This window comes from Schistocerca cancellata, chromosome 5, assembly GCF_023864275.1.
Source record: "Schistocerca cancellata isolate TAMUIC-IGC-003103 chromosome 5, iqSchCanc2.1, whole genome shotgun sequence".
In the NCBI taxonomy this organism is placed as follows: domain Eukaryota; kingdom Metazoa; phylum Arthropoda; class Insecta; order Orthoptera; family Acrididae; genus Schistocerca; species Schistocerca cancellata.
In genome coordinates, this window is record NC_064630.1 from 377,391,236 (window position 1) to 377,508,855 (window position 117,620).

Below are 117,620 nucleotides of genomic sequence, written 5' to 3' on the forward strand. Positions count from 1 at the left end.
TGCAGTTTTTACTTATTTTATGAAATTTTCTCACGTGTGAAGGATTATGTCGCATTTTAAACGTAGAAGTGCATTCTTTACTAGGTTTTTTGTTTAGTTTATTCGTGAATATGGGTCTTATGTTATGCAAGAAAGTTACACGCTTATCATAGCTTAAAGTAATGCGTCAGTTGCCATGACAGTGAGCAAGTAGGGTTTTTCCTTATGTTTTAAAGGGAGTGGTGATGGGGTCATGCACATGCACCTGTAGGCAATCATACGTATGGAAATCCGGCTTTACGTTTTCAGGAAAATCTCTGGTCATAGATGCATCTCTTTTTCATCTGCGTTTGCGTCAAACTGTGTGTTGTTGTTATGTTTGGGAGAAACTGAAAATTTTTAAATATACAAGTTCTTTACTAAACGATACGAAAATGGTGAGAGTAATATCGCAAGAAACATTTAACGATGTGGTGAAGGAGAATATCCAAGAATTTTCAATGTCACCGGAGGAAGCTATTGAATCTGCTGTACAGGAATTGGAAGCTCAGGTATTGCCATGCCGCTGTATAGGCAGTAAGAATGTAATAAGTGCCATTTCCAGTTGTCAGAGCACACTGTACAGTGTTATTGAAGTAAATGTTGTGTTTTTCCAATCTATAGTGAAATAAACTGTTAACTTTGTACCGATCGACCATCTGTCCTTCACTCTTCTCAGCAAATGCCTGTGTGTATTCATGTATCAGTATATATGACTTGAATGTATTAAGCTGACAGTTACTGTATCATTGTAAAATGATCTTTGCACCAGTAAATTACTGATACCCGACTCCGGGGTTTAACCCAAGGTTTACAAGTATAGAATGCGTTTAGAGAAAAATATAAAACACGCCCTTCCTGCAGTTTTAACTGTATTATATGGTTTTTCTAACAAGGATATGAATGTGAGCCTCGTTAAAAAAAAAAAAAATTGATAGTAGCAGTAAGAATACTGTTTTATAACTGTGAAAGGTCTTTCCTGGCCTTGTGGTTGGTAGTAAAGCAATCTCTCATTGCCCTAGCCTAGCTGCAGGAATTGGCATAGACGTACAGTTTTAGTTTCACAGACCCTCCTTTTTTAATTTGAGGAAGATAATTTTTTGGATTAACTGAAACAGTCTGTGCCTTGTAGCAAACTTCCAACCAGAAGGTCACCTCTAAACCTAATCTCGGGCTGTACTACAGGTCAATATGTCCACACGTCTAAGATTTCCTATTCATGTTAGAATCGCCACATGTTTCTTCACCTTGAGAGTTCCTTGTTTTTGAAGTTACAACAACAGATTGTTTAAATCCTCTTTCACAATAGACCTTCCTAGCGTTGTCCCTTCAATGAAACAGTAGTAGCCAGAACACCATCAGCACATTTGTTTACCATCCATTTTCATTGTATTATTTGCTTTCTGTTGGGTCTCATCTTAACATATCATATTTTGTCACCTCCACTACTTTTGGTTGTCTGAACTCAGTTATTTAAATGTCATACTATGATCATGATTAAATTATTGTCTCCTCATCTTGGTTGAAATTAGGAGTGCTTTTGGCTTTCCAGATTGAGAGTAAGGTTTTTTTGTTCTCAAAGCGCCCAGATGGAATCCCAATTCAGTTTTACAGACAGTACTCCTCAACACTGGCCACATACTTAGCTGGGATTTATTGTGATTCCCTCACACAATGAAAAGTCCCAAGCGACTAGAAAAATCCATAGGTGACTTCTGTGTATCATATAAACCACGGATGAAGGGCGACACCAGGCCCTATATTCCTAGATTTCTGGAAAATGTTTAACACAGTGCTACATTGTGGACTTAACAAAGATCCGAGTATGCTGAATAGGTTCTCAGATATGTGAGAATGTCAAAGAATTCGTAAGTAATAGGACCCAGTACGCCGTCCTTGATGGCGAATATTCGTTGCAGACAAAGGTACTGTGTGGACCGCAACAAGGAAGTGTGATAGGGCTGATCTTGTTTTGCACATGTATAAATGATCTGATGACTAGGGAGAGCAGCGACAACTGTTTCTATGACACTGTACAGTACGGGACAGTGTCGATGTTGGGTGTCTATAGGAAGATGACTTGGACAGTATTTTTTTTGGTGTGATAGGCAACAGCTTGGCTCTAAATGTGTAAAAATGTAAATCAATGCAAATAAGTTAGAAAACAATCAGGTCGGTTTGAAGGAAGACATTGAGACCCTTCAGAGGCATACTGCCTGATTTGTTACTGGTGGGTTTGATTGCCACATGAGTATTAGGTAAACACTCTGTAAACTCAAATGGGATTCCATGGCATGAAGAAGGATTTCTCATGAATCACTATTGAGAAACTTCACAGAACAAGCATTTGTGACAGACTGCAGCGTAATCCTGCTGCCACCAACATGTCAGTTCGTGTAAGGACTGTGAATACAAGATAATAGAAATGAGGGCTTGTACAGAAGTACATATAGGCCTACAATTGTATTTCCCTTGCTCCACTTGCGGAGTGTAATGGGAAAGGGAATGCTTAGCAGTAGTATAAGGTACACTTCTATCTGGTCAATAGTAGTGAATTAAGTTTTTGGAATGTGTGTTACTGTTTTTATTGTTGGTTTCAAGTTCAAGATTGACAAGAGATTATTTTGTTTTAAATCCATTGCAAAGCCAAAGTTAAAATGTCTGCATAGAATCATCCTTAGTTTATCTGCATTAATCTGTTGACTACCGATTCCAAGATTTTTAGTATGAATTTCAGTTCCCCAGTTGGTGTTGGTATTTCAGAAGGAACCATACTCTTTTTAAGAAAGTGTTTGTACTGTTTCCAGAAAGCAATGATAGCTTTTAGTTTTGTTTTTATTTATTTGTATTATTTCTCTGAGGCTTTTGGAAATGTCAGAAATAGTATAATATAATAATTCAACTTGTTGTATATGTATTATGTAAAAAATTGGTACCTCTTATATTTATTTTGAAAATAATCAATTTTTGACAATATAATGTGGGGAATAGATAAAAAACTCCACTGACCAAGTGGTGGCAGGAGAACACACACACACGCACACACACCAAAGGGTTTAACTTGTGCAAGCTTTCAGAACCAATGGCTCCTTTTTCCGGCAGAAGAGTTGAAGAGGAAGGAAGAGGGGTGAAGGAAAAGGACTGAGAGATTTAGGAAAAGGGGTACTGTTCAGGAAGGTCACCCAGAACCCCAGGTCATGGAAGACTTACTGGATGGAACGAGAAGGAAAGAGATGAGATAAGAGAAATGAGAGCTTGTACGGAAGTATGTATATAGTCATGTTTTCCTTGCTCCATTTGCGGGTGGAATGGGAAATGGAATGCTTAGTACATGGTAAAATTTTATCTGATCAGTAGTAGTGAATGAAGTTTTCTTTCGTGTGTGTTGTCCTGTGACTGTTTGGTGAGTTGACTTTTATAGAATACACTAGGCTTCTCATTCATAATTATTTAAATAAATGTAGAGATTTCTCTTTCTTTTTTTGAAAAAAATCATTTTAATCATTATACACACAAAGAAAACTAAAGTAATCAGCTGCTCAAGAAAAAAACCTTGAAAAACAAAAGGAGCAATTGACAACTGCACACTGCCGTAATTAAGTATTTGGGCTGTTGCGTGCAGTGGTTACAGTATTGATTTTATGTAGCAAAACAGAAGCATATTTAGATTTGTAAATATCACAATGCAAAATAATATAAAATTCTTAACACACAGAGAACTAGCCTCAAATTATACAGAGCCATGCAAATTAGCCCTGATATATAAATGAAATGCGGATTATGTTAAATGAATCTTCCATCGTTTCTTGGTAGAGCAACATTATAATAAATGAATAGCACAAGTTTGCTTTTGTTTTACAGTATTACTTTCATTGTGTTAACTGGTTTTCAGCTTACGAGGCCATCATCAGACATTTACTTTTGTTCTGCAGTGTTGATTTTATTATGTTAACCTGTTTTCGGCTTACAAGGCCATCTTCAGACATTTATAAAAGTAATACTGTAGAACAAAAGAAAACTTGCACTTTTCATGTTTTGAAATGAGAACTGTTGATAGAAAATGAGAGCATGCAATGGATTGCAAAAATAACCAGTTCAATGTACGATATCATTACTACTGATGGTATTTAGAAATTGTCATAAAGACTGGCTGCTGTGTCAGGCAATGGCACTCACTGAATGGTTTACCCTAGCAGATCCCATTCAAAGACCTGAACTATCAGGACTGACTGCTGATTTATAGACAGGTAGCTTCATCAAGTAAATGACACTGCTTCATGAGAACCATTGTTGTCTGCATCTACATTTGACCAATGACTGGCCAGTCGAATGCAGGATGCAGAAAAATTTTGTTGGCCAAACCAGCAGCCTTTATACTGCCCCCAGCCAGGTGTATTGCTGCCGGAGGCATTGTCCTTTCCAGTACTCGACTGTGGAAATTTCACTTTGTGCTACACCATGTATCATTATGTCCAGCCACCAACAAGAGAATGCAGCATTGTTGTTTTCTCATGGCTTGGCATCAGCTTGAACCAGCGCTGTTTCATCACTCAGCTGCAGAAATAAGGCTACGGCATACCTACATATTATTCGACTGGCTGTGAAGACCCACTTGCAGCTTAGGCTGCTTCATTCCTCCAGGAGTTGGACATATTTGACCATTTCAGTGTGTTCCAAGTTGTGACTACTTGATGGTGGAGTCCTGCTCAGCTGGCAGGAAAATGTTATCTTGAGAGATCTGTAGTGGACATTATAAGTGATGTTCAGCACCTGGGTGTTAAGAAATACGTGTTGGATACTGGATGAGGCCTTTGCGGGGATCCAGTAGGAAGTGCAGAAGATGGTTATACTTGATGAAGTTTGTAATGAATACCAGGTATTATGGGCCGCTTAAAATTGTCCAGGGGTGCAGTTACAACAGACCAAGGATCTGGTACTGCACACCTTGAGGAGACATACATTAGGGATGGATAGATGCAGGGGGAAGAACACCAAAGACTGTCTTCAGCACGGCTGGCACTAACAATATAAGGTATGTGAATGACGTGTTCATGCACTTGCAGGTACAAGCAGAAGGAATAGAACTGTGGCATATTACCCAGCTGGTTAATCTGGTAATTTGGAGTGTGGAGCATTGAATAACATTAGTTTATTGGAGGAGGAGGAGGTGGGTTAATTATGTTACTGCATCTATAAAAAAAAAGTTTGATAGTCCAATAAGTAACTTTTAGTTTATGGACTGAAAGGCCATCGATAAAAATATACATGCACATGTGTATATATATTCATGCATCGTTGTTATGGTTACTTCTGAAATGTGATTACAACACATAGTTGATATGTTACTGGTAAAAGGAGATATTAAGGGTAGTCAGCCTGTACACACTCTGTTTCACTGCTGGGTATTTTTGGCTAAAGGGTAGTATTTCTAGAATAGCGTCATTTATATTCTTGTTATCTATTGTGGTGAAAGTCAACTGTTTGTAGAATTTTCTATAATCACTGTGGCTATCACCTTGTCTTTTAAGCCCCAGATGAATTGCAGTGATGACTGTGCTTGAATGCCATCAGACAAGCTACAGTAGAACTCAGTATCTAAATAAACCAGGAAGCAGTCAGACTTGTGTCTATTGCAATAATTTCAGTGAACCCTTTAATTTTATTGTTCATTACTCTGTGTGTGTGAGATACAGCATGTTACGTCAAATCGTTGTAGCTTAATAATATTCAACACACTTTACAAGAATATTTACTTAACACAGCAATATATTATGAGTTTCGATGCTCTTGTCATTGGCTTTCAATGTTCAAATCATCTCACCAAAACTGCGAAGATGTGCATGGCAGTCTCCATAATGTAAAATATTTTGGACATCACCTTTATTTACAATCGTCTACATTTTCCCTGTGAGCACAGCTGCATGTTTTTCTGATAGTCAGTTTGGGTGGTGCTAAGTTAACAAGGCTGGAGCCAATAGTTGATTAATAGGATATGGATTGTTGTGCAAGTGAGAGTTATGATGTGACTGGCAAAGGGGACAGAAGTAGATGATCGTAAAATAGGCCAAATACAAGGCCTTTCTGGCAGATACATTTTATATTATGAAAACTGCTGTGCATGTTGAAGTAGTTTTGATGAGAAGATTTGAACATAGAAAGGCCTGAACCTCAAAATAGATAGCTGTATTACGTGGACATTGCTGTAAAATGTGTTGAAACTACTAAATCACAACTCTGCTCTAAGCTGAATGCCAGTGTCACAGATGTGTCACATGATAGTACGTCAACAGGAAACAACCGAGTTAGCTTGGTAGTGCAGAAACTACACTGAAGAGCCAAAGAAATTGGCACACCTGGATAATATCGTGTAGGGCCACTGCGGGTGTGCAGAAGTGCAGCAACATGATGTGACATGTACTTGACTAATGTCTGAAGTAGTGCTGAAGGGAATTCACACCATGAATCCTGCAGGGCTGTCCATAAATCCATTAGAGTAGGAGGTGGTGGTGATCTCTTCTGAACAGCATGTTACAAGGAATCCCATATATGCTCAATAATGTTCATGTCTGTGGAGTTTGGTGGTCAGCAGAAGTGTTTAAACTCAGAAGAGTATTCCTGAAGTCTGTAGCAATTCTGGATGTTTGGGGTGACACATTGTCATACTGAAATTGTCAAAGTCCGTCATACTGCACAATGGACATGAGTGGATGCAGGTGATCAGGCAGGATGCTTACATTATGTCACCTGTCACAATCGTATGTAGACGTATCAGGGGTCCCATATTACTCCAACTTCACACGCCCCAAACTGTTACAGAACCTCCACCAGCCTGAACAGTCCCCTGTGGACATGCACTGTTCATGGATTCATGAGTTTGTCTCACTATCCGTACACATCCATCTGCTCGATACAATTTGAAATGAGAGTTGTTCTTCCAGGCAACGTGTTTCCAGTCATCAACAGTCCAATGTCACTGTTGACAGCTCCAGGTGAGGCGTAAAGCTTTGTGTCATGCAGTCATCAGCGGTACACGAGTGGGCCTTTTGTTCCGAAAGCCCATGTCAATGATGTTTCGGTGAATGGTTCTCATGAGACTAATTATAGTTAGAACAAAATCATGTCACATCAGTATTATTGATTATGAAGTTATAGAAATAACAACAATATGATTCAGGATAGATTGCTACTCACCACGTAGAGGAGGCATTAATCAGTAGACAGGCCCATTTAAAATTAGATTAAGGTATTGATAAAGTCTTCCTCCATATTTAGAATTGCTACTCAGTACTTCCTCTGTGTGGCAAATAGCAGTTTATCTTAATTCATGTTGTTGTTATTCCATCCTGGATTTTCTGAAGCTATAGACATCGTTGAAAGATTCGTATACTGAGGACAACTGAAAACAATTGGATGGACACTTAAAGAAATAAATAGGAGATTAAAAATAGTTTGGAGTCCATTTGAGAAATGAAACCTGTATTAAGAAGTAAAATTCCAATGTGCTTTAAATGGAAACCATATAACCAAGATATACTGCCGGTAGTAAGTTACGGAAGTGAAAAATTGGCATTAAATGTGCAAACAATTAAAAAACTGAGGATAGCTCAGTGAGTAATGAAAAGATGTTTATCAGGCATAACAAGAAGAGAGAAGTAAAGACAGATAATTACGTAAGATTTGAGTTTCAGGAACTGAAATGGAGATGTGCTGCGCACACACTCACCTTCTACATGCTTCCCAAAATTTCATAAACCTAACAGTTCTGGATGCCCCATTGTAGGTGCTCACTGTGTGCCCATGGAAAGAATATCATCTCTTGTTGACCAACTCCAACACATTGCAAACCACTTATTTTTGCCATCTCAAAGTCATCCCCATCCCATTACCTCATGAATATCTGCTTATCACTGTTGACACCACATCCCTATACAAGGTCCCCCATACCCATACCCTTGCGCTGTTGAACACTATCTCAATCACTACCCCTTTCAAGATCATACCAACTCCAACAAACCACCTAATTTTTTATACCTCTGGCAAACTAGCCTTACACATCTCTTTGGCATTAAAGATATACAAACATGTTCACAGCACAGTGTGACAAAGCAAGCCAGGATCTCTTTACTTCCTCTGTTGTTTTTCCATCTGCCTCCTTAAATTAATTTTATTTTCATTTTTGCCTAATTACCATTAACATACATGAGTATAATCTGCATTTCAATGAAAGAGAAAGATTGGCCCTCAGTCCTAAGGAATATAGCACCAGGTTAATTTTGTGCTTAGTTTTGTGTATGTAATTAATTTACAAATTTATATTGACCTTCCTACTTAATATCTTTTGCTACAAATCATTACAGGATGAAATCAGTAGTTGTTTTGTGACTTAGATTCTATTGTTGACTTATAAACAAATATAAATTCTGTACTAATTATTAACATATGGAAGAAGAACTAATAGGATTTTTAAAGTATTGTTTGGCTCTATTCGAAAACGTATTAGCAAAGCCAGTCCTTAATTCATTCCAAAATAATTACCGGGTTTGTCAAAAGTATTGTATGTGTAACTATATCTGTTAATTTCATTATTTAAACAAGTAATTCAGCCTAACCTAAAAAGAAGGAATTTTTCGATGTATTCAGTTATTTGAATGAGTTATGTTTTAATTATAATTTCTGTAACTTAAACATCTAAAAATGTATAGTTTCAGTGCATATTATTGCGAGGATATATTAAGCACCGAGTTTTGTTCCCAAGACAGTCAGTCCACGGCCTATTTTCAGATGTGAAACACATATTGGTTAGATTAACAACAATACATCAACTTAACAGTGGAATAAGTGTAACAAAAATAGGCTGTGTGTTAGAACAATCAATGAAAATCTCTGTTTAATTTATTTGAAGAATAGTGTCATATGTACCGTATTATTCTGTAAGAACTGTGTGGTTAGGTTTTTACTGCTCATAGATGTTCAACAGTAAACTATTGTAGCAGCATGCTGATGTTGCCTGCAACATACTAATGAGACTTATCAACATTTGCCAATAGTGAACTGGCCATATAATTGTGTATTATTGAGGGGTTGTGAACAGTGAAGGTAAAGAACTGAAACACTATTGTGCAACTGTCAGCTACATCATTTACAGTAGTCAGTGTTGAACTACCAGCCCCACATTTTTCAGCAAGCATAACAGTGCAGTACGTCGACACTGAGGACTATCAACGAAGAAATAAGTCAGGCGAACATCACAACAGCCATGGGCACTCACAGGGCATCCTTCTGTGCCATCTTGTTTTTGTGCCATCTAGAGGAAATCTTTTTAACCATGCAAATCTAAAACCCTTTGTCTGGTTCATGTTCATTGATGATATCTCCATGATCTGGACTTAAGACCAAGACAGTCTATCCACTTTCGTCCACAGCCCCAACATCTTATTTCCTGTCCTCTTTACCTGGTCTCCTCAGCCCTGCGTGCCACCTGCCTTGGCATTTCCTCCACTTCTCTGATACCTCTGTCCAAAACTTTGTTGTTATGAAGCCCACTAACCATCAACAGTGCTGCATTTTGATAACTTACATCCCATCTACACTATAAAAATCTCTTCCTTGCAGTCTGCCCACTCATGGATGGTGCGTGCTAACCTATCCTGCAAACTAATTGCATATATGATATTTATACCAGGTGATCAAAAAGTCAGTATAAATTTGAAAACTTAATAAACCACAGAATAATGTAGATAGAGAGGTAAAAATTGACACACATGTATGGTACGTCATGGGTTTTTATTAGAACCACCCCATATTACTAGACGCGTGAAAGATCTCTTGCTCGCGTCGTTTGGTGATGATCGTGTGCTCAGCCGCCACTTTCGTCATGCTTGGCCTCCCAGGTCCCCAGACCTCAGTCCGTGCGATTATTGGCTTTGGGGTTACCTGAAGTCGCAAGTGTATCGTGATCGATCGACATCTCTAGGGATGCTGAAAGACAACATCCGACGCCAATGCCTCACCATAATTCCAGACACGCTTTACAGTGCTGTTCACAACATTATTCCTCAACTACAGCCAATGTTGAGGAATGATGGTGGACATATTGAGCATTTCCTGTAAAGAACATCATCTTTGCTTTGTCTTACTCTGTTATGGTAATTATTGCTATTCTGATCAGATGAAGTGCCATCTGTCGGACATTTTTTGAACTTTTGTATTTTTTTGGTTCTAATAAAACCCCATGTCATTCCAAGCATGTGTGTCAATTTGTACCTCTGTATCTACATTATTCCGTGATTTATTCAGTTTTCAAATTTATACTGACTTTTTGATCACCCGGTACATTTCCCTAATCCTCTATCTGCCCCTCTAGAATTCACTGCAAAAGAGCACTCCTCTCACAACCCAGTATCATCCTAGATGGGAACTACATAACCATCTCCTTCTCTAGTGTTTCATCTACTGATTATTGTGCCACAATCTCCCCATTCCTCCCCAAAATAATATTCCACTGCCCACTCAGTCTAAGGTATGTTCTAGTTCATCCTATGACCGAGTGAGATGGTGCATTGGTCAGCACACTGGATGCACTTTCAGGAGGATGACAGTTCAGATCAGCATCTGGCTGTCCAGATTTAGGTTTTCTGTGATTTCCGTAAATGGCTCCAGACAAATGCCAGTATGGTTCCCTTTAAAAGGGCACAACCAATTTCCTTCCCCATTTTTTTTGTATTCTGAGCTTGTACCCCAATTCGTATGACTGTGCTGTCAGTGGGACTTAAACTTTAATCTTCCATCTTTATGTCACACCTACTCCCTACCCCTTGCCACGTAGCTTCTATCGCCACATGGGTTCTAACCCCATGGGAGGCCCAGGCTCTAAACCTGTCTGATGCTTTCACCCAGATCATCTTACTGCACTTTCATAAACAGGCTTATCCTATCCTATCAGAGGCAGGGGCACCTGTGAAAGCTTTTATGCTACGTACCAGCTGTGGTGTAATTTCTGAATTTTGTGTGGTTATGCATCAACTTATTGTCCACCAGAATAACTGCCAAACCGTGACAAAGAGCAAAGCTGACCAACCATTAGTGAAACAAGCTGCTGAGCACAATAATTTCATTAGCTAATTTACAGCCAATACTATCTGAATTCTTCCTCCCCCATACCAGCTTTTCTGAATTGCAATAAGTGGGAATTGTCCTTGCAATCCCTTAATCTTCCTGGATTCAAATCTCCCCTAGCCCTTGCCCCACATTCACATCCACATGCATCCCATAATCGTAACTTCACTCATCCCGTGCTGTTACCCTCATCTCCTCAGTTTCCCCTCGCCCTCTCTTCTACCTCCCTTCCCCAATTCACTCTCCATGTGATTGTGTGCTGCTCACAACTTCCCTGCCTGCAGCCAGAACAATCTGGTTTATGCCACATTCTTATCCTGTGCATGTGCCGTCTCTCTTCCCCCTATCCATCAGCCACTTTTCCCTGACTCTCATCTACACCTACATCATACTCTGCAAGCACCTAATGGTGTGTGGCGGAAGGTATGTTCGGTACCACTATCTGATCCCTCCAACACTGTTCCACTTGCGAATAGTGCGTGGGAAGAATGATTGTTGGTAAGCCTCCGTATTATCTCTAATTTCTCAGATTTTCCCCTCGTGCTCAATACGCGAGATGTATGTGGAGGGGAAGTAATATGTTGTCTGACTCCTCCTCAAAGTGCTGTCTCGAAATTTCAATAGTAACATTCTCCGTGATGCACGATGTCTCTCTTGTAATGTCTCACCAACTGAGTGATCCCATGACAAAACATGCCGCTTTTCATTCAGTCTTCTCTATCTCCTCTATCAGTCCTACTTGATAGGGATCCCAGATAGATGAACAATACATAAGAATCAGGCGAACAAGTGCCTTATAAGCCACTTCTTTCATGGATAAGTTACGTTTTCTTAAGAGTCTTCCAATGAATCTGAGTCTGGTGTCTGCTTTTCCCACTGTCGGTTTTATATGGTCATTCCAATTAAGGTCACTCTGGATAGTAACGCCTAGATGTTTTACGGGAGGTGCTGTCTCCAATTGTTTGTCATCTATAGTGTAGCTGTACAATAGTGGATTTATTTTGTTATGTATGTGCAATATGTTACATTTATTTACATTAAGGGTCAACTACAAGAGCCTGCACCAATCATCAGTTCTCTGCAGGTTGTTTTGCAAATTCTTACTATCTTCTGGTGTTGTTTCTTTGGTATAGACAATTGCATCATCTGCGAATAGCCTTAAAGAACATCTGATGCTTTCAACTAGATCATTTATATATATTGCGAACAGCAAAGGTCTACATCTACATCTACATCTACATTTATACTCCGCAAGCCACCCAACGGTGTGTGGCGGAGGGCACTTTACGTGCCACTGTCATTATCTCCCTTTCCTGTTCCAGTCGCGTATGGTTCGCGGGAAGAACGACTGTCTGAAAGCCTCTGTGCGCGCTCTAATCTCTCTAATTTTACATTCGTGATCTCCTCGGGAGGTATAAGTAGGGGGAAGCAATATATTCGATACCTCATCCAGAAACGCACCCTCTCGAAACCTGGCGAGCAAGCTACACCGCGATGCAGAGCGCCTCTCTTGCAGAGTCTGCCACTTGAGTTTGTTAAACATCTCCGTAACGCTATCACGGTTACCAAATAACCCTGTGACGAAACGCGCCGCTCTTCTTTGGATCTTCTCTATCTCCTCCGTCAACCCGATCTGGTACGGATCCCACACTGATGAGCAATACTCAAGTATAGGTCGAACGAGTGTTTTGTAAGCCACCTCCTTTGTTGATGGACTACATTTTCTAAGGACTCTCCCAATGAATCTCAACCTGGTACCCGCCTTACCAACAATTAATTTTATATGATCATTCCACTTCAAATCGTTCCGCACGCATACTCCCAGATATTTTACAGAAGTAACTGCTACCAGTGTTTGTTCCGCTATCATATAATCATACAATAAAGGATCCTTCTTTCTATGTATTCGCAATACATTACATTTGTCTATGTTAAGGGTCAGTTGCCACTCCCTGCACCAAGTGCCTATCCGCTGCAGATCTTCCTGCATTTCGCTACAATTTTCTAATGCTGCAACTTCTCTGTATACTACAGCATCATCCGCGAAAAGCCGCATGGAACTTCCGACACTATCTACTAGGTCATTTATATATATTGTGAAAAGCAATGGTCCCATAACACTCCCCTGTGGCACGCCAGAGGTTACTTTAACGTCTGTAGATGTCTCTCCATTGAGAACAACATGCTGTGTTCTGTTTGCTAAAAACTCTTCAATCCAGCCACACAGCTGGTCTGATATTCCGTAGGCTCTTACTTTGTTTATCAGACGACAGTGCGGAACTGTATCGAACGCCTTCCGGAAGTCAAGGAAAATGGCATCTACCTGGGAGCCTGTATCTAATATTTTCTGGGTTTCATGAACAAATAATGCGAGTTGGGTTTCACACGATCGCTGTTTCCGGAATCCATGTTGATTCCTACATAGTAGATTCTGAGTTTCCAAAAACGACATGATACTCGAGCAAAAGACATGTTCTAAAATTCTACAACAGATCGACGTCAGAGAGATAGGTCTATAGTTTTGCGCATCTGCTCGACGTCCTATCACACTTCCTTGTGGTACTCCGTATATTACCTTTACGTCTGTTGATTTTGTTCCATTAAGAGTGACGTATTAAGGTCTGTCTGCAAGAAAGTCTTGAATCCAATCGCAAGTCTGCTCCAATACTCCTTAAGCTTTTTTTTTTTTTCATTAAATGGGAATGTGGAATGGTGTCAAATGCCTTACTGAAATCAAGGAACATGGCATCAACGTGAACGCCGTTGTCCACTGCGCTGTAGATCTCATGGAGGAACAGAGCGAGCTGAGTTTTGCAAGATCTCTGTTTGTGGAATCCAAGTTGATTTTTATCGAGGAGATGTTCATTTTCCAAAAATGTCATAATTCTTGAGCATAAAACATGTTCCATAATTCTTCAGCAGATTGACATCAATGATATAAGTCTATAATTGTGTGAATCTGGCTTATGGCCTTTTTTAAAAATGGTAATGACTTGCAATTTTTTCCAGTCATTAGGTATATTTCATTGCTCAAGAGATCTACGATAAATTACTGTTAGAAGGGGAGCAAGTTCTTTTGCATAATCTCTATAGAATCTTATAGGTATCTCATCTAGTCCTGATGCCTTTCCACTACTAAGCGATTGTAGCTGCTTTTTAGTTCTGCAATCAGTTATCTCAATGTCTGCCATTTCGATGTTTGCATGACGATTGGAAGAAGGGGCAGTGTTATGGTCTTATGCGGTGAAACAACTTCGGAAGACGAATTCAGTATTTCGGCTGTCTTTCTCTTATCTTCCGTTTCGGTGTCAGTGTGGTCGCTGATAGAATGAATAGATGATTTTGACCCAATTACTGATTTTACATATGACCAAAATGTATTAGGATTTTTACTCAGGTCGGTTGTCAATGTCTTACTTTCAAAATCATTGAACACTTCTCTCTTTGCTCTCCACATGCTCATTTTCGCTTCATTCAGGTTTTGTTTGTCAGCTAGGTTTTTACTTCTCTTGAATTTGAGATGAAGTGCTCTTTGTTTATGTAGCTCTTTTCTAACGTGGCTATTAAACTATGGTGGATTTTTCCCATCCCTTAAAACATTACTTGGAACATACTTAGCTAGGGCATATTGAACAATGCCTTTGAATTTTTTCAATTTGTTCTCCACATCTTCATCCTCATCAACGAATATTTGATGCTGACTCCTGAGGTATTCAGAAATTTGTATCCTGTCACCCTTGCTGAGCAAATACCGGTATGTCTTCCTACCTTTTTCATCATTCCTTGTAGGATCTGTCATCATAGATGCTGTCACAGCCTTATGATCACTGATACCTTCCTCTGCATTAACTGATTCGGTAAGTTCAGGTCTGTTTGTTGCCAGGAGGTCTAAGATGTTACCCTCCCGAGTTGGTTCTCTAACTATCTGCTTGTGATGAAGCAAATTGGGATAATTTTAATTCCCCTCTTGTTTTGCCATGTGCCTCCTTAAATTTGTTTTGTTACTTTTAACTATTTACCATTAGCATACATGAATATAATCTGCATTTTCATAAAAGAGAAAGGTTGGCCCTCAGTTTTAAAGAATATAACACCAGATCTAATTTCGTGCTGGGATTTATGAATGTAATTGATTTTCTAATTTATTTTTACTATGCCTAGTTAGTATCTTTCGTTATAGGGCAAAATCAGTAATTCTTTTTTAACTTGAATTATATTGCTGACATATAAACAAATATAAATTCTATACTAATTATAAACATTTGAAAGACGAAATACTAGTAATTTTAAAGTATTTTTGGTCACAAGACAGTCAGTCCACGACCGAGTTTCAGACGAGGAACCTGTGTTGGTTATGGCGACAACATTGTATCAAATTAACAGTGAAATAAGTGTTACACCAATAGGAATTGTGTTAAAGCAATAACAGTGCCTGTTCCATATATACCTTTCTATTCTTCATGAACTGTGAAATTTGTGGTGAGGTTTTTACTGCTCTTAGATGTTCAATAGTAAACTATTGTAGCAGTATGTGGAGGTTTGCCTGCAAACTATTAATGATGCTTATCGAAAGATTAACAATAGTGCACTGGCCACATAACTGTGTATTATTAGGGGGTTGTGAAAAATGAAATTAAAGTACTGTGAAACGCAACTGTGCACCTGTCGGCTAAATTATTTACAGTAGTCAGTGTCGGAATCCACAACCCATTTTTCAGCCAGTGTAGCAACGCAGTACGTCGACACCGAGGACAACAAATGAAGAAAATAAAGTAGACAGAACTGCTACATGCTCAAGGTGATTTTTGGACAAGACATCCAGAACAATGCCACATGAATACCTGTCTCTGGCACCAGTTTTGATAGCATAACACTCCCAATCCAATCTAAACCTCTTAAGTTGAAGTCAACCCCTATTACAATGGCATGATCAGGAAAATTACTAATGATGTTCTGCAAGTTCTGTCTGAAGTGCTCTACAACTACAGATCCTGACACAGGTGGCCTGTAGAAGCATCTGATCACCATTTTTGACTGTTCTTTGATACTCAGTTACACCCAGATAATTCACATTCGGAATCTGTGATAACTTTGCTAGATTTTATTCAGGTTTTTACTGCAATAAAAACGCCGCCATCATTGGAGACTAACCTATCCTTACGATGAACATTCCTATCTGAAATTAGGATTTCATTGTCATTGACGTCTGGTTTCAACCTGCTTTCTGTTCCCAATACTATCTGTGCATTATAACCTTCAGTAAGCGATACTAACTCTGTGACCTTTCCTTGCATGCTCCTGCAGTTTACTAAAATCATATTAATCTTTTCTATATCTGATCTATGAGGAACAAGATTCTCTGAGTTCACTGTAGCTGATTTAAAAGGCAAATTATCTTTGATCCCAAGGGAGCCCGTCTGCAGATTCCATTCTCCCCGTGCCACTTTACCTGACACTATCCTTCAGCCCAGTTGAGCTGCATTGCCAGCAAAATGTGTTCATCTGGGACAGTGTAGCTCTGCATGTGTATGTGTACTTTATAGTTGTGAAGAAGGGTTTGTGCAAAAGCTATCAACGTTATTGGTCTTGTTTATGTGTCTATGGACAACTCTGCCCCTCTACCATTTGGTTCGTTGTTATCTTTAATCCTTAAATTATTTATATCCCACTAAGGACTTCCTATTGCCAAGAAAGTACAGTTTTAGAAAGTGCTGTTAATGAACTTTTCATTGATAATAGTTAATGGTGTTTAGCCAATACTTCCTTGCTAAATGTTGAAGGCATAAACTACATACAGTTCAGAATTTGTAAGATGTTTCCTAGTGTATGTCTAAAATACACTAATAAAAAATAGAAGTTGTCACTTTTCTGAAACACAGTAATTGTCCCCCATTGTGAAGCATAAGTTTGAAATTTGGCTCATAGGTGCCTACAGCCTTCCTTTGTAATGGTGCAGAAATGTGGCTACCTGCAACTGGCCAACACTTCAAACAGCAAGATGTCAAAAATGTGTGAAAAAAGAAAGGCCGTAGATCAGAAGGTTTAAGGTGGGTTATTGATGTCACATTGGCACCAAATTTCACAGTAATTCTACCAAACACCATTGTAGACATGTCATATGATTGGAAGGTTGTTACACATCACTTTTCCCACATTTTACCCCCTTTTCTACATCTGCTGTGGAGCTCAGAATCGTGACTTCCAGAGTTGTAATCACTTGATTTTTTAATGCGTGGGCAAGGAAAATGTTTCAGACACACTGCCGCAAAGAAATGCCATGAAAGCCCTCAGGAGGTGGCATAAAAGGGTGTCAGTGAAAGACCCATTTCATTGGGGCTTTGATTCCCATACCTTTTGCAGTTGAGAATGACATTCTGGAGTGCGATGAGAGCAGAACGATGTTCTCAACAATATTTGATGCTGCTGATATCCCATGGACGATTCAACCCTATTCTAAGGACATGATGGGGCTGCAACCTCATTGAATGTGAACTAACCTTTTTTGTGTGTAGTGCGACTACAATATTTTGCTGTGGTATACAGGGTGGAACCAGTTGGGGTGATTTAAAAGCTTTTGTCAAAATTTGAAATGATCTGAAGCTGCAAATGGTGTTAAAGCTTTTTCTTGTTTTACGGAGGTATGCTACACTGAGATGTTCGTGAATAATAAGGCAGAGGGTCCCCATAAGACCCCTTCCACCCTCCTCCTCCTCCTCCTCCTCCTCCTCCTCCTCCTCCCAGTTTGGCAACACCCTCAATGCCACCCATGCATCTTTGTTGAGTACATTACAAATGATGCTGTCAGAGACTCTGAGACCCATTCAACTAAGAGGTGTCTCTTGGCTGCTCTAGTGCCTGAAGGCAGGCAACCCCACCTAAGGGATGTCAAAGGGATTGCATGCCCTGTGGTGTTAGAGCAGCCCCGAGGCACCACTCAGCTGAATGGGTATCTCTGACAGGTACATTTTTAACATGCTCAACAAAGATGTATGTGGGAGGGGCACCAAGGGTGTTGTTGCTGAGCTGGGGGTTGTTAGAGGGACCCTTTGCTGTTTTATTTGTGCATATCTCAATATTGCACCCCTCCATAGCCACAGGAGGGCACCAAAGAGAATGCCTGAAAAAGCATAAACACTCTTTACTGTTTCTGATCACATTCAGATTTCGTCGAGTGCTTTTGAATGTTCCCTAGTGGTTCCACACCATATACCAGAGCAAAAAATTTTGGCCATACTACAACCAAGGGGGTCAGATTACATTTGATGGGTTTGCAGCTCCACAATGTCTTAATGTAGGGTTGAATTGTCCGGGGGTGTCAGCAGTGTTGAATGTTGCCAAGAACATCATACTGTTGCTCACCGCACTGTCAACTGTTGTTTTCGATTGCAGAAGGTGTGAGAATCAATGCCCCCAGGGAAGGTAGGTGTGGTTATGTTGATGCCCTTTGTCACCACCTGAGAGCTTGTCATGTCGATTCTGAGCGGTGGTGTGTCTGAAATATTTTCCTCAGCCATACATAAGAAAACCACATGACTCAAATGCTGAACGTCATTGTTTTGAACTCGATTGCAGAGGTGTCAAAAGAAAGGTTGAAATGCGGATAAGAGTTGTGATGACCTTCTAGTCATGTGACATGTCCACAATGGTGAAATTTGGTGCCAATGTGACATTATTAACCCACCTTAAAACCTCACATGAACTTCTGAGCTTGGCCATTTTTCACATGTTTCGACATCTTGCAGTTTGAAGTGTTGCTCAGTCTGAGGGTGAGTTGCAGGGCACCATGTTTTTACACCATTGAGGAGAAAGGTTGTAGATACTACTGAGCCAATTTTCAAACTTACGCTTAGCAATAGAAGACTATAGGTTTTGCAGAAGTGACAACTTTTTTATTTTGAACAGTGTGTAATAAGCAGATAGGCAAGGTTAACAGCATCAAATTCAACTCGATAACAAATTCAGTTGTTGGATCATACCACAGAACTGTTGAAATGCCTAAATGTATCTTTATTTGCAATGTCAATGTTGTCAGGCATAGGTGATATAAAATCTGGTATACTTCACTTTCCTTCAGTCCATAATCTCATACTGTCAGGAGATATGGTGTAATACCCCCGAGAATTTCAGTAATTTTAGACTTTTAATCTGTGATAAAATGCTGTGTAGAGTTTTTTTTTTTTTTTTTTTTTTTTTTTTTTTTTTTTTTTTTTTCTGGATGTGCATAACAAATGGTAGATTAACTCACTCAGTGCAGTGGAGATGCCCAGTTGTGTAGAACATTTCCTGATAATGAGGCTGACTACTATTTTCAGCTATTATTTTTATGGGCCCTGCCTGCAGTTTATGTGCAGTTGATTCCCAGAAAAGAATCTCATAGCTAAGAACTGAGTGTACATGGGAGTGGTATTTGACAACAATACACAAGGTAGTACAGATGGATGGGAGGAACCTAAGAACATAATGTGCTGCTGAAAGTTTTGTGTTTTCTGCTCTGTCTGTAGATGTATAATGAAACTCGTGCTATTTGTTTTCTTTATATTAACGATAATTTAGTACATACTGCCCAATTGTAAACATACTTAGGGTTTAATTTGCTTTCTCATCTGGAAGTCGTGATGTTTTTTCCGTGACTATAATGTTCTTCTCTGTGTCGTATATTGCTTGGAAAGCCATTGACATATATTAAGAACAGAATTAATCCCAATATAATCCTCTGAGAAGCACTTATTTTGATGTGATGTGAGACTGGTAATTGTTTTACAGAAAATTTGGCATTACCTGAAGCGTGAGCTTTCTTTGCCTTGTACACCCAATTTACGACATGGAGGCGACATTGAATGACAGGCAAGTTCTTTGATAAAAGGCTGTTAGATATTATCCTTTGTCAGAGGCAAGAGTGCAACCCCCCCCCCCCCCACACACACACACAAAACTGCTGTCATCTCTGGACAGTAAGGCCCGAATGTGGCTGTGTCTGAGGTATACAGTCTTCTCTACTGAGGGGCAAAGAAGAGGGGTGGGGCAAGGAGGGGACGTTATCACAAGGTAGGGGTGGGGGGAAACGCCGGTGGTGCCTATAGGATTGTGAAGGGATATGATGGGGACAGGATAGTGAGCTGCTGGGTGCTATTATCTGCGTGGGGGGGGGGGGGGGGTGGTTGCTGTGCTGAGGGGATGGGAGCTAGGGAGAGGAGAGAAGGAGAAAAAACTATGCAGGTTGCTGGCATACCAGATATTTCATTGTTTGATTTTGCACTCTATTTACCAGATATGACTGGACCATTCATTACCTATTACTCTTATACCTAGCGCTTCTAGTCTGTTAAGTGATATTTTATGGTCAACAGTGCCAAAAGTCTTGGATGCCTGTAAAAATATGGCTGTAACACATACATACCTGCTGATGATGCGAGTACCAGTTTTGTAAAGCCTATTGGCTTCTGTTTCAGGTTCTTCGGCCGATGTTCATCTAATGACTTTACTGATGTTTCGCCAGCACGAGTGGCTGGCATTGTCAAAGCTTCACCCTCCATTGCCGGTGGTGAACTGGAGCCGAGCTTGCGGCCACAGACTGTATGTACCTGGCATGCCCACGTCTGAGGGCTTCTCCGCGGTCATTTCCGGTGCGGTTCTCCTCTTGCTACCTGTGACGGTCGTTTGCTGCAATAAGGGAAGCCAGGATCTGTTTACCTTAACACTTCCCTCTTTCTTGTTGAAACTGTTCACATGTTTTTGTATTTCTACAGCTTCTCTGAAAAAGTGTGTGTGATAGTGCTTCTCTACAGCCAGAACTTCCGTGATGGCAAATTTTATTACGTGGTCGGTCTCACTCAGTGCATGCTTTGCCATGGCTGATTTCTCCACCTGCCCCAACCTGCAATGTCGCTTATGTTCTTTGATCATGGTGTTGATTGATCGTCCAGTCATTCCGACAAACTTTTCCGCATGTGCATGGTATACGGTATATTCCCGACATTGCAAGTGGGTCCCTTTTCTCCTTTGCCGATTCAAGACACTCTTTGATCTTCCTTGTTGGTTTGAAAATCGTCTTTATGCCATGTTTGCGCAATATACAGCCGATTCTGTCCGTCACTCTGGGAATGTATGGCAGAAAGGACGTACTCGACATTTCTTTTTCTGATTCCTTACTTCACCGAGTGTTTGGCTCTGTTACACTTCTAATATAATTTGTGGAGTAGCCATTGCTCATCAGAACATTTTCCAGGTGTTGCATTTCACATCTGAGGTGCTGCGGCTCACATATTCGTCCTGCTCGCATTACAAGTGTATTAATCATGCCTCTTTTCTGGCTCGGGTGGTGGTTTGATATTTTGTGCAGGTATCGGTCTGTGTGTGTCGGTTTTAAATATACGCTGTGTCTCAGGTTTTTGCCATCCCTTGTGACCAGCACATCTAGATATGGCAGTTTTTTGTCTTTTTCTACTTCCATGGTAAATTTTATGTTGGCATGGAGGCAGTTCAAGTGTCTGAGGAAGCCACTGAGCTGTTCTTCACCATGGCTCCACATAACAAAAGTATCATCAACGTATCTGTACCACACCTTAAGTTTGCAAGTCACCAAGTCCAGTGCCTGTGCTTCGAACTGTTCCATGAAGAAGTTGGCCACCACTGGACTAAGAGGACTACCCATGGGGACATCTTCCAGCTGTTCGTAGAAATCACCATTCCACGTGAAATAGCTCATGGTGAGACATGCATGGAAGAGCTTTCTGATGTCATGCGGGAAAAAGGAACTGATGTGCTCCAGAGTGTCACTGAGTGGTACTTTCGTAAACAAAGAAACAACATCAAAGCTGACCAGGATGTCATTTGGTTCAAGTTTCATTTTCTTCAGCTTCTCATTGAAATGTCCCAAGTCCTTTATGTATGTGTCGGTCTTCCCCACGTGTGACTGGAGCAGAGAGGCCAAGTGTTTTGCCAGTTTATACGTTGGTGAGCCAAGAGCGCTAACAATCGGTCTCAGTGGTACGTTGTTCTTATGGATTTTGGGTAATCCATACAGCTGAGGTGGTAGGGCTTTTGTGTTGCGCAGGTTTCTCTGTATGTCCGCCGGCAGCGAAGACGCCTTGATTAATCGATTCGTATTCCATGTGATATGCTGCATCAGATCTGCGCTTAGTTTCGGTACATCGTCTGATCTAATAGGTCTCGGATCTTTTGCTCATAATCTCCAGTCTTCATTACGACGGTCGCATTCCCCTTATCGGCAGGCAGTACCAATATACTCTTGTTGGCTTTGAGATTCATAATGGCTTCTACCTCTTCTTTCTTCAGATTGCAAGCTGGTGGTTTCACTCGGCACAGTATCCTGGCTGTTTCAGTGTGTATTTCCTCTGCCATTTGTGAAGGATGGGTCTGAATGGCCGCTTCGGTGTTGGCAATGATGTCCTCCATAGGTATAGTTCTTGAGGTGATAGCGAAATTTCCTCCTTTTTGAAGAACAGACACTTCCTCTTTGGCCCATTGTTGTTCAGTGAGGTTGACCGCTGTGTGTAACATGTCGGGTATCGCCTTGTCAGTTTACTTCGAGCATCTTTTATCTTTTTCTTCTGTCACTCGGTGCAGCGCTCGAGTACGTTCTGCATGGTCCTGTGAGTGATGCTGTCGATCTTGTCCCAGTCACCTCGATGCATTCTGCTAATTAGTTGATAGAACATGTCCAAAAGTTCCTGACCTGTTCTTGCCAAGTCTCTCCGTGTTGTATGAATTCGCTCATGAAGAAAAGCTCGTCCCATTCTGTCGTAGATACGATTTGCTTGGGCGGTGGTGAACAGGAGCTTACATTCCAAGAACTTCGGTGTAGCACCTTCATCTCGGCCACGTGACAAAATAGCAAGAGAGGACATAAATAGCGCTTTCTTCTTCCATCATTGGTCCAGGCGTCGGTACAATCTGCAAATCTCCTCCCCATGGAGGAGTAATACAAAATTGTTAAAGCTTTCATGGCCACTTGTTGACAAACTGCGTATTGGCTTCTGCTTCACGATCTTTGGCCGATGTTCATCTAATGATTTTACTGACATTTCACCAGCATGAGTGGCTAGCATTGTCAAAGCTTCACCCTCCATTGCCTGTGGTTTAGAGAAGCTGTATCACACATGCTTGTTCAGAGAAGCTGTAGAAATACAAAAACACGCGAATAGTTTCAACAAGAAAGAGGAAAGCTTTAAGGTAAATGGATCCCGTACTGCAGTGAATGACCGTCGCAGGTAGCAAGAGGAGAACCTCACCGGAAATGACCGCGGAAAAGCCCTCAGACGTTGGCGCGCCAGGTACATATAGTCTGCGGTCGCGAGCTCAGCTCCAGTTCACCACCAGCAATGGAGGGGGCAGATTTGACTATGCCAGCCTCTCGTGCTGGCGAAACGTCAGTAAAATCATTAGATGAACGTCAGCTGAAGAACCCGGAACAGAAGCCAATAGGCAGTTTGTCAACAAGTGGCCACGAAAGCCTCAACAATTTTGTATTACGTCTCTATGGGAAGGAGATTTGCAGATTGTACGGACGCCTGGACCAACAACAGAAGAAGAAAGCGCGATTTATATCCTCTCTTGTTTTTCTGTCACGGTGCCAAGATAAAGGTGCTACACCAAAGTTCTTGGAATGTAACCGCCTATTCACCACCGCCCAAGCACATCGTATCTACGTCAGATTGGAATGAGCTTTTCTTCGTGAGCGAATTCATACAACATGGAGAGATTTTCAAGAGCAGGTCAGGAACTTTTGGACATTTTCTATCAACTAAGTAGCAGAATGCATCAAGATGACTGGGACAAGATCGTCAGATCACTCACAGGACCATGCAGAATGAACTCGAGGGCTGCGCCGAGCGACAGAAGAAAAAGTTTGAAAGATCTCGGAAGTAGACCTACAAGACTATTCCCGACATGTCACACACAGTGATCAACCTCACTGAACAACAATTGACTGAAGAGGAAGTGTCTGTTCTTCAAAAAGGAGGGAATTTCGCTATCATCCCGAGAACTACACCTATGGAGGACATCATTGCCAACACCGAAGTGGCCATTTAGACCCTTCCTTGTGAAAGGGTAGAGGAAATACGCACTGAAACAGCCAGGATACTGCGCCGAGCGAAACCACCAGCTTGCAATCTGAAGAAAGAAGAGGTACAAGCCATTAAGAATCCCAACGCTGACAAGAGTATATTGGTACTGCCTGCTGATAAGGGGAATGCGACTGTCGTAATGAAGACTGAGGATTATGAGCAAAGGATCCAAGACATATTAAATCCGATGGTGTACTGAAAACTAAGCGCAGATCCGACGCAGCATATCATACGGAATACGAATCGATTAATCAAGGCATCTTCTCTGCTGGTGGACATACAGAGAAACCTGCGCAACATAAAAGCCCTACCACTTTGGCTGTATGGATTACCCAAGATCCATAAGAACAACGTTCCACTGAGACCGATTGTTAGTGCTCTTGGCTCACCAATGTATGAACTGGCAAAACACATGCCCTCTCTGCTCCAGTGACACGTGGGGAAGACCAACACATACATGAAGAACTCAGGACATTTCATCTAGAAGCTGAAGAAACTGAAACTTATACCAAATGACATCCTGGTCAGCTTTGATGTTGTTTCTTTGTTTACAAAAGTGCCACTCGGTGACACTGGAGCACATCGGTCCCATTTTCCTGCAAGACATCACAAAGCTCTCCCATGCATGTCTCACCACGAGCTATTTCACGTGGAATGGCGATTTCTACGAACAGCTGGAAGGCGTCGCCGTGGGTAGTCCTCTTAGTCCAGTGGTGGCCAACTTCTTCATGGAACAGTTCGAAGCACAGGCACTGGACTTGGTGACTTGCAAACTGAAGGTGTGGTACAGGTACGTCGATGATACTTTTGTTGTGTGGAGCTATGGTGAAGAACAGCTCGGTGACTTCCTAAGACACTTGAACAGCCTCCATGCCAACATAAAGTTTACCATGGAAGTAGAATTGTGAATACATAGAAAGAAGGATCCTTTATTGTATGATTATATGATAGCGGAACAAACACTGGTAGCAGTTACTTCTGTAAAATATCTGGGAGTATGCGTGCGGAACGATTTGAAGTGGAATGATCATATAAAATTAATTGTTGGTAAGGCGGGTACCAGGTTGAGATTCATTGGAAGAGTCCTTAGAAAATGTAGTCCATCAACAAAGGAGGTGGCTTACAAAACACTCGTTCGACCTATACTTGAGTATTGATCATTAGTGTGGGATCCTTACCAGATCGGGTTGACGGAGGAGATAGAGAAGATCCAAAAAAGAGCGGCGCGTTTCATCACAGGGTTATTTGGTTACCATGATAGCGTTATGGAGATGTTTAGCAAACTCAAGTGGCAGACTCTGCAAGAGAGGCGCTCTGTATCGCGGTGTAGCTTGCTCGCCAGGTTTCGAGAGGGTGCGTTTCTGGATGAGATATCGAATATATTGCTTCCCCCTACCTATACCTCCAGAGGAGATCATGAATGTAAAATTAGAGAGATTCGAGCGCGCACAGAGACTTTCAGACAGTTGTTCTTCCCGCGAACGATATGCGACTGGAACAGAAAAGGGAGGTAATGACAGTGGCTTGCGGAGTATAAATGTAGATGTAGATGTGGAAAAGGACAAAAAACTGCCATATCTAGATGTACTGGTCACAAGGGATGGCAAAAACCCAGGAAACAGCGTGTATTTAAAACCGACACACACAGACCGATACCTGCACAAACTATCAAACCCCCACCCGAGCCAGAAAAGAGGCATGATTAATACATGTGTAATGCGAGCAGGACGAATATGTGAGCCGCAGCACCTCAGACATGAAATGCAACACTTGGAATGTGTTCTGATTAGCAATGGGTACTCCACAAATTATATTAGAAGTGTAACAGAGCCAAACACTCTACGAAGTTAGGAATCAGAAAAAGAAATGTCTGGTATGGCCTTTCTGCCATATATTCCCAGAGTGATGGACAGAATCAGTCATATATTGCGCAAACATGGCATTAAGACGATTTTCAAACCGACAAGGAAGATCAAAGAGTGTCTTAGATTGGCAAAGGAGAGAAGGGATCCACTTGCAATGTTGGGAATATACCATATACCATGCACCTGCAGAAAAGTTTATGTCGGAATGACTGGACGATCAATCAACACCATGATCAAAGAACATAAGTGACAGTGCAGGTTGGGGCAGGTGGAGAAATCGGCCATGGCAGAGCACGCACTGAGTGAGACTGACCATGTAATAAAATTCACCGACAAGGAAGTGCTGGTTGTAGAGAAGCACTATCACACACTCTTGTTCAGAGAAGCTGTAGAAATACAAAAACACGCAAACAGTTTCAACAAGAAAGAGGGAAGCGTTAAGATAAACGGATGCTGGCTCGCCGTGCTGCAGGGAACGACCATCGCAGGTAGCAAGAGGAGAACCGCATTGGAAATGACCGTGGAGAAGCCCTCGGACGTTGGCGCGCCAGGTACATATAGTCTGTGGCTGCGAGCTTGGCTCCAGTTCACCACCGGCAATGGAGGGTGAAGCTTTGACAATGCCAGCCACCCGTGCTGGCGAAACGTCAGTAAGATCATTAGATGAATGTCGGCTGAAGACGCGGAACAGAAGCCAATAGGCAGTTTGTCAACAAATGGCCACAAAAGCCTTAACAATTCTGTTATGACTGGTGCTTTGTTGAGAAGATTGTTTTGAGTAGGTAACTCATTAGCCTGTCCCAATTTGTAGACTGAGACAGAATATACTTGTATACTCATAACAATGTTCTTGTACATTGGAAAAAAATGGTACTGAGTACCTAGCACCTGTAGTTTTCAGAATTATTCTCTAACTTTCCTGTAAGACTGATCTCTCAGGATGGTGAATGTGTCCTGTCACCACAGGACTTAATGAGAAAATTGTTTGGTTAATAGTTTCGAAGAGTAGAGAAATTTAATATGTAGTGGTAATGTTTTTAAACACCAGTGTTAATGGGTCAATACTGTGGAACTTTTATACTGTCTTTTGTAAACACAATAGCAAATGAATAAAATATGAACAGTGTTAGAGATTAATTCTGTACGTATGTGTAAAATGTATTTTGTTGTTAAGCTGTGAATACTGTAGCATTTCCTTTGCTTTGTTTCTGTTGTAGTTCCTTGTCAGTTGTATCTTGACCTAAACATGTTTAAACTTGGGTTTTAGTTTTGAAAAACAATTATAGAATAAATATATGTAAGTGTGATGTAAAAATGATGGTATTGTGCATTCTTTAGTAATTCATACTTCTCTTTTTACAGGGTGTAGATTTGAGCAATGTAGTAAAAGAGCTCATGGAGAATACACCTGCAGATAGTTCCAAGAAGTCTTTATTGCATACAATTAGTCGCTTAAAAGGCCTTTTAAAAACAGATACAAAATTGCCTGAACTTTGCCAAGAACTATCAGAATTGAAAGCTGAATGTGACAAAGATCTTGCCCACAAAATTCTGGCTGGGAAAAATGGAGCCTATGATTTATTAATAAAAGTTTTGGAGTTGTATGAAACAAACAGGGATGTGACTCTTGTAACACTTGATGCTATGATCTCCTTAATGACTGGGCAACCTGATCTGTTAGATGAAAAAGGCACTAACTTGATAATCAAATTTCTGAAAGAGCATATTGACCTAGGCACACAACGCCAGGTTTTACAGTGGACGAAGCAATGTTGTCTGAAACATGAAAATAACAGACAAAATATTTTTGATCATGATATAGTCAATATTTTAAAACAGTTTTTGGAAAATGGTGCATCTAGTGCTTTGTTGATAAGAGATGTATGTTCTGTCATAAAAGCTCTTGTTGTGGACGATGACATCAGGGTGGAATTTGGAAAGGCTCATGAGCATGCTAGAAGCTTTGCAAATGAAATTCTAACAATAATTGTGGACTTACTGAAAAGTGAGTGTGCCTTCATTTATTATTGTTTTCAATCCTAGCTCTCTCTCTCTCTCTCTCTCTCTCTCTCTCTCTCTCTCTCTCTCTGTGTGTGTGTGTGTGTGTGTGTGTGTGTGTGTGTGTGTGTGTGTTTGGTACTAGTATGGTAGAGGGAGAGGAGATCATACATTTGTTTTGAATTAACATCTTGGTTGACAGAAAAGTAGCAACTGATTTATTTTTGCAACTATTTTATACTGTGTGTTTATTTCTTTTACATTAATCATATTGTTGCCAGACTAGTTCCTTTGGGAAGCTATACATTGGTGGAACCACTGTTTCCACTCTGTGTAACATTTGTGCAAGCTTTCTGTTATAACGTCAAGTTTAACAAATATATTTCAGAACGACACAACACATATAAGTCACAGAGTAAGTTGACAAGCAAGACATGTGTACACATTAGCATTCAAATGAGCACTGAGTCCCGGTCTGGCGGCCGCTGCCCGGCTGGCCGCTTAGGTGGCGCAGCTGCTGCATGGCTGGTAGACAGCGCCGCACATAGAGGATGCGTGTAATTGCGCGGCGGCGCTTTGAATGATCGGCGAGTCACAACACTTTTCCCCCCTTTGAAATTGTTGCACTGGTCTTGATGGAGGGGTCCTGGAGATGGCTAACGTCCATAGGCGTTGTTTGACTCGCCATAAAGTCTCGAGGAGGAGGCTTCCCGTATGGACGGAAGTGTCCCCGATGATAACGGGTCGAGATGACAGGAGACGTAGGGGTCGAATCTGCTGGGGCTCCCTGCACCAATCTGCCTGTTGCAGCAAGTCCAGTTGATATAACAGGAGACATGGCGATGTGTCGGCGTCCGTTGGAGGAGGAGGCAAGTAGATTTGCTCTGACAGTGGATGGTCATCCGGTTCCTGCACGGGCACGTCTTCTGGTGGCGTCCGTTCTTGCGCTGGCATCACGATGACGGTGAGAGGGCTGCATTGTGAGTATTGAGAGATGCCAAGATCCCGAGCGTCAGGTAGTGCCAAAAGTGGTGTAGCGGCATTCGGAACAGGCGTTGCTGGCACACGAGGCCAAAGCTGGTCTGAAAGACGCACTGCAACACCCGTGTCCATCTGGATTTCATACAGGCGTCTGCCACGGTGTCTTAAGATGCGGCCCGGGCTCCATTTTGTCCGCGTGCCATATCCCCGTACCCAGACGAGGTCGTTGTCGGTGAACCGGCCAAGTGAAGGCACCCGCGGCCGTGAGGTGGAAGGCCGCAGAAGATGAAGTAGTGTGCAGGGCTGTCGGCCATGTAAGAGCTCAGCCGGGTTGTGGTCGCCCATGGGGATGAAACGGTAAGACGCCAGAAACTGGAGAAGCGCATCATCAGTGGCAGAAGAAGTCAGAAGTTTCCGCATCTGAGCCTTAAATGTACGGACCAGTCGTTCAGCCTTACCGTTGGATTGTGGATGGAACAGCTGGGCCGTGACATGCATAATGCCGTGAAGAGCACAAAAATCCGCAAATTCAGAAGAGGCAAATTGTGGACCATTATCAGTAACAAGAGTAGAGGGGAGGCCTTCCAAAGAAAAAATGCGGGCGAGAGCACTGGTGGTTGCCGCGGTGATAGGCGATGTGCAACGGACTATGAAAGGAAAGTTAGAGTAGGCGTCAATTACGAGGAGCCAATAAGTACCTAAAAAGGGTCCCGCAAAGTCAGCATGCGCTCCCAGGGCTTCTCAGGCGAAGGCCATGGTGACAAGATGACTTCGGCGCAGCGGCCTGTGACGCACAAGGGCCGCAGGCAGCGACCATGTGTGCTATTTCAGAGTCGATGCCAGGCCAGTACACATGACGGCGCGCCGGAGATTTTGTGCAAGAAACACCCCAGTGCCCTTTGTGAAGGAGGCGCAAGACCGAAGCACGCAAAGACGCAGGTACCACAACACGCGGCTAAGCATTGTCAGTGGAGAGGAGGATAACACCATCCCTAGCCGTGAGGCTGTTGTGCAAAGCGTAGTAGTTCCGCAACGGATCAGAAGTCTTAGCGGACGGGCGATCTGGCCAACCCTTCTGAATACAGCGTAAAACCCGGGAGAGGGTAGGGTTAGAACTCGTAGCAGCCGCCAGCCTGTCCCCAGTGATGGGGAACCGTCCACAATCTGCTGCGCGGCAACATCCAGGTGGAAACACAAAAGTTCGTCCCTATTGAATGCCTGATCAGGATCAATGGGAAGGCGAGACAGAGCATCAGCATTTGCATGTTGAACCGTTGGCCGGAAATGAATCTCATAATTGAAACGAGACAAGTAAAGAGCCCAACGCTGGAGGTGGTGTGCAGCCTTGTCGGGAAGTGACGTTGATGGATGAAACAAGGAAACAAGTGATTTGTGATCTGTAACAAGATGAAATTTTGAGCCATAGAGAAAAACACCAAACTTATGAAGAGCATAAATAATGGCCAAAGCTTCTTTTTCAATTTGAGAATACTTTTGTTGGGCATCTGTGAGCGTTTTGGAGGCATAAGCAATGGGTTGTTCCGAACCGTCAGAAAAACGGTGCGCAAGGACTGCACCGACCCCGTATTGAGAGGCGTCTGTGGCAAGAACAAGATGTTGGCCAGGCCGATAAGTAGCCAGGCACGGGGCCTGTTTCAGCATAGTCTTCAATTTCTGGAAAGCTGCATTGCATGACATGGACCAGTGAAAAGGCACGTTTTTATGCAACAGGCGATGCAACAGCTGAGCCATCGAAGCCGCGGACGGTAAAAACTTGTGATAGTATGCTATTTTCCCCAAGAAGGCCTGCAGTTCCTTAACAGATGTAGGGCGAGGAAGGGCATCGATCGCAGCGACAGTTTGCTGAAGCAGATGAATACCATCCCGAGAGAGTTGAAACCCCAAGTACGTGATAGAGGCCTGAAAAAATTGTGATTTCTGAAGATTACACTTAAGACCGGCAGTCTGTAAGACATGAAAAAGTGTGCGGAGATTTTGAAGATGTTCTTCAGTGGTGGAGCCAGTGACAACAATGTCGTCCATGTAATTGATACACCCAGGGGCAGGGAGCAATAATTGTTCCAAGAATCGCTGAAAGAGAGCAGGGGCGCTAGCAACCCTGAATGGCAAGCGTTGCTATTGATAGAGGCCGAAAGGCGTGTTAAGGACCAGAAACTGCCAGGAAGCAGCGTTGAGAGGAAGTTGATGATAAGCTGCTGACAGGTCAATTTTAGAAAAATACTGGCCTCCAGCAAGTTTAGTGAACAGTTCTTCAGGATGGAGCATAGGGTAAGTGTCGATGAGGCATTGAGCATTTACAGTGGCTTTGAAATCACCACAGAGACGAATATCACCATTTGGCTTAGCAACGACAACGACAGGAGAGGACCACCCACTGGAAGTGACAGGAAGCAAGACCCCTGAAGTAGTGAGACGATCCAACTCCCGTTTTACCCGATCACGAAGGGCCACAGGAATGGGCCGAGCCCGAAAAATCTTAGGCCGAGCAGTGGGTTTGAGCGTGATATGAGCTTCAAAGTCGTTTGCACGGCCTAACCCAGGAGAAAAAAGGGACAAAAATGTCGTTGACAAGGAATCCAGTTGAGCATAAGGAATAGCATCAGAGACAATATTGACAGAGTCATCTATGGAGAACCCAAAAACGCGAAAGGCATCGAAACCAAAAAGATTTTCTGCGTTACTCTGGTTGACCACAAATATGGGAACAGTGCGAACGACGGATTTGTAAGATACCTCAGCATTAAACTGTCCCAAGAGAGAAATCTTCTGTTTATTGTACGTCCGTAATTGCCGAGTGACAGGTGACAGGAGTGGAGAACCCAACTGAAGATACGTCTGAGAATTAATTATAGTGGTAGCAGAACTGGTATCCACTTGCATGTGAACATCTCGACCAAGGATTTGCTCAGTGAGGAATAACTTCTCTGAAAGGGAAGATGTGCAACTGACAGACAACACAGAATCAGAATCAGCGTCATGTTCATGAATATCATGTATGTGGTCGGAATTGCAAACGGAAGACACATGACCTTTCTTTTTGCAATTGTGACACACAGCCCAACGTTGGGGACAATCCTCGCGTGAATGTTTCGTAAAACACCGCAGACATGAAGGAAGTTGCCGGCGGTTTTGCTGCAGTTTCTTAGCGGGTTGTTTACGGCTAGGCCGAGGTTGCACGTGGGAGCGCACTGCGGTCACGTCGGCCGGCGGGGACGCGCCGCACGCGTCGTCAACAGCACACAGAGGTTGTATTTCCCCGACATCACCCCACGCCTCTATTTGCGCCCCAGCGGTGTGAGAAATTTCAAAAGACTGCACAATGGAGAGAACTTCATCTAGAGTCGGATTCACCAACTGAAGGGCACATTGCCGAACTTCTTTGTCAGGTGCCGACCGGATAATAGCATCCCGTACCATGGAATCGGCATAGGATTCATTGTGAACGTCAGTAACAAATTGACACTTTCGACTGAGGCCGTGAAGTTCAGCAGCCCAAGTGCGTTAGGATTGATGTGGCTGTTTTTGACAACGATAAAAGGCAACATGAGAGGCTGCCACATGCGTTTGCTTTTGAAAATAGACAGACAGAAGTGAGCACATTTCAGCAAAGGACAAAGATGCAGGATCCTTCAAAGGAGCCAATTGCGACAACAACCGATACATTTGAGGTGAAATCCAGGAAAGGAACAGAGACTTACATGGTTGTTCGTCCGTGACATGAAATGCCAAGAAGTGCTGTCGAAGACATTTTTCATAATCAGACCAGTCTTCCGCCATCTTGTCATAAGGAGGAAAAGGGAGGTACAGCCAACGACGAGAATTGCCCCGCATTTGGCGCCGCGACGAAATCGCGAATCGCCGCTGTTAGAAGCGTTTGCTGCTCAAGGAGATTTTGCAATAGTTGCTCGACAGTAGCCATGGAACCCTGTGGGTCAACGGTGAAAAGGAAAAATCCACTACCTCGTCGCCAATTGTTATAACGTCAAGTTTAACAAATAAATTTCAGAACGACACAACACATATAAGTCACAGAGTAAGTTGACAAGCAAGACATGTGTACACGTTAGCATTCAAATGAGCACTGAGTCCCAGTCTAGTGGCCGCTGCTCGGCTGGCCGCTTAGGTGGCGCAGCTGCTGCATGGCTGGCAGACAGCGCTGCACGTAGAGGACGCGCGTAATTGCGCGGCGGTGCTTTGAATGATCGGCGAGTCACAACACTTTCGACTTTCAGTTCTGCGATTATCCTCCTACATTGCGATCAACGATGTGAAAACGTTGGTCCTTCACAAGGTTTTTCAAAAGAATGACTTACTCTTACTGAGACATAGCTATTTGAGGGAACTGGAGTGCAATGAAAATCCATTTTTCTCATTCAAAAAAAAAAAAAAAAAAAAAAAAAAAACTGGTTGAGTGAAAAGGCCATGTGATGGGAATATTGTCATTTGTCATGGTAGAGCATCCAGATGTCTTCATTATGTGATATTGTCTGAATCACAGTTTTTCTGAGTATTTTATTAACTTCATTGTAAACTGTTTGCTTCACAATTTACTACAGAGACACAGACTATTTGTGAATGAGCCTCATACTGCTGATAAAATGCAAGTGAACTGGGGCTGTTTCCTGACTTACACATTTGAGCTTCTTCAGTCAAGGTGTTTGGACAGTGTGTTACCTTGAGTTTGTGTTTTGTTTCAAGATCATACCTAAGAAAGACTGATTCTGTACCAGTGATAGCAGTCCTGAAGAAATCACAGGCTGCCTTTTTGATTCTGCCAGAGAGGTTCCGCCACCCATTCCTCTAATTGTCTTTTGGTCCACTTTTTATGTCCCTTGGCACCATCTTGTAACAGATCTTTCTTGTGTCCAAAAATCTTGAGTTAAATTGTGAGAAGGGAAAAACAGTTAAAATAATTTAACTTGATATTCACAAGCCTCAATGTTTGGAAAATGTATCGACATCACAAGATATCTTTACCATTCCATATTTTTATCAATTTTCTAAGTTGAAGGATTTATGAGTTCCAAAAGTGTTTTACACTATCAAAAAACTTTTTCTCTTAGTAAGGAATTTTACTCATTGCGTGACAGCATCAGTCAATCTCACAGATACAGCTAGCATGGTCAAAAATTTATGCCTTCCTCACACTACAAGTAATACAAGGTGGGAAAAAACTTTACGGGCCTTCTTGGTACTTACCATTAGCTACAACAAGCTGTTGGAAACTGTCAGCAAATGCTTCTTGTGGAGTTGGTTGACATGCTGTGGTCACGTGTCGTTGGATATCTGCACAATTATAGGAGATGAGACCTGGTGTTACCAGGCTGGTCCGGAGACCAAGGGATAGTCAATGTCATGGTTTCATCATTTTTCCCACCTCCCAAAACAAAGTCATCTGTCAAAATCCAAGATCAAGACAATGTTAATTGTCCTTTATGACAGCGAGGGTTCGATCCATCATGAATTTCTATATGATGGTGATAGTAAAGATGACGAACACCACGTCACTGACTGTCACTTGGTCTTTGGATTTTTTTGGTAGCACGAGGTCTCATCTTCTTTAATGATGCAGATGTTCAATGACGTATAACCACGAGATTCCACAAGAAGCATTTCCTGAGAGTTTTAAAAAGTTTTACAACGAATGTCAGAAGTGTGTTGTAGCTAATGGTTATTATTTTGTAGGTCAGCAGAGCATTTTGTTTGTAACTCTTGTTTTCTTTATTTTCTGAGACCATTCACTGAACTTTTCAGAGGCACCTTACACATTAGTACACACAGGAGAGGGGGTGGTGAAGAAAAAGTGCACCATGAAGGAATTATCTGCATGAGCTGGAAGTGAGATATGTATACAGACAAACAAATGGTTACAGTTCCAGAAAAACTGGATGAGCTATTCAAGAAAAAGAGCTTCACAAATTGAGCAAGTCAGTAATGCGTTAGTCTACCTTGTGCTTTGGCTTGGCATTCATTGATAAGAGTTGTCGGATGTACTCATGAGAGACGTCATGCCAAATTCTGTCCAACTGGTGCATTAGATCATGAAAATCCTGAGCTGGGTTGAGGACCCTGCCCATAATGCTCCAAAAATTCTTAATTGGGGAGAGATCTGCCAACCTTGCTGGCCAAGGTAGGGTTTGGCAAACTTGAAGACAAGCAGTAGAAACTTTCGTCATATGTGGAGAGGCATTATCTTACTGAAATATAAGCCCAGGATAACTTGCCATGAAGAGCAATAAAAGGAGTTTAGAATATCGTCAATTTCCCGCTGTGCATAAGGATGCTGTGGATGACAACCAAGGAGGTCCTGCTATGAAAAGAAATGGTGCTCCTGATCACCACTCCTGGCTCTTAGGCTGTATGGGAGGCGACAATCAGGTTGGTATTCCACTTTTGTCTATGTCGTCTCCAGACATGTCTTCGCCCTGGAATCTCATTGAATGGCAGATTGTCTTCAGTGATGATGAGTCCTGCTTCGAAATGAGCCCTGATGACCAGCAAACTCATTTCTAGAGATTCTCTAAATGGCAGTGGGATACCAACATGACTGCCATCCCTCATATGGCCCAACAACTTAGGAGTGATGATTTGAGGTGCCATTTCTGTTCCATAGTAGGACTGCTTTGGTTGACATCTATGGCATCCTTACAGCACAGCACTGCATTGACAATATTCTATGCCTCATTTTGTTGCCCTTCATTGCAAGGCATCTTAGGCTTACATTTCAGGAAGATAATGCCCGCCTGCATACAATAAAGAGTTTCTACTGACTGTCTTTGTCCTTGAGAAACCCTACCTGTCCAAAAGAACAGATACCATGTATATATACTTAAGGCAATGACAGCCAATGATCCCTTCAGTGCAGATACACACAAAGCTCAAACACTTAGGGGAATCGGCAAGATGCCATGAATAATCAGGGTAATGAGCAGGAGCACTACATCAGCAATGTGTGGGTAAGTTGAGAATTTGGCTGTGAAGGTTGGCACGCTGGGGTAGTCCATGCAGTTGTGTTAACCACTGTGTGTATTGTGTAGTGGTTAACACATCTCCCTAGTAAACAGGAGACTGGGTACGAATCTTGGTCCAGCACAAATTTTCAACTTCCCTTTGATGAAAATTACTGTCCACTGGCAGCTAATATCTGTAATTCCTGTGTGTCTTGAGTCAATAGAAAGGCAAACAACTGTGAACATAAGGGCCAGAGGTGGACCAATGCATTACTGACCTGCTCAGTTTATCAAGCTGTTTCTCCTGAATAAATGATCGGATTTTTCTGAAATTGTAATTGTTTGTCTGTACATGTACATCAAATCTACTGACTTCTGCCTCATTTGGATAACTCCTTTGTGGTGTGAGTGTGGTTTCTTTTCCTTTTTTTCCCCTTACACTGTATTTACAGAACTGATCAGTTACAAGATTTCCAGCACATCTTGGACTGCCTTTGATCTCTTCCTTCAGTAGTGAGCATTATTGAACAATGTTGATTCAGTATTCAGTTTGTGACCTAAATATGTAACAACCATACTTGCATTATTAAAAAATAAAACAAGTGATTGATGTGTATTAAGACAAGAACTGATCCAAGTACGAAACACTGAGAAATGTGTGAAGTTGCTGTGCTCCTATCTTTTCATATTGTGTAACAATGTAAAGTGACTTTCTGGTTTGTACAGCTTGAATAGAAGTTCCATCAACTGTACAACCTCTGTCATTCTGTGATTTATTGAACACTGTACAATAGTCTACATCAGCATTTCTTAATCTTTGCTATAAGTTAATGGCTTGTTACTGTACACACTTTTATAGTAAACCCCTGTTTTTTTCTGTAGTATGCTTTTAGTGCTACTTTTATAGACTGATTATTTGCAACAGAAATGACAATTACCTAAAATAATATTTATGTGATTCAAAAACTAATTTCAAAATTAATCCAAAAGTCCTTAAAGCAACTTAAATTCAAAGTAATATAATAAGACAAAGTTTTGAAATTTAAATTTAAATAGATGATTGGTATCATACATGTTTTTGCAGATTTACTTAATATTGATCTTTATGGATGAAAGTCGAATTCTCGTGACATGTCTGGTATTAAGTCTGTAGCCATATCTACTTTTTCTTCAACATAAGCTGAGAACACAGTTTCAAAGATATGTGGTTACAAATGGTGAAAAATACCAACAGACCTTTTGTGATGTGAGGATATTTCTCTTTAAAACTGCACTAGGATTCCAATAATAGCATTTGTTAAAATTTTTCTTTTAATGATGAACGAGATTGCAGTTCAGTAAAAGCTTTGTATTCTGCTGACATGTCAATGGTCGTGTATGAACAATAAATAGGTTTTTAATCATCGATTCACTTTCATTTTTAGTCTGTTGTTTGTCTGGAAAATACTAATAACAACTCCTCAAAACATTCAGGTGTTGAATAACTTCTTCAATAAATGCATCCCCTATTTCAACCCCTTCCTCTTTTAAAAAGCCTTTTGTTATTGGGAAGCAGTCAAACTCCTTAGAGCACATACGAATAATTCAAAATTCTGTATTTTTCTTGTAAGCAAGAATTTTTTCATTAGCAGTAAATACGAATACTTGCTTGATTTGAATTGTTAAATGAATGTCTTTGATACTTCTACATCTACAGCTAAACTCTGAAAACCACCATGAAGTTCATGGCAGAGAGTACGTTTCATTGTACTAGTTACTGGGGTTTCTTCCCAGTCATTCACATGTAGAGTAATTAATTTAAGCTTGTCCTCACAATCCCAATGTGAGTGACATGTAGGTAGTTGTAGTATATTCATAGAGTCATTATTTGAAACCACTCCTTGAAACTTTGTTAGTAGACTTTTTTGATATAGTTTATGTGTACATTCAAGAGTTTGCCAGTTCAGTTTCTTTGCATCTCTGTGACACACTCCCATGGATCAAACAAACCTGTGACCATTCATGCTACCCTTCTCTGTATATGTTCAATATCAACTGTTAATCTTATTTGGTACGGATCCCACATGTGTGAGCATTATTCTAGAATGGGTCACATGAGTGACTTGTGAGCAATCTCCTTTGTAGACTTATTGCACTTTCACAGGTAAACTGAAGTCTACCACCTGCTTTACCCACAAGAGAACGTAAGTGATAATTCCATTTCATCTTCCTACAAAATGTTACATCCAGGTATTTGTATTAGTTGCCCATTGACAGCTGTGATATCTTGATATTATAATCATAGGATACAATGTTTTTTTCATTTTGTGAAATGCACAATTTTATATTTCTGAACATTTAAAGCAAGTTGCCAGTCTTTGCGCCAGTTTGAAATCTTATCAATATCTGATGGAATATTCATGTGGCTGCTTTCAGACAGCACTTCATTATAGATAAATGCTTCATCTCCAAAAAGTCTGAGGTTGCTATTAATATTGCAGACAACCTTACATGTAGGGCAACCAGTACTCATCTTGGGTATTAATAAACCACTACAGCTGTATTTTGTTCTTTATTATTAGATCACTACTGATTTCATGGCACCAAAAGCCACATATTCAGGTTAATATTTTTTAGTTTAGATGTTTTAATTATATGTTCACCTGAGGACATGGCTTACAGTGCCTCGAAGCCGATACCGATCTAATAACGAAAAACAAAATACAGCTGAAACAGTATATTGATATCCAAGATGACTATTAATATTGTCTGTGGGATCATTAATATACAATATAAACAGCAAGGGTCCCAACACACTTCCCTGGGCCATGCTCAAAATTACTTTTACATCTGGTAATGATTGCCCCATCTAAGATAACCTGCTGCATCGGCCCTATCAAAAAGTATTAAATCCAGTCACAAATTTCTTTTGATACCTCATATGATTAAACTTTTGACAGTAAGCATAGGTGTGGTTATGAGTAAAATGCTCTTCAGAAATTAAGAAATATTTAATCTACCTGAATGCCTTGATTCAAAGCTTTTTGTATGTTAACTAAGAAATATGTGAGCTGGGTTTCACATGATGGATGGTTTTGGAATCCATGATGGTTGGCATGGAGGAGGTCATTCTGTTTGAGATACCTCATTATGTTTGAGCTGAGAATATGTTCCAAGACCCTACAACAAATCAATGTCAGTGATATTGGATTGTAGCTTTGTGGATCACTTCTACTACCATTCTTGTAGAAGGGCGTGACTTGTGCTTTCTTCCACATACTAGGCGAGGTTTTTTGTTTGAGGGGTATCATGATAGTTACAAGAGGGGCTAACTCAGCCTCAAATTCAGTATAGAATCTGGTTGGGATTCCATTGGGCCCTAGAGCTTTGTTCAGTTGTAACGATTTTTAGCTGTTGAGGTATGAGGATTAAATTGGGTCAGTTCTCATGGGCTTACCTTTGTGGAGGACCATTTGAAAACAGAATTAAGAGTTTCGGCCTTTGCTTTGCTACCCAGAATCACAGTTCCTGTCTGATACACTAAGGACTGGATACTAACTTTGTCATCACTAACAGTCTTTATGTATGACCAAAATTTCTGTGGGTTTTTGAGAGATTATTTGACAGTATTCTGCTGTGGTAGTCATTGTCTCTTGACAGCCAAACACATGTCATTCAGCATATCTTTGTCTAGTCCTATGCTTTGTTTTAATCCTATCATGCAGCAGTCTGTTTCTTTACATTCACTGTATGCCATGGAGATTCCCTTCCACTATGAACTGTTCTACTGGAAACATATCTATCCAGAAGTGTGGTCAACTATTCTTTTAAGCATGAAATATAGTTCCTCTACATTATCCTGCCCTGTTCTGGAAGTTTCAAGTTCCTCGTTGAGATATGGCGTTACTGATTTTTGTCTAGTTCACTAAATATATGTACAGGGTGGTCCAAAAGTCCGGAAACACCCTGATAAAATCCAAATGGAGTAGGAAACAAGGAAACAAGAGTCCCTACACACGAGGAACGGGAAGGGGGAAACTTTATATGCTATGCCACCAACATGGCGGCCATCTTGAAAGCCGCCATCTTGGATTCAACTCCAAAATTTCAAATGGGAATGTGGTCATGTGACATATCAAACAGATGGAGAATTTCACCAGAAAAACAATGCCATTGTTATTTTAAACATAGCTTTTATTCATTCTCGGGTTATAGCCAGTTCATGTGGCAGCGGTGGGACGCTCGGCAGCATGTGTGTTATGTGCCGAAGAGACATTACGCCGATGTTACACAGTCCCAAGAGACCACCAACAGTCATAGGAATGTCTCGATATTTTGTCCATTATGTTGGATTGTTAATGCTATCCTCTGAACCCAGTCCTGATGAACTTTGACCCACACATATGGCTGAATTTGACCATACACATGAACAACGCACTGCTTTAGATGATGCAGATCCCATATTTTCACAGAATAAACCAGTGCTTTGACATGACCCCAAAGATAAAAATCCAAAGGAGTCAAATCTGGTGAACTTTGTGGCCACTCCACAGCACCCCTACGACCAATCCACTTTTCAGGGAACTGCACATCCAGGTATGCTCGCACATTGTGCCCATAATGTGGTGGGGCTCCATCATGCTGGAAGAATTCCTGAAATGTCCTGTCCTCTGTTAACAACGAGGGAAACACTTCTTCATCCAATAACCTCAAATAACCGTTGGCTGTTACGTACCATCAATAAAAAAAAGGTCCAACGACTTTGGTGCCCCACACACCACACCAGACCATCACTTTTTGTGAGTTGACCGTTTTGCAAGCATCAATCCAGTGTGGATTTCTGTCGGACCAGTATCTGTGATTCTTCTAGTTCACTTCGCCATTGATAAAGAAATTGGCTTCATCACTGAATAGCACCTGATAAGGGAAACGTGGGTTTATCTGCAGCTGCTGTGTCACCCATTCTGCGTACTGTACCCGACGGTCTGTGTCATCCTCGCCCAGGTGTTGGAGCAACTGACTTTTGTACGGGTGTCATTTGTGCTGCGATAAAATTCGCAGTATGGAGGTACGGCTAACCCCACATTCTTGTGACAGGCGACGAGTACTCTGTTGCGGGAACTTGCTAAATGATGCCAACATGCTCATTGTTGTTGCTTCATCGGTGGAAGATTTTGGTCTTCCAGCCTTAGGCTTATCTGCGACAGAACCTGTTGCTCGGAATTTGGCCAAAAACTTGGCAACTGCGCTGTGAGTGATGGGCTGTCTGATTGGGTGACGACTGTTGAAATCCTCAGAAATGACCCGTGTGCTTCTCCTGATATCAAGATGATTTCAATGCATTCTTCATGTGTTAAGGACATTTTGTAAACTGTAAATAAGGAAACAATGATTAAAACGTTAGCATGAGTAAATGATACCTAACAGTTAAACATATGTAACGTATCAGGCATGGGATAGTCACTTTGCACCATTTCAGACTCCATTTTAGGATTTCTCAGTACGTAATACTTAGGCTGCCGAGCGTCCCACTGCTGCCGCAAGTAATTGGCTATAACCCGAGAATGAATAAAGCTATGTTTAAAATAACAACGACATTGTTTTTCTGGTGAAATTCTCTATCTGTTTGATATGTCACATGACCACATTCCCATTTGAAATTTTGGAGTTGAATCCAAGATGGCGGCTTTCAAGATGGCCGCCATGTTGGTGGCATAGCCTATAAAGTTTCCCCCTTCCCGTTCCTTGTGTGTAGGGACTCTTGTTTCCTTGTTTCCTACTCCATTTGGATTTTATCAGGGTGTTTCCGGACTTTTGGACTGTATATATCTTGTTTCAGTTATCCTTTGTGCTTTAGTGATCATTGTTGCCACAACTGTGTCATGGTTACTGATACCAATTTTGATGTGGACATCCTCAAATAGCTCAGGTCTATTTGTTGCCATTAGATCCAATATACTTCCATCATGAATGGGATTCTGAATTATCTGTTCTAGGTAGTTTTCAGAGAAGCCATTTAGTAATGTTTCACAGGATATCTTACATTGCTCACCACTAACAAAACTGTTATTTTCCCCGTTGATTAAAGTCTCCACTTATGATTAAAGTATGATTGGGGATCTTATGTACAAACAAAATGAAGTTTTCTCTAAAGTTTTTTGTTATAGCAGAAGATGCAGAAGATGAGTCTGGTCGGAGATAAAACGACCCTGTTACCATTTTATGCCCACCCATGATACTGAGAAAGTGTGGTCGACAACACTGTGCAACACTGAACACTGGAAGCAGGTTTATTATGAACACCTGCATACAACCAGAACAGAACTGAACTCCTGGATGGAGAGGATGGCTATTTATATGAAAATAAATTATTCCAGGATATATAAACAAGAGAAATTTCCAGAAATGATAATTGCTAGATTACAAATAGTTGCTAGCAGTCAGGTATGAAGTAGCAACCCACAGCATGCCAGCCAATGACACAAACCACTGAGCCACACTGCATGAACCACAGCTCACGGCGTTGCTCCCTCTCCTTGAGAAACGACGACTCACTGTTTCAGAAGTTCATATTGATGCCGGTTACAGCACACCAGATATAGACCTTGTCAGTGGTACTCTGCTTGACAGTGCTGATAGATGGTCGCGTTCTGCTCATGTCACATCCTTTTCACTATGATGAGCATCGGAGATAGCACCTCCCATCGAAGCTTTGTGATTGTCGAGTCGGTCTCCAGTTTCCTCGAATGAGGAGACCTCGTCATTGATCTTCCCATTGGAATGTGGTAGTAGGATTTCACACAGAGGACATGAACATCAGTCTGATATGAATGATTAACTAGAACTCGGATAATATCTGAACCTTCATGGAGAGGTAGACAGTTGCTCAACCAGAGAATTAAAAATGCCCTTTGCTGCCTTGATAAGAATCACAGAGGGCAACGTATTAAAATGTGTCACAATAAAATTATTTTTACTAAACTGGAGCCTTGAAAATGTTGGAGTCTTGAGATGTTATAATGCCCCCGAGGTAAATGCAGCATATGCTTCTGTTGCTGGCATTCCTCACAGTGGCTTACATAGTGTCTAATGGATTGGTAGGGGCCTAGACAGTGATACCTGTGACTGATTCTGTGTAGAATCTTCATAAATCCCAGATGACCAGATGTAGTGTGTCATGGAATATTTCAGAATAGTAAACCACAGATGAGGCAGGATGTACAGCAACTATTTCTGCCCCATTGGATCATAGTCCACTGATACCATGTTCTGTTCATTAATTGGAATTCTTCTTTGCTCAGTTCCTTTTCCTTCAAGCCTTCTAAGGATTTCAGCAGTGCTGGATCTTTCCTCTGTTCAGCAGCAGTGTCATTTAATGCAGTGATGATTGAGATTTCATCCACACTACTGTGTTCCGCCAAAAGATTCCTTGAGAAGCAGTCACTATCTTTGTGTTTGCATCCCCATTTTTCTTCCACTTTAATGTTGTACTGCTGAAATGCTAATGCCCGTCTTGTCAGTTGACCTGACAAATCCTTCAGGCTAGGCAGCCAGCATAGAGAATGGCGATTCTTCACAGTTACAGAGAGCCGAGCGATGACACCTCCGCTTTAAATGAGGGTAGCTGTTGGGGAACCATGAAGCATTGATAATGCCAGTAAATCATTATTAGAATTCAATTATTTATTCACAATGTTTTGACAAGTTGTCATTCTTCTGCAACAGCCTTGGCTGTTGCTAATTCAGCTGCGTGTTGGATTCTAGCTGTCATCCGTCGAGTCAGCTCAGTGTTTGCACACCCAGGAGGTGAAGTCAGTGACCCTGGTGGCACAGTGGCTGACTGTGAGTGGGAGAGCAGCTGCCTGGGGTGAAGTTGTTCTCATATTGGCTGCAGAATGTACCCAGTCCCACTCTGAATTCTACAGTAACCCCGATGACCCATCCATGATGTACAGGCGTCAGTAGTTGTGTGGTCAGTTGATCTCCTCCCTACTGCTGGTATGTTTCAGCACCCGAAGATGCCTGAGTGTTGAATTGGAATGTGGATTCCAAGAGGCTGGCTCCTGCTATGAAGTCGGGTATTGGCAGCACTCTGCAATATGGTGTTGTCAGAAGATATCCAGTTTCTCCATCAAGGAATGGTTGGCGGCAAGTAGCCTGAAGTTCATTCGGTGAAGGCCACCATCTTTCACTAGTTCATAGACTGTGCTGGAGCATGTAGGACATATATTCACTTCAGTATCATAATCATGGAATCGAGTGCTACCACTATGAATTCCACCAATCGGTGGAACAGATAAAGTTTCTTGCAACTTGCTACACAAGTTACCAGGCATGCTTGTCTCGCTTCCTTCGGTTTTCCGTTTTCCATCCTCTTTTTTCTGCTGAGTTCTAGTTCCTTACTTGGCAGACAGTCCCATCAACCTGACTCACTTGCAACATAATGGCTCGCTTCCTGATTCCACCTCTCTCTTGCATGACTTGAATTTGCATGAGGCAGTATGGATGAGTTTTAATAAATTGCTTTTCAATTTGTACCCCTTACTATTCTGTGCCTTAATACAATGGTGAATGGTTTGCCAAATAAATATGACCGTAACTCCTTGATGACCGGCACAACTGCAAGGCACTCTTTCTAGATTGTAGAGTAATTCATCTTGGACTTTGAGAGCATTCTGGTAGTGTAAGCTATCAACTTTTCAGCGCCTTTCTGAATTTGTTCTAGAACTGCACCTAAGCCATGGCTGCTAGTTGTGGCCTGAAGTATTGGTTTTGCTTTTTTGTCTTGCAGTGCTAGGACTGGAGAAGATGTCACTGTCTCCTGAAGGAGACTGGAAGATCACTCTTGCACAACGCTCCAGGAAAATTTGGTGTATCCTTGCAGTGTTTTCTGCAAGGGATGTGTCTTGGTACAGAAGTCCTTAATCAGTCATTGGTAGTACAAGCACATTATGAGAAAACTCATCACATCACAAATGTGTCGAGGAGTCAGAAAATCTACTCATATTTTATCTGGGTTGGGTGGTGAAGACACACACTTTCAAATTCAAGTAGAGGACTTCTGCCTGAACACAGTTCAACGTGACTATCAGAAGGCTTAGATGTTTTACAAATGTCTTCGAAAAAATGAGAGTGCCATCCAGATAGCAAATACATCTTGTCAATTTGAGGTGTTGAAGCAGGTTGTCCATCATACATTTGAAGATGATGGGAGCGTTACACGGTCCAAGCAGCATAACTTTGAACTCATATAGGGCATCAGTTGTTATGAAGGCTGTCATTTTCCTGACAAACCTTTCCAACCTTGATTAGTCTGCAGCCTGTCTGCATGTGCATAGTTGAGAAACACTTTGCCCCTTTTAAGCAATCTATGGAGTTTTCAATGCGTGGCAATGGTACACGTCTATTTTGTGACGTTGTTCAGTTGACAGTAAATGCAGAAATGCCATATGCTTGTCGTCCTGCTTCTCAAGAACCACAGGAGAAGGCCAAGTCTCAATGAAGGTTCAATGACGTCACCTTGCAGCATCTTCTCCACTTCCTCCTGGATTATCTGTCATTCAGCCTGCAACACTAAACGAGTACTCTCTAATTGGTGCATGATCCTCAGTGTTGATACGATGTTTTACCGTAGGTTGCATGGTCTGTCTGTTGTCCTCTCTGGATTTGAAAGCATCCGAATATTGGCACAGAACGATACACTCACCCATATAGCTTCTCAGTTATGCCAGATCCTATTGGTAGTTAGGTAGCAGCTTTCTCCCCAGTGTTGTCTGTAGTCATAGCAGAGCAAATTTCTTATCAGAGGCACTAAACTGCCCTTCTCAGATTGATTAGGCTGCCCATATTGCATGTACCTTTAGGAATGAGTTGTGGATGCGTGTGTCAGTTAGTGATTCAAAGTTCTCCTTGGCCACCTGCATTGCTTAGGTGTAACTGGTACATAGATTTCTTTTGTGAGCCTGAGTAGCTTTTTGAAACTAACAAAAGCTTCACAGTTTATCCGAGCACCTCAGTGACTGGAAAGTGCCTTGATGATGATAGCAGGATAACGTCTTCAGCACCAAACAACTGCCAGAGTAATCTCAGTTCCATGTGCATGTTGGAACTGCTTCATCATTGTGGAGCTCTGATCTTCAACAGCCTATAACTGCTTGTAATGCCTGCAAGAAGGCCCATCCGAGAATAACAGTGTGATTAATTCCACTAAGTGACAAATTTGAATACTACATTCTATCATTGATAGTTATTTTTGCACTGTATGTTCCTATCAGATGGACATATTTCCCATTCCTGACTTTCAGCACAATTGCTTTTGTATCACAGAACAGTCTTCTTTAGTGAACGACAACAAGCATTCGACATTACAGGAAAGAAAACTCCCAAGAGATTAGCACCCATGCAGATTGGCCATTGATGATGGTAGTATTGAGAAGTATTGAGATTTCATAACAGCTTGGTAATTGTCATCCTGGAGGATTTTCATCTGTGGTTGGCCTCCCATGCTAGATGGTTACATCACCAAGTTTGCTTGAATTTGGCGACCAAGCAAGTGGCTGGTACCTCTTTACAGTGAAGGGAATGGCTGTTATGTGTTGCGGACTGACATTTTCCAGGTGATGGCAATGGGATTTGGCCCACAATTTGACTATTAATCATTTGCAGTTGACTGGTGTGAATGAAACTGTTGTGATGGTTGACATTTGGCATCAAACTTGTCATAAAAAATTATCCTCCTTTCTCTGCAGTAATGTACATGTCCAGGGTGCCCACACTGGAAACACAATGGCCTGTTGTTTGTGTCCTCCAAATGTGTGTTCCTTTGCAGGAGATGGCTGTATCGGCGTTAGTCGGTTGCTGTGTTGTTGTTTGATGGCTGTGCAATAAGTCTGAGCTGGCCAAGTCCATTCTTCCTGGTGCATTAGACTGGCTGTGGAGGTTGGTGCTAAAGATTGACACACCTCTTCTTCAACATTGTGTATTATCTTCTGACATATGGGCCCAACAGTCATGGCTGCTATGTCTTACTTGCGTGGTCTGACTGTTATGGTTACCATAAAGTGCTGCAGCACTTCTCTCCTACCTGGCGTATGAGGAGGGAAAGATCGTGGTGGTTTTCCAGAACTGCCATACGGACAATATGTATGAGACGGTCATACTTGTTTCATCAGACCCTTTTCTGTTGCATTTCCTCAATGTGCTGGCACCACTGGATGAATTCTTTGCTGGGATGTGCCATCCAAGTAAAAGTACCCACTTGTCAAGCATATCATGTCAACTGCTCTTGGTATTTGGCAACCCAGTTGCCTCCTTTCAACTGTTTCATTTGACCGTGACCTGCATCTCTGGAAAACACTGAGGGATGCCTGATATGCAGCTTACTTGTTGCTGTTGTGGAATCCAATAGGTATCATGAATATACATACCTTGGGCACTATATACTGCTTGTATTCTAGTTCCTATTTGTGTATACAACTGCTTTTACATTGCCTGATTAGTGTCATGGTGATGTAGATGTTTTGAAGTACCCAGCATTTCTACCAAACAGTGTCACATTGTAACCACTCTTAAGTCCAAATCCAAAAGGGGGATTGTCAGCGAATTACAACACTTAGCACTGAAAGCTCGTTTATTACAAACACCAACATACAACCAGAACAGAACTCATCCCTAGACGGAAAGTGCTGCTGTTTATACAAACACAGAATATTCCAGAATATAAAAACATAATAACTTTCAAGAAACTTCCAGGATTGATAGTTGCTAACTGACACCACTATTGATTACACAAAATTTGTATCCTGCAACCACACTCTTTCCCACATTCTCTCTCTCTCTCTCTCTCTCTCTCTCACACACACACACACACACACACACACACACTGAAGTCATTAATGTTACACTCTGGAACCTATTGTTTACTATTATTCGTTACTGCTAAATTGACAGACCCAGTGGAAGATGTACCTAGGCAATCCCTTGTTGGAGTTTTGACAGCAAGAAATGATCTATACTTAAGAGTAATGGGTGTATGAGATCTGTAAGCAGACAGGATGAACAAATATATCTATACTAATAATAAAGTTGTAACACTGTCATGGCTGTCTGAACATCCTTCACCAAAACTACTAGACAGAATTTCATGGTGTTTTTACAGGCAATTTGAGCATAGCTTGTGTCACTGTATAAGTTTTAGTTAATCAGAATTGGGTCATGGGAAAAAATTGTGATTTTTTAAAGTTTTACTAAAACTGTCTTGTCTGTCTGTACATCTGTCATTTGTTGGAACACGCTAATCTCCAAACCTACTAGATGAAATTTCATGGGCTTTTCACTTGTAACTTGGGCATAGCTTTGGGCACCACATAGGCCTTATTTAATCAAAATTGGGTCGCAGAGAAAAAGATATTGTGAGTTAAGGCTTTATCTAAAACCATTGTATATGTCTGAACATGCTAATCTCTTTCATTGGGTTTTCATGGGTAACTTGACCATAGCTTGGGGCATCATACAGACTTTATTTAATCAAAATAAGATCATAGAAAAAAAAGTTGTAACTGAAAATTTTATCCATACTACTGTTATAAATGTGAAAGTGACTCTCTGTCTGGTTGGTTTTCATGACTAACCGACTGAACTAATTTTGATGAAATTGGGCAGGGAGGTAGCTTGAACCCTGTGGAAGAACATAGGCTGCTTTAGAAAGTGCGTAGTACAAGATACTTTTTGATTTGGAGAATATTGTGCGAATTAGGGGAAAAAATTACTCTTTGAAAAAGCTATTTACTTTTTGGCATTTGATCTTTATCAGATTTGTGAAAATACTTTTATTGGGTGATAGGTGCTTGGTGATATGGTTCAATGTAAAGAATAATATGCTTATATGATCTTCAGTGTGCTTAATCCATACTACTACACTATTTGTTGCATAATATACACATTGTATAATGTGTTGCTACTTCATTAGCACAGTGTGCAGATGCACACTCCTGCTCATGCCTCACTCTACACATTGCTCAGCAGCAATGCTGCACATGCTGACACATTGTGCATTGGAACAGCTTGAGAGAGTGAGAATGGGGTGCACATCATGAGCTGTGCTTATCCAAACAGGCAGACATGTGAGGGCAGCTGATGTTATTGCTTACTTACTCACTATCCCTCAACGTAATGAAAAATTACTGATATGTGAACTCAGTTTTGAGTAACAGCTAGTGAAATAATAAATATGTGGAGAAGTTTGGATGAGAAGGGAAAGAAGGAAGTAAAGTGGATTAGGGTTTAACATCCCATTGATGATGAGGTCATTAGAGACAGTGCACAAAACCTGATGTTCAAAAGAATCATCTAGGAATCTACTTTATGCAGCTCAGGGAAGTCATGAGAAGAGGGAAAGAGGACAGTCAAAGCCCAGCTCAAAAGAGAGACACTGCTGATAACTAGACTTGGTTGGTTGGTTGGTTTGGGGAAGGAGACCAGATGTCATGGTCATCGGTCTGATCGGATTAGCGAAGGATGGGGAAGGAAGTCAGCCGTGCCCTTTCAGAGGAACCATCCCAGCATTTGCCTAGAGTGATTTTAACTATACTTGACTTGACCCTCTGTATTTCTTGCTTTTGAAATTAAGTATTTGAGTGCACAATATTCTCCAGTTTTTTTTTCAAAAAAGTGGTACAAATGCATGTTTTTGCCATGAGATGCACACCATGACTTATGTTGTGTGCAAGCATCAGCTATAAACATATCAGACGAATAGCGGAATGTGACTCATTGAGTGTATGTTATATCCTAAATGTCTGAACTACAACTTCATGTTTGAGGTCATGCCAGATCACTGCCATATTGTGTAGTCATTGTAAGTAGATTTTATAGCTTATTGGTGGAAATCACACTTTTCTCAACCAGCATTAAGGAAATTTTTCAAAATTGTAATTAATTTATGTGACTGAAGACTGCTACAGTTGCATAAATATAACTTCTTAATGATTTATACAGCAGATAAAGGAAAAATTGTGTTCAATCCATAGGTGTAGTTGAACACTTGAGATTTTGCTGGGCATGGTTTTATTGAAGATGGAATGCCCTTGCGCCCCTCCAACCATTAACAGGACATAGCTGGCCAGTTGTATTGACACCTACATTTCAAGGTGGACAACAAAACTACAGTGCAATTTTGCTTTTTTGATGCATAAAAATTATCATGGAAGACGAAAAAAGTGCTAAGTGACTGACAAAGTCTTAGGGACAAGAGACTAATGGAGGTAACGTCTTGGACCTGCTGGTGACAAAAAGACCCAGACTTTTTGACTCTGTGTAGAACAGGAAATCGATGATGATAAGGATGCTACAGCTTCACTGAATATGGCTGTAAACAGGGGTACAAAGAGAGGTAGGAAGGTGTTTCTGCTATATCAAGAGCAATAAAAAACAGATTTCAGATAACCTGATAAGTCAGCATGAAAATTTCATCTCTAGCATGAACAGTGTTGAGTATCAGTGGTAAAAGTTGAAGAGCATTGTACAATGTGCTTTAAATAGGTATGTGCCAAGAAACATTGTGAGGGAAGGAAAGACTCACCATGGTTTGAAAGTCATATTAGAAAGCTGCTACCTCAACAAAAAGAGCTTCACTGCAATTTTAAATGTAGCTAAAGCCTCATAGACAAAACAACTAAATTGAGCCAAAATTAATGTAAGAAGAGCCATGCATGAAGTGGTCTTTGAATTTAATAATAAAATTCTGTCTGTCGACTTGACAGAAAGTCCTAAGAAGTTTTGGTCTTAGGTTAAATCAGTAAATGAACCAAAGCCACCTGTGCAAACATCTGTGGCCGTAATGGCATAGAAATGGAGGATGACAGAGAAAGCTGAAATACTGAACAGGCCAATAGACCTGACAGATTGCTAATACAATTTTACATAGAAAATTTGAAACAACTTGCACCTCTCCTAATAACAGTGTACTTTAGGTCTCTGGAGGAATGAAGCATTCCTGAAGATTGGAAAAAAGAATAGGTCATTCCCATTTTCAAGGTGGTTATCAAACAGATGCACAAAATTATAAGACTGTATCTCTGATGTCAGTCCGTTATAGAATTTTGGAATTTGTTTTATGCTCATGTATTACGACATTTCTGGAGACTAAAAAATCTCTTCTCTAGGAATCCATATGGATTTCAAAAACAGTGATTGTGTGAAACACGGCTCACCTTCTTCATCCATGAGACTCAGAAAACTAGATACTGGCACCCAGATATATGTTGTGTTCCTTGACTTCCGTAAGGCATTTGATACAGCTCCACACTGCTGCTTATGAACAGAATATGACTGTATGGAACATAAGATAAAACATGTGATTGGAGTGAGGAGTTTCTAGCAAACTAAACACAGCTTGTGTTTCTCAATGGAGAGAAATCTTCAGGCATAAAAGTAATCTTCGCCTACCCCAAGGAAGTGTCATAGGCCCATTATTTTGTGCAGTATATACAAATGATATAGTAGACAATGTCAGAAGTTCCATGAGGCTTTTCGTGGGTGATGCTGTTGTACACAGAGAAGTCGCAATACTAGAAAATTGTGCCAAAATGCAAAAAGACTTGCAGAGGATCGATGCTTGGTGCAGGGAGTGGCAATTGGTATTCAACATAAACAAATGTTAACATATTGTGTGTGCATACAAGTATGTGTACAGAGAGATTTAAAGTGAAACAATAACTTAAATCTAATAGCAGATGCTAGATTGAATTCGTTGGAAGAGTCTTCAGGAAGTGTAGTCCATCAACAAAGAAGTTAGCTTACAAAACACTTCTTTGACCAGTACTTGAATGTTGCTCATCAGTATGGGGTCTGTACCAGATATGATTTATAGCGGAAATAGAGAAGATCCAGAGAACACAGCACATTTCATTACAGGTTCATTTAGTAAGTATGAAGCATCACAGACATGATCAACCATCTCCAGTGGCAGACACTACAAGAGAGGTGTTTTGCATCGAGGTGTGGGTTATTCTTAAAGTTTTGAGAGTGTATGTTTCTATGTATATCTCACAAGAGGACTCTGAAGATAAAATTAGAGAGATTTGAGTGCACTCGGAGGCTTACTGGCAATCGTTCTTCCCACCAAGTGTTCGCAGTTTGAACAGGAAAGGGGGGAAGTGCTAGTGGTACATGAAGTACCCACTCCTAAACACCGTGAGGTGGCTTGCAGAGTGCAGATGTAGATGTAGAAGATTGAATCCTGGAGGTTTAAATCAGTACTCTGGCAACTTACTCACCAAGCCAATAAAAAGTTATAAAGTAAACATTTGAAAATATAATGTGCCATAGAGCAGACATAGTATCCTGTGTAACTTGGAAAAGTTGGAAATGTTGCTGGTTGTAAATTTTAAACTTTTACACACCAAACAGAATCTGTACTGACTAAGCTTATAGTCCAGTTGCCAATAAATTGAAAATGCATGACTTTCTAGTGCCTTTGTCATGTCACCAGACATCAAATCCATTAAGATATGTCGCAAAACTGTATTGGCAAAAATCTGTTGCTCCATTGACATCACATGTGAGTTTGATACCAAGTTTTTGCTAACTAAAGATATTTCTTACATTAAACTTTGTGGCCTGGATACTTCTTGACATATTGAAGTCAATGCCAAATACTCTGCTTCATTTGCTGAAAGGTCTACTGTTGCTTCCTTTGTCCTGCTTCAGGAATTTGCTGCTTCATGTGATCAAAATAAAATCATGTTGTGGATGTTCAGTCATCACCATCTCCTGTCCAGTCTGTACTAGAACAGTCAACAGTAAGATGGATGTCTTCTTTTGAGAATTACAGTTTCATGTGTTTGGTTGCTTTGAGATAATGCAGAATTTTTGTCACTACTTACATGTGAAGCATGTCAGAGATAGCTTTAAAATGACGTACCACATGAACAGCATATGCAAGACCAGGTTTAATCACACATTATATATACTCAAGACTACCATTGGTTTTTCGATGAAGAAAATTCTTCATTCTTTTTCTTCTTCTTTGAAACTTATTTTGTGGGCAAGAACTCGTTTCTGGAGGTGTTCAGATCAGATTGCAGTCCTTTGTGTAGTTCTTCTCCCAAATCTGATTTATGTAATGATTTTAATTTGTCCACAGAGGCTCAAGTTCACTATCTTTCATATTATATATCCAAATAGTTTGAAAATTTTTCAAGGTCTTAGGGTTTAAGTTTTCCTTTGTAAGCATTCTTCAGTCATGAATTTTTTAGTAAAGATCAGTGTGTCATCCACTTAAAGTGCAACAAAGAATATCTTTTTACCTTGATTCCTCTGATAAACTCAAGGATCTGCCATTAAGCTATTGAAAGTGAAGATTATCAGCTTGATTATAGTAACAGTCTCATTTTAAACAATAAACTACCTTTCCAGTCTTTAGGCACATATAGTTTTAACTGTTTTAGTAAGTGGAGTAATTTCCGAAATTTTCCCGTAAATTTTCTCATCAAAGTCAACTCCAAGAAAAACAGTAACTGCATCTAAGTGGTCCATATGAAAATCATACCTAGTAGTAAATCTAAACAGATATCTAGTGAGTTATGCCTAATCATTGGTGTAAAATTTTCATCATTATCTAAACCTACCCTTTGTTCATGGGTGATTTCATCTCAAATCATAAAGGTCAAGAGTGAATGTGTTTGCTGAAAAAAATATATGTTGGAGTTCCACGTAATACCTCTCCAAAACTAAAGTATTTTGCTTTTCTGATGATTTGTTAAAACACTACAGACCTCTTTAAATGAGAGTATTTGTGAAAATGTCGTAATGAAAGGGAAAATCGAAAAATTGTGATAAAGAAACCAAAAGTGATAGAGATCTGAATTTATTTTCAATAAATATTTTGTTCCCAATGCTAAGAGACATGATTAATACATACACACTTCTGAGCTTTTTAAATTTTTTTGGAAAAATAAACTATGGAAATTTGTAACTTTTTGTGAATTTCAAAATTATGTTTTGAAAATATGAATAGTCAAGGGATGTTAAGTGTCTTGAGAAATGATGAAGTGGAAGGACTGCTAACTGTAAGCTATGAAATTAATGCGTGAAGTTCTTGAACTGTCAAAATATGTGTACATAAAGCTCAAAGAATCTGAAATTTTTTGGGTATTTAGAAATTATTTTCTCCAAAACCCCCATCCTAAATGTTAAAACATTTCATGGTACATTAGTTGGTCATTGTACTTAGGGAATATACAATCAGAGTGGGCAATACTTGTCTCTGTAAAATGTGAGAAATTTTTTAGATAGACCCAGCTCTACTCTCAAGGCCAAAAGATCATGGGTATTTAAATATTTAAAATGACTGCTGATTTTAAGTAAATGTCATGCAAAACTGGTATATCTGAATCAAAATAATTACTTTACAACATTATAAGTGAGTGGAAAAACAATTCATAATTTTGTTCTAAAGCATTTTATAACAGAAATGAAATGTAAAGAATATTTATACCCATTTTTGTTTTTATGATATTATTCACAAATTATTATTGTCTTCTGTCATGATTTTACTTCTTCATGACCTTCCTCGATGTATGCTAGTGGTGACTTCGAATTTTGTTCTGCAAAGCAACAGACCAGTTCTCAGCAAAGTCGAACTGAAGAAATAATGTGTCAGTATTCTGCGATGTGGCTGATTTTACTTCTCGATGGCCTGTCTCGGAATCCTCTGTGTATGATGGTGAGCTATTCCTTTCATGAGCCAATACCTAACCTCTGTAACAATTGTCTTCTGTCATGAGTTTACTTCTTTGTGACCTTCCTTGATGTATGCCAGTGGTGACTTCGAATTTTGTTCTGCAAAGCAACAGACCAGTTCTCAGCAAAATCGAAATGAAGAAATAATGTGTCAGTATTCTGGGATGTGGCTGATTTTACTTCTCCATGGCCTGTCTCTGAATCCTCTGTGTATGATGGTGAGCTATTCCTTTCATGAGCCAATACCTAACCTCTGTAACAAACATATCTGGCTCTACTGTCTTCTTCATCGACTGTTCTCCATCCCACAATGCATGAAATGCTTCAATAGTCATCACTTCAGCACCAGAACACATTGCACACTCCTACAACCAACATTTACCTTGCGTCTCGTGACATATACACAAAAGTATCAAATCCATTTCTGTGAACGTCTCTCTTGTGACACTGCTTATGGTGGAACAAACAAGTTTCAAATTAGTGCAGTAACTACATATTCGTACTTCCTTCACTGGCTGGCATTTTACACAGTTCGGCCATAAGGAGTGGAATTTTGTGAGACCAATTTTTAAATTTGGGTTCTCCTTTTTCATCAGGAGATATGCTTGTCTTATTGGTCTTGTCATATATCTTTTTGTCTTTTTTTAACTTTTTCACCATGTTCACTAACAGAGATAACATCAGCCTGGTTAGGACTTCAGCTGCTGCAATCTTTGTCTCACTTAGGTAATATTCCAGGGCAACAGAAAGCATATCATCTTGCAATGGATGCCCACAGTAAGAATCTGGGCATGCCCAAGTACCTTCCTCATTCTTTATTTTATGAACTTTTGAAATTAAATAATGTGAGGAAGTGGGCATGTATTTCTGCATCTGCTGCATGGGTTAGCTACCCTGTATCACTGTCAGTAATTGTACCTTCTCAGTATAGGTGGCTGCCGAGATAGCAGTGTTTAGGTTTTGAAACCACACATCATATTTCATGCGCATATCACTATCTTCAGGTTCTGCGCCAAGTGCATCTACATTATACACTTCACAAAAATTTGAAGATGTTGCTTGTGTAAAACTTGTTTCAATTTCTTACACTTTTCTTTTTAAATACTGTTTTCTTCTTGTGCTTCTTATGTTTAAGGGGGGGGGGGGGTAAAGTAGGGGCTACAGCAGCAATGCTAAGATTGAATGCATCAACAACTTCACACCCAGGAATACAAACATCTGCACTGTGTTCTTCAGTTTCACATTTGGGTGATGGTAATAATTCAGGTGGGTTTCCACCAAATTTCTTCTTGTGGTGAGTGTAGCAATTCCTGCACGATGGATGTGATACTAATACTGTTACTTGAGAACCAAGATATTTTTGCAATACCTCTGACAGATTTCCAACAACTGTGATGTGTTTTTCACTTTTATTAAACACCACCTTCTTGTGTCTTTTTTTTTCATAGTCCAAACACCTCTCTCTTTCACCACTGTACTTCCTCACTGACATTATGTGTAACAAAAAGTTTAAACCAAACACAAAACTCGATGCAGAATGGCTTATGTGCGAGTTCTCACTTGTTTGTTATAAACAGAAGTGCGCTGGAAACAGTGTTGCCAATGTGCATATTTTGCACTAGAAATTCAGTGATGCGAAATATGCAGAATGTTAAAAATTTTTTAACACTTTGCACAGAAAAATATTGTCCACTGTGTTTGCACTGACTACTAACATATTAACCAAACAATATTTTGTGTAATTATCAAAAGTTTCAGACAGGGGTTTTGGAGGAGATAATTTGTAAAGACTCATAAAAATGCAATTTTTTACATTTTTAGTAATAAATATTTACATAATACAGATAGCTGCCACAGAGAAAATACTGTTTATAATTATATCAGTAGTATCCGGTAATATGACAGGAAAGATAGCATTATGTGACTTTCTCAGGTAGAAAAAAAATTTTAAGTGGAGAAATGAACTTAAATTCCTATTTTTGTCTTAAATTTGTAAGTTAAAGAAAACCCATAAGTATACAGGTGTCAACTAAATTCCAGTGCACTAAGAGCTTTAACACAAAACATCTGCCAGGTCTCCAATACTTTTTGTTTATTAGTAATATATTTTCTTATTCTCTACTGTTTTAAGAGTTATTTACAAAATATATATTTTTGAAAGGGCTGTACCACTTACAAAAATTAAGATAAAATGAAAATACTTTATTTCTTAACACTTATGATGTAAAGGTCTAATATATATTTTTTCCCAGAGAAATTCTTGACCATGAGTCGACATGACCTGGTGATTTGAGATGAACTCACACTCAAGTCCTTTGAGAGTAGGATGTGTTTTACAGTTTGCAACATGCCTCTTGATTTCATTTGGTATCATCTGATTTTGTCCATCAAGATAGCCACCATTTCTCACACTTGATTTTCTTTGTGCAATAGTAATTATTTTTTTGATTGCTGGTAACCAATTATGAGACTCTTTGGACCAGGGCTGTCCAACCTGCAGCACTCAGGCAGCATGCAGCCAAAAGCAAATATCAATGTAGCCCAAGAAGTATATTGTGTGTGGCCTAAAACTGTTCTCTTCTTCGAGTCTCGCTTATGTAAGCTAAAAGCTTGGACGTTCCTGCTTTAGACTGTAATGCTTCTTCCAGTGCCAGTGGATCTAAGTGTGATTACTCTTTAGATTGATAAGAAACACACTGAGCCATCTTCTTAGGTTAAGTATTTTGGGAGATCTTCTCAGTGCAAAATTCACTGATGTGGCCCAAAATATTCATTAAGAATGAATAGTTTTGTGCTACTACCATAAGAGGTTATGTCACTTAAGTTTTTACTTGTTTAAAGAGTCTTTAATTAATGATATGGCCACCAAATACCTCGATGTCTTGCACTCAAATAGTTCTATCATCATCATCATCATCATCATCATCATCATCATCTTTATCTTTGATTCAACCTTCTCCAACTCTCCTCATTTTTCTCAACAAATGGAATAAATATATCATTCTGCTCTTGTAAATTGGCATTGTTATACATCTTATACATTTTCTGCCCTGTTTTGTAAATCATTTGAAGACTGCGACTTCACTCTATTCTTTTGAACTATTATCCTTGCGATTGATAAACTCTGGTAAACAGACTCAACAAAGCAGTGTATTGTGCTTTCTTCACATATATTCAACAAGTATGTACTTGCTGCTCTCCATGCCCTCCTTGTGCTCATTACTCCTTGGAATGTGGCTGCAGCCCTACACTTTACTGCCAGATATTCTTAGGTGTCAAAGATCTGGGTTCTTTTTTGACCATGCTGCCTCAGGAAGTGTATTTTTGCAGTGTCTTTGTAACTGATCTGTTGAGGGGATTGTTATGTTGTTTCTCATAAGTGATTTATATCAATTCATGTTGATAACAATCCAAGAAAAGTGGTGGCAAGAATTGTCCCTTTCAACATTTGTTCTGCTGTAGTGCTTAGATTCTCTATTTTTTTCTATATTGAGAAATAGTCATCTGAGTCAAACTGTATTTTTCATTAACTTCATATTTCAAAATTGTTTCAGTTTTCAGTGCATACAATACAAATCCTGCTGAAAGATCAAAACTGGCAGTAACATGTAGATAGATGAAAACTCTTTCATGAAAGCCCACTTACAAAGTTTCAAGGACCAGCTTTAAGTCAAGAGTTAGAAATTTACTACAGCATCCCGTCCTGCATATTGCTCGCGTAATGATTACAAAGACAAGGTTAATGTAATTGCAATGCGCACAGAGATGTTTAAGCTATTGTTCATTCTATGCTTCAGACTTGAATGGAATCTGATGAAGCTCTAAAAAAATGGTGCAACAGGTAGTAGCCTCTGCTTTGCATTTCACAGTGATTTGCAGAGTTTAGGTGTAGTTGTAGTTTTTTGGAAGTTCAAATAATTTATGTTAACTGATTCTTGTATATAAGTGTGTTTAAGAAAACCATTTCTTAAGTGATCGTTGATAAGAGTTAGAAAGTTCCTTGGTTCTGTGCTGCGTGTCCAATGTCCTGGCTCACACAGATTCAAATGAAGTAATTTGTGATTCTCTTAGCTTGATAGAGTCTGTTTACCTTCTGAACATGGTACATAGTCATTGACAACCCCATTGTATGTCACACCTTTGGCCAAACCATTACTGCGTGGAGTGGCCGCGTGGTTAGAGTCGCCATGTCACTAATTGTGCAGCTTCTCCCACTGGAGGTTCAAGTCCTCCCTCGGGCATGGGTGTGAGTGTTGTCCTTAATGTTAAGTTAGTTTAAGTAGTGTGTAAGTCTAGGGACCGATGACCTCAGCAGTTTGGTCCCTTAGGACCACACACACACGCCAGTTCATAACATTTCCATTGTAACCAAACATAAATGTCTCTGCCATTTGCATTATGGGGTAGCATCACTTGAAAATGGTTCCAATTTGTTTCAGCTAGTAGATTTTATGGTCAATCTGATTTGCATATTACATTGATGAAAGCTGCTGTGTTATCAAGATTCCTCACTATGACATTAATACATTGTCTGAAAATAGTGTTAGCAGGTGGTGATTTTCAGCAAATGTTACCTTTTGTTTCTTGCAGTTATGTTGTTCAGGTCGTCTCCGGTGGCAGGAATATTTGAATTTGCCAAACCAACCATTATTGGCTTGTGTTTGTCATGTGGCCCAGTATATTGACTATTGTTAAGATGATTCTTAGTAAGCATGTTCTCCTGGAGAGTCCAGAATCTTCATATGCCTCTAACGACTTACTGCACACGTTTTTGGCATTTGTAGCATTCTTGGAATGCACGCAAATGATGATGGACAAACAAAATTTGCATGTAAAATGATGGACAGATAAAATTGACTGTGCTTTTTCTGTGTGTACTGTTGTGTAGTCTGTAATCCCTCCCATGATGTATTTCCATAATTACTAATGCTACAGATACATCTTCATTGTAACTGTCACATGTTTTGCATTTGAATAATGGAGCTTCTATGATACATGCTTTCCAGCTACAGATACATCTTCATTGTAACTGTCACATGTTTTGCATTTGAATAATGGAGCTTCTATGATACATGCTTTCCAGCTTCAAATGAATTGCTCTAATACAATGGAATAAGTATAATATGAGCATTAAAAGATAGAACACAACAGACAACTTACAGAGAAAACATGCATAGTTTGGCAAATATGGGATTGCAGCTGGGCACAGAATTTAATTTTGAACAAGTTATTAGTTTTTCTATGTGTCACACATTGTAGTAACCAAAATAAAAACAATTATTTTTTCTGTCTTAAACCTTTGTAACAAAGCATAGAACATTTTATATAAATATACTTTCATGTTTGTGATATCCTACATTTGCTACAGAAATAACACTGCACTAAAACGAGTTGATGAGATGATATGCTAAAAATAAATTGGTAACTACTTTATTGATTGTCCCTAAATCAATAGATCAGCTGTACCTGCTTCTTTGAATATTCTGACTGAATTTATATTCAAAGAATGTGATACACGTATTTCTTAAAATTTTGTTAGCTTTGATGTTCACTGTCATGGTATTAATTGATAAAATAGGGTATTTTTAATATTTTTCAATATTAATTGCTACCTGTGAGTGGCTAATGGCTTTTGATGTCAATTTTTCCAGAATACCCAGATGATAAAGAAACACTTAGCAGTTTGTTTTCAACATTAAGTTCTCTGGTAGTAACAAATGATTTCTGTCAGCTAGTGGAGGAAGCTGGGGGACTTATATTTATTAATGATGTTATGGTCAATTTCCCAGATAGTGAGGTAAGAGGCTAGTTGATAATCATATTTCACCATTTGGATGGAATGTAAATTTCGAATAATAGTTGAAATTTGATTAGATGTGTGTGCGTGCGTGCGTGCGTGAGAGAGAGAGAGAGAGAGAGAGAGAGAGAGAGAGAGAGAGAGGGAGGGAGGAGGAGGAGGAGGAGGGATATGGAGAGATGAGTTGAAAGTTGGAACTGGAGAGGGTTATGAAAAATGACTAGAAAGGGAAACAGGTTCAAAGGATGATGACTAGCAAAGATTTAGCCATGGTGGATAGTGTGAACAAAGGATCACTTCCCATCAGGGTAATTAAGAGTATCTGATCCTTTTCTGTAGGGGGGGGGGGGGGGGGGGAGGGGAGGAGGAGGAGGAAGAGGAAGAGGAAGAGGAAGAGGAAGAGGAAGAGTGAGTTTCAGTCCAAACTATGGGTTTTGAAGCCATTGTTGAAGTTTTCTGTTTGATACAGCTACAAAGATGAGCCAAAACTGTATAATCACTTGTTTAATAGTATGTTGGTCTGCCTTTGGATCACAATACAACAACAATTCTGTGTAGAATGGATTTGACAAATTCTCAGTAGGTTTCTGGAGGTGTGTGGCACCAGATATCTTCTCACAGGTTCACAATTTCTGTAAATTATGGACCGATAGTTTGTGATCACACAGTTAGCATCTTATAGCATCCTAGATGTGTTCCCTCAGATTCATGACGGCCATAACATGAATGTGAGTTGACTGTCATACACCTCAAACCAGTGTAGAATGATTCTGGCCTTGTAATGCAGTTACCCTGATGTCCAATGTCATAGCTGTTGTGGTATACGTCATTGAGAAGGGATTGCAGGTGGTCAGCAATAATGTTCACATAGTCCACAGGTGCCATAGTGCATTTAATTACTACCACAGACCATTGAAAAACCAGATGAATATTTCTCACAGCATAACACTGTCACCACTAACCTGCGTCCATGGTGTGACGCAGGTTTTCAGCAGCCATTCGCCTGGATGATGGCATATCCTGACATGACCATAGTCCAATCTTGCTAGTCACATGCCCACTACAGTTGTAACTTATCGTATCGTTCAATACTTTGGAACGTGGAGGGGTTGACTGATGTGGAGTCCCCACATTCACCAGTGTGTGCAGAACTGTGTGCTGTGAAACATTTTTGCCTAGTCCAGCATTGTACTTTGTTGTCAATTCTACCACATATCACTACCTTTTCTATTTAAAGAGTCTGATGTCTACTTCCCATGATGAGATGTGGACGTCCCCACATCTTGTTATCTGCTCATGTTTCAGCATCCTTCAACCAGTTTCCCTAGATGCACATGACTGTAGCACATGAACGACCAGTCAGCTGTGCCACTTCTGAGATGCTTGTTCCAAACTGTTGGATCATAACAATCTGTCACCTGAGAAAGTCACTTACATCAGTGGGTTTCCCCATTTGCTCCCCGTATTGTCGTGAGAATGATTCCACGTTAATCTCTGTTCTACTTACATACATTCCTTACCAATTGTGCCTTTGACATCACCGGGTGCCATTCATTCTCACAGATGGCAGTGGTCATAATGTTCTGGATTATCAGTGTATAAGAACATTGAGAATTTTGGATGCGTCAGGAGATGTACTTGGATAATTTAATGATGAAATGAATATTCTAATGTAAAAGTGAATAGTCATGAATATCTGTATGGCTGGTAGGTGATATGGCTATTGGCAAATATGACCATACTTTTGATCTGTTCAGATATGCATGTGGAAAGATTCCAATAAGAGGTGGTGATTGAATGTACAGGACAGGTCTTACACTCAGGCCATCCACCAGTGAAAGTCTTAAAGGGGCATGACTGAGTGCAGGTGTGACATACTGACGAACTGTGATAATGCAAAGGTTAGTTAGGATTAGGGTTAGGGTTGGATTTTGGGTAAGGATATCTGTTATCTCAGGACTTGATTAGAAGTAATCGAAGCCTCTGCGGAAGAAGTAATTGAATTTCTTAAGTCTTGGGTGACGAACGGAATGTTACTAGTGTGGTTCACAGGGTGTTGTGAGGCTATAGGTATAAATACACTGCTAGTCATTATAATTGCAACCTATATTTATTTGTTTATTTGCTATTTTCTTTTAGTCTTTTATCTAGCTGCAAGAACTGACCAAATGTTGCACATGACTTCATATATATGAATATAACTCATAATATTTTTACGTAATTTCAAATGTGTCAGTACAACTACGCATTTAATGGAAGAAGATACACATAAAATAATTACTTAAAAGTAATATAAATAATTTTAAAAATCTACATAGTACCTTTGGTATTCCCAAGTGTGTCATTATTTATTGTGCACAATAGTGCATTATATTCCTTCATGGCCTTCTGACAGATTGAAATATATAAACAGCATGCATTTTTTAAGATTTCTTGTTCACATTGTCCTTATGATGGGCTAAGTTTTGTCACCATTAAGACTGGCAAATTATTTGTCTGCTGTGTTTAAAAATATTGCGTTTCTTGGAGTATATGAAATGAATTGTAGTCCATGTATTGCACAATATGAGTATCTGAGATGGTGAAAGAAGTCAAAGAGCACACTTTATTTTAGTATGAGATATTTAGAAGGCTTAAATTTATCAAATATTGTAACATTATGGTACTAATGTAATGAATATTATAGCCTAAAGCAATTATTTTAAGTATCCTTGCTAAGATACTGTTCAGTGAAATAGAAGAAGATGGCCTATACAAAGATATTTGATTCCTTCATCTCCCGTTTATCATCCATAAAATATTTACTAATGTTAAATATAAGTTGACTGACTGTTTGAGTTATCATGTTCTGTAGATCCTATCTAGAGAGCTAATTTTCAGTGATGTCGAACGAGTAAAGGTGTTCAGTAACAAAAGTAAAGCAGCTGTTAGAATTTAAATCTGTACATATTAACAATAAACTGCCACCATACTGCCGTATGCTAGTTGTGTTCATCAGGTAAATTTAGTAGAGTAAAATTGAACGACAACTGCTACTTTGAAATATGATGCTGTTTCTCAAATTTAACAGTTGTTGATTTCGTCCAACTACTGACTTCACATTTACATGTCTGCATTGGTATTTATCAAATAGTGAGAATTATCTTCTTTTTTTTAATAATAGAGCCTTATTTAAAATGAACATAGGTATTAGTCATGAAACTTTCAGGCTCTTCAGTCCTTAATCTCGATAACCAGGTAACCTAAAGAGGTAGTAGCTAAACATAATCATTAGTCTTCAAGCTTTCAGACTCTTTAGTCCTTGAATAGGGATAATCAGGTATTTTGTAGAAGTAGCTAATTGGGAATGTATTTTTAAAGTTTCTTTTGAGGTTGTACAGATTCTTTTTTTTCTTGAAGATGTTTAGACCAGAATATAGAGCTCCACTTTGACCCTAGACAAAGAGATTGAGTCAGATGAAAATTGCTTTTAGGTCTTGCATTGCAGTTGTGTAAATCTCAGTACAACTGATTGTTATTGTTAACAGTAAATGCTATTATGGGGGTAAATGTAGTGGATAATGAGTGTAAGAATTCTGAAGTCTTTGAAGAGGGCTCTAAAAGGTGTGCAGTTATCCACTTTACTTAATTTTCTCCATATTCTTGAACATGAGATGTTGATCCACAGCTGCAAAATCTTTAATGCGAAGAACTTACTTACCTTGTAATAGTTACTTTCCTTACTTTTTTATAAGCATGACTGGTTTTAAAACAGCAAAATTTCTTTTCAAAGAGCACTTGTGTTTGTCATAAATGCCTTTCATGTCATCTGCTCTGACTCAGCCAGTATTCGTAATGTCCAGGCTATAGATAAATCCTGCCAAAGCAAAAGGTGTGACGTATTTCCATACACAGCATGAAATGTAATATGTGAGACAGGTGTCTGTGAAATGTTTTCGTTGCAGCCAGTGAGTAATGATTTTTATATCAAATAGAAAACAAGTACTAGGTTAGTGCAACTGAAAAAATTAAACTAGGAGTCAAAAGAGTGTAAATTAATCTTCATATTGCTGATGTTTGGTTAGAGTGGTGCAACAGTGAGACTAGTCACTCTCAAGTATAAATCATGCAGTGATGACAAAAAAGTTTTGGAGAAAGTTCAAGTCAAGAAGTCCTGTGGCATTTTGTCAACAAATGTTGGGTCTGAATCCAGATTGAATCATTGAAATGTAAGAATATTTCAGCTGTTGGCATTTGAATGTTATGTAAGAACAACTTTAGAGGTGAATTGTACAATACTAATTAACTGAGTTGTATCTTCATGGAGGTATGTTCCGCCTATGCAACTAATTGAAGGTAGTGTGTTTATTGCCATACACATTTCACTTCTTTTATTTGGGAAGCATCTTCAGTGGCAATTTCCAGCACTGTTAACTCATGCATGTGGATCTGGAGATGTATTTGTTAGTTTCGATGCTTCAGCTCACTGATTACTGACGTTCTTTCGCCCACATTTGACATATCACGTATACTCTCCATTTTTTGTGATCAACATATGTTTTGTTGTATCTTATACAGATATTGTGTCTTATACAGAAAATCAGTTTATCACTTACAATAACCCAAGCAGAGAGAGAGAGTCTGAGATGTAAAGGGCATTGACTGAACAGTTACAACTTATTTGGAAAGTCTTACTAACTCATTTATTGACCACTGAATAGCAACAATTTCTCAGTCATAAACTGCAATGAAATAAATGAGTTTCGGACATCTGTTAGCTTAGTAGTCTTCCTTCTGTAGGTAATTCCAAAAATAAAATTACTCATTGTCACCATATTGGATAGTCTTATTTTCTGAGGATTATATTTTTTCTTGTATTCAAGACAGGAGAGAGGAAATATTCCACAACAAGAGTAAAGCAGTTTTTCACAAAAAAAAAAGACCCACAAGCTCTCATAGAAAATAGATTATAATTCAGAAGATAATGGTGTAAAATAAGTAGCTGATTATGGTATAGGAGTCCCAATTTGTTGTTGTCATCACTGCTGTAAAATAATTAGCTGATTATGGTGAAGGAAGTCCAATTTGTTGTCATTGCTTATTAATAGCAGAAGTTATTTTTAAGGAAATGTAACAACTTACAGATAACATTGTTTAATTATTTTCTGCTTTGGACTGTATGAGAAAAATCTGAAAGTGGTTCTTCATGTTAACTTCTCATCCTGTAAAGGAAGTACTCAGGACTGCATGAAAATGTGCTTCGAATATAAATCGCTCATCCTGAAAACAGTGGTATGAGACATTCACACGCAAAGCAGCACATCTTACGACGAGGGACGTTTGGGTGATCACCTATTCAAGGTCTAAGAGAGTAACTGTGGTAAATATGATGACTCAAAATACCAATATAATAGGACCTAAAACATGCACATTTCAGTGTCTTACAAAAAAATGGTTCAAATGGCTCTGAGCACTATGGGACTTAACATCTATGGTCATCAGTCCCCTAGTGTCTTACATATAAATATGTTCCCCTCTACTTAAAATAATTGTGATGCCTAAACAACAAAAATTTTCTACTGACCTGATGGTTTCCATCTTCAAAATGCAGGTATGGGTTTTCAGTGAAGTGCCCAAAGGAAAGTGGGATATAACAACATATGCATCACTCTTTTTGGGATGAGTGATTTATAATCCAACCACATTTTCATGCAGTTGGTAGCATTTGTTGTCACACACTTTGCTTCTTAGTGATTGACCAAAAAATCAACAAGAAGTTAAACATTGTAATTTAGCCCGGGAATAATTCAGCCTCTCTCCCTCCCTCCCCATTCTCTCTCTCCCTCCACTTCCCCCCCTCCCTGCCCCCCCCCCCCCCCCTCTCTCTCTCTCTAAGTTGATGAGTTTTCCAGATGTACTGCATAAAAATTAAAATACCTTCCAAGTTGCAATATACTGATTCTTAGAGTTACATGTAACCATTGTTATATGATTTTGGTTATGGACAGAGTTAAACAGTGTGGGGTTTCTGCCCATTTGCAGAGTCCATGATTCAAAGTCCAGTAATCTCTAAGATATAAAAATACTGCAGCAGCACTGAGACATCTGGGTGCTGCACAAGGTAAACAGAGTGAGCTGGGATAACATAAAGTGTATATTGTTTGAACAGCAAACATCATTCATGGATTTGGTAGCCATCATTGTAGATTCAGACGTGATTGGTGATATTTCTGTGTTTATTTATTTATTTGTTATTGCATGACTTACTGCCGGTTACGTAAGTTCTTCCCATCCCTCTTTTTCCAATACCCACACAAACTTTTCTGCTTTTGCAACTGTAATTAATATTAGTGTAATAAGTTGTGTACAAAGTCCACAAGTTCTACAGCTGTTCAATAGTATACATCAATCAATTACTAAAGAAACTTAAAAAATAATATATACCAAGATGTGTTGTTTTTAGAAACTGAAATATCCAGATGTAGTGGTTTATTTGTGGGTACGAGAATTGTGAAATCTTAAGATCTCACTGTTCTATAAGATGATTAGCACCAGAAGCCTGCATCCTAGCGAATTAACATTCAATAAACTGCATGCACCATTTGTTATTAGTTTCAATTTTGTCTCTTTAGACAGAAAGTCCTTTGTATCATCTGTTCTGAGCACATTCTCTTATTTTTGTTGAATCATACAATTTACAGCTTTTCTTTGATTGATTCAAGCCACAAAAACCAGTCACAAAAATCTAAATCACTCTACGTTCATAAATAGTGAACATCTGCTACTGTTTTTATGACTCTTAGGAAAAAAGTTCATTGAGGAATGCAACAGCTAATGTGACAATAAATGTGGAAATGGTGCTCTTTTAATCTCTTGCACCTGTGGACGCTAATTACAAGGAATTTCACAAGGGTGAAGTAGACCATCTGAAATACTGGATATTCATCAGGAAATAGAATTAAAGATATATTGTAAAATCTGTTGTTCACAGCTGAAGAGAAGTAATAATATTCAGTTTGATTTAATTTCTGATTTGCAGAAAATCAATCAGCAGTGTTTGTGGTTACTAAAAAATTTAGCTGGAAACGATGAGGTTAAAATGAAAATAATACGTAATGGAACTGCTCCATTAATTATTGGTGCAATGGAAAGACATAGAGTAAGTAGTTATTTGTTGCCACATTTGTAGGTGTGTGTGTGTGTGTGTTTGTTTTTAAAAGTTTTTCTTCTGTTTCCCATCATTTCTTTCCCTTTGTTTTTTCCTCTTTATGTTATCTCTGATCTTTATTTTTATTTAACTCACCTCCTCCTGTACTATTCAGTTTTCACCCCATTTTTTTCACCACTCTTACTTTCTGACAGTATATTCTTCCATTCTTGTCTTTTTTATTGTTTTGCAACACTTTTTCCTGTTTCACCTTGAAAATTAAGGCGCCACTCATTTCTCCATCTACATAGTTTCTTTATGAGAAACAGCTGATGTATTATCAATCTTGCTTTCCTGTAACACGTTCTCAGTTTCTGGTATTTTGGCTATGTGACTGTGTAATGTCGATGGAAATGAACGTTTCAACCACTGTTAAAAATGGCCTCCTTTAGATTAATGCTATGTACTATGGCACTATGTCTGTGGTAATCAGCTCTAATTCTAATTATTTTGCCAGTGCTACTATTATGATTTGTATGTTTTGTGTATATATTTTGCACTTTTGGTTTTCTGGAGACTGCTTATGCTTGTGTCACACTTCCACCCAGCAAATTTTTATTGTCCTCTGAAAAAGGGTACTTCAGGTCTAGAGTGTGAAAATAAAACCTTTTTCTTATGTGTTTGATATTATGTCAAGCAAAGTTTACTGCCATTATTTGTGTATAATGTTGGGTAAAATTTCAGTATAATTACTATGAGATTTTTAATATCTAAATATCATAACTATTGACATTTAGTAATATTTTAGTTTTTTTGAACATTTAGGTAATTCTGATTGTAGATAATTCAACAAATTCAGATAATAATTGACTGTTCTTGCTTCAATTTACTATATTGTGGTTTATATAACTATATCACTAAGGTGGATAATAACAACAATATGGAAAGGATAAATTGCAATCACCGTATAGAGGAGGTGTTGAGTCGCAGTCTGGCACAATGAAAAAGAATGCTAGAAACATTCAGCTTTCATACTACATCCTTCATCAGAAGTAGAAAACACTTTCACAGTCACACAAGCATAACTCACACATGCAACCGCTGTCGTCTCCGGTCTCTAGTGATCATGTGTTTCCATATATAACTATATAGATACATATAATAGAGGGAAACATTCCACGTGGGAAAAATATATTTAAAAAGAAAGATGATGAGACTTACCCAACAAAAGCGCTGGCAGGTCGATAGACACACAAATAAACACAAACATACACACAAAACTCAAGCTTTCGCAACAAACTGTTGCCTCATCAGGAAAGAGGGAAGGAGAGGGAAAGACGAAAGGATATGGGTTTTAAGGGAGAGGGTAAGGAGTCATTCCAATTCCGGGAGCGGAAAGACTTACCTTAGGGGGAAAAAAGGACAGGTATACACTCGCACACACATACACATATCCATCCATACATACAAGACACAAGCAGACATTTGTAAAGGCAAAGAGTTTGAGCAGAGATGTCAGTCGGGACGGAAGTATAGAGGCAAAGATGATGTTGAAAGACAGGTGAGGTATGAGCGGCGGCAGATTGAAATTAGGAATTAGCGGAGATTGAGGCCTGGCGGATAGCGAGAAGAGAGGATATGCTGAAGGGCAAGTTCCCATCTCCGGAGTTCTGACAGGTTGGTGTTAGTGGGAAGTATCCAGATAACCCGGACGGTGTAACACTGTGCCAAGATGTGCTGGCCGTGCACCAAGGCATGTTTAGCCACAGGGTGATCCTCATTACCAACAAACACTGTCTGCCTGTGTCCATTCATGCGAATGGACAGTTTGTTGCTGGTCATTCCCACATAGAACGCTTCACAGTGTAGGCAGGTCAGTTGGTAAATCACGTGGGTGCTTTCACACGTGGCTCTGCCTTTGATCGTGTACACCTTCCGGGTTACAGGACTGGAATAGGTGGTGGTGGGAGGGTGCATGGGACAGGTTTTACACCGGGGGCGGTTACAGGGGTAGGAGCCAGAGGGTAGGGAAGGTGGTTTAGGGATTTCATAGGGATGAACTAAGAGGTTACGAAGGTTAGGTGTACGGCGGAAAGACACTCTTGGTGGAGTGGGGAGGATTTCATGAAGGATGGATCTCATTTCAGGGCAGGATTTGAGGAAGTCGTATCCCTGCTGGAGAGCCACATTCAGAATCTGATCCAGTCCCGGAAAGTATCCTGTCACAAGTGGGGCACTTTTGGGGTTCTTCTGTGGAAGGTTCCGGGTTTGAGGAGATGAGGAAGTGGCTCTGGTTATTTGCTTCTGTACCAGGTCGGGAGGGTAGTTACGGGATGCAAAAGCTGTTTTCAGGTTGTTGGTGTAATGGTTCAAGGATTCCGGACTGGAGCAGATTCGTTTGCCACGAAGACCTAGGCTGTAGGGAAGGGACCGTTTGATGTGGAATGGGTGGCAGCTGTCATAATGGAGGTACTGTTGCTTGTTGGTGGGTTTGATGTGGACGGACGTGTGAAGCTGGCCATTGGACAGGTGGAGGTCCACGTCAAGGAAAGTGGCATGGGATTTAGAGTAGGACCAGGTGAATCTGATGGAACCAAAGGAGTTGAGGTTGGAGAGGAAATTCTGGAGTTCTTCTTCACTGTGAGTCCAGATCATGAAAATGTCATCAATAAATCTGTACCAAACTTTGGGTTGGCAGGCCTGGGTAACCAAGAAGGCTTCCTCTAAGCGACCCATGAATAGGTTGGCGTACGAGGGGGCCATCCTGGTACCCATGGCTGTTCCCTTTAATTGTTGGTATGTCTGGCCTTCAAAAGTGAAGAAGTTGTGGGTCAGGATGAAGCTGGCTAAGGTAATGAGGAAAGAGGTTTTAGGTAGGGCGGCAGGTGATCGGCGTGAAAGGAAGTGCTCCATCGCAGCGAGGCCCTGGACATGCGGAATATTTGTGTATAAGGAAGTGGCATCAATGGTTACAAGGATGGTTTCCGGGGGTAACAGACTGGGTAGGGATTCCAGGCGTTCGAGAAAGTGGTTGGTGTCTTTGATGAAGGATGGGAGACTGCAAGTAATGGGTTGAAGGTGTTGATCTACGTAGGCGGAGATGCGTTCTGTGGGGGCTTGGTAACCAGCTACAATGGGACGGCCGGGATGATTGGGTTTGTGAATTTTGGGAAGAAGGTAGAAGGTGGGGGTGCGGGGTGTTGGTGGGGTCAGGAGGTTGATGGAGTCAGGTGAAAGGTTTTGTAGGGGGCCTAAGGTTCTGAGGATTCCTTGAAGCTCCGCCTGGACATCAGGAATGGGATTACCATGGCAAACTTTGTAAGTAGTGTTGTCTGAAAGCTGACGCAGTCCCTCAGCCACATACTCTACCTTCATAACCTCATACCTTCGTAACCTCTTAGTTCATCCCTATGAAATCCCTAAACCACCTTCCCTACCCTCTGGCTCCTACCCCTGTAACCGCCCCCGGTGTAAAACCTGTCCCATGCACCCTCCCACCACCACCTATTCCAGTCCTGTAACCCGGAAGGTGTACACGATCAAAGGCAGAGCCACGTGTGAAAGCACCCACGTGATTTACCAACTGACCTGCCTACACTGTGAAGCGTTCTATGTGGGAATGACCAGCAACAAACTGTCCATTCGCATGAATGGACACAGGCAGACAGTGTTTGTTGGTAATGAGGATCACCCTGTGGCTAAACATGCCTTGGTGCACGGCCAGCACATCTTGGCACAGTGTTACACCGTCCGGGTTATCTGGATACTTCCCACTAACACCAACCTGTCAGAACTCCGGAGATGGGAACTTGCCCTTCAGCATATCCTCTCTTCTCGCTATCCGCCAGGCCTCAATCTCCGCTAATTCCTAATTTCAATCTGCCGCCGCTCATACCTCACCTGTCTTTCAACATCATCTTTGCCTCTATACTTCCGTCCCGACTGACATCTCTGCTCAAACTCTTTGCCTTTACAAATGTCTGCTTGTGTCTTGTATGTATGGATGGATATGTGTATGTGTGTGCGAGTGTATACCTGTCCTTTTTTCCCCCTAAGGTAAGTCTTTCCGCTCCCGGGATTGGAATGACTCCTTACCCTCTCCCTTAAAACCCATATCCTTTCGTCTTTCCCTCTCCTTCCCTCTTTCCTGATGAGGCAACAGTTTGTTGCGAAAGCTTGAGTTTTGTGTGTATGTTTGTGTTTATTTGTGTGTCTATCGACCTGCCAGCGCTTTTGTTGGGTAAGTCTCATCATCTTTCTTTTTAAATATATATAGATACATATGTATCCAAGCTCCGCTAACCACTGTAAAGTGTGTGATAGAGAGTACTTCCCATGTACAACATTGATTAGTCTAATCATATATTTGCAGTCAGTATATGAGTGTTACATGTTGGGGGCTGCAGTATATTTTACAGTTAATCTTGATTCTTGAAACTTTCTAAGAAGAATTTTGTATGATACTTGGTGGTTGTCTTCAAACATCTGACTATTCAGACTTTTCAGCATTTATGTGCTGCTCTTCTGTGAGTCAAACAAAGCTGTGAGGGAAATGGAAATACTTCATCTTAACGTGGTGAATTTTCAAGACACTACCAGTCTCACGTGCACTGAATAAATAATTACCAATCTTAGTTTCTGATTTATTTGATATGAAAGTAACATGTCACCATGCATTGTTTTGTACTATCTTCACAATTAATAAGTGACTGCACGTAAGATATTAATTAATAATGACACAGATGTGCTGAAACATATTTGGGCAATAATAAGATTAATTGAAATATTTCTGATAATTGTGTTTTTTTTCTGTCATAGATATTTCTGTTTTTTTTCTGTTGTTTTTGTTATAACAATTCTAACTGTTTGATGCCACACTTCATGTAAAATGTCTTTAACATGTGTTTTCATAGTGAATGTCACGACAAAATACTAGGAATTCCCAGTTAAATGTAAGAATGAGCCTTATGTCCCTAACATGCACTTGTAAATGCATTATTTAAAAACATTGCTATAGGGCTTGAGTGTCTGAAACATGATATTTGGTACCTATAGAGAACGAAGTTGCTTCACTTTGTTGCCTTGCAGAATGATACGAATTGCTGGTGCAGCTTGATCCAAGGAATTCTTTGTGTGGTTGTGTTACATCCAAAGGTCTTCCTTCTGTAGTTTGTGCAGTGGAGCAAAATTCTCTTCAGTGACATGTGAAGATGGTCATCTGCCTGAGCAGAGAGTATTTACCAGCATAAAGTTGCCCCTTGAAACTCCAAAACCACATGTATTTTATGTACCCAGTGTTCTCTGAGCACTGGAAACACTTGTCTAAAGCAGTGATTTACTGTAATCTTGGAGGAAAATTATACGGTATAACTACCTGTTGGTATTTATTCCTTTGATAGTAACTGATATACAGTAGTGGCAAACCGAAACTGACAGTCAGAACTGTTTGAGCTGTTCTCAGGTAGCACAGTTGGTAAGGGCTGTCCTTAAAGGACAAAATTACTAGTCAGCATACATTTTTAAAACATCGTAAAAGCTCTGCTTCATGTACGTTTGATAGTGTACTTTCCCTTTGCCAGCTAATTTTTTTTTATCTCTTTCCTCATTTATATGTATATCCTCTTTTCTATTTACTCACCACTGATTTTCACCTTGAAGTTTTTCCCTTTTAGTCTTTTGACTCTTAATTTTCTTCATCATTTTCATTTCAGTTATCCTCTCCTGCTCTCTCTCTCTCTCTCTCTCTCTCTGTCTGTGATTTACCAAACGAAAGCACTGGCAGGTCGATAGACACACAAACAAATACAAACATACACACAAAATTCAAGCTTTCGCAACCAGCGGTTGCTTCATCAGGAAAGAGGGAAGGAGAGGGAAAGGCGAAAGGATGTGGGTTTTAAGGGAGAGGGTAAGGAGTCATTCCAATCCCGGGAGCGGAAAGACTTACCTTAGGGGGAAAACAGGACAGGTATACACTCGCACACACACCCATATCCAACCGCACAGACACAGACACAAGCGCGTGTGCGCGCGTGCGCGCACGCACACACACACACACACACACACACACATATATATATATATATATATATATATATATATATATAAAGAAAGATGATGAGACTTACCAAACAAAAGCGCTGCCAGGTCGATAGACACACAAACAAACACAAACATACACACAAAATTCTAGCTTTCGCAACCAACGGTTGCCTCGTCAGGAAAGAGGGAAGGAGAGGGAAAGACAAAAGGATTTGGGTTTTAAGGGAGAGGGTAAGGAGTCATTCCAATCCCGGGAGCGGAAAGACTTACCTTAGGGGGAAAAAAGGACAGGTATACACTCGCGCACACACACACATATCCATCCGCATATACACAGACAAAAGCAGACATTTGTAAAGGCAAAGAGTTTGCCCTTACAAATGTCCGTCCGCGTCCGTGCATATGCGGACGGACATGCGCGAGCGCAAACCCGTCCCTCCCTCCCCCCAAGGCAAGTCCCCTCGCTCCCGGGACCGGAACGACTCCCCACCCTCTCCCCCAAAACCCAAATCCCCCCGTCCTTCCCTCTCCCCCCCTCCCCCCCGACGAGGCAACCGTTGGTTGCGAAAGCCAGAACCCTGTGTGTATGCCTGTGCTTGTCCGTGTGTCCATCGACCCGCCAGCGCTCCCGCTTGGCAAGTCTCATCATCTTTCTTTTTAGATATATTCTTTTTAGATATATTTTTCCCACGTGGAATGTTTCCCTCTATATATATATAAAAAAAGAAAGATGATGAGACCTACCAAGCAAAAGCGCTGGCAGGCCGATAGACACACAAACAAACACAAACACACACACAAAACTCCAGCCCTCGCAACCAACGGCCGCCCCGCCAGGAAAGAGGGAAGGAGAAGGAAAGACAAAAGGATATGGGCTCTAAGGGAGAAGGCAAGGAGCCACTCCAATCCCGGGAGCGGAAAGACCCACCCCAGGGGGAAAAAAGGACAGGTACACACTCGCACACACACACACATCCATCACACATACACAGACACAAGCAGACATTTGTAAAGGCAAAGAGTTTGGGCAGAGATGTCAGTCGGGACGGAAGTACAGAGGCAAAGATGATGTTGAAAGACAGGTGAGGTATGAGCGGCGGCAGATTGAAATTAGAAATTAGCGGAGATTGAGGCCTGGCGGATAGCGAGAAGAGAGGATATGCTGAAGGGCAAGTTCCCATCTCCGGAGTTCTGACAGGTTGTTGTTAGTGGGAAGTATCCAGATAACCCGGACGGTGTAACACTGTGCCAAGATGTGCTGGCCGTGCACCAAGGCATGTTTAGCCACAGGGTGATCCTCATTACCAACAAACACTGTCTGCTTGTGTCCATTCATGCGAATGGACAGTTTGTTGCTGGTCATTCCCACATAGAATGCTTCACAGTGTAGGCAGGTCAGTTGGTAAATCACGTGGGTGCTTTCACACGTGGCTCTGCCTTTGATCGTGTACACCTTCCGGGTTACAGGACTGGAATAGGTGGTGGTGGGAGGGTGCCTGGGACAGGTTTTACACCGGGGGCGGTTACAGGGGTAGGAGCCAGAGGGTAGGGAATGTGGTTTGGGGATTTCATAGGGATGAACTAAGAGGTTACGAAGGTTAGGTGGACGGCGGAAAGACACTCTTGGTGGAGTGGGGAGGATTTCATGAAGGATGGATCTCATTTCAGGGCAGGATTTGAGGAAGTCGTATCCCTGCTGGAGAGCCACATTCAGAATCTGATCCAGTCCCGGGAAGTATCCTGTCACAAGTGGGGCACTTTTGTGGTTCTTCTGTGGGAGGTTCTGGGTTTGAGAGGATGAGGAAGTGGCTCTGGTTATTTGCTTCTGTACCAGGTCGGGAGGGTAGTTGCGGGATGCGAAAGCTGTTGTCAGGTTGTTGGTGTAATGCTTCAGGGATTCCGGACTGGAGCAGATTTGTTTGCCACGAAGACCTAGGCTGTAGGGAAGGGACCGTTTGATGTGGAATGGGTGGCAGCTGTCGTAATGGAGGTACTGTTGCTTGTTGGTGGGTTTGATGTGGACGGACTTGTGAAGCTGGCCATTGGACAGGTGAAGGTCAACATCAAGGAAAGTGGCATGGGATTTGGAGTAGGACCAGGTGAATCTGATGGAACCAAAGGAGTTGAGGTTGGAGAGGAAATTCTGGAGTTCTTCTTCACTGTGAGTCCAGATCATGAAAATGTCATCAATAAATCTGTACCAAACTTTGGGTTGGCAGGCCTGGGTAACCAAGAAGGCTTCCTCTAAGCGACCCATGAATAGGTTGGCGTACGAAGGGGCCATCCTGGTACCCATGGCTGTTCCCTTTAATTGTTGGTATGTCTGGTCTTCAAAAGTGAAGAAGTTGTGGGTCAGGATGAAGCTGGCTAAGGTAATGAGGAAAGAGGTTTTAGGTAGGGTGGCAGGTGATCGGCGTGAAAGGAAGTGCTCCATCGCAGCGAGGCCCTGGACGTGTGGGATATTTGTGTATAAGGAAGTGGCATCAATGGTTACAAGGATGGTTTCTGGGGGTAACGGATTGGGTAAGGATTCCAGGTGTTCGAGAAAGTGGTTACCCCCAGAAACCAGTGCCAAGAACCACTGGATCCTTATTTCTGGTAAGTTTTTCAAGTTGTTTCTTGTCGGTTCTCATATCACTTTGGGTGGCAATGTCATTGATCCACACTTTGTTTTTCTCCTCAGTTGTGATGTGTGGATATTATATTCCAACATTCAGTTTGTATGGAGTTGAAAATCTCACAGTAATTTGGCTTGTTTTCTGCAACATTTTCTGGCTTGTGGTTCCACAGGTTCCTTGCCGCCAGCAGATGGTACTTGTGACGTAAGTTCTTGTAGGTCTTCTTTTGTGCTACATCTTTGTGCCTCTCTGGTAATCTGTCTGAGTAGTTTTTTTTTCGGCAACAGCGCAAGATATGGTCAGTTGTTTCATAACTTTCTTTCCAGAGTCTGCACTTTGGGACCATTCCCGATTTTTTGAGTCTGGCTTTGACTGCAGTAGCTCTGATAGCTTGTTCCTGTGGAGAAAAAAATCAATCCTTCTGTTCCCTTCTTTAGGGTTCTGTTGGTAAGCCATTATCTTGTCTTTTCTTTACCTATTTTGCCTTCAATATTTCCTGAAAACTGCCCATGCAGTAATTTATTGTTCAGGCTGGCAGTGTGGCACTGTCATAAAGCTTTCTGCCAACTTTTCTGGGCAAGCACAGCCTGTCAATTGTACTGTGAAGCATGGAGTGCATAGTGAATCATCATGAGTTCCTTGTTCTGCTTTCTAGATTATCTGTCTGTACCTTGTCCAAATGCGTAAGTATTTGTAGGCTTCTGGCTAGTGGCAATTAACGACTTGTCCATTTGGCATTTCACTGCCTCCACTTTCTGAGATTTTACCCTTTTTTATTGCCAACGTGACACACTTGTCTGGCAAGATCACCCTGCAATCAGATTTTTTATATTTGTGACATGTGGAGTTCAGAACTCAATATCAGTTACTTAGAGAGTTAAATGCAACTGTCAGATATTCTCAAGAAAATTTACTTTGCAGATTTCTGAGGAATTTTTCATTCACTGAAGTTAAGATGATTTTTACGATGGGCCCTGTGGCTCACTTGGTAGTTTTGGAGACTGGCAGTTGGGCAATCAGTGGATCTCTGGTTTGAATCTCACTGTGGTCTTGCTTTATTGTTTATTTTGTTTGTTCGGTAAAAATACACACATCATTTAAATATAGAGTTCAACAAATGTGCTCCTCTGTTGTGTTGGGGGAGAGGGAGGGAGGGGTAGAATAGACCTACAGCCCTTCCTATTATAAGAGGTGACTAATAGGAGTCTTTTTTATTGGGTCGAGTTTTTTTTTACCTTAGTCTTGTGACTGTTCTTCAGACTACTGAAGGTTTTTGCTCTATTCACTTTTTAAAATGCTTTTTCCCTCACATTTTTTGGGTTTTTAAATTCTGGTCCCCATTTTTGGGTTTTACGTCCACTTTTCAAATTTACCAAACTGTGGACTGTTTGGGGAAGGACACCTTACTGTGGTGCATTATCTCTCCACCATGCACTGTTATCTTCTGCACCTACCAATCAAGTGGATCTACCTCTGCACAGTAGTTAGTCTGTTGTGGTGGGGTTATCATGTACCCACTCAGCAGTAGCCCTCTGACAATGCAGGCATTGAGCTGTGACCTCACCATGTCAGTCAAGGAGTAGGTGCCTGTCCACTTTGGGGTACCAAGATTCTGGGCAATGGCTACTGTGCCAAGTGGCCTTTGCCTTGGCAGGGCGGTGCCTGTGGGGTGAGCCTCCCATCAGAGTGAGTGGCATCGGTACGGATGATAAGCAATGAAACGTATCACGCTTAATAGTGACCGTGCCAAAATGGCTATCTCATCAGTCAAGAACATTTTAATGTAGAAGTGTACAATGCTACATGGCATTTCCAGAATTGACCATGTCTCAAGACGAGAGCCAGGCAAGGCGAAAGTGAAGTGGACAGTTTACTAAGAGTTCTTGGTTTGTTCCTGCGCTGTTGGTGGTTCTTTTGCTTCAATGAAGCCAATATTTTTCATTGAAAATATTGAAGATCAATTTGGAGCATTGCAGCAATAGAGAAGATGAGAAATGGATCTTTGCTGATCGAAACATCACATGCCAACCAATCACAGGCACTTCAGGCCCTCTTCAAGTTAGGAGATGTATATACCAGTCACCATTTCCCCTCATAATGAGCTCAGTAGAATTCAAGCTGTTATCTACTATCAGGACCTAACACTATGAAGTGATGAGAGCTGCGTACTAATCTGGCTTGGTGTGGAAACCATTTTCTACGCCGCATCCAGAAGGAACCCAAGGGTAACAGAGTGGACACTGGAGTTTTTATCTTAGTCTTTGTCGGCAACATTTTACCTGAGAATGTTAAGGTCGGGGTTTATAGGTGTGATGTCAGGCCTTATTTTCCTTGTCTGATGAGATGTTTTAAGTGCCAAAGGTTCAGACGCATGTCCTTCCGCTGTTCTAATGAGGCTATATGTAGGGCATGTGGACAGGTGCCCCATGAGGGTAGCCCTTGTCCGGAACTGCACCTTTCTCGTTCACCACAATGCTCAGTGTTCAAGAGGGAGAAGAAAATTCAAGAGTATAAAGCACTTGATCACCTGTCTTACCAAGATGCAAGGAAAAAGTTTGAAAGACTTCATGTGACTAATAAAGCCTCCAATTTTGTGACTGTCATGTCACAGTCAGCACTTCAAACCATCACAAGATCTCACACAACACCTCTTGGCCCTGGTTATCCCCTACACCTATAGCACTGGTGGTTCCCACTCGATTGGTACAGCCAGAGATGCTTACCGTATTTACTCGAATCTAAGCCGCACTCGAATCTAAGCCGCACCTGAAAAATGAGACTCGAAATCAAGGAAAAAAAATGTTTCCCAATCTATGCCGCACCTGAAATTTGAGGCTCGAAATTCGAGGGGAGAGAAAAGTTTTAGGCCACACCTCCAAATCGAAACAAAGTTGGCCCATTGTAATATGAGACACAATTTAGGTCGAATGAATGACGATACAGCTACAGTAGTTTGCTTCGAGTTGTAAGCTTAGCAGTTAAGCTTTACCAGGTAGCCATTGCTATGCGCCAGGCGCTCCGTCTGTATTTATACGGGTACCCTTCCTTTTTCACGTGCTTCGTCTGGTTTGAATTGATTGCTTATTTTTCTTTGATCTGATAAGCGCCGTTCTCTTTGTTTTAGGTGTTAATGTCACTCTAAGCTGAAAATGCATTACTGTACAGTGTAATGCATTGTTTGTCGCATTCTGATAATATGTGTTTACGACCTGCCACCGCTTGTGGCATGGCTTGCTTTTGTGCACGCTACTGCCGCTTACAATTAAAAAACAAAAGAGAGGAATCGTCTCATTAGTGAAACAATGGCAAGAGACTGCTATTTGTTGTTACTTACACTGCTGCTTTCTTCGATAATGATCAACAAGAACCAAACAATATACTGCGTACGATAGAAGATGTTCTGAACGAGAGTTTACCGAAAATTTTTCTCCGTTTGAAAATCTTTGCAGATGCCTCTTTAGTACATTACATTCTGCACAGAAATTAGAGTCATCTTAGATTTTAAAATCTGTTCAATTGCCGTGCTTCATTTCTGACTGTACTACTATTAGGCATAAGAATAATACGAATATAAACATGACATGATATGTCTCACTCAAGTTTCGTAGTTTATTAGGCAGACAGGATTTAAATGAGATAGCAGCAAACACGAAACAATACATGGGAAAATGTTTATATTCGTATCATTCTTATGGTGAAGAGAATACTGCATGTGATTCACAATACATAAAAGTTCCTATTAGCAACCACCTCTTCTCACAGGTGGGAAAAAATTCAGAACGTAGAGTTGGCCATATTGAAAAACATCCCAAACAGTCTTGCCAGTCGGATTTTCGTAGTACATTGAAATGCTGCTACATTCGAAGATGAACAATACGGAATTTGTATTTACTTTGTTGGATAATGTATGAAAATGCAGTGGTCGAAACTCAGGGCAGAGAAAAAAGCTCGTCTTCCACCTTTTTTTAAAATTATTTACTGATGCAGAGGTTTTGGCGCCAGTATTTATCTTTGTGCCTGCAAAGCATGCCTGTGTAGCGCTACATATATTCGACGGCAGAAGTTAGTTGTGGCGGCACCTACCAAAATTTTTCAGAACTTCCGCTTACTTTGCACTCGATTCTAAGCCGCAGGTGGTTTTTTGGATTACAAAAACCGGAAAAAAAGTGCGGCTTAGATTCGAGTAAATACGGTAGTCATTTTGTGGCGTCAGGGATGAGGACACCTGTCAAGGTGGACCCCTCTCAAGACAAGGACCAGCAGCAAAAGGCTGCAGCCCAAAGAAAAGTATGGTCCTCTTCACTCTCAGATGTTAAAATGGGGAAATATTCACACAAATCGAAGTCTCAGTAGGATAAAAAGGTTAAGTAGAAAAATAAGCTACTTTCTGAGACTTTGGACGTTCTGGTCCCCAGCCCTGCAGCGATCAAAGCTATGTACATGGATGATGAATCATACAATCAGGTGGACCACAAACTGGTAACAAAGTAATCACACCCATCCTTTCCATTCTTCACTTTCTCAGACCTGACTCCAATGCGCTTTCAATGGAACTGGAATGGCTACTTTTGCCGTTTGTCTGAACTCATCTCTTAAAGGCTACTTATGTGGTAATTGGCATAATGCTTCAGGAAACACGGTTTATGGCAACACACCTCCCTGCTCTGGAAAACTACCAGCCCTACTGTACCAACTGCATTAATGTCAAGAGAGTGTCTGGTGGGGTTTGTATCCTCTTACGCTCTGATTTTTTCAGTGAGCAAGGGCCCCTTACCACTGCACTAGAGGCCATGGCCAGTTTGTGTCTACCTGTCAGTTCAGATGACAGTATGTAATGTTTATCAGCCCCCAGACCAACCTTTCCATCATCATGAGCTGTTTGAGTTAGTGGCACAGCTCCCTGCCCCCTCCCTCTTATTGCAGGTCTTTAATGCCCATAATCCCCTGTGGGGCAGCTACACTAAGTCTCACAGGCCAAGTACTAGAACACCTCCTTTCAGAATTTGATGTCTGCCTTTTCAACAGTGGAGTTGCAATCCATTTCAGTGTGGCCCACAGAACATTTTCAGCTATTGATCTTGCAGTTTGCAGCCTGAATATCTTACCCCTGATTTAGCGGTGTGTCGATAGTGATCTTTGTGTCAGCGACCATTATCCTATGGTTCTCCCTCTCTCTCCATTCACAGACATCTAGAATGTGCTCCAAGTTGGTCGCTTCAGAAAGCTGATTGGCAGGCTTTCTCCTCTGCAGCCTCTTTTGCAGCCAGTCGTGTGATGTATATCGACAAATTGGTACAGGATACTATTGATGCTATTACCCATGATGCAGCAGCAACAATTCCCGACTCCTCTAGCGCATCCCGAAGACTGCTGGTGCCATGGTGATCTGAAGATGTAGCCGCAACTATCAGGGAACACTGCAGTGCGCGTCAACGGCACAATCACCATTTGTCTATGGATAATTTAATAACATTCAAGAGACTCTGGGTGAAAGCGTGGTTTTTAAGAAAGAAAAGGAAGCAGGAGTGTTGGGAGCAATATGTCTGAACTATGCGATCCCACACCCCATTGTCCCAACAATGGGCTAAACTCCTCTGCATTTGCGGCCATCCACCACCCATGGCAGTTCCTGGCATCTTTGTCAATGGTAACATCTGCACTGATCCCATGGTACTTGGCGAATATTTTGCAGCACAGTCTGTTGAAGTATCCGCTTCCAGTAATTACCATCCTCTTTTCCTGACCCAGAAACACCTTATAAGAGTGCTGCCTGCTATATGTCCATGCGCACGGCTCTCCATCATAAATGGCCCTTTTACTGAATGGGAGCTTTGCAGCACTTTGGCAGAGTGTCACGGTACGGCCCCTGGACTTGACAAAATACACAACCAAATGCTCAGACATCTTCATGCCGACAGCATGAAACATATCCTCAGGAATTTTAATCGCATTTGGCAGGAGGGAGTATTTCCCTCTCAATGGCGGGAATGTATTATTACTGCTGTCCTGAAGCTGGAAAAGGACCTACATATTGTAACTAAGTACCGGCTAATCTCTCTGGCAAGTGGGCTGCGTAAGCTACCGAATGAATGGTCAACCTTTGTCTTTGTTGGTGCCTTGAAACCAGAGGGCACATATCATGATTCCAAAGTGGCGTTTGGGTCCATCACAGATCACCTGTCTCGTTTGGAATCCGCAGTGTGCCGTGCTGTGTTCTTTGACCTACACGAGGCATACAATACCATATGGTGACGTCACATCTTATCTACACTGAATGAGTGGAGTTTCCAGGGCAGTTTACCTAGTTTCATCCAGAATTTCCTAGCTCCCCGGTCTTTTCAGTTCTAGGTAGGTTTGACTCTCAGCAACCAATATGTGCAGGGAAACTGGAGTCCCTCTGGGATCGGTTCTGAAAGTAACGCTGTTTGCTATCGCCATCAATGGTATTGTAAATGCTGTGGGCCCCACAGTCTGTCCGTCACTGTACGTGCACGATCTTTGCCTGTATGATGCCTCTGCATCGCTGCACACTGCTAAGTGCCAACTTCAGGGAGATGTCTGGAGAGTTCATGATTGTCCCCTGAATCTCGGCTATCAATTTTCTCCAGGGAAATCGTGAGTTATACTTTTTTGTTGACTCTGGACTGTGGACCTGTACCCAGAAGTTTATCTTGGTGACCAGTTATATGAAGTTGTTGCAACTTTCCAGTTCTTAGGTATTTTATTTGGCCGCAAGCTAACTTGGCTGCCGCATGTCTTCTGACTCGAGGAAACTCGAATGAAGGAGCTGAATGCTCTCCATTTTCTTAGTTACTCCTTGTGGTTCGTGGACCACACAGTTCTTCTGAGGTTTTACGAAGTGCCGATTTTATCCCGCTCGGACTACGGACGTGTTGCCTACGGGTCAGCAGTACCAGCCGTACTGGGCCTGCTGGACCCTGTTCACCACACTAGCGTGCTGTTGGCAATGGAAGCCTTGCGTATGAGCCCTGTTGACAGGCTCCTGGTGGAAGCTGGTGCCCCATCATTACCGGTTAGAAGACAGTAGCTTCTAGCAAGTTACGCAGTCACAATCTGTCAGATGACCACCCACACATCGCTCAACTCTGTTCCACAACCAGCTGTTGAGACTGTTGGCGCATCGCGCAAAACTGGGAAGACCAGCTGGGATCCCACTCGATATTCTACTGGAGGGCCTCCAACAGTCTTCGTAGTCAGTGTTCCTAAAGCTCCCCCTCGACACCCCTCCCCCTCTCTCACCCGTGGGCTGTACACTGTCCTGTGATATGGATAGGCCATTTGTGTGGCCCCAAAAATTATGCTGATCCTACCCTTCTCTAACACCTGTTTCTTTCAATCCTCCACAATCATTCTAATTCAGTATGTGTCTACTCAGACGGATCGAAAGTCGGTAACAGGGTCGGTTATGCTTTTGCACATGCAAGGGACACGAGTGCCTGCAGTGTGTACACTCCAGAGTTGGTTGTCACCTCTCAGGCTTTGCAGTACATCAAATACTAGGCCTCAGCGAACTTTCTGATCTGTAGCGGTTCCACAAGTTGCTCAAAAGGCATGTCTTTATGCTACCCCAAAAATCTTTTGGTTGCTAACATCCAGGACCTACTGACTGACCTCTACAGCTCTGGAAAGGCAGTGATATCCATCTGGACACAAAACCATGAAGGCATTCCAGGAAATGAATTAGTCAACCATTTGCTAAAGATGCAACTACAGGAGACCAACTTGGTGTTGGGATACTGGGCACAGACTTAAGATTACAACTTCAATGCAATATTTTGAGGCTCTGGGAATTGGAGTGGTAGGCTGCTACAATGAAAAACAAGTTGAGAGTGAAAAAAGGGTTCAATAAGGTGTGGCATACATCTTTCAGGGCCTCTAAGAAAGATGCAATTGTGTTCTGCCAACTATGCATCAGTCACACAAGACCCACCCATGAGTTCCTTCTGCATCAGGAGGATCCTCCTCACTGCAGCTGAAGTAGTCTATTGATGATAGCACGTATTCTTGTTGAGTTCCCCCTGCTGGCTGATCTGCAGCACGCTCTCAGCTTGCCTACGTAACTAACCCAGATGCTTGCTGATGACGTAACGGCCACCTCTAAAGTGTTGCATTTCCTGAGAGAGAGCGGATTTTACTCTAACCTATGATACTCTTCCACTTCCAGTGCTTGGGGTGGTTGGGGGGGTGAGAACCTCCCCCTGTGAAAGGTACTCTCCAAGCAACTGCATGTTACTTTCTTCCCCTGTCGTCTTGTTGTGCCTTTAGACCCTCTTGTGCAAGATGTTGCCTGGGTTATCTCTATTTTCTTCTATCTACTGTGTTACAGTTACCATCACACCCTTTTAAACTCTTTGACTTGCTTATACAGCTTGAGCAGCCCATGTCCCCATTTTCTTAGCATCTTACATTTTCAGATGTTTCTCTCATGATAAGGAGGGAATGATGACCCTGTAGTTTTGTCCCTTTAAACACTTAATCATCATCATCATCAACAACAAATGTGTGCTCATTAAACACATCTAATACCAGTAGTCTCTTTTTATGAAAAATGTGTGCCATGTGCAACTGTACATTCTTAATTATGATTATTTATAAAAGATTGTTAGTATTGTCTATATTTAAAAAAAATTGAAATTGATTAACAGTCTTTTATAAAATATCAATAATTAAGAATTTGCAGTGAAAATTAGGATTTTGTGTACAATATGTAATTAGAAACAAGAAGATATCTACCTCTATATCTACATGGATACTCTGCAAATCATATTTATGTGCTTGGCAGAGGGTTCATCGAACCATCTTCACAATAATTCTCTTTTATTCCACTCTCGAACAGCGTGCGGAAAAAACACTTATATCTTTCTGTGCGAGCTCTTATTTCCCTTATTTTATTATGATGATTGTTTCTCTCTACATAGGTTGGTGTCAACAAAATATTTTTGCATTTGGAATAAGACATTGGTGATTGAAGTTTTGTGAGAAGATCCACCCCAAATCCTGTATCATGTCTGTGATGCTCTCTCATCTATTTCTCGATAATACAAAATGTGCTGCCGTTTTTTGAACTTTCTCAATGTGCTCTGTTAATCCTATCTGGTAAGAATCCCGCACCGCACAGCAGTATTCCAAAAGAGGACAGACAAGCATAGTGTTGCAGTCGCTTTAGTAAATCTGTTACATCTTCTAAGTGCTCTACCAATAAATTGCAGTCTTTGGTTTACTTTTTGCACAACATTTTCTATTCTTTGTCTCAATTTAAGTTGTTCATAATTGTAATTCCTAGGTGTTAAGTTGAATTTACAGCTTATAGATTCGATCGATTTATCGCGTAACTGAAGTTTAATGGATTCCTGTAAGAGTTCATGTGGATGATCTCACACTTTTCATCATTTAGGGTCAGTTACCAATTTTTGCACCATGCAGATATCTTTTCTAAATCTTTTTGCAATTTATTTGGATGTTCTGATGACTTTATTAGATGATAAACACCATCATCTGCAAACAACGTAAGGTGGCTGCTCAGATTGTGTCTGAAATTATTTATATAGATAAGGAACAGCAGAGAGCCTGTAATGCTACCATGGGGAATGCTAGAAATCACTTCTGTTTTACTCAGTGACTTCCTTTCAGTCACTACAGACTGTGTCCTCTCTGACAAGAAATCACAAATCCAGTCACGTAATTGAGAAGATACTCCATAAGCACACAATTTGATTACAAGCTACTCGTGAGGTATGGTGTCAAAAGCCTTCTGGAAATTTAAAAATATGGAATCAATTTGAAATTCCCTGTCAATAGCACTCATCACTTCCTGTGAGTAAAGAGCTAGTTGTAATTCGCAAGAATGATGTTTTCTAAATCCATATTCACTGTGTGTCAATAGACCATTCATTTCATGGTAATTCATAATGTTCGAAAACAGTATATGTTCCAAAATGCTGCTGCATATTGATGTTAGTGATATGGGCCTGTAATTTAGTGGATTGCTCATATTGCCTTTCTTTTTTTATAAAAAAATGATGTCTAGAAATGTGTTAATTAGCATATATTTGATGAATTTTTTTATTTATATGATGTAGGTACTTGAAAAAAGAAAAAAAAAAGAAAAAAGAAAAAGAAAAAAAGAAAGAAAGAAAAGAAGACCATAGGGAGATCTGAACCAGAATCTGTTGAGTACCTGTTTATCATTCTTCAGTGCTACTGAGGGAACCATGCAGCCCGTCATGAAAATCACCTTAATTTTAGTGAATATAAGTTCCTCGGAAAATGTCAAAGTTGATTTTTGTCGAGAATTTTTGAGAGTTGCATCAGACTGCTTTGTGAGATTGAGTTCTGAACTCCACATACTAAAAAAAAAAAATAATAATATTCCGATTCCATGTGGATATCATTGCTGAAGATTCAGACTGGATTTAAATTTCAAATTTTCCATAGAGCTTCCATGTACATTAAGCTGGTTATTTATTATCAACATGCATTTATTTCCACCAAAGTATTAAACAGTGCTGTACAAGAGAGTAATATTTACACTGTACTTTGTTTTTACAGAAATCGCCTTATGTAATACTTGCAGGAAATGCATGCATTGCTGCCCTGAGCTTAAGAAGTCCAGCAAATAGCAGAGCACTGTGTGATGCTGGTGCAGCAGAAGCAGTTGTATATGGCATGAAGGCGCATTTGGATAGAGTTGATTTGCAGGTAAGAAAAGTTTTTATACAATTAGAAAATAAAAGCACTGTGGAAAGTTGATTTTGTATTCAAACCAAAAGGTTTTGGCCCCAGAAAAGCAGCCATTTATGCCACCATTTAAAGTATTACTGGAACATTTGTGCTTTATGTATCTCAAAGGCTAAACAAGTGTCAAGGTTTATTCCTCATATTTATTTTAGTTAGTTGATAGATTGCAAATTTTGAAATAATGGTGGTAAGAAGTATAATTAGCCTTGAAAAAAGTGTGTGGTTGATTCTTGAGCAATTTTACATGTAAATGTCTTTTGTATGGAAAGTTTGAAGTATTCTGGCATGCAGAGAGGTATGTTGCATTCAGGCTGATACCAGTTTCTTTCCTGAGTGAGATTTTCACTCTGCAGCGGAGTGTGTACTGATATGAAACTTCCTGGCAGATTAAAACTGTGTGCTGTAAGTTTCATATCAGCGCACACTCCGCTGCAGAATGAAAATCTCATTCTGGAAACATCCCCCAGGCTGTGGCTAAGCCATGTCTCCGCAATATCCTTTCTTTCAGGACTGCTGGTTCTGCAAGGTTCACAGGAGAGCTTCTGTAAAGTTTGGAAGGTAGGAGACGAGATACTGGGAGAAGTAAAGCTGTGAGGATGGGGCATGAGTCGTGCTTGGGTAGCTCAGTTGGTAGAGCACTTGCCCGCGAAAGGCAAAGGTCCCGAGTTCGAGTCCTGGTCTGGCACACAGTTTTAATCTGCCAGGAAGTTTCATATCAGCACACACTCCCCTGCAGAGTGAAAATCTCATTCTGGAAACATCCCCCAGGCTGTGGCTAAGCCATGTCTCCGCAATATCCTTACTTTCAGGAGTGCTAGTTCTGCAAGGTTCACAGGAGAGCTTCTGTAAAGTTTGGAAGGTAGGAGACGAGATACTGGCAGAAGTAAAGCTGTGAGGACGGGGTGTAAGTCGTGCTTGGGTAGCTCAGTTGGTAGAGCACTTGCCCACGAAAGGCAGAGGTCCTGAGTTCGAGTCTCGGTCCGGCACACAGTTTTAATCTGCCTGGAAGTTTCAGTTTTTTCCTGCGTGTTTTGCCAGTGAATTGTGTCTTCTCCAAACAAATATTGAAAACCCATGTTGGATGCTGCCTCATTATGAGCTTCATATGTAAATTGTAATTACAGCAGCAGTGTCTGTAGCAACAATGTTTATGACAAAAAATTGTAGCAGACTGCAGCCTCCCTGAATATGAATTTTCATCAATCTGTTCCCACTGAGATATTTCTCCCTCTGACTCAGGATCATTGAAGTTTTCCTCTTCAGCTTCCAAAATTTCTTGCTCACTCTACAGACATGACATATCTGTAGCAGAAATACAGCAAAATGTAAAACCTATTGAATTCATGCACAAAACTCACAATAACCCAAGCACTTATTGGCTTAGTCAGTTACGACAACAGCTCTTTTAAAAGTATTTCTGGAAATCGACAACTACAGGCAGCACCTGTGGAGGTACAGACAGCAAGATGTCTGTACATTGTTCTCATATGAAATGAGTCCAGTTTTTGAGTGATAGGTGGCTCTTCTGTCGAAAAAAATTTCACCCGAGCTGTACTGTGGTGCAATATTTGGAACACAGTGTTGTGGCCCGAATTATGTTCGGGCTTCATCACCAAAGTGTTAATAACTGTTGGAGGGCAGTGAAGTGGATTCCAAAAACCAGTATAACACTGCAATTTGAACTATAAACTCTCGTGTAATCAGAATAAACCTTACAAAAGTGGGCACTACAGTTATGGTCACATTATTAGACTACATAATTTTTACTTAGTTCAATTTATATTAATAGTTGTAGCAAATTTTTAGAAGGAACAATGTCAAGAACTGGAATGGGGGTTATCAGTTATTAGACAGTGATGAGCAATTCTGGGAATGTCAGTTTTAAAGTGCAAAGCACTATGCATATCAGAACATAACACTCACCTCATGGCTGTTGTTGTGAAACTGAAGCTCAGGTGGATCAGTGCCGTGGAGAAAAAATAAAGAAGAGGAAAATTTTGGTTCAAGCACATGAACTGTATAACCAGGTTTACCAAAGAAACTACAAAGCATTTACATAACTATTATAGTATGGAATACTCCATATTCAAGCCGAAGAAGAATAGAGGCTTTAACGTATCGTTCAAGAATAGGACAGCAGAGTCAAGAGAAGAATACCAGACAAGAAAGAAAGAGGAAAAAGAGTGATAGCAGAGTAGAGAAGTTGGGTGGAAGAGGACTAGAATGATGGAGGAGGATGGTGAAGGTTCAGAAAAGATCCTATTATTGTTAAAAGTAAGAAGCAGAATGATATGATGGACTATATTTGAATGATGAATAAAAGTGGCCAAAATGTAGAAAATTAGGAGGCACTGAAGAGCATGTGGAGGGAGTATTTTGAAGAACTCTTGAACCCAAATGGAGACATGGACGAGGAGGAAGGAATCAAGGAGAAAGGTGAGGAACTGCAAATGGAAAACTACTTAACATGGGAAGAAGTAGAAGATGCATTGAGAAAGATGAAAAGAGGAAGGGTACCATGTTTACATGAGCTGATTGCATAAATCATCAGAACAGGAGGAGGAGTGGGGATAAAATGACTCCATTGAGTGATGAAAATTGTGTATGCTGTGTTGTCCAAACAAGATACAGCCAGCACAAAAGCACTACAGTTGCAAAGATGCGAGCTGGTGCCAGTGTCATAGAGACTTGCCACTTTCGCGAGTTCCACCAGTGCTGTTGGCAGCACTGAGGATGAAGATATTGACTTCGCCTCAGCCAATAGCCAGCCTAGTACAATCTGCCAATGACCGGACGACAACGGATGGATGCCTACTTAGAGGATAGAAGAGCAGTTGTCACCCACTTGGTTTTAGATCATTGTCCAGGGCTGACTTAGACAGGGAATGTCGTTTAGTGAACTTTTAGAAGTCAACAGATTGCTGTTGTAAATTGCATTTGCCATGTACTGTGAAGTTTACCTACGATTATTTACACTTAACCATTGAGGGCCATTTTTGTTTTATATTACATGCAGAGTTGCAGACTTCATTACTCAACAAGTCACAAAGATAAGCAAAACTTTTTAAATCATTTGTGTGACTTTGCTACTAATTTGTTGGAGTGTTGTGGAACCTTAGGTCTCCTATCCTGTTACCTGACTCTGTGACATAGCTGTGTAACAGTGGCAGGGAGAAATTACCTTAGCGGTGTACTGCACCAGAAGCTATTTCACAAACTCACAAACTCGGGCTACCGTAACAAAAGAGGCAATTTGGCCTTCACAGCAGTAGCAATGAGCTCTTCAAAAGAGTAGGACCCCAGAAGACTGGAAGAAAGGAATGATTGCCCAATCTTCAAGATTGGCACAGTTGTGCAAAGGCATAAGAGAATGTTCTGGAAATACAAATTTAGGCAAAAATAGAAGGCAGGATAAGAGAACAACAACATGGGTACGGAGTAGGAAGGTCCACAGTAGATCTAATTTTCACTGACGGCAGCTACAGGAATGCTGCTATGAATATGTAATAGATCTACTGATGCTCTTCCTGAACAGTGAAGAAGCATATGGTAGTGTATGTAGAAACAACACACGGAGGTCCCTGGAGAACAGAGGAGTAGAAAAGCAGACTATAGGAAGGATAAGAGAAATGTACAATGGGAGTGTGAGCTGTGTGAAAGTGGAAGGGGTGAGCTCATATTGGCTGGACCAGAAGAATAGCTCGAGACAGTGAAGTGTGCTTTCACCATTGCTCTTGATTGTTGTGATAGGTGAGATGATGATCAGTGTGGCACAAGTAATTGGGTGAAGGGAAAACAGTTTGAGCAGACAATTTGATTATTTGAGGGAACAAGAAGAAGGAAGTGGAGGAGCAGTTGGACATAAGTCATGACAATGAATAGTGCAAGGATGTGAGGTGAAATTTGGCATAAGTAAGTGTGAAGTGACCGCATCTAGAATAACAAATGATGTAGAACGATTGAGGAAGGCAGAGTGTTTCAAGTATCTGGGAAGCAAGATACAAGAAACTGGGAAGAAATGACAGAAATAAATGAATGGGGGAAACGAGCAGAAGCATTCATCAGAAGCATGCCCCAAGCCTGATATGATGCAAGGATGTCTCTCAAACCAGCAGAAAGGCTGTGTATCAGCCGCAGTATGTTCCAATCCTAATATATGCCTTAGATACCTGGGTAATGAAAAGAAGAGAGATAAAAACATAATGAGTTGAAATTCTTGAGAAATAATATTGAAGTGGCAAAGGTGTTCAGGGTAAGCAATGAGAGAATCAAGGAATTAATGAAAGAGAAACAGTTGCAGGATAGGATAGAGGAATAAAGGCTTAGATATAATGTGTAACAATTTTGTCTGTTGCCACTCAAAAATTGAGGGGCACAAAGTGGGTTGTTGAGCTATGTCAAAAGGAGAAGACATAGCTCAACAACCCACTTTGTGCCCCTCAATTTTTGAGTGCCAACAGACAAAATTGTTACACATTATATCTAAGCCTTTATTCCTCTATCCTATCCTGCAACTGTTTCTCTTTCATTAATTCCTTGATTCTCTCATTGCTTAACCTGAACACCTTTGCCACTTCAATATTATTTCTCAAGAATTTCAACTTGGAGGTTGATTTCATATCGACATCTTTATAAACTTCTGTCAATTCCACTTCAGGAATTCCACTTCAATTCTCATACTCAAGGATTTCAGTTTTAACAGTTTGAGATCTTAATACAAAAACTGTAGTAATACTTTCCCTGACCTGCAGGGTATAAACAGAGAAGTAAATTACCACACCAGAAATAAAAAGAAAGAGCTACTTCATCTGCCATGTACTAAACAGAAGAAGCTGTTTACCAAAGCTATCAGCAGAAAGCTCATTTTCTATGCAAGACTTGTCTTATCAAGCATAAATTATATGAACCAAGTTCAGTTTATGGATGCTACAATTTATTGATGTTGTGATTGTCACTGGATTTATATTGCTTGTGATATCTACATAGTAAAAATTTAGGGACGTATGTTATCTTCGGGGTGGATGACAGTAGGTTGGAATGGCTCCTCAAGACTTCAGCTGATAGCAGGTAATGATTTGCACATTTAAGACTGGCATAATAGTAAGCACCCCCCCATGAACCATGGACCTTGCTGTTGGTGGGGAGGCTTGCGTGCCTCAGCGATACAGATAGCCGTACCGTAGGTACAACCACAACGGAGGGGTATCTGTTGAGAGGCCAGACAAACGTGTGGTTCCTGAAGAGGGGCAGCAGCCTTTTCAGTAGTTGCAAAGGCAACAGTCTGGATGATTGACTGATCTGGCCTTGTAACAATAACCAAAACGGCCTTGCTGTGCTGGTACTGCGAACGGCTGAAAGCAAGGGGAAACTACGGCCGTAATTTTTCCCGAGGGCATGCAGCTTTACTGTATGATTAAATGATGATGGCGTCCTCTTGGGTAAAATATTCCGGAGGTAAAATAGTCCCCCATTCGGATCTCCGGGCGGGGACTACTCAAGAGGATGTCGTTATCAGGAGAAAGAAAACTGGCGTTCTACGGATCGGAGCGTGGAATGTCAGATCCCTTAATCGGGCAGGTAGGTTAGAAAATTTAAAAAGGGAAATGGATAGGTTAAAGTTAGATATAGTGGGAATTAGTGAAGTTCGGTGGCAGGAGGAACAAGACTTCTGGTCAGGTGACTACAGGGTTATAAACACAAAGTCAAATAGGGGGAATGCAGGAGTAGGTTTAATAATGAATAGGAAAATAGGAATGGGGGTAAGCTACTACAAACAGCATAGTGAACGCATTATTGTGGCCAAGATAGATACGAAGCCCACACCTACTACAGTAGTACAAGTTTATATGCCAACTAGCTCTGCAGATGACGAAGAGATTGAAGAAATGTATGATGAAATAAAAGAAATTATTCAGATAGTGAAGGGAGACGAAAATTTAATAGTCATGGGTGACTGGAATTCGAGTGTAGGAAAAGGGAGAGAAGGAAACGTAGTAGGTGAATATGGATTGGGGCTAAGAAATGAAAGAGGAAGCCGCCTGGTAGAATTTTGCACAGAGCACAACTTAATCATAGCTAACACTTGGTTTAAGAATCATGATAGAAGGTTGTATACATGGAAGAACCCTGGCGATACTAAAAGGTATCAGATAGATTATATAATGGTAAGACAGAGATTTCGGAACCAGGTTTTAAATTGTAAGACATCTCCAGGGGCAGATGTGGACTCTGACCACAATCTATTGGTTATGACCTGTAGATTAAAACTGAATAAACTGCAAAAAGGTGGGAATTTAAGGAGATGGGACCTGGATAAACTGAAAGAACCAGAGGTTGTACAGAGTTTCAGGGAGAGCATAAGGGAACAATTGAAAGGAATGGGGGAAAGAAATACAGTAGAAGAAGAATGGGTAGCTCTGAGGGATGAAGTAGTAAAGGCAGCAGAGGATCAAGTAGGTAAAAAGAAGAGGGTTAGTAGAAATCTTTGGGTAACAGAAGAAATATTGAATTTAATTGATGAAAGGAGAAAATATAAAAATGCAGTAAATGAAGCAGGCAGAAAGGAATACAAACGTCTCAAAAATGAGATCGACAGGAAGTGCAAAATGGCTAAGCAGACATGGCTAGAGGACAAATGTAAGGATGTAGAGGCTTATCTCACTAGGGGTAAGATAGATACTGCCTACAGGAAAATTAAAGAGACCTTTGGAGATAAGAGAACCACATGTATGAACATCAAGAGCTCAGATGGAAACCCAGTTGTAAGCAAAGAAGGGAAAGCAGAAAGGTGGAAGGAGTATATAGAGGGTCTATACAAGAGCGATGCACTTGAGGACAATATTATGGAAATGGAAGAGGATGTAGATGAAGATGAAATGGGAGATACGATACTGCGTGAAGAGTTTGACAGAGCACTGAAAGACCTGAGTCGAAACAAGGCCCCCGGATTAGACAACATTCCATTGGAACTACTGACGGCCTTGGGAGAGCCAGTCCTGATAAAACTCTACCACCTGGTGAGCAAGATGTATGAAACAGGCGAAATACCCTCAGACTTCAAGAAGAATATCATAATTCCAATCCCAAAGAAAGCAGGTGTTGACAGATGTGAAAATTACCGAACAATCAGTTTAATAAGCCACAGCTGCAAAGTACTAACACGAATTCTTTACAGACGAATGGAAAAAGTAGTAGAAGCCAACCTCGGGGAAGATCAGTTTGGATTCCGTAGAAATACCGGAACACGTGAGGCAATACTGACCTTACGACTTATCTTGGAAGAAAGATTAAGGAAAGGCAAACCTACGTTTCTAGCATTTGTAGACTTAGAGAAAGCTTTTGATAATGTTGACTGGAATACTCTCTTTCAAATTCTAAAGGTGGCAGGGGTAAAATACAGGGAGCGAAAGGCTATTTACAACTTGTACAGAAACCAGATGGCAGTTATAAGAGTTGAGGGACATGAAAGGGAAGCAGTGGTTGGGAAGGGAGTAAGACAGGGTTGTAGCCTCTCCCCGATGTTATTCAATCTCTATATTGAGCAAGCAGTAAAGGAAACAAAAGAAAAATTTGGAGTAGGTATTAAAATCCATGGAGAAGAAATAAAAACTTTGAGGTTCGCCGATGACATTGTAATTCTGTCAGAGACAGCAAAGGACTTGGAAGAGCAGTTGAACGGAATGGATGGTGTCTTGAAGGGAGGATATAAGATGAACATCAACAAAAGCAAAACGAGGATAGTGGAATGTAGTCAAATTAAGTCGGGTGATGCTGAGGGTATTAGATTAGGAAATGAGACACTTAAAGTAGTAAAGGAGTTTTGCTATTTGGGGAGCAAAATAACTGATGATGGACGAAGTAGAGAGGATATAAAATGTAGACTGGCAATGGCAAGTAAAGCGTTTCTCAAGAAGAGAAATTTGTTAACATCGAGTATAGATTTAAGTGTCAGGAAGTCATTTCTGAAAGTATTTGTATGGAGTGTAGCCATGTATGGAAGTGAAACATGGACGGTAAATAGTTTGGACAAGAAGAGAATAGAAGCTTTTGAAATGTGGTGCTACAGAAGAATGCTGAAGATTAGATGGGTAGATCACATAACTAATGAGGAAGTATTGAATAGGATTGGGGAGAAGAGAAGTTTGTGGCACAACTTGACCAGAAGAAGGGATCGGTTGGTAGGACATGTTCTGAGGCATCAAGGGATCACCAATTTAGCATTGGAGGGCAGCGTGGAGGGTAAAAATCATAGGGGGAGACCAAGAGATGAATACACTAAGCAGATTCAGAAGGATGTAGGTTGCAGTAGGTACTGGGAGATGAAGAAGCTTGCACAGGATAGAGTAGCATGGAGAGCTGCATCAAACCAGTCTCAGGACTGAAGACCACAACAACAACAATAGTAAGCAATACATCGTAGGAGTGTGAAATACCCATTAATGATAATTTTTGAGTGTCCAGTTAAGCTGTTGGTTCCATTTCACGCACAATTCTTGGATTCCAGGCAGTGAACACATAACAGAAAAACTCATAGAAGCTGGAGAAGATGACTGGGCCTGTTATCGAAATATTATGCATGAAATGGAAACAGCTCAGCTGAATACCTGGAAGACCACCATTAATTAATCATGCTGAGAAAACCTGATAGATCACATGAATTACTGATGTGTGAGTGGATAATATGAGGCAGTATGATTTAATAAAATATTCTTTGACTCCATCCACGTCAGTAGTTCCAACTCCATGAGCTACCTACTGAGCATTCCACCACCGTAGTCAAGTGGTAACTACTGACTGCCATGTTGCTGATAGCACCATCTTCATTTAAGCCATACCTCTGGTCCTGACTTTGCTGATGCATACTTCATAACCACGGAAGTCATTGTTTTTGTTCTGAATCTGTTGTTTCCACTTATGGTGGAGTTTAACAATCTTTGCAGCAGTATGGTACATAATAGGAAGATATTCCTATTCTTCTTGCAAAATTGTATTCACCACAAAGGTACAGGAACCTTTTCCTTCTCCAACCTTTGGCAGACCATAAATACAACACAAGTTTACATAAAAATTATTTTATTATTAAAAGTTGTGGACACTTACAGTTCCTATTGACATAATGACAGCAATGATTGAGACTGTTAGCATACCTGCGGCAAAGGTTTTAAATATCCTCTTCGTAAAATTTTGCCGCCAATGAACTGAAATAAGTCTTGACACTTCTCTTGAAGTGCCTTGTTAATTTTTAAATGCTGCCCTCCTAGCCACTTATTCAGTTCAGGGAAAAGATGGAAGCCACTCAGCAAAAGAAGAGCTATAATCTTACGTTAAAGGTTTAGCACAATAAATTAAGTATTTTCGTTAGAAACTGAGTGTATGTCTTGAGACGGTGGTAACTCAACATTTGCAAATACTCAGACTGCATTCATCCAGTATTTAAGAACAAGAGCACTTAATGACTTTTTAATATTTTTTTTTGTGTGGGATCTAAAATTTAAAAACCTCTCTCACACCAGCCTGATTTAGCTTCACTGATCAGGATAGTAAAAACATGCATATGTTAAGGGAATTTTCATTCACAAAGCAGGCTTATCACATTCACACAGTTCAAATCTGTTCTGTCCTGATTAAATTGAGCTTAACTTAAATTCCATAAGGCAGTGAAGCAATTTCGAAGTCTCGGTGCGATGAAAATTGTCAGTCGATCTCCTGGAAACATTTTTAATAATTATTAACTTTCGGTGATCACATGGGGAAGACCAGAGATCTGCTGGTAAGACCGTGTTAGCCTATTTATTTGAAGTAACTGGATATCTTGAGCATACAAAACGGCAGGTTCGTCCAGTGTAAATCAGACGTTCCCCACTGATCCCGTGCAACACAGCGTAGTAAGCAGACACTGTCAATAATAATCAGTTAAATGATACGCGAACACACTTACTTTAGTTTAGTTCATGTATTAAATTCCTTCTCATACAGAATCTCATCAAGATGACGACTAGCTCAACAATACACACATATACATCCTCCTCCTTTCACGACTAATCGGCAAGAATTCCTTCGTTCCTTTCATAAGAGAAAACATAGATAGCAGAGAAGCTATTCCATGGAGTAAATGGACGCTCCAAGGAATAATTGGGCTTGAAACTACTTTGCATTGATAATCGGTAAGATAAGAAGAGATATTTCGAGATATGTACTGAGTTATATAATTTATAAAATTTCTGAAAATATCGCGGAGAGACCACTGCAAGAGACATTACATCGCCCCTCGCAGCGAGCAAAGTTGATATGTATCCACATTGCGAACTAACTATTGGCTTAGCTAACACATTAGAATTTGTGGAACATACGTTCCTATAAATTTTAAGAAGTTAGTAAGTCTTTGATTACAAGAATTGAAAGAGATTTGGTATCTTCATTACCTAGATACCTAGTTGTTGCTTTCACATGTACTGGGGCATACCCGCATCCCACGTACACAACCAGGGAAGATGGACTTCTATAGTTGTTAATCAGGTCTACCTATTCAGGAACTGGCCTTCACAGGGAAACCCCGGAAAACCTGGAGGCTTAGACCCAACTAGGTATCACAGATGATAGGAAAGAGAATAATTTAGAAATTTGAGAGATATTCTAGAATTCACAGGAAAGATAAAATCTACCTCATAGCCAAAAAAAATCTTACACATGCAGACTTTTTACAATCTTCTGAAAAATTTTCTTCATCAATGTCTTGCTGAACTGCGGTGAAACTGATCGAACAGGAACATGGGACACGGCACGGAGGACAGGCGTCGCATTGGCGTACCGGACAGGAGGCTTAACGGATTTGAGAGACCAGAAGGAATCTCAGGAACAGGTACTCAGGATTGTGGCATGAAACAATCGAAATTCGTCTAAGGAATGGTCAACTATTAAAGATTCCTGGAAGAGAAGGGTTAGTCGAATTTCTCCAGATTCATTTTGAACTCAAATATGGACCTGATCCATCCAATCTTCCATCTGAGGAATGGGAAAATCCATTCGTCTTATACTTTCCACACCTAGGTGTCTTAATCGATACTGTAGTTGCACAATATCACAACTCCAGATCGGAAAACAATTTTGAAAACGTGGATAATTTCATCCATCTTCTTGAGTAAGCCAAAAGGTTCTAATCCTGGTTTTAATTATTTATTTATTTTTTTTTTCATTGGCTTTACCATGTGGAAGTAGATCTGGATATTTCCTAATTTGGTTTCAAGTACGAATGTGGATAGCATGTCAGAATGTTGAAAACTTTATTATTTGAGACAATTTCCAAAAAAATTTATATCTTACTCATACATGATTAAAATGAAATTTTGCTGAAAGAGAACGTTTAATTAAGTCTTGCTGCATGACCTCTCCAGCTGAAATTAATCTTTGTTAGTATTTATTGACAATCAAATTTTTCTCTTTTATACTCCAAATGCCGCATTTTCTCATGAACATATATAAATGCAATATAACAATAAACAAATCCAACTGGAAAATGACACATTATTACAAATTCAATGAAGAACTTTCTTATTAACTCTAATTTTATAAACTCACACTAAGCTAGTTAATTAAATTCTCTTGAATAGAATTTAGCTCGCGCCAAAAAAAACAGCGAGTCTTTATATCTGTGGACAGTAGCAATTGATTCTAATTTCCTAACGCGGTTCATTTGTTCTCCTGTGAACTGTCTGTTTACAAACACTAACTTCACACGCAAGTGCCGTATTCGATCATATAGTTTCAGTAAACTTATTCTCATTGGAGATTAACACTCCCTGAATGTATATTATTTCACACGCACAAGCTTCTGTGGTGATTATCGTGTAGACAGATAATCCGCAAGTCTTCACAGCAGCAATAGCTACAGTTCAATCCAGATATGCTAATAAATACGCACCAGGATTCGGTATATCAACTATTATATATGGACCTGTATACAGTAGATTCCATTTTCTGATGGTCGTCTTCAACCTTGATGACTTGATGTGTCTTCTTAAAAGAATTTTCTGTCTGATATTGAAAGTCTGAATCCGTTTGATGTTTCTGTCATGGATTTCCTTTCGCTGTCTTGCTTTCTCCGTAATATTAATGAGAGCATTGCGAATTTTTTCTTCCCATGACATTTTGGTGTCCTCGAGTTTAGGCAAGTTATCTACCCAAAAGTTTCTTTCGTTATCTCTGAACATCAGTTCATTCGGGGTAAAGTTTGTAGAACTATGAGGTAAATTATTATAAATCTGCTCAAACTCGGTCAAATAGTTTATCCAGGTAGTTAGTTTATCATGACAGTACGTTCTCATGAATCTGTTTAGTTATCGAAAAACCCGTTCAATTAAATTCCCTTGTGGATGATAGCAAGATGTAAATATCTGTTTTATTCCTAGTTGTGATACTAATTTTCTCCATAAATATCCAGTAAATATCTTCGCATTGTCAGAGATTATAGATTTTGGAATCCCTGCATGAGGAATGTAGTCATTTACAAACTTTACTGCGGCAGCTCTTGCGGTTGCTGATTTTATAGGATATAGTTTAACATATTTTGTAAACACATCACCGAATCCAATAATGTACTTAACACCACCTCTGGCTCTAGGAAGTGGTCCACAAATATCACATGATATAAGTGATCTTGGTGCTTCAGGTATTATTGAGTGAAGCGCAATTTTATTTCCCTTGTTGTGAGGCTTAGCCTTTTGACAGAGAACACATTTCTGTATGACTTTGTGCACTTTTCGCCTTATATTTGGGAAGTAACCATAATATCTAATCTTATTAGCACACTTTACAACACCAACATGACCTCAGGTCAAATGTGTAAACCAAATTAATCATTCTTCATATTCTTCGGGTATGCAGACACACCACTTTGGATTCTCAGCCTTCCCAGATTTAAAAAATAAAATATTATTCACAAGCCGGTAGTATTCCAAATTGACCATAGGATTTTGTTGATTGAATTGTCGTATTATAGCATTCCATCGTCGATCCTTCTTCTGAAGCTGAGCCATTATCTTACATAAATGAATATAATATAACTTGTAATTATTTTCTTGAAGAAGAAGCACTGGAAATTCTGCCTTATTATTTACATCCAGTTCAGGTGTTATTCCTTCTGGAGATCTTGACAACGCGTCAGCTATAATATTTTCTTTTCCGGCTACATGAATAATTTGAAACTGATATTCTTGCAGTGCCAGCGTCCACTTTGACAAGTGAGGATGCAGCAACTTACAAGTTTGTAAAAAGGCTAGTGATTGGTGGTCACAATAAACGGCTATCCTTGAGCCATATACATAATAATTAAACCTTTTCAAAAACCAAATAACTGCTAAAGCTTCCAATTCCGTAGTGGTATATGCTCTTTCACAGGCGGATAAAACTCTGCTAGCAAATGCAATTGGACAAAAGGTTTTTACACCATCGATGTACCTAATTTGAAATAAACAAGATCCTAATCCCACATCTGATGAATCAGTGGCTAAACACAATCCGACATTCATATCAGGGTGGTATAATAGCGAAGCATTTATCAGTTGATCCTTAATTTCACAAAAAGCCTTTTCACAATCATTAGACCATTGCCATGGTACATCTTTCCTCAGGAGCCAGTTTAGTGCTTCAGAGTTCATTGCTTGAGTTTTAATAAATCGACGAAAAAATGAAGCCAAGCCTATAAAGCCTTTCAGTTGTCTTCTGTTTCTTGGAGTTGGAAAATTTTTTATCGCACTAATCTTCACTTCTGTTGGAAGAATGCCTTTTGCATTGATCATATGTCCTAAGAATTTAATTCTCTGTAGAGAAAATTGGGAGTTTTTTAGATTTGCAGTTATACCAGTTTGTTTGAACACAGCAAAAATCCTCTTAATAAGTTGTACATGTTCCTCCCAAGTTTTAGAGGCAATTAATAGATCATCCACAAAAATTGTTATTCGACTATGTAGTTCTGGTCCTAGGGCATAGTCCAACGCAGAAACAAAAACTCCAGAGCTGATATTGAGACCAAACGGAACGACCTTGAACTGATAGCTTCTCCCTCCATATATAAAAGCAGAATATTTTCTTGAGTCCTTGTCTAACTGGACTTGCCAGAACGAACTTCTCAAATCAGTACTGGTTAAATAGGATACATCTTGAAATTTCTGTATTAACTCATCGATGTTCTCCGGATGTGTGCGGACAGGTACTATAATTTTGTTAATTCCCTTGCATCTAATACCAATCGAACTTTTCCTCCTGGCTTTGGTACAACAAGCAATGGAGAACAATATGGGCTGTTCGACGGTTCAATAAGATTCCAGTTTAACATTTTTTGTATTTCTTCCTGAACTGGTTGTTTTAATCACCAGAGAATGGGATAGTGTGTGCGGCAAAATGTCTTATGGGGCTTAATCTGTAATGTACAAACATATCCTCTTATAATTCTGGCTTTTCATCGAAAACTGACTCATATTCTGTTAATATATTGAATAATTGTTCCCTCTGACTATCCGTTAGGCAATCTGACTCAGCAGTCTTCTGTTCGACTGTTTGTCTGAAATCCTCTTCTTGAACTGACTTGATCGGTAGTCGGTACATATTATTTTCAGCACAAATCAACTGCACAGCAGCACCACGGAAATATCGCTCATACACTGCCTCCTTTCTCAGTAAGATCAGTGTAACAAATTGATCTTCAATTTTAAAATGCATCTTTCCTTCTACCAAGTCCAACTTGCAATTGCAGGCTTGCAAAGTTCCAATGCCAAGAATACAATCTACTAACAACTTTTCCACTACAAGGAATGTGCATTGTTTAGCTACATTTCCCCATTTTATCTCTATAAGCGTTTGTATCTTGACGTTCCGTGATTTTGCTCCCACTGCACCTATAACTCGGCAATTTTGTACTGGTAGGACAGGGATTTTCTTAATTTTACTAATTCTGCGAAACAAAGTTCCGGATACTACGTCTGTAGATGAAGCTGTGTCCAATACAACATTGGTTAAAATTCCTCCCACTTCTGTGATGATCTCAGACACAGGAACCCTTTTATCTTCGGCTACACAGGCCTCTAAGTCTCTCGTCAATTCATCTGTCATTAATTCGCCTTCATTATATCTCAACATTGCCACGGAATTAATTTCGTTTAAAACAGGTTTGCCCCTTTTGTATACCCCGGCCGACTTTACGGAGCATAAAGCGGCCCTCTTCAGTTTAAATGTCCCAATACCACGATTTGTTTATATATTTCTCAAAGTATTTCTTTAAAGACCCACGTGAAAAGGAAAAAGATTCCGGGTATAATACCTCCTGCCTTAAACGTTCTTGTACTTCTTCAGACCAGTATTTGGATAAAAATGCTCGTTCAAAATCTTCATATGTGTTCCAAGTTGATATCATATCAGATGCCCATATAGCTCCTGACCCCTGAATATAACCGGTCACGAAACTAACCTTTTGCCACTCACTCCAATTTTTTGGCAATACTCCTCTAAAACTTCTTATAAACACTACGGGATGAACATTTTTCTTGTCTGGGTTGTAGATCTGGAATTGACGGTGTTTCAGCATTTTCCCCTCAGTATTGCTTTTACAATTACAGTCATTATGACTACCCTCATAGTGTTGTGATTGATGTTGATTGCAAAAACGAATGTGTGCATTAATGTCCCTGTCTGTACTTGATCGGTTAAATAATGTAGCTTCATTGATAGATCTTGTTATGGGTTCATTTCCTTGCGTGGAACATAAATCTTCTCGAGATAGATTTAAAGATCTCTCAATGTTTTCTTTCCATTGTTTAAGTTCTTCGCCTAGTTGTTCTCTGGCTTCTCGAAAACCTTTATTAAATAAATTTTCTTCAGAACTGTCGGTCGTAGATTGTATAGCTGCTCTGACCGTATGTTCAATATTGTCTGAAGAAATGCTTTGCCTTTCCAAACTTAACTGCGAGAATTTTCCCGCGAGAATGTTTACCTTATGATCAACCTCATCTTGTCTCTCCTTTATGTTATTTATGGATTTATCCAAATTTTGGATGTCCTTCGGGATCTTGTCTTGTGATTGTCTCAAATCCTGCATATCTGCTGACATCTCACTTACTTGTTGCTTTAATTCATCTTGAACTTCAACTAATACTGGAATTACCACCATAGAACATTGCATCTGTTCTTGTGCTTGAACTATCTGTGGGATTGACTCGACCTGCTCTTTAATAGCTTGGTAGCAACATACTCGGTTAGCTCTAGGCGTAACTACTTCGCATTTTCATTACACTGCTGAGTGACTTTCTCAATTTGAGCAGCTAATTTTAATTCTGTCTTTTCATTCTGAATTTTCAATTCTTCCGCAGTTTTATTTAATTTATCATCAAGTTTCTGAAAACTCTCTACTAATTTATTATTTAATTCCACTTGATTAGCTTCTAATTGCTCCTGGACTTTCACTTGATTGGCTGCTAATTGTTCATTCAATTCCCTTTTAGTCTCTATTTGCGCTTTAGTTAAGTCTGTTACATTTTTGGTTAACAGTGTTAACTGCTGCATGGTTACAGTCAATGGGTTTATTTCGTCCTGCTCAGATGACATCGAAACACTTAAGCTTTGTTGTGGGGCCTGACTAATGCTGCCGCTAGGCACTACTTCAGTTAAGCCAGCGTCTAATGTTTCACTAACCTCAGAAACAGCTGAGGGCTGTTGTGATTCGCTCTGCTGTTGCATTGCCATTTTATAAGCCGCCCTACTAAGAACCATTAATACACAGAACAACAAATATATAAAGTCACTCGCATCTGAGTTAATAATGTCACTGACCTAAACGTTGCATAATACTCACTCATAATAAACACTTCCTGTCTAAAGTTCAACCCAACATTCACTTAATCAATCTGATTCAAACCGATTGACATTTAAATAGTTATTCTAAATTTCTATCTACAAAAATTTAATTGTATATTGTCTGGCCTGAACGACATTCTCGTAGGTTGTGGCGAAATTGTGACTTCTGGAACAGGCCTCATCTTCTTTTCTCTTGTGCACATGCAACATAAAATTCACACAATGTTTAAGTAATGCTCAAAAATGTGTCCTGTCACTTTTTAATATTTTTTTTGGTGTGTATCTAAAATTTAAAAACCTCTCTCACATCGGCCTGATTTAGCTTCACTGTTCAGGATAGTAAAAACATGCGTATGTTAAGGGAATTTTCATTCACAAAGCAGGCTTATCACATTCACACAGTTCAATACTGTTCTATCCTGATTAAATTGAGCATAACTTAAATTCCATAAGGCAGTGAAGCAATTTTGAAGTCTTGGTGCGTCGAAAATTGTCAGTTGATCTCCTGGAAACATTTGTAATAATTATTAACTTTCGGTGATCACATGGGGAAGACTGGAGATCTGCTGGTAAGACCATGTTAGCCTATTTATTTGAAGTAACTGGATATCTTGAGCATACAAAACGGCAGGTTCGTCCAGTGTAAATCAGACGTTCCCCACTGATCCCGTGCAACACAGCGTAGTAAGCAGACACTGTCAATAATAATCAGTTAAATAATACGCGAACACACTTACTTTAGTTTAGTTCATGTATTAAATTCCTTCTCATACAGAATCTCATCAAGATGGCGACTAGCTCAACAATACATACATATACATCCTCCTTCTTTCACGACTAATTGGCAAGAATTCCTTCATTCCTTTCATAAGAGAAAACATAGATAGCAGAGAAGCTATTCCATGGAGTAAATGGACGCTCCAAAGAATAATTGGGCTTGAAACTACTTTGCATTGATAATCGGTAAGATAAAAAGAGATATTTTGAGATATGTACTGAGTTATATAATGTATAAAATTTTTGAAAATATCGCGGAGAGACCACTGCAAGAGACATTACAACTTGCCACAAACTTTACACATAATTTCAAATCTTTACAAAACGTTCACTCACTCACATCCCCCAGAACAAAATCAAAGAAAGAAAGTTTATCATTTATTACATTTTCGCAGTTCATGCAGTAAAATTGCAGCATCAGGCAGGATTAATTGATTACTATTTACTACTAACTGTATATTTCCAACACATTTTACCAACAGTACCTCCAAAATTATATCATTTTATGGTGCATAGTTTGGGAGATAGCACATTTTATGCTCAAGAGTTCAATACTTTAAAAGAATTGGGCATGGGGGGAGGGGGGGGGAGTGTCTACTGGTATGAGCTAAATTGAAACTTTTGAGGGGAAGAGTTCCTTCTCTGATCTGCTGTCCAGTCTACATGTCATTGCACCCACTAAATATGCTTTGTCACATGAAAGTATTTGTGACACCCGTGACTGGTTGTCTTGCATATATATCACCAACACGATGCCTTCTGCCCATGATATCAGAGATCAAGTGGCTGCAGCAAGATGTGAGCACAGGCTTGCAGTCCTGTTCCTGCAGATACATAACAGTGCTCATCAGTGTGCATGGTAGTCCTGGGCTAAACCTAAATTTTATTGAAGCCTTTCCAATTTCCTAATGACCCATCCTGCGTAAATGATACTTTGAACTTGTTTGACCATATTGGCTCTGTTCCAGCTGTTCTCTCTCACCCTCACATCATCAGTCCCCCCTGCAGGTCTGGGGGTAGAATAGGCTCGAGGTATTCCTACCTGTCATAAGAAGCGACTAAAAGGAGTCTTACACGTTTCGGCCTTTATGTGATGGTCCCCTGTAGGGTTTGACCTCCATTTTTCAATATTTTCCTGAAGAGCGAACCAGTTGGGGAAGGGTGCCTTACATGATGGATAGTGTCCCTCATGTGCTGAGACCTCTCACATCCTTCGTCAACGTGGATCTGCACTTCAGCTCATTCTCCAGCTGTTGGGCGTGGTCACCTTCCTGGGTCTGTTTTCCTCCATCCTCTGTGCAGTAGTATTTTCTGCACTGTCGACGATAATGGACTTCTTAGCTTGTTTGTGCCTGATATCCAGCACGGTAGATGTAGATGTAGATGAGGTAGCCGCTCTGTTGTGGTGGGGCCACCATGTACCCTGTTGATTGTAGCCCCCTGACCACACAGGGATTGCTCTGCTGATGCCCGCACCATTAACTCCCCACATATGCCAAGGAGTAGATGCCCGTCGCCCTGGGGCATTGGGACTCCGACAATGGCCGTCCTGCCAGGTGGCCTTTGCTGTGGCTGGGTGGCACTTGTTGGGAGGGCCCCTGGTCAGAGTAGGTGGCATCAGGGTGGATGACACGCCATGAAGTGTAGTACGTCATCTCTTGCTGGTGGTCAAACACAGGAGTCTCTAAGCAATCAAGGTCTAACTTCAATGCTAAGAAAAACAATCCCAAATCGTCCCCCTCCCCTCTCCCTCTGGACACACCATGGGAGTAATGCCAGGCTAAGGATGGCAGTGAAGGTTATTGACCCTGGTACCTCATGTGATAGGGAATCTTTCTTGTCAATGAAACCTTACTTTTTTGTGGAGCATTTAGAGGACAAGTTTGGGGAGGTGGAGGGCTTGTCCAAAATGCGGTCAGGGTCAGTCTTGATAAAAACAACATTCTCTACCCAGTTATGGGCACTACTTGCCTGTGAGAAGATGGGGGATGTTTCTGTTTCCATCACATCCCATAAGAGCTTAAATATGATCCATAGTATCATATTTCACAGGGACCTTCTTTTGCAGTCTGACAATGAGCTGCACGCCAATTTAGAGCGGCGAGCTGTCCATTTCGTCAGGCGCGTCCACCGGGGTCCGAAGGATAATCAAATTGCCATCAATGCCTTCATCTTGGCCTTCGAGGGTGACACATTACCTGAGAAGGTCAAGGTGATGGTCTATCGCTGTGATGTAAAGCCATATGTCCCTCCCCTGATGCGGTGCTTTAAGTGCTGGAAGTTGAGCCATATGTCTTCCCGCTGTACTTCCAGTGTCACCTGTCGAGATTGTGGACATCGTTCACATCCCACTACTCCCTGTGCCCCGCCTCCCATCTGTGTCAACTGCGGAGAGCATGCTTTGCCTTGCTCTCCAGTCTGCAGGATTCTCCAGAAAGAAAGAAAAATAGTGGAATACAAGACCCTGGACTGACTGACCTACACTAGGCTAAGAAATAATATGAGAGGCTACATTCCATGCATATGACGTCAACCTACGCCACCGCTACGACAATGGTTCTACCATCTTCCGTTCTGTCGAGTACAGTTGGCTCTCAGAGCCATCAGACTCCACCTGCCCCCTTGATGGTGGATGGCACTTCCCTCCCTGGTGCTCCTGCACAACCTACTTCAGGAGCAACACACCCCCAACAATTGGGGATGTCAGCCCCCACTTCTCAGCCAGAGAATTCTTCGGCTCCTCTCGCCAGGAAGGGATCCCTTGGGTCACTCCCTTTCCAGGTCCCTACCAGTGGCAAAGCTGACACCCGCCAGTGTCTGAAGCAACCAGAGGTAGCTGGTCGTAGGGCTTCACAGTCCTCCTCAGACCTTGAGACTGAATCAGTGAAGCCCTCCCAGCTGGACAAACCTAAGGAGCAGTGATAGAAACCTACAGAGAAAAAGACCCCCAAGAACCAAGGCACTTCGGTGGCACCCACACCATCACTCTCTACAAGTTTTGTGTTTGAGGATGAGGTGGAGGTTATGGCGTCCGCTGAGGACCTAGATCTTGCTGGGCCCTCAGACACAATGGATGTCTATTGAACAGGTATTCATCTGGTGGCAGCAGGTGACCCTGTGGCATAAACTGCCTCAGTGAGTGTTTCATGCCTTCCCAGTCTCACAATCACGTAATCCTCCAGTGGAATTGCGGCAGTTTTTTCGACCGCTTGGCTGAGCTATGGCAGCTGTTAAGTTTTACACCTGCTTTCTGCATTGCCCTCCAGGAAACATGGTTCCCGACAATGTGGACCCATGCCTTTGCAGCTATAAGGGATATTACAGGAACTGTAGCGACTATAATAGTGTGTCAGGTAGAGTTTGCGTCTATGTCCTGAACTCAGTATGTAATGAACCAGTGCCCCTTCAAACCCCTCTTGAAGCTGTGGCTGTCAGGATAAGGACGACACAGGAAATAACTGTCTGCAATGTATATCTTCCTCCAGATGGTGCAGTACCAATGAAAGTATTGGCTGCACTGACTGATCAAATCCCTAAACGTTTCCTACTTTTGGGAGATTTTAACGCGCATAACCCCTTGTGGGGTGGTGCCATGCTTACAGGCCCGAGGTAGTGAGGTCGAAAATGTACTGTCACAACTCGACCTCTGCCTCTTAAGTACCGGTGCCCCCACAATTTCAATGTGCTACATGGCACATGTTTGGCCATTGATCTCTCGGTTTGCAGTCCTGGCCTTCTCCCATCTATCCACTGGAGAGCATGTAATGACCTGTGTGGTAATGACCACTTCCCCATCTTCCTGTCACTCCCCCAGTGTCATGCCCACTGACACCTACCCAGATGGGCTTTAAACAAGGCAGACGGGAAGCCTTCACCTCTCCTGTCACCCCTGAATCTCCCCCACATGGTGCCTTCGATGTTGTCATTGAGCAGGTCACTACAATGATCATTTCTGCAGCTGCAAACGCTATCCCTTGTTCTTCAGGGTGCCCCCAGCAGAAGACAGTCCCTTGGTGGTCACCGGAAGTCGCTGAATCAATTAAAGAGCATTGGTGAGCTCTACAGCGACATAAGCGCAACCCTTCCCTAGAGCACCTAATAGCCTTTAAGCGGCTCCGTGCCCGTGTTTGCCAGCTTATAAAATGATGGAAACAGGAGTGTTGGGAGAGGTATGTGTCAATCATTGGGTGCCATACATCACCTTCCCAAGCCTGGACGAAGATCAGACGTCTTTTTGGGTACCAGACCCCAACAGGTGCCCCTGGTGTTAATATAAGTGGTGTGTTATTTACCTATGCAAACACGATTGCCAAGCACTTTGCTGAGCACTTTGCTGAGCACTATGCTCGAGCCTCTGCATCAGAGAACTACCCCCCAGCCTTTCGCACCCTCAAACGGCAGATGGAAAGGAAAGTCCTCTAGTTCACTACACGCCACAGTGAACCCTATACCACCCCATTTACAGAGTGGGAACTCCTCAGTGCCCTTGCACATTGCCCCGACACAGCTCCAGGGCCAGATCGGATCCACAGTCAGATGATTAAACATCTCTTGTCTGACTACAAGCGACATCTCCTCGTCATCTTCAACTGGATCTGGTGCGATAGTGTCTTTCCATCGCAATGGCGGGAGAGCACCATCATTCCGGTGCTCAAACCTGGTCACTACTTGATGTGGATTGCTACTGGCCCATTAGCCTCACCAACATTCTTTGTAAGCTGATGGAATGTATGATGTGCCAGCGTTTGGGTTGGGTCCTGGAGTCACATGGCCTACTGGCTCCATGTCAGGGTGGCTTCTGCTGGGGTTGTGCTACCACTGATAATCTTGTGCCCCTTGAGTCTGCCATGCAAACAGCATTTTCCAGATGCCAACATCCGGTTGCCTTATACTTTGACTTACGTAAAGCATATGACACGACCTGGTGACATCGTATCCTTGCCACATTATATGAGTGGGGTCTCCAGGGCCTGCTTGTGATTTTTATCCAAAACTTCGTGTGGCTCTGTACTTTCTGTGTCCAAGTCAGTGCCTCCCATAGTTTCCCCTCTGTATTCAGGAGAATGGCATTATCAGGGCTCCATATTGAGTGTGTGTCAGTTTTTAGTGGCTATTAACAGTCTAGCAGCAGCTGTAGGGCCATCGGTCTCACCTTCTCTGTATGCGGATGACTTCTGCATTTGATACTGCTCCTCCAGTACTGGTGTTACTGAGCCGCACCTGCAGGGAGCCATTCACAAGGAGCAGTCATGGGCTCTAGCCCACAGCTTCCAGTTTTCAGCTGTGAAGTCATGTGTCATGCATTTCTGTCGGCATTTCACCACTCATCCAGAACCAGAACTTTACCATAATGATGATCCACTCACTGTAGTGGAGACATATCGATTCTTAGGACTGGTTTTCAGTGCCTGATTGACTTGGCTACCTTACCTTTGTCAGCTGAAGTGGAAGTGCTGGCAGCACCTCAATGCCCTCTGCTGCCTGAGCAACAGCAACCGGCGTGCAGATCACTCTATGTTGCTGCAGCTCTACAGAGCCCTTGTTCAGTCCTGCCTTGAGAATGGGAGTGTGGTTTACGGTTCGGCAGTGCCCTCAGCATTGCTTTTACTCAACCCAGTACACCACTGTGGCGTTCGCTTAGTGACGGGAGTTTTTAGAACGAGTCTAGTGACCAGTGTCTTAGTGGAGGCCGGAGTCCCTCCATTGAAGGTTAGGCATGCGCAACTGCTCACCAGTTATGTTGCTCACGTTCATAGTTCTCTTGTGCATCCGAATTACCATCTCCTTTTCCCAACCATGGTGGTTCATCTCCCGCATCAGCGGACCAGATCAGGGCTTACGATTGTGGTTTGCATCCAGTCCCTTCTGTCTGAACTGGAGTCCTTCTTGTTACCACCTCTCCTCGAGGTCCATTCACGTACACCTCCATGGTGTACACCTAGGCTGCAGATTCTTCTGGACCTTTCGCATGGACCTAAGGACTCCATTCACCCTGCATCTCTCCGCTATCACTTCCTCTCGATTCTCGACATGTACCAAGGCCATGAAGTGGTTTACACTGATGGCTCGTTGGCTGATGGTCATTTAGGTCTGTGTATGCTCGTGGAGAACATACTGAACAGCACTCCTTGCCAGATGGCTGCAGAGTTTACACTGCAGAGCTGGCAGCCATATCTCTCTTGAGCACATCCACATCCATTCATGCCCTGGTGAGTCTTTTCTTCTGTGTACTGACTCCTTGAGCAGCCTACAAGCTATCGACCAGTGCTACCCTCGCCATCCTCGCGTTCAGTGGTGTTTGAGTGGACCCCAGGACACTTTGGAATCCCAGGCAATGAACTTGCCAACAAGCTGGTCAAACAGGCTATGTGGAAACCGCTTCTGGAGATGGGCATCTCCAAAACAGACCTGCATTCTGTCTTACGCCGCAGGGTTTTTCGGCTTTGGGAAATGGAATGGCATAACAGTATGCACAACAAACTGCTTGTCAGTAAGGAGACTACAAATGTGTGGAAGTCTTCCATGCGGTCCTCTCACAGGGAATCAGTTGTCGTCTGCCAGCTCCGCATTGGCCATATGTGGCTAACACATGGTTACCTCCTCCATCACGAGGACCCACCTCGGTGTCGCTTTGGCTCACAAATAATGACGGTCGTCCACCTCTTGCTGGACTGCCCACTTTTAGCCGTTTTGCGGCAGACTTTTAACTTTCCTAGTGCCTTACCTTTGGTGTTGGGCAACAATGCCTCAACAGTGGCTTTAGTTTCACATTTTTATTCATGAGGGTGGGTTTTATCATTTGATTTATGTTTTAACGTATGTCCTTTGTCCCTCTGTGTCCTCCACCCTAGTGCTTTTAGGGTGGAGGTTTTAATGTGTTGCAGAGTGGCTGGCTTTTCCTTTTTATTCTTATGGTCAGCCAGCCATGCCAATTTGCTCTCTTGTTTTGATCTCTTCTACATGTTTCATGTGTCTCTCTGTGGTTTTCTTGTCTGAATTTGTCCATTTTAGTGTTTGTTGTCCTTCTGTCATTCTTGTGGTTTTCTCCTTTCTTCCAGCTGTGTTTTACATGCCTCGATTATTTGACTCCCACCCCTGTGGAATTATTTTAATCAGAACGAGGGACCGATGACCTCGCAGTTTGGTTCCCCCCCCCCCCCTTCCCCCCCCTGTCCCTCCCTCTTTTAAACCAACCAATATCATCAGTTGCCGGCATATTCTGAAATGTACAGTTTATTTGCTGTGTACCAATGAAACAAGTGTACTGCATGATTGAATATGACAAATTCATTCAAGCACTACTGTGTAAATTATTGCTTTATGTTATCCTACGTAATTGCTATTTTTGTAATGCTTCCCTGATTTAAGGAAACAGTTGTATACCTCAATAAGTGAATTGCAAAAGAGATTGTGATAAATTTTTTTCGGTTTAACATTGAAGACAAAGCGTGATTTGTGCGTTGTTGACGTGTGCTTTGTTTAGTGTGGAAAGAAGTCCTCAGTGTAAGAGAAATTATTCAGATCCTGCTGAATGTCAGATATTTAGTTGGAAAAGCCACCATGCCCAAGAGCTGTCCTATTTTCAATTTTGCAGGTATGACCCAAGAAGACACTAATGTGACAATTTTCTGTTGCTGTTGGAGAGAAGTAGTGTTTGAGTCAGTATTGTTCTTAACCATTTTGTTACATATTGCATTAAGTTTAGTAGGTGCTGCTTGTTTACTGGTGCAGAGCTTATCAGTTGCTAAAATCAGTATTATATGTGACTCTTGCTATTTGCCAGCAGTAACAAATAACCAACATGTGATGGTATCAAGCAGTTTCCTTGAGAAAATATTGTGGGATACACAAAATGTGATGTGGCAGGAGACTTGAGAGCCATACATTGACTAGTGTTATACATAATGATCTTACTGAGGCAGGCAGGTTTGTATCTACTTGTGGAATGATGAGTGACTACAGTTTTTGTATGTGGAGGATACCAAGCCCAACACATCCCGGTGTTTCGTTGTAAGACCTGTGATTTTCTGTTGGGGCTCTCTCTTGTATTCAGAAATCCACAATAGCAAGGCACACATCATCAGGAGAAATCTGAGAAGCACCTGGGAATAGTGGCCATCACAACAGGCTATTTACCCAAACCCTTGGACAATGTTATAATGACAGTGATAATGGTGATGATAATGTCCACCTTTACTGAACTTGAAACAAGAGTCATGTAGATTGCTTGCTGTACCTATTGTTGGGTAGAAATTTATATCAGTCATTATCTGTATAATTTTTCTGGAGGTAAAACATCTTTTTACAAAAAAAAAAAAAAAAAAAAAAAAAAAAAAAAAAAAACTTCAATCTCCATGTCTGTACTTAGGACACATATTGTTACTTCTATTGTTCTCACTTTGAATGTAATTGCAGTATTTCATAGTAACAGTTCACTTTTTCATGGTATTCTTTCTGCATGTACTGTGTACCATTTCTCATTCACATATTATCTCTGGTTTCAGGTGAAAGGTTGTTGGGCAATTCGGAACATTGTGGCAAGAGAACGATCGCTGGCTCCTTTATTTCTTGAGATGGGTGTTGAAGAGCATCTGAATTCCATCATCAAAAAGCATGATAAAAGATGTGACTATGATGTAAAAGCTGCCCTGCGTGATTTGGGTTGTGAAGTTAAACTCATAGAACAGTGGACAGGAAAGGGAGGTGCTTTAAATTAATAATTTGCATGCAGACTTCCAAGTTGTGCTTTCTCATCGTAAATAACAACATCTATTTACATGAACATTTTGTAATTAACTCATTATATTAATGAATATTAATATAAAATCATTTGATTTTTGTGCTTGGTAAAACCAATAGCTCCAAGGCGAGTTGTCATATTGATATATTTGCTAACAACTGGTGCAGTCCCTTTGTGTGCTGGTACCTATTTTTGGAAGCATCACATTTGACTCTGCACTGATGACTAAAATTTTTGTTTTTTAGCTATCTAATTTTGTTAATTTTAATATAATACTGTTAACTGTGATTGACATTGGAACAATAAATGAAAAGCGACTTTATAATGTTTACTTTTTTGTTTACATTTTCAGAAATTGTTTTTCTTTTTTGGTGAGTAGTCAGGCAGATTGTGTTCAAAATATATAAAATTGTATGCTCCCTCATAACTAGCTGGATGGGCTAGTTAACACCTCAGTGGAGAGGAATAGCATGTCACATGCACTGCACTATTCAAATGAACCTTCAAATTGATGCTTGGTTTAATCTTCCTACAGTTGTCATTGACTGATATTTATGCACTTCTTTCTAAGAGTGATTCAGATTTTGATAATCAATAAATACTTAAAAATGTGAGCTTTAGAAGGAAAGGTAAATTTTACACTATTGGGCAACTAAAACATTTACAGTATGTGTTAGTAGAAGAGGAACAGTATGTGACAGCTGTCAAAATAACAAAGTTGATGTAGTCAAAGAGAGAAATATGAGGACTGTGAAGTAGGTTCTGAGGGAGAGAACAATGGTTCTAAACCACAAGTAAGGAAAGAAACAAGGTAGGCAGGAAGTAATTTAAAAGTAATAGGACTAAGAGCCAGTATACAACATCTAGAATAGTACTAGCTTTTGGTTGCTCAGAGATCAAGGATATGAGTGAACTGATAAACATGTAGCTGAGTGCATATGTATATGAAGTATAAGTTAAATTAGAATTGAAAAGAATGTGAAGAAGATAGGTTATGGGGTGCAGTGGGGGAGGCAGTGTTTACAAAGGAATGTTCAGGTTACACAAGGCTGGATCACCAACCAATACTTCTTCCACATTAGTTTAGCAAGACACTGTTAGTATGCTTTAAAGCATGCAATAAAAATGTAGTGTTACTGTGCTGCAACTGGATTATGATGGCATATTCTTCATAACCATGATGATAAATGAATGAATGTTTCCAGAACACAGCAGTTAATAATTTATTTGCTACTGCATGAAATATGGAGCTGAAGGGTATGCTGGCTTGTTTCGAGGAGTTAAATGTTATTCCAAAAATAGAGAGATAAAATTAAAATACTAAGTTATTAGAAAATGAAGCAGGTACTAGTGAGAATAGAGACAGATAATGCCATTTCCAAATGAAAAAAGATGAAAAAATACCTTGTTTAAGGAAGTGGAGAAAGGCACAAATTAAGTCCAAATTGATGGTGACAGCTAGTATTTGTTGAAGAGACTAGGAAATATACAGAGTTATGAAGCATTGCTGTTTGTGGAGGGGGTTCGTATGAACTGAATTCGCTTCACCTACAGAAATCCATACTGCCTTGCTCAGCAACAGGATATTTAATGTTGTCAGTGTTAACACTGTGTCTGTAGACATTCATCCTAACTAAAAATAGTATTACTAGCATAAAATGCTACACAAAATTTACATCTCACATTTGAACAGTGTCACAAGTCACCTTTCCCTTGAGTCTAGTGTGTGGAGTAGGAGTTCTTTATTTTAGGACACAATTTTTTTGTTTCTTATGTTGAAAAACTTTTCTTGTAGAAAGTGAAAATTGTGCTGTGGTGACTCATCATAATCAGTGGGTTGTTAAGTCCTAACGTTGTATATCACTACAAAGTTTGCCTTAAGAATTGCATGTGACAGCTCTGTTCGACAACGAGTTGCTTTTTTTGGGTGTAGGGACTTGCATCATCAGTGTAGTTCCCAGAAATGGAAAGCTTATCAGGGTACAGGAATAATACAATAGACAATGTGTAAAATAATTTAAAACACTACAAGATTGATTCTCATTAGCAGACCTCCTGTAAAGTAATGGGAACAGATGATTAGTGAAAGATAAATACTCTTTAGTGACAGATGTTATTGGGCTGGTGAGGGAAATGACTGATCATTTGTGCCACTGGCTACTAACGCAGCAATATGTTTTGACTAAAACATGAATGTGAACACAGTTGTAGTAAAATGTTATTTAATGACAAAATAATATATAATGCAGAGCATAAAAGCAAAGCAGTCTGGGATGTTATAAAAAAGGAAACGAGAAGAGGCAAACAAATGCAGAATGACATACTACTAAGAGAGGGGGATAAAGTAATAAATGACCCACAGCACTTAAAAACTATGTAAACGAGAATTTTTCAAGTATTGCAGAGAAGTTACAGCAAACATTCCCCTAAACAAATACAACACCTGTAAATAATGTTGCACTAAACACAATGATGTTACTTCCAACTACAGAGAATAAAGTCAGTAAAACAATTCAAAAACTAAAAAGTAAAAAGTCAGTAGGCTTAGATGAAATACCAGTGTGTGTACTGAAAAAAATGCATATAAATTATACAAGGCCCCTTAACAAGTGTAATAAATGAATCTTTCACATCAGGGACATTTCCAGAACAGTTAAAACAAGCAGGAGTTGTACCTTTGCTTAAGAAAGGTAATGCAGAAGACATAGAAAATTATCGGCCCATTTCCCTGCTGTCAGCATTCTAAAAAAAAAAAAAATAATAATAATAGAAGCAATTATGAAAGACAGATTAACGAATTACCTGAATGAATACAATCTTTTAAGCAAATCACAGTATGGTAACCGAAGTGGCAAAAATACGGAGTCAGCAATAGTAGAATTCACAAAAGTTGTACTTGATGCTCTTGATAAAGATGAGAGTGTCACAGGCATATTTTTGGACCTTTCCAAGGCGTTTGATACAGTCAACCACAAGATTTTATTAAATAAATTAGAAGCATTAGGAATAAGAGGGGTAGCTAATGACTGGTTTCGATCATACCTAACAGATAGGGTAGAGATAACACATATACTTCAGAAAGATCTAAACATTTAGTAAAACAAATACATTAATGTATAGGTTCTGCAAGGTAGCATATTAGGACCAATACTGTTCCTGATATCCATCAATTACTTTCCCAGTAGTGTTACTCATGGTGAAAAAATTCTCTTCGCTGATGACAGCAATACTATAGTCACTGAGAAAACGAGCGAGAACTCCTTGCCGAGAAAGCAAATGAAACTCTCAAGGAAGTTTATGATTGGTCAATAAGTAATAAAGTGACATTGAACATAAAGAAAACTAATGCCATGAATTCCAGTTTGAAGAGGAAAAATGGCAATGTTAAATTAAATGTAGATGGCACCTCTATAGACTGTGTAACAAATGCAAAATTTCTAGGAATGAATATTGATTCTCAATTGAGGTGGTGTGAACACACAAAGGTACTTGCAAACAGAAAATCATCAGCATGTTATGCCCTTAGAATTCTGTCATCAGTGTGTAACATGGAGTGTCTTTTAGTTACATATTATTCATATGTACACTCAATTCTTAGCTATGACATTCTTTTTTGGGGAACAAATGCACAAAATATGAAGAAAATTTTCAAACTCCAGAAAAGAGCCATAAGAATAATTACCAAAAATACTAGTTGAGCTCATTGTAGAGATCTATTCAGAACACTGGGGATTTTAACTGCTCCATGTGAATAAATTTACCTGTCAGTTGTACACATAAAAAATAACATTGGTAATTACTGCACAAACAGCTCTGCCCGTGACCGTGCAACAGGAGAGAGACTCAACTTACATTTACCAAGAAAAATAAACATAAAACTCAAAACAGCATTTTCTACCAAAGAAAAAAAACTGTACAATAAATAACCGAAAGAGATTAAAGAAATTGCAAAAATACACTTATTTAAAAAGGCAGTTAGAAAGTTCCTGTTATGCAATACATTTTATACATTGATGGATTACTTAGCTAAAACAGAGTAGGGGTTTGATAAAAAATGTTTTACAAATAAATAATAATAATAATAATAATAATAATAATAATAATAATAATGATTATAAAATATCCAACATTCCACATAACACCTTCCCTTTATGTTCTTTTCCTTCT

General features: G+C 40.6%; 1 protein-coding gene across 1 annotated transcript; it reads left to right on the top strand.

Moving 5' to 3' along the window:
- The first annotated feature begins 303 nt into the window (after positions 1-303).
- Positions 304-113,784, top strand: LOC126188919 (armadillo repeat-containing protein 6 homolog). The gene is made up of 6 exons (XM_049930632.1): positions 304-530; positions 27,449-28,091; positions 60,408-60,553; positions 67,572-67,691; positions 86,909-87,058; positions 113,218-113,784. Exons 1-6 carry the CDS (start codon positions 414-416, stop codon positions 113,428-113,430), a joined length of 1,389 nt encoding a protein of 462 aa, XP_049786589.1. The 5' UTR covers positions 304-413; the 3' UTR covers positions 113,431-113,784.
- Positions 113,785-117,620: the final 3,836 nt, after the last annotated feature.

Excerpts from the sequence above, each read along its gene's own strand:
- LOC126188919 (XM_049930632.1), top strand. The coding sequence starts at position 414 with ATGGTGAGAGTAATATCGCAAGAAACATTTAACGATGTGGTGAAGGAG. Across the intron at positions 60,554-67,571 it reads TCAATTTCCCAGATAGTGAG|AAAATCAATCAGCAGTGTTT; the intron begins GTAAGAGGCTAG and ends TCTGATTTGCAG. Across the intron at positions 67,692-86,908 it reads GTGCAATGGAAAGACATAGA|AAATCGCCTTATGTAATACT; the intron begins GTAAGTAGTTAT and ends TTGTTTTTACAG.